The 144,179-nt window shown below is 33.3% G+C and overlaps 5 protein-coding genes and 1 long non-coding RNA gene across 11 annotated transcripts; 3 read left to right on the top strand and 3 right to left on the bottom strand.

The window, feature by feature from the left end:
- Positions 1 to 25,289: 25,289 nt before the first annotated feature.
- On the top strand, positions 25,290 to 28,241 carry KCS11 (3-ketoacyl-CoA synthase 11). 2 transcript variants are annotated; one of them, XM_039023120.2, is made up of 2 exons: positions 25,290 to 25,904; positions 26,436 to 28,241. In XM_039023120.2, the coding sequence occupies exon 2, from the start codon at positions 26,441 to 26,443 to the stop codon at positions 27,980 to 27,982; it is 1,542 nt and encodes a 513-aa protein (XP_038879048.1). In that variant the 5' UTR covers positions 25,290 to 25,904; positions 26,436 to 26,440; the 3' UTR covers positions 27,983 to 28,241. The 2 variants fall into 2 exon arrangements, with proteins under 2 accessions (XP_038879048.1, XP_038879049.1); XM_039023121.2 differs by having other exon boundaries at positions 25,474 to 25,904; positions 26,366 to 28,241.
- A 13,675-nt stretch (positions 28,242 to 41,916) lies between these two features.
- On the bottom strand, positions 41,917 to 47,803 carry LOC120071158 (uncharacterized). Its single transcript, XM_039023261.2, has 7 exons — positions 47,180 to 47,803; positions 46,750 to 46,885; positions 44,239 to 44,320; positions 43,154 to 43,329; positions 42,872 to 43,009; positions 42,651 to 42,790; positions 41,917 to 42,538 (listed from the first exon to the last, which is right to left on the bottom strand). Exons 1-7 carry the CDS (start codon positions 47,295 to 47,297, stop codon positions 42,267 to 42,269), a joined length of 1,062 nt encoding a protein of 353 aa, XP_038879189.1. The 5' UTR covers positions 47,298 to 47,803; the 3' UTR covers positions 41,917 to 42,266.
- On the bottom strand, positions 44,867 to 45,675 carry LOC150037769 (uncharacterized). The gene is made up of 2 exons (XR_016527698.1): positions 45,551 to 45,675; positions 44,867 to 45,353 (listed from the first exon to the last, which is right to left on the bottom strand). It is a non-coding gene; the product is annotated as an uncharacterized LOC150037769 (long non-coding RNA).
- Positions 47,804 to 75,661: 27,858 nt separating the features above from the next.
- On the bottom strand, positions 75,662 to 80,267 carry LOC120071908 (Pentatricopeptide repeat (PPR-like) superfamily protein). Of its 5 annotated transcripts, none has more exons than XM_039024323.2 (4): positions 79,727 to 80,267; positions 79,317 to 79,432; positions 78,316 to 78,398; positions 75,662 to 78,209 (listed from the first exon to the last, which is right to left on the bottom strand). In XM_039024323.2, exon 4 carries the CDS (start codon positions 78,171 to 78,173, stop codon positions 76,152 to 76,154), a length of 2,022 nt encoding a protein of 673 aa, XP_038880251.2. In that variant the 5' UTR covers positions 78,174 to 78,209; positions 78,316 to 78,398; positions 79,317 to 79,432; positions 79,727 to 80,267; the 3' UTR covers positions 75,662 to 76,151. The 5 variants fall into 5 exon arrangements, with proteins under 5 accessions (XP_038880251.2, XP_090166694.1, XP_038880252.2 ...); XM_090310568.1 differs by having other exon boundaries at positions 79,086 to 79,432; positions 79,727 to 80,246; XM_039024324.2 differs by having other exon boundaries at positions 78,316 to 78,492; positions 79,727 to 80,165.
- Positions 80,268 to 103,169: 22,902 nt separating this feature from the next.
- On the top strand, positions 103,170 to 110,995 carry LOC120071837 (26S proteasome regulatory subunit 8 homolog A). The gene is made up of 9 exons (XM_039024230.2): positions 103,170 to 103,524; positions 105,693 to 105,790; positions 106,253 to 106,477; positions 106,557 to 106,619; positions 106,722 to 106,885; positions 107,235 to 107,391; positions 109,411 to 109,509; positions 109,848 to 109,958; positions 110,569 to 110,995. Exons 1-9 carry the CDS (start codon positions 103,326 to 103,328, stop codon positions 110,707 to 110,709), a joined length of 1,257 nt encoding a protein of 418 aa, XP_038880158.1. The 5' UTR covers positions 103,170 to 103,325; the 3' UTR covers positions 110,710 to 110,995.
- Positions 110,996 to 112,744: 1,749 nt separating this feature from the next.
- Positions 112,745 to 116,195, top strand: LOC120070750 (RING/FYVE/PHD zinc finger superfamily protein). The gene is made up of 7 exons (XM_039022625.2): positions 112,745 to 113,007; positions 113,215 to 113,428; positions 113,761 to 113,846; positions 113,970 to 114,116; positions 114,605 to 114,728; positions 115,596 to 115,882; positions 115,971 to 116,195. The coding sequence occupies exons 2-7, from the start codon at positions 113,248 to 113,250 to the stop codon at positions 116,061 to 116,063; spliced, it is 918 nt and encodes a 305-aa protein (XP_038878553.1). The 5' UTR covers positions 112,745 to 113,007; positions 113,215 to 113,247; the 3' UTR covers positions 116,064 to 116,195.
- The last annotated feature ends 27,984 nt before the right edge of the window (positions 116,196 to 144,179 follow it).

Raw genomic sequence — 144,179 nt, 5'->3', positions numbered from 1 at the left:
TCCAACAGTATTATACGAAAACAACACAGCTTGCATAGCCCAAATCAAAAGAGGATATATTAAAAGATATAGAAGAAAGCATATTTCACCGAAACTTTTCTACACTCATGATCTTGAAGAAAATGGCGACATCATTGTATAACAAATTTGTTCGAAGGATAACCTAGTAGACTTATTTACAAAGGTATTACCAACCGCAACTTTTGAAAATTGGTACACAACATTGGAATGCGGTGGCTCAGAGATCTTAAGAGATGTTTTCATGAAGGGGAGTAAATATAATTGTATTCTTTTAGGAGTATATATTATATGAAATATGTACTCTTTTTTCTTCACTATGGTTTTTTCCCATTAGATTTTTCCTAGTAAAGTTTTAACGAGGCATATTTCATATATATATAGGTATCTAAGGGGGAGTACTATGAATGTTATAATAATAAATAGATGCTCATTGCTTAGTGTCCCAAGCCACATGTTACCCTTCATATTATCCATGTGCCTTATAACTATTCATGTTTCGTGTCCATGTAAGTCCACATCCTACTTGTCACTTTGCCTATAAATAATGATATTTGGTGGACTTAAAATCACATACCCATTGGTAAGAAATCTACTTCAAATTCTACTAAATTTTCTATTATCCAATTTCATTAGTTATTTCATGATTTTAGTTTTTTATTTTAAATTATATTTTATTATTATTATTATATTATTTTTTTTTATATCTATGTTCCCGTTGTGCTTCTCAATTTCACAACTTGTATACTTTAGGGGTTGTTAAATTTATTGTTTACCATTTTCTGAAAACATAGGGGTGAATTGTGATTAATGTTATGTTTCTCAATTTTCATTGTGAGGAATAAACATTTTTACACAAGAATTTTTATGAGTAAGTTTTTTATGTTTATTTAACTTTTATCATATTTGCAAATATATTCCACTAAAAAATAATTGAGAAATAACCCTTGAGTTAGGCTTGGATAGTATCTTCTCTTGGCAGGGTGGTTAATTTACTCAATGACACTTTAGTTTTTAGTTTGATTTTAATTTAGTCTTGAATTTCAAAATATTTTATTTTATTCTTGAGGTTTGATTTTTGTTTCAATTTGATTTCCAATTTTCAAAATTTACATTTTTAATTTTGATTTTTAATTAAACACTCTCAGTATTTAATGTTAATGTCTATTAATTAATTTAAATGAATCATAAAATGATATTTTAAAATTGATTGTAGTAGTGATAATTAATTATGATTATTTTAAATTAATTAATGAACATTAATACAAAAACTGAAAGTGAATATTTAGTGGAAAATCAAGGTTGAAAGTGTTAATCGTGAAACTTATGAATCAAATTGAAATAAAATTCAAAATTGACAGATAAAATTGTAACATTTTGAAATTTAGAGATTAAATTGAAATTAAACTTAAAATTTAAAGACCAAAAGTGTTATATTTTTAAATTTAGAGACCAAATAGAAATTAAAGTAAAAAATTAACAACCAAAACATTTTTTTTGTTTTTTTTTTTGTTTTTTTGTTTTTTTGTTTTTTTGTTTTTTTGTTTTTTGTTTTTGTTTTTGTTTTGTTTTTATTTTTTTATTTTATTTTATTTTATTTTTGTTTACCTTTCTATGTCAAACTAATATTTCTATAGTATGTCACCGAAAGACGGCTATCCTGCCATTGTATTTTTATGTCACACTAACATTAATGCTGGGCGTGTAATATATATTTAACTTGTATATCAACTTTACATGTTTATTAGTAATAAGATGATAGAGGTCTGATTATTTTATGGTGTTAGATTGAATATTTTGGTTTTCTTAATTTTTTGAAATATTATGAAGTGAATTATAGTAAATTTTGCTTTCCTTTGCTATGAGAATGTGAATCAAGAATGTCAATTCTTATTTTGCTATATTCTTGACTTTTCACATTTGATAGAGAAATCGTAAGTCGCCATCGCTTACTCTTCCTTCTTGACAGCGGTGGAGGATATCTATTCTCTCTTTTTGGTTGGACGTAAAGAGGTCATCATCAAAAGTGTTTTAAAAGTCATTCCTACATATGACATGAGTTGTTCTAAACAATCAAAGTCTTTCTAAGAAAGATAAGTAGAGATATTCATTTTTGTGATATTCCTCTAACGAATATAAGAAATTGAGTTGAGAGGGTTGGAACGGAAGGAATCGAATTCCTCAGCAAAAGCATATGAATACATGTGACAGTAAAATTCGTTTTGGAAAACTTGAAAAACAGAGAAAATACATAGAATATGTACACGATAAACATTAATTTATAGCATTCTATTAGGGAAAGAGAAAAACAGAGAGAATACATAGAATATGTACACAATAAACATTAATTTTACAACATTCTATTAGGGAAAGAGAAGAACTTACCCTTAAAGACTTTTTTCTTGGAAATCATCTCCATGTCATGAACATTTCGTACTGTGAAATTCTCCCTTGAACTCTAAACTACTTCCAAGAACATGAACAACCAAAAATAATAGACACCACTAGACGGAAACCTTGCTATTCTCGGGCAAGAATCGAGATGGTGAGATCTCACTTTTGGAATTACAAAGTTTTTACAAAGAACTTCTTTGGTGAAAACTTTGAGAGAGAATTCTTTGATGTGTTAGAGAGAAAAATGCATAGAGTTTCTTCTCTCAAATCTTTGCCCACGTTTTCTTAATGCGAGAATGAAAAAATTGGTTGAGGGAGGAGTTACAACTCCCCTCCACCCTCTCATTTAATATATATATATATATTAAATCAAATTTAATATATATAATTAAATAGATATTAATTAATTAATTAATTAATTACTATGTATTTAATTTCATCTAAATTATATTTAAGTAATATTCTGTCACATAATTTTAATATGAATCTCATTTATATTAATTTTAACATATAATTTTATATGAATCTCATTCACATAAGTAATATTTGAATATGATTCAAATATTTATTTTTCATATAACTGATACTTTTAATATGAATTTCACTCGTATTAATTTTAACCTATAGTTTTAATATGAATCTCATTCATATTAAATTTAACCTATAGCTATAATATGAATCTCATTCATGTTATTTAATATTTGAATCTTATTCAAATACATCATTCTTTCATATAATAAAGTATAATTTTGAATATAATTTAAAATTAACTTTATGTCATGATGTATTTATATACATTATATTAATTGTATCTCATGCAATTAATTCCCTTATATAATTTAAACAATTCAATTTAATCTAAAGTTAGATGATTCTTGTTTTACCCTTAGTGAGCTAGCAAAAGGACCTAATAGACCTATAGATTAGAAGCTTCAATGATACGAGATTAATTAACTAAAATTTTTAATTAAATTAATCAAAATTCATTAACTACAAGTCACTCCACTAAAAACCCACAGGTGCACTCTTCGCAATGTAGATATATTTTTGTGTCCATAGATATAACTAATCAACAGTAAGTTGACCCTTCACGAATCATTCGTAATTATAGCTAGGTCAAATTACTATTTTACCCCTGGATTACATCTAATTTCTTAAGTCCCACTGACCCTCTAATGAACAACCTTTTTTATGGTCTTACCATAAATAATACCCTCTCAAGCCAGTGAGAGGGATGGGCCCCACTGTTCAAGATCCAGATTCAGTACTTAAGAGAGCAATTCATCTACTTACCCTAAAGACAGGAATTAGTGATTTTCATCTTGTGTAGCTATATTCCTAAAATGGTAGACTTACTGAGTCGGCGAGTCGAGTCACTCTTATCCATACAAATAAAAGGAATGCTCTCATAGACAGAAGTTAATATCTCACTTAGGATTTGAGGTCGAGTTACCTATGGTTATCCTATGAAATGTTAATATCTTCAATCAACGATATTATAAAGAGAGACAATCATTTCACGGTCTGATCTTATACAAACTTTTCGTATAGGATATCCCCATTCACATGTCTTCACATGAAAAATTAGGATCAGATTGTTTGTAACACTTTACAACTCTTGTAACAAATACAAAGTGGGTCGTATCCATAGTGTCACCAAGATAAGGCACCCAAACTCATCCGTATACTACAGACCATATAAGTTATTATTTGAACATGATCCACCTATATGTCTACCACATACTATTCAAATTTCATAAAATACCCTTGAATCTTTCTTTAATGGATAATTGCATATGTAAAATAATAAACCATTATTTCAAATAACATATTAACTATGAGGCTTTAGGGCATACATCTCAACAGAGACAAAATGTGTGATAACTACCAAAAGGTACTATCTTACTCCACTTTGGGTTCATTATATGATTTTACATGTTTATTTTATGTTTTCGAAGTTATCAGACATCTAGAAAGTAGAAATGAACCAAACTAGAGCTCTGAAAGTATCAATCGAGGAAATGAAGGAAAAATGACCAAAAATCCCTCAGGCAATATTGCAACGCCAGTCGGCATTGTGCGCGATGCCAAGGATGGAAGCATGCATAAGGAGAGAGTGTCATGGAGCTAGTCGGTATTGTAACACGACAAGAAAAACAATAGTTGTTCAATTAGTGTAATGTCATACTGCTCCAAAGTTTCACAGAACGAACAATATTGTGAAACGCCAGGCAATCACATACAACATCAATTAGCATTGTAAGGGTCACCAACATCGTGGCGCTTGCCTACTATTATAAAAGCTAGTTTTTTCAAATTAGGTCATATTTTCACAGGTTTGCAACCTCTAGCTCGATTTTCACTTTGTATTTTTCCTTCCTAACTTTCTTCTTACTCGTATTTTTTTTTATGAACCTTGGATTTGATCTTGACACACCATGAGTAACTTGAAGGAATGGAATTACTTAGCGGAAGTTACAACTCCCTCCCTAAAATTATTTTAAAAAATAAAATTAATAAATAAAATAATTTTAATAAAAAAAAACTTTAATATATATATGATAACTACTTTATCATATAATATATATTAAATAATATGTTATATCAAATATAAAACATAACCTATAGTTTAATATTATATCCAATACAATATAACCATAGTCCAGTTCTCTCAACAATGATATTTAATATACATCCAATTTATATTAAATTTAATTATATGAATCCACTTCACATAATTAATATTTGAATCATATTCAAATATTTATTTCCTCTCAAATAAACTTTATATTATAATGATCAAACGCATTATAGTAGTTATATCATATATAATTAAATTAAAATAATTATATCACATATAATTAATTCCCTCAATTAATTTGAATAATTCAAATTAATCCAAAATTGATTCTCATAAATTCCTATTGAGCTACAGAGGGAACCTCATGGACCTGTAGCTTGAAGCTTCAACTGTACGTGAATTATTAATTAAACTCTTTTAATTAAACTATTCACCATCTGTTAATTGTCGGACACTCCACTAAATACCGACAACTACACTCTTCGCACTACAGATATATTTCTGTGTCCATTGGATATAACTAGTCAAGAGTACGATGACCCTTCACATATTGCTTGTAAGTACAGTTAGGCCAAAATTACCATTTTGTCTCTGTAGTTACATCTAACTCCTTAAGTACCACCGATCCCTCTAATGAACAATAAATCATAGTCCAACTATGATCAAATCCCTCTCTGGATAGGAAAGAGTGTGCCACCACATTGTTTAAGCCCCAGATCAGTACTTAAGGAAGCAATTTATCTACTTTCCCCTATCTTGGAGAATGAGTGAATTTCGTCTTGTGTAGCTATGTTCCAAGCTCCCTAAATGAAGTCCCAAAATGGTAGGCTTGTTGAGTCAGCGATTTGGACACTCTCACCCATACAAATCAAAGGACCGCCTTTATAGACAGGAGTTCACAGCTCACTCAAAATTTAGGTCATGTCACATATGGTCATTCTGGTGAAATGTAAGTCTATATTATAAACAATGTTATATAATGAGACTAGTCATTTTGTGGTTCGGTCTTATACAAACTCTTTTGTATAGAATATCCCCATTCACATGTCTCCACATGAATGATCAAGATCATATCATTTGCAGCACTTTACAATAATTGTAACATCTACAAAGCGGGTCATATTATAGTGTCACTAGAATAAGGTATCTAGCCTTATCCATCTACTACAGACCATTTGTTATTACTTAAACGTGACTCACCTGTATGTCTCTACATACATGTTTAAGCTACAAGATAACCTTGGATGTTAGTTTATTGGTTTATAGATTAATGCAACTAAATATCAAATAAAACATCACATATTTTATTAGATAAATAAAATGTTTATACGATACAATTACAAACGATAAGACCCTACGAGATTTAGGGCATCAATCCCAACAATCTTACACTTAACCTAAAGCTATTGGGGTGTACAATATAAAATTCAAACTAGTATATATAAAGTATATAAACAATAAACTAGGGCATAACACGCCAAATACAAATCTCCCATTTTCTTTAGTCTAAACGTGGCGAGTCCCATAGACTCATACTCTGCAGGTGACCCTAAAAAACCTTAGCCATGAGGGCCTTTGTAAATGGATTAGCAACGTTGTGCTCCGATGCTATCTGCATGATGATCACGTCCTCTTGATGCACAATCTTTCGGATGAGATGATACTTCCGCTCTATTTGCTTCCCACGCTTGTGACTCGTAGGCTCTCTGGAATTAGCCATAACACCAATGTTATCACAATAAAGTGTGATGGGCTTTAACATGTCTGGAACAACTTTTAAATCTGTCAAGAATTTCCTGAGCCATACAGCTTCCTTATCAGCTTCACAAGCTGCTACATACTTAGTATCCATGCTGAAGTCAGCAATGTGCCCCTACTTGGTGCTTCTCCAGACTATTGCCCTTCATTATGAGTGAGTGAACACTGATCCTGATGTGGATTTTCTATAATCCTTATCAGTCTGAAAATTAGAGTCTATGTATTCTATAAGGATCAGATCCTTAGAATCATACACGAGCATGTAGTCCCTCGTTCTCTGTAGATACTTGAGGATATTCTTAATGGCAGTCCAGTGATCATATCATGAATTAGACTGATATCTACTGACTGCCCTTACTGCATAACAGATGTCAGGTCTAGTACATAAAATCACACACATTAGGCTACCAACAGCCGATGCATAGAGGATCCGTCTCATTTCCTCAAACTCTTGAGGTGTCTTAGGACACTATTCTTAGACAATATAACTCTATGCCTGAAATAATAAACCTCTTTTGGAGTTCTATATTGAATACTTGACAAACATTTTGTCAATGTACGATGCGTGAGACAAACCTAGCATTTTGTTCTTTTGATCTCTATAGATCTGAATTCCCAGAACAAACTGAGCCTTTACCAAATCTTTCATTTAGAATTGGGTCGTTAACCAGTTCTTAACTTCACTCCTAACCTACATCATTCCCAATGAGTAGGATATCGTCTACATACAACACTAGAAAAGCTACTAAACTGTCGATAATCCTCTTTATACACAAGGCTCATCAACATTCTGATCAAAGCCATAAGATTTTATCGCAGTATCAAATCGTATGCTCCAAGATCGAGAAGCTTATTTCAATCCATAAATGGACTGACTAAGCCTGCAAACCTTTTGCTCTTAACCTTGGGCCATGAGTCCCTCAGGCTGCTCCATATAAATGGTCTCCTCAAGAATGCCATTCAGAAAATCAGTTTTGATGTCCATTTGCAAAATCTCATAATCATAATATGAGGCAATGAACAAGAAGATTCAAATAGACTTTAACATGACAATAGGTGAGAAAGTCTCCTCATAATCGACTCCCTCAACCTGGGTGTAACCCTTTGCCATAAGTCTAGCCTTGAAGGTGTTCACCTTCCCATCAGCACCCTGTTTTCTGTTGTAGATCCATTTGCAACCTATAGGTTTAACCCCATCAGGTTGATCTACAAGATCACTAACCGAATTGAAGTACACCGGCTCCATTTAGAGATTCATAGCTTTGATCCACTCATCTTTGTCAACATCCTTAATTTCCTTCTTATAAGACAATAAATTCCCAACATCTCTATCAGCTACTATAGCTAGGATTTCTATTAAACCCATATAGTAGACATACGGGTTCACAACCCTCCCATTACATCGAGACTCCCTCAACACTTGAGGTGGATTTGACCTACTAGATGATCCAATTTCAACAACTCTTGTTGAGGTGTTAGGTTCTTCAACAACTCTTGTTGATGTTTCAATAGTTTCTTTAGAAAGTTCATTCAACACTATATTACTGCTTAGGGCTTATGTTACCTTATATGGTGCTCTTCTAGAAAAGTAGTGTTTGTCTACACAAACACTTTATTTTTCTTTGGGCCGAAGAAGTAACCATCTCTCATTCCTTTGGGGTAGCCTACAAATAGGCACAATTTTGAACAAGGTTCCAGTTTCTTAGGATTTGCCTCAAGTACATATGTTGGGCAATCCCATATTCTAAAATGACGTAAACTAGCTTTACGACCATTCTATAACTCCAAAGGTGTTCTCTAACACTCTTAGATGGAACATAGTTCAAAATATACATTGCATTCTGTAATGCAAAACCCCAAACGAATCAGGTAAGGAAGCATAACTCATCATAGACTAAACCATGTCTAACAAGGTTCAATTTCTTCTTTCTGATACACCATTATGCTGAGGTGTACCAGGTGCTGAGAGTTGGTATACTATTCCATGCTCTATCAAATAGTTCTGGAATGTAAGATACAAAAATTCTCCATCACGATCAAATCGAAATGTCTTAATTGTTATATTTAATGCATTTTCAACTTCGGCCTTAAATTGTTTGAACTTTTCAAAGGACTCAGACTTATGTTGCATTAAATAAACATACATATATCTTGAATAATAATCAATAAATATGATGAAATATTCAGACTCTCCTCTTGCTTTTACATTCATTGGACCACAGAGGACTGAATGTACTAGCTCTAAGGGTTCTTTGGTCCTGTGATATTTTCCAGTAAAAGATCTTTTAGTCATTTTACCTTCAAGGCATGACTCACACACAGGTAAAGATTTTTCTTCTAACTCGCTTAAAAGTCCATTCTTTACCAATCTCTCAATCCTATAGAGATTGATATGTCCTAATCTCAGGTGCCAAAATTGAGCATTTTCTTTAGAAGAAATTCTATATCTTTTATTTTTAGTTGTTGTAGTTTTAAACATTTCAGCATGAGAGATTTAGTTGCTAACGGTCTTAGCACATACAGATTATCTTCGAGATTTGCAGAAAAATTATATACTCCATTTTTGTAAATAAACACTTTATTTACATTAAAAGTGATAGAATAAGTTTGTTCTAACAGGCAATTTACAGAAATAAGGTTCCTTTTCAAACTTGGAACCAAAAATACATTATCTAGTATAACATAAGATTTTTATAAACAAAGTTGAAGTCCTCCCACTATTTAGCTGAGACGATATGCCCAGTTCCAACCTGCATCATCATCTCTCCAGCTTCTAGTTGCCGCCAAAAACTAATTTCCTAAAATGAAGAACATGAAAGAACTCTTAACGTAGAGCATCTATGAGCGCGTTCGGATCTTTCTGATTTCATTGTGACCGAAATACAACAAATACATTCTAACAAACAGTTATGCAATTTAACACTAATTAACGGCATGCTTTGATAAATAAAATACAAAGGATTGAGTTCACATACCAGTTGAAGACTCTCTTCAAACTCGAACTCAAGGAAGCGGAAGAACCTCTACGAACTCTATCGCCCAGCAAATCAGTTGCTACAGCAGCACGATTGTCTACACGAACGGTAGCAACATGAACAAGCACGAACAAGTAAGAAGCGGGGACGACACCACCAGTGGGAGCCCTCGGTATTCTCGGAGTGAGAATCCAAAGTGTGGTCTTTGGTGAATTTGGTAGAGGTGGGAGGAAAGGCTGATAGTGTAGACGATAAGCAAGTGGGAGAGAAAGCTATCGTATAGCAGGATGCTTATCATTTAGACAAAGTTACACGATCGTGTAGGTTTTACTAAGCGATCCTCTAGTAATAGGTATACGATTATTTAGAAAACGTGGCACGTTAGGCGATCGTTTAGGAAACCTAAACGATCGTTTAGAGAAAGACGTACGATCATTTAGATGCGGGTGTGCGATCGTTTAGACGATGAGACTCTATCATATAGGCTCTCAGGTAAGTGACCGATACTTTTTCACATCGATTGCGATTTTTTCGAACCTTTTTACCAAATGAAACAAATTTTCATTTTATTCTTCGATTTCCATAACTGAATACGGGTTCTCCCACTAACGCACGATTGAGGAGAATATTTCGGCCAATTATCTCATAATTAACCAATTTAATAATAAATATAGTCATATTATATTCTAACCCTATAGTTGGATATCACATATCTACTATAGTAATTTCTCCTCCACTTGATATAAATCGTATTTATGTCTAATTTCCTCTAGAAATAATGTACCTCATATATTTAGCTAATTATATCATATATAATTAACCAGTTCAATTATATCATATATAATCGAACTCCCTCTTGTCAATTTGAACATCTCAAACTGACCCAAACACTAATTCTCGATTTTATCCAAGCTACTTAGGGGACCTAATAGACCTGTGGCTCGAAGTTCCAACTACGTGAATAACTAACTAAACTCTTTAGCCACGAGATCTACCAACCATTAACTACCAGGCAGTTCACTAAATATCAACAACTGAACTCTTCTTACCACAGATATATTTCTATGTCCATCGGATATAACCAATCATGAGTACGATGACCCTTCACAGATGCTCGTAAGTACAACTAGGCCAATTTATCATTTTTCCCCTGTAGTTACATCTCACTCCTTAAATACCACTGATTCCTCTAATGAACAATACAACATAGTCCAACTATGTGTGAACATCTCTCGAGCCAAGAGAAGGTGTGTAGTGCCACATCGTTCAAGCCCTGGAATCAGCGCTTAAGGGAGCTATCTATCTACTTATCCATGCCTCGGGGAAGGAATGAATTCCATCTTCTGTAGCTGAGTTTACAGCTCTCAAATCAGACGAATCCCCAAAGTGGTAGGTTTGAATTCGCGACCTGGCCATTCGCACCTATACAAATCAAAGGACCGCCATCAATGGCAGGAGTTTCCAACTCACTCAAGATTGAGGTCATGTTACCTATGGTCATCATAGTGAAGTAAAGTCTCTATCATGAATGGTGTTATATAACAAGACGTTAACACTTCGTGGTCAGGTCTTATATAAACTCTTTGTATAGGATGCCCCCGCTCGCATGTCCCCTACACGAATGATCAAGATTAGATCATCTGTGACAAGTCACAACACTTATGACCATTCCACAAAGTGGGCCGCATTCGTAGCATTACTAGGATAAGGTTTCCCTCCTATGTCCATATACCACAGACCATTTTGGTTATCACTCAAGAGATGATCCACTTGCATACATGCTTAAGTTACATACAGATAACCAGGAATTTTATGTTTATTGGTTTGTGGTAAAGCAAATAAAACATACAACTGAGCAAAACCAAGATGTAAAGTAAATATCATATATTATACGACACAAGCGTTCGTATAAACTGTTTACAACTACAGGACACGAGACTTTAGGGCACAACACCAACAGAACAAACATGGTTCATGGCACCCGAATACATTATCTTGGCTAAATCATCATTCTCTACTAAACAGGTTTCCAAAACAAGAAAATCATATTTACCTTGTTTGGTCTTCTTCTTTTTTGCCACATATTTGGGACAGCTCCTCTTCTAATATCCCTCCTAGTTGCAATGGAAACAGATTCCCTTTGCAACCTTGGCTTCTTGTCCTTTTGGGCAGCAGTTGGCGGGTTAGCTTTTCTTTTTACACCTTTCTTCTTATTTCACTTTTTGGTGCCGGAAGAAGAAGGCACAGGCTTCGTACCAGAGGTTGAACCTCTGAAGAACTTATTTGAGGATGAAGCAACATTTGCCTCACCCTTCTTTTCCTTGGTTTTCATCAAGGATTGAAAGGTTTGTAGCATATTGAGCAAGGTGGTCAGGTTGTAGTCAATCCTGTTCGTAACTGTTGGATTACAAAAACATGCAGCGGAAGAAAATAGGGTCATTAAGCATTCTAATTCCTTAATTTTGACATCAAACTAAGCATGTTCATAAGGTATTAAAAGGGTTTTAACACATACCTTTGAAGATCCTCTTTAAACATGAATTTGAGCTGCAATCTTCTCCAATTGAAGTCGTGGACCACCAAAATATCTTCTCTACTATTCTCAGCCTTGAATTTGAGTAGTGGAACTAACAATTGAGTTGAATTTATGAAGGAATTAGAATGGGTTTTTGAGATGAAGAAAAATACCTGTTGGAGGAACAATTTTCCAGCAACCTCCCACTCTCAATCTTAGAAATTGAAGCGGCTTTTCTTTTTTTTCATACAGGCACAGAAGAGCAAGCCTAATGATACTTCAATTGCATGAAGTTAATGGGCAAGGTGTGTTAATTTAGGAGAAACACCTCCTTACTTCACCAAAATGTGGAAAGATCCACTACCAAGTTTAGAAATTCTAATTTCCATTTTCAATCTTTAATTTTAATTAACTTAAAATTAATTAAAATCAAAACCAATATTTCTATTTCTATTTTTATTTTTAATTAGTTAAACAATTTTAATTCATTAAATAGTAATTTAATATCAAATTTAAATTAATCACATACCTAATTTTAAACATGAATCCTATTCATGTAATTAATATTTAAATCGATATTTAAATATTATAAACTCTCCAAATTTCGATAAATTAAACGTTAATTAATTATATCAAATATAATTATACAAACACTAATTTGAATTTGAACTATTCAAATTCAAACCCTAAATTCAATTTAAACATTTCAAATTGAAATTCAATTTGAACACTTCAAATTGATATCATTCCAAATTTACTCAATTTACTAATTTAAAGTGTTCATGTTTTACGAGCTAGTAGAGGGATCTTAGGTCTATAAGATCCCTCTACTAGCTCGTAATTTGGATTAGTAAATTGAGTAATCTTAATGAGATTTGAAATTAGGTTTAGAATTTGAAATGTTCAAATTCAATTAGGGTTTCTATTCATTGTATTCGATACAATTAAAATGCTTAATTTTATCGAAATTAAACGAAATTGGAGAATCAATTAATGTTTAAAATATGATTTAAATAATAATTGTATAAATTTAATTTCATTATAATGGAATTGGTCTTTTATTAATTTAATATTAGATATTAAATTAACAAAATTAATTAAAAGGTTTAATTATTTAGTTTTATTTAAATATTAATTAATTGAAATAAAATTGTTTTATTTGGAAATTAGTTTTAGAAAACATTTTTTGAAAACTAAATCATGTTTGAAAATTCAAAAGTGGAGATTTGGAAATCTCCACTATGGTGCAAGGCACCTTATTCATCCAATTCTATTTTTTCCATGAAGTAGGAGCTAGCCTTCATGCAAGCTTTGAATCTGCATGATGAAAGCTCTATAAATTGAAGTGCTAGGCTGAATAATTGATTCATGCTTTCAAGAACTTCTGAAGAACTGTGCAGAAACCTCCAAACCCTCTAAACCCTCTTCATGTATTCATTATATCCAGCTCAATTTAGTGTTTCCACCACACAAACCTTATAAGAGAATAGTATAGAAGATCTTCGTGGTGGTCTACTTGTAGATTGAAGCACTTTCACGTGGAACTTAGCTGGTATTGAAGAGGATTCATCAAAGGTATTGTGTTCAACAAACCCTCTTCTATAATAATTACTTTGAAACATGTTTTAAACTTTAAGTATAATTAGAGTGTTTATTGATTATGATTTTCTCTGGTGCATGTTAATATACTCTAACAATTGGTATCAGAGCATGATTTAAGCACTCAATTGTCGTTAATTTAAGTTTGGTGGGTGTTCTTCATAAACTGTATGAAAATGGTGGACTAATATGGTTTTTCAGTGTTTTGGCATTTGAATCTTTTCAATCATGTAGTAACTCTTGTAATTGGCTCTTGTTTAATGGGCCTTAATATGTGATTAAGAGTCTGTAATCCGTTTGGAGTCATTAGATTTGCAATTAAGATGTAATTGAAAAAAGAAGCGAAGAAGGTCGAAGCAGCAGGAACTGAAAATTCAAATTTATGTCAGATACTCGATGCTCGATGGAATCCTCGATGGCATACTCAATGATATTTCATTAAATACTTTATGCACGATGCCAGACTCGATGGTACTCGATGCGTTTACTCGACGATCTTTCATGAAATACTCGATGCCATACTCGATGGTAATCGATGCATTTACTCTATGATATTTCATGAAATAATCGATACTTGATGCATGATGCCCTATTCGATAGTCGATGGCATCTACTCGATGGTATTTTGTGAAGTATTTGATGTTCAATGATGCTTGATGTCATACTCAATGCACACTGCATACTCGATGTTGGTTGCTTGCTGATACTCGATGGGTTTGTCTGGTTCAAGGCAGCTCAAGTGGTCCAGAAGTTTTTTTAAGCCGGTTTTGCTGATTTATGTAATAGCTAGGCTTTTATTTTCTTGGAAATGCCAAAACCAAAACCATATAAGTTTTTTGTTTAATTATTTATGCATTTGATGTATGTTATAATTAAATAAATTTTGCATATACATAAAGTATGCCATGTAGAATTAAAAATCCCACCATAGGAAGCATGTTACATGCATTAAAGTATGTTATAAAATTGTTATAATATATAGTATGCATGTATAGGGTTTCTATTGTTTTAATATAAAAGGTATGTTAAAAGTTGAATGCCTTTGATGTATGTTATGGATGTTTAGCATGTCTTTTTTTTTTTTTTTTTTTTGTAAGTTGTTATAAAATTGAATTAGACATTAAAATCCATAACAAAGATAAAAAGGATGCTCACTTAGGTTAGCAACTTGTTTTAATAGTTAAAATAGGTTGTTATCTTATAAAACATGGTTACAAAATCAATCAGTTCACAATTCTGTCTAAGGCTAGGGATACTTAAATTGACGGTTTACGTAACACTTTCTACTTGGGGATTATGACTAAAATAACGAGAATTGATAACCAGTTTTATGAACATGCGTGAGCGGTCTAAGGTTTAAAATTAGTTTTAACCTAGACATCGTAGGTTAAACCCAAATATAATTGTTATAATTGGTTGATAAACACATAGACTTAGGTTGTTTAAAATTAGCCGTAACAAACCTAAATTAACAAATACCTAAACATTTAGAATATGTTAGTGGGAGATTAACAATATATATGATATATCATTTTTAACTCTCACGTCTTCAAGAGTTCACAACGTGAGATCCATGCTCAGCTTCATGTCGATTTTACCTTGACTACTCCATTCGAAAAGTGTTTGCATGGTTCAATAACAAGGTGAATGAGGGAAGTAATTCATAGTAAGTGGGTGAAGGAAATGTGTCAACGTATCCTATGGTCTTCTCTATTAGTTTAAACCATGAGATTCCTATGTTGCACCTATTGTCGTTTTTAGGCGACACTAGCTAGTCGTTAATAGCGACGATCCTTTCAGAGGGTTGTAACATAGGATACAAAACAACCCAAACTTCATAAATGAATAGGGTCTTATAGATCCATCTTGCACATTGTCTTCCAATTCGGGGGCATGTTTATACCATTCTATAAGATCTGAAAATAGTGGGTCACACTTACAGAATTACTAAGTGTTAGTAAGTTCTTGACCGAAAATAGTAGCTAAATGACTGTCAGAATATGAGTTATTCTAAAGACAGTATTTAGTCAAGAATGTCTTGCTTTAGTGAAGGAATATATGACTACCTCAGGTAGCACTTATTCTAACTCACTATAGTATCATTGTAAATAAATAAAGATTTATGGGTACTTTATTAGTTTTTGCTAAAATTGGATTTAGATGCACTTTTTTTAATAGAATTTGTTTATTTTTTCAACATGTCAAACTCAATAATACAACTTCTAGCTTCTGAGGAATTTAACGGAGAGAGTTGTTCCAACTAGAGGTCAAATTTAAACATGATATTAGTAGTTGATGATCTGAGGTTTGTGTTAACGGAGGAATGTCCTATTCCCAATTCGACGGCAAATCAAAGCATTCGGGATGCATATGATCGACGGGTAAGGGAAAATGAAAAAGCTAGGGCCTATATCTTAGTGAACATATCTGATGTGCCCAACAAGAAATATGAACTCATGCCCACAGCCTGTGAAATTATGGCATCATTATCGGATATGTTCGGGTAACCATCATCTTTTGTTCAACACGAGGCTATAAAGTGTGTTTATAACTCGCGAATGAAAGATGGAACCAATATCAGGGAACATGTTCTAGACTTGATGGTGCATTTTAATGTCACTGAAGCTCACGGGGCTACCATACGAAACTAGTCAAGTTAGTATGATATTAGAGTCTCTTCCGAAGAGCTACCTAACTTTTCGTACTAATGTCATAATGAATAAGATAAGTTACAATTTGATTACTTTATTAAACGAACTACAGACTTATCAGTCAATGATGAAATTGAAAGAGAGTGAAGAATATTGTTTCATGACAAAAGAAATTTTTGTAGGGTTCTTCGTCAAGAACGAAACCCGCTGACAAAAAGAAGTATGTCCCTTCTTCATCTAAAGACAAAAATGTACATGTGAAGAAAAAGGGAAAAGAGAATAAACAACCCACTACAAAGAAAAACAAGGCTCCCAAAGAAAAATATTTCCATTGTGGAGAAGGCAAGTACTAGAAACGGAATTGCCCGAAGTATTTGGCTGAGAAGAAAGCGGAAAAGGAAAACTCCATTTCATGTATATTATGTCAAGTTGTCAAGTTGTCAAGTTGTTTTTGGAGATCCTTTTGTCTTGTTAAGAAATGTATATTATGTACCAAAGATGAAAAGAAACGTAATCTCCATTTCATGTCTACTTAAAAATATGTATAAAGTATCTTTTGAAGTTAATGAAGTGTTTGTTTTTTCAAGAGGTGTTCATATTTGTTCTACTAAACTTGAAAAATAACTTGTATGTGTTAAAACTAACTTAAGCAAAAGCCATTTTAAATATACAAATGTTTAAAACGACAAAAACTAAAAATAAAAAATGAAAAATTTCTCCTAACGTCTATTTTTAGTATCTCAGACTTGGCCACATAAATCTCAATAGGATTGAGAGATTAGTTAAAAAAGTTCATCTAGATCAGTTAGAAGACAGTCCTTTATCTCTTTATGAGTCATGTCTTGAGGAGAAAATGACTAAAAGATCTTTTTTTGGAAAAGGTCTTCGTGCCAAAAAAACCCCTCGAACTTATACATTCAAACCTTTGTGGTCCGATGAATGTAAAAGCACGAGGTGGATATGAATATTTTGTCAGTTTTTTTTATGACTATTCTAGATATGGCTATGTTTACTTAGTAAGTCATAAGTCTGAAACCCTTGAAAAGTCAGGGAATTCAAGACCGAAACAAAAAACTTATTAGGTAAAAGAATTCTCACTCAACCTGGATATTAGATTCAAGAGCTGTTAACCATGTTTTCACTTTTCTACAGGAAACTAGTTCTTGGAAACAACTCTCAGAGTATGAAATGACTTTCAAGGTGGGAATGGGGGAAGTCATTTCAGCAGAAGCAGTGGGAGATGTCAAATTGTTTTTTGGAGATCCTTTTGTCTTGTTAAGAAATGTATATTATGTACCAAAGATGAAAAGAAACTTAATCTCCATTTCATGTCCACTTGAAAATATGTATAAAGTATCTTTTGAAGTTAATGAAGTGTTCATTTTTTCAAGAGGTGTTCATATTTGTTCTACTAAACTTGAAAAATAACTTGTATGTGTTAAAACCAACTTAAGCAAAAATCATTTTAAATATACAGATGTTTAAAACGACAGAAACTAAAAATAAAAAACGAAACATTTCTCCTAATGCCTATCTTTGGCATCTTAGACTTGGTCACATAAATCTCAATATGATTGAGAGATTAGTTAAAAAAAAGGTCATCTAAATCAATTAGAAGACAGTTCTCTTTACCTCTTTGTGAGTCATATTTTGAGGAGAAAATGACTAAAAGATCTTTTTCTGGAAAAGGTCTTTGTGCCAAAAAAACCCTTCGAACTTATACATCCAAACCTTTGTGGTCCAATGAATGTAGAGCACGAGGTGGATATGAATATTTTGTCAGTTTTATTGATGACTATTCTAGATATGGCTATGTTTACTTCATAAGTCATAAGTCTGAAACCCTTGAAAAGTTCAAGGAATTCAAGACCGAACAGAAAACTTATTAGGTAAAAGAATTAAAACACTTCGATCAGATGAAGGTGGTGAGTATATGGATTTACAATTCCATAACTATTTGGTTGATCATGGAATTCAATCCCAACTCACAGCTCCTGGAATACCACAACAGAACGGTCCATAAGGTCTCCTTGATAACTTGGATAAAAGTTGAGAATCAGTTTTTGGATCAGTTTGAAATGTTCAAATTGACAAGAGGGAGTTTGATTATATATGATATGATTAAACTAGTTAATTATATATAATATAGTTAATTTTATGTATGAGATACATTAATTTGGAGGAAATTAGATATAAATATAATACTATGGTTAATATATGATATTAATCCATAGGTTATGAATATAATGTGATTATATTTATTATCTATTAATTGGACGGTTATGGGATAATTGGTCGGCATCTGTTCTGTTTTCATAATGGATGAGTAAGATGAAGAATCACTTTGAGACGCTTAAATAGCTCACGGTGTGTTAAGCATTGGATGCGCGAACATAGTGTTGAAGTGTGTCATTGCTTAGTAAAAATCAGAGCCTATACGATAGTGCTGAACAATCGCTTACCTATATGATAGTGTTGAGCGATCGCTTAACGCTTACACCGGCGCGTGCTATTTACTAAACGATCGCTTACCTTTTACTAAGCGATCGTTTAGCGTCGAATATTTACTAAACGATCGTATAGACGATCACTTAGCTTTTCCTACATGATCGTTTAGACGATCGCTTACCTTTTCCTATACGATTGTATACTTCACCTAAACGATCAAGCATTTTGTCTATATGATAGACGAGCCTTTCTTCCACTTGCTTGATCGTTGTATACGATCTCCTTTCCTCCTCCCCTCTACCAAATCCGAACAAAGCCCACCCTTTAGATTCTTACTCCGAGAATACTGAGGGCTCTGAATGGTGGTGTCGTTCTCGTTTCCTTCTGTTTGTGTGGAGACTGTTCGAGGTAGATGATTGGGATTTGCTAAACAATAGCTTACCGTTCCAGCGAAAGTAAGATTTTCTGTGAAGAAAAAGTCTTCAACCGGTATGATCTCTCGGTCTCTTATTTATTGTTCCTTTAATCATGCCAGTAATTTAGCGTTGTAAGTGCATATCTGTATGTTTGAATATATATGTGGATATTCTGTCGCAATAAATTGGAAAGAACTGCTTCCGCTCGTAGGTACTTTTGAATAAGAGTTCCTTCACTTTTAACCCTCCTCTGCATGCAAGCACCTCGGAGAGCTTAAAATGACAGCAGCTACCTCATGTTCATTGTGGGATTTGTGTGAATATGCATGAAAAACACCTCATGCTTGAGAAAAGTGGGAAAACCCACTAAATCCCCAATTTCAAATTTTTAATTTGTTTGAATTAATTCTATAATTAATTAAAATTTGATTTAATTAATTCTCAATTAATCAAATCTAAATTACAAAATCCAATTTCTTAAATTGAATTTAAAATAGAAGTTAATTTGATTTTTAATTAATTAAACATATTTCATTAATTGAATAATTTAATATCAAATATTAAATTAATCACACACCCAATTTTAATACATGAATCCTATTCATATAATTTATTATTTAAATCAATATTTAAATATAATAAATTCTACAATTTTGTTTAATTTCAACAAATTAAACGTTTAATTAATTATATCAAATATAATTATACAAACCCCAATTTGAATTTTATCTTACTCAAATTCAAACCCCAATTTGAATTTGATATTATTCAAATTTAAACCCTAATTTCAATTCGAATATTTTCAAATTGAAATCCAATTTGAACAATTCAAATTGATATCATTCCAAATTCACTCAATTTATTAATTCAAGGTGTTCATGTTTTACAAGCTAGTAGAGAAAACTTATGGACCTACAGATCATGAGCTCCAACGATTAAGATTAATTGGCTAAACTCTTTAGACAAAATTAATCAGTATTCGTTAATTATCAAGTTATATCACTATAGCTCGATAGTTGCACTCTCCTCACTATAGATATATTTGTATTTAAATTTTTTAATATGTACAAGTTATTTTCTAATTTTGCAGAACAAATATTAATATCTTTCGAAGTAATGAACACTTCATTTTCAAAAGAAACTTTATAATTTCGTTCTAGCAAACATGAGACGGATATTAAATTCCTTTTCATAGAAAGAATGTAATGAACATTTTCAAGTAAAATGTACCTATCTCCTATATATAACTTCATATCTCCCACTGTTTTAGCTGAAACAACCTCCTCGGCCCCTACCTTAAAGGTCGCCTCGCATTCTGTAAGTTGTCTCTAAGAATTTGTTTCTTGAGAGAAAATACAGATATGATTACCCTAAAACTTGTTCAAGACTTGGAATCAACCCTCAGGAAGAAATTCATCTACTTACCCTAAAACCGGGAATGAGTGAATTCCATCTTGTGCAGCTATATTCCTAGCTCCTTATTCGAACAAATTTTCAAAATGGTAGGTTTATTGAGTTAGCGAATTTGACCATTCTCACCCATAAAGATCAAAGGATTGTCCTTATGGACAACAGTTTATAACTCACTCAAGATTATGGTCAAGTCATCTATTATCATCCAATTGAAATGTTAATCTCTTCAATTAAACGACATTATAAAGAGAGACTAATCATTTCGTAGTCCGATCTTATACAAACTCTTTATATAGGATATCTTACCTATATGTCTCCACATGAACGATTAGGATCACATCATTTGTAACACTTTACAACTATTGTAATAATTACAAAGTAGGGTTGCATCCATAGTGTCACCATGATAAGACATTTTACCTTATCCATATACTACAAATCATGTAGGTTATTACTTAAACATGATCCACCTGTATGTCAACCACATACATGTTTAAGTTACATAAAATAACCTCAAATCTTAGTTTATTGGATTGAGTTAATGCACAAATAAAATAAATCTCATTTTATTAATAACTATTCGTTTATACAAGTTTACAAACTACGAGAACCATGAGTTTAGGACATCAATCCTAACATGACTAAGGATAGAATGTAGTTCATCTTTTATGTATTGAGTTTATGAGTTATCTGGCTAAATCTCATTTATTCTTTGTTATACTAGAGAGAGAAAATTATCTATGTGTTCTAATCTTGAAAGGGCAGTGGTTAAAACATACTTGGGTGTGAATTCTAGGTTGTTTAGAACAATCCTTTGAAAACATTGCATGACTAACTTACTTCAAGAATGAAACGATTAGTAACTTAGGCTCGCCTTAACTTGCTTCCTTAAACTTAAGGCAAGTATTTAATCGATATGAATGCTTTCGAACCTAATTGATTGGACATTTAGATTAATTAAGTAACCAATTAATGAATTAAGGCATTTACTTTGGTCTTTCGGATAAACAGACTAGGGATAAAAATAAGCAAGCATTGCATCTTTAGAGTTCCTTGATTAACCGAAATGAGTTGGTGGAATTCGAATTTCTTAGGCTAGGTTTTTAATCAGATCGATTTCAATTTCTCAATTCAACTCTTTACTTTTATGCAAATTACATTCTTGCGATTTAATTTCCTTATAACAAACCAACCAAACCCTCCGGTGACCATTGAATTGAGTTTCCATTCCATTCGTTCTCACTAGCTACAAGCTTTGTGAGAGTGGTTACATACTATTTGTTTGGGGGACTTGGAACAATGTACTTGTAAAATAGGCATTAAACTTAAAGGAGGTCTTGGTTGTATAATTAAATAATTTTCCAATTTGGTTGTATTACATGTTTCACACAAGATTGCCTCGACACTAATTTTGTAAAATCACGTGCTACAATTCCTAGGATGACAAAGTCTAATACTAATAGGCATGCAAAGTCGAGATATGTAAATGAGCATTTTAAAGTTTTCGAAAGTTTTTATTTGGATTATGCTCAAGATAATGTCATATTTGCAACGTTGATTATTTTATACCAGATTTGTCTTATTAATACGGTTTTCGTTTTCTGTTTCCTATTTTTCATTTTTTAATAAACGGACTTGTTTGATAATCGTTTCCATTTCATGTTCTTAAATGTTAAAAAATGTTTTAAAAGAGAGGCCAAATTTGAAAAACTACAAAAAGTACTTTCAACCATTTCTGTTTTTGTTTATGTTATTTTGTTCTAAAAATTATATACAACAAGTCTTGGCTCTACTGATATCGGATGCTAAATAAGTTTTGTTTTATTTTGCAAATCATGGGTTCGAATTCCATTGGCAGCAATTTTTGGGTCCTTTCCAATTTTTTTTTTTATTTTTTTGAATAATCTGACTTTTATTTTATATGTTCGTGGAAAATTCTTATAAATAGAAAATCTCAAAAATATTTACACAAACTCTTTGCTATAAAGTCTAAATATTTTTAAATAAATTTTTATATTTAAAAAGGCACCTATTTCAATGTCCCATCCAAATATTTCTTAACCTTCATTTATTTATATATTAGTTTAATATTGAATTGTAAATTTTCTAATATAGATTTAGAAATTATTTTAATTTTCAATTTTCAAATTTTCAAAAGGTAAATTTCAATAATTTTGAAATTGGGCTATTTTCAAATATGAAAAAACGAACCAAAATATTTACAAATGATAACAAAATATCACAGTCTATCTGTGATAGACCGCGATAGACAATGATAGACTATTATCCGTGTTTATCATAACACAGATAGACACATATAGTAGTCTATCACTGTCTACTGCGGTCTATCACAGATTGACGGTGATATTTTGCTATTATGTGTAAATATTTTTAACAGTTTTGTCATTTAAAATAATTTATCTTTTAAATTTTTTGTTTTTTAGATTTTGCAGAATAATATAGTTGAGTTAGATGTGAGTCGAAATTATTTAAGACTGACTCAAGTGAGAGATGCCATTGTCGATTAAATTTGGACAACATTTGAAGGATGGATACAACTTTGTTTTTGTATTTAGTTGTACATTTTGATTTATTTGTATTAGATGATATAAATTTTTTTATAATTTCTTTTTTGATATTTAATGTAGGATAATTATTTAAATGACAAAATTGCTGAAAATATTTTTAAATATAGCAAGAAGATATGTTCTATACATTTTGATATATTTATAAATAAGTTAGCTCATTTTGTATATTTGAAAACACCCCTTTAATATATGACATATCTTTTATATATATATATATATATATTACTGCAAAAATAAAAAAATAAGAAACAAGAAATAGTTATCAAATAAAGTTTTGTTTTTGTTTCTTTATTTTAGGGGGGAAAAAAGAATAATTATCAAATATATTCTTTTTTCTAGTTCTTAAAATACAGAAACAAAAATAAAAAAATAGAAAATAGAAAACAATAAACAGAAACATTATGGAAGGAGTCCAAATTTCCAGTTTGTTATACATAATATTGACCTAAATTTTAATAAAAGATAATAGTTAAAAGTTGTCCAAAAAGTGGGGTTAATCCATTCTAGTTTCTAAAAAATATTAATGGAAGTACTACAGTAATATTTATGGGTAATGTATTATGATGCATAACAAATCTAGGAAAAGAAAATCACGTGATAAGTTTGAACATTAATTAAACTTTAAAAGCTGGACAAATTTGACTTGTAAAAATAAAGAACAAATATTGGTTGGAGGGAGGATGAGAAAGGGAACAGACAAACCAAGATTCAAAATAGCTGGCAAGACAAGAGGAAAAAGAATTGGCCCATGTGCCATTTAATTACTCCCCACTTGCAACCTGACCTGTTTTCTTCTAATCTTAATCCCTTTTTTTTATTTCTAACGCCATAACAATGCATCTCATTCACTCAATTATCCGATCACAATTATTATCTAACAAGTTTTTCTTTAGAAAAAACAATTTTGAATTTTTTCAATCCTACGATTGGATTTACTACAAAAAGATAGATATAATTATACCATATTTTTTTAAAAAATATTTTGGTATTACAACATGTTAAAATCACCATTTTCATGTTTCAAAATATAATTTTAGTTACTAAAAATTAGTTTAATATTAACTTTAACACTTTTATATGTCATCTTTATATCATTAAAAGTAGCTTTAAATGATTAAAAACATGAATAATTATTTTAAATGATAAAATTGTTAAAAATATTTTTAAATATAACAAAATGTCACTGTCTATTAGATGGAGATAGACTGCAATAGAGATCTATCATTGTGTTACCATCTATACAGTGACATTTTGCTATATTTGTAAGTAAATCGATTCATTTTTCTTTATTTAAAAATAACTCTAAAATATGTTTAAAAGTGATTTTAAAAATGACAAAAGTAATATTAACTACTTCAACAGTTGAAACGTGGTGTTCTTCTATTCCTCCCGGAACTCTGAAACCAACTCTTACATGATGGTCTCCTCCTGCCCCTCCTTTCTTCATGCAAAAGGTTTCATAATGACCCTTCTTCAAGCTGTATAATTAATTAATTAACAAATTAATTGTTTATTTTATGAATTATATTATACGTTGATTTTCAAAATTAAAATATAAATGGATGATTATACTCTAAAATATTATTATTAAAAAATGAGGCAATTTTATTTTGTAAATTTCAACTCATCTGGAAAAGAAAATTCAAATCTGTCCTACTGTTTTTGGTTGAGAAAGAAAGCCTCTCTCCCCTATGAACTTCAAGTGAAATGACCCACGTTGAAAATTCTACTTATTTAGACAACATAAATACAAATGAATTATTTTAAAAACTTAGCCCATTTTAATAACCATTTTTTATTTTTAATTTTTATAAATTAAATCTATAAATCCCATTTCCACCTTTAAAACAATTTATTTACAAATTTAAACACAAAATTAACAGAAACCAAAATTTAAAGTATGTTATAACGTTGTAGATAAAAATAGAAACTTGCATACTTTTTGCTCTTTCGAGAGAGAGAGAGAGAGAGAGAGAAAGATTCTGCCAATCTGAACCACTCATTTGGTTCATAGTTTTTAGAAGCGTTATTATTATTATTATTATTATTATTATTATTATTATTATTATTATTAATTACCGGTTTGTTTTTTTAAAAATAAAATATAGATTGTGGAGTGGTAGTGCAAAAGCGAATCATAAATTGAAAATTAATAGAGATTAGGGGGATCTGTTTACAGAGAGACAAGAAGAAGAAGGAACAGAGAATGATCAAATCCCAATTTGAAACGATTCAAAAACAGAGCACTACCATCTTCACTTTCTTCTAATCCCCATTCTTCGCCGCTTTCGTCTATGGTTATGCCATTCCCTCTCCATTAACTTCTTCTTCTTCTTCTTAATCCTTTCTTGTCACGTTCTGCCCCCACCTCTAATGCCAGTTAGCCCTTTTTTTTAATCCTTAATTATTATTCCAATCTCCTTTTCCTTTCCCCTTTCTCCACTTTTAGGCCTTTGTATATATCGCTCCATTTCCTCTCTAATCTCTCTTCCTCTTTGGCCCCTCTCAACAGAGATTCCTGTGGCCTGCCAAGGGATTTGGTTTTCAGGTCTGTTTTCTTTTTGGGTTTCTCCGTTTTTCTCTTTTGAACTTGAATTTCTGGATCCCCTTTTCTTTGTTTTTGGTTTCATGTCTAATTTCTGACCCTTGATCTGATTTTTTCGTGGATTTGCTGTGAACATCTCTCCGGGGTTGTTTTCATATTGTGGATTTTCTTTGTTTTATTGTTTTTTTGTAATAATGTGTGTTCTTCACCGCAATGTATTCATCTTTTTTTTTTTTTTTTTGAGTTGTGTTGTTTCTTTGAATTTGGGAGTTTGTTTTCAGATGCCCCTTTCTTCCCTTTTACCTTTTCTTCAGAAACTTTATGTGCCCTTCTGAAAGGGGATACTTCTTTTGTACTGTATGCATAGTTTGTTAACAAAGACCATTTTTGGATGAGATTTGTTTTCCCTTGCATCAGCTTTGGGATTTGTTGTTCATGGTTTAGATCCTTGTATATTTCTGCAGTTTACTTTGTTCTGGTGCTGGTTGCTGCACATTTTGTTCATAGTTGATTGAGTTGTTGAGAATTTATCAGGGGAAATGACGGAGCCAAAGCCATCCACACCCTTGCTAAGCACAAAATCACCATCCTCACGGAGCCTCCCTGATTTTAAGAAGTCTGTCAAATTGAAATATGTGAAACTTGGCTATCACTATCTCATCACCCATGGAATGTACCTCTTCCTTTCTCCTTTGGTGGTTGTGATTGCGGCTCAGCTTTCGACGTTTTCCCTTCAAGATCTTTATGAAGTTTGGGGTCATCTTCAATACAACTTAGTTTCTGTGATCCTTTGTTCAACCCTCCTTGTTTTCTTGTCTACCTTGTACTTTCTTACCCGTCCTCGCCCCGTTTACCTTGTTAACTTTTCATGCTACAAGCCTGATGAATCTCGTAAATGCACGAAGAAGATTTTTATGGATCAATCTCAGATGACGGGGACATTTACAGAGGAGAATCTTCAATTCCAAAGGAAAATCCTTGAGAGATCTGGCCTTGGGGATTCAACCTATCTTCCTGAGGCTGTTCTCAATATTCCTCCAAACCCCTCCATGGCAGAAGCTAGAAAAGAAGCTGAAATGGTGATGTTTGGTGCCATTGATGAGCTTCTGGCCAAGACAAGTGTAAAACCGAAGGATATCGGTATCTTGATTGTGAACTGTAGCTTGTTCAATCCGACACCGTCACTTTCTGCTATGGTCATCAACCACTACAAGCTGAGAGGAAACATTATTAGTTACAATCTCGGTGGGATGGGTTGCAGTGCAGGCCTAATTTCTATTGATCTTGCCAAACAGCTGCTTCAGGTCCACCCTAATTCCTATGCCTTGGTTATTAGCATGGAGAACATAACATTGAACTGGTACTTTGGGAATGATCGATCGAAGCTTGTCTCTAATTGCTTGTTTCGGATGGGTGGAGCAGCAATATTGCTTTCAAACAGAAGATCCGAGAGAAGGAGGTCCAAATATCAATTAATACATACTGTTCGTACCCACAAGGGAGCAGATGATAAGTGCTTTAGCTGTGTTACTCAGGAAGAGGACTCAACTGGGAAGATTGGTGTTACTTTATCGAAAGACTTAATGGCAGTTGCAGGTGATGCATTGAAGACTAACATCACGACATTGGGCCCTCTTGTGTTGCCAATGTCGGAACAGCTTCTCTTCTTCGGTACATTGGTCGGTAAGAAACTCTTCAAAATGAAGATCAAGCCTTACATCCCTGACTTCAAACTAGCATTTGAACATTTCTGCATCCATGCTGGGGGGAGAGCAGTTTTAGACGAATTGGAGAAGAACTTGCAGCTGTCTGATTGGCATATGGAGCCATCAAGGATGACACTCTACCGATTTGGCAATACGTCGAGCAGTTCTCTTTGGTATGAATTGGCATATACAGAAGGGAAAGGTAGAATGAAGAAAGGAGATAGAACATGGCAAATAGCATTTGGCTCAGGATTCAAGTGCAATAGTGCAGTTTGGAAAGCTCTAAGGACCATAAATCCAGCTAAAGAAAAGAACCCATGGATGAATGAGATCAACCAGTTTCCAGTTGATGTTCCTAAAATTTCGACCATTTGAGAACTTATTATTAACTCTTTTAGTTTTTCATTCATTTTAGTCTCCTCTCTAATTTGGGGTGCCGAGATTTTCCATTGATTTTCCTGTGCTGATATTAAAGGATTGACATTTTCTTTTCTTCTAGGCCGAGGTAGATTGTTTTGTTGATGGCAGAACATTGTATCTTTGTAGATGCTTTGTGAAAGCTTCATGTCTTGATTTGTATTATGGGGATTGGAATTTGAAATTGTTCAATTTAGCAGACAATTTGGATGGATCATTCATTTCTACTGCGTAAACTCTAAGCTTGCTATGTTGATTCTATGGACTGAAGCACCAAACTCCAATGATAATGATTATTCAAGTATCTGTTTTAAGACAGCTTATGAGATTCAAGAATTGAGCGTTGAATTTGGTTCCGATCAAGGACCCTACACAGCAGTCTGTCCTATTTTGCTTCTTAGCAGGCAAAAGTTGGATTAGGATGACAAATGCCATTGCCAGCCATTGCAGATCACCATCACAAGTACTTTCCCACAAGAAACCTGAACCAGCAAGTTTTAAACACCACTTGCTATGACTTCTTCATCTATCTTTCATTTTTGTTATTATTGCTTAAAGTTGGGAATCTGGAATAAGAATTATTCTCCATCAATTTCTTATATATACCTTTTGTATGAAGAATTTATTTCTGGTTTTAGGTTTAAGAGATTCAAGCCAAATCATGATTAAGTTCATGATATTGGTGAATGAGGCAAACCTCACTAGCACAAAAAAATAATTAATATTAGCTTTTAAACATGTGGGTCCAATTTTTTTTCAATTGGTTTTTTTTTTTTTTTTTTTTGGAAAAGGATTTAATTTTGTGATGGGCCCACATTTAATTTAAAATCATCCTTGTAGACATGTGAATGTGATACATGCAGCCAAAAAATTAATAAAATAAGGAAACCAGCACCAAACAGGAAGGATCCTCCTATCGTAATCATGATATATATGGTCAAACATTTTTTTTTTTTTTTTTGTATAGAAAAGGGCAATTATTTACTTGTTTTAATGTGGTCATATCAAATTAATTGCCTCAGAATTAACTGGAAAAAAATAGGCACGGTCTCCTCAACAGTAAGTACCAATAAATATAATAATGCTTTTCCAAAACTCCAAATATAGCCAACAATAAATAAATAAACAATAATGATAAGGATTATTGATTGTCATTATTAATATTTATGATTTTACTCTCATTTATGTGTGAGGTATATCTGATATATTTTATTTAAAGAATACCATTTATACAAATAATATATTATGACTTTAATTGTGTTATCGTTAACGTTGTTTATTCGATTATGATAAATATTATTTTTATCTTTTTTCATGTTGATATAGAGTTATTTTCATTTTATTAGTTCAATTTTGATGTTGGTGGTGAATGTTAAATGCATTAATTTTGTCAGGTGATATATCAAATATAAATTATATTAGTTAATCTATTTTTTTTAATTTTTATACAATTTTAATAGTATATAAGTTATATTTTATATTTTGTATATTAATTGATTGATATAGCTAATTTAGAAAGGAGAAAAACATATCAATGATATTGTTGATACACCAAATATGAAATATATCATTTAGAATGATACTTAAAGTTTAACATTATCATTTGAATTGTATATCAGTACTAATTCAAAATGAATTGCAAGTAAATCATGAGCTGAAAATGCAAATACGAAGTATGAGGTGTATCACTAATTTATCAACACTCATTCAAATTTCATTTAAATTGTAATATAGATGTATCAATAGTATATTAGTAGTCATTGAAAATTTATTTCATGTACACTTTTTTGTATATCGATAGTATATATTGCTCATGATTTAAATCCATTTTAAGTATTGTATTGGTGCATCAATAGTATATCAATACTCATTCAAACTTCAATTTCAAGTGTATATATATATTATTAGTGTATTAGTAGTTATAGTTAATTACTTATTCAAAATTCATCTAAAATATAAGTTTATCAATCTTATATCGATGCTCATGAAAAGAAAATTAATTTCAAGTATATCTTTAGTGTATCAGTAGTGTATCGATGTTTCTTCTAAATAAAATTTTAAGTATAACATTGGTAATATTATGTCAACATTAACTCATTTTTCAAGTATAAAACATTGATATATCATTAGTATATCATTACTTCTTAAGGATACATTTGTTCAAGTATATCGATCATATATTAGTACATGTTCAAATTTCAATTTTCAAGTGTAACATTGGTGTACCAATAGTTTATCAACATTCATTTAAAATGGTTACTAACATAACAGATTGAACCATTATAAGCTGATTATAATGTACTAGAAAAATAATATTCTATAACAGATGAATAAGGATCAAAACTAAATCAAATAAATAATAGTAAATGAATAAGTACTTTTTTATTGATAAATATAGTTTATGAATGATAAATTTGGTATATCTATTGTATAACTTATATATTTTATCTTTGGTATATTAGTCAATTGATATATTAAATACAACGTATATCAGATGACTGATATATCAAATATAAAGTATATCAGATAGACTATTGATATACATGGTGGCACACCAATAAGGTTAAATGTGAAATAATAAAAATGGAAATTTTCTTTTATGTTTTTTTTTATTTGTAAATTTTGAAAAACTATTGATAAATTTTTAAATTTAAGATTTTTTTTTTTTTTTTGTTATTCTTGCAAGTGCCGTTAAATATTAAATGAATATTCATATTTTACATTATTTGATTATATTTATACTAATATTAATTTTTTTTAATGGTAGTCCATATTATGTTTTAATTTTTTTAATTTAATACGTGAGCGTAGAAATGGTTGGCTAGTACGTTATTAATTATACCTTTAACAGTAAAATAATATGGTTCCTACCTTATGAAGCTTTAATTACATACTAGCACCCTGTGAAAATTGAAGTATTATCTCATCAGAAACCACCAATTCTCAGTATGAATTGATATAGACCATAGTCAATATTTTGCTGATCCAAAATGGGTTTCCATTAGAAATGATCGAAGACTAGTTTTTGTAATTCCATTCTAATTAGAAACTATATCATGTTTATTTAAAAGGTTAAATTACCAGTTTAAAACGAATTCGACTCTCGATTTTGAGATTAATAAGTCATAGAACTTCAAAAATTTCAAGTAGACCCTCAAGTTTCAATATTCATGTGTCTAATAGCTTCCTAAATTTTAAGAGTATATGATGTCTCTATAATTTTAATTTTTTATATTTTAAAAAAAATGTCATGAGAAACTTGCACATGTTTCTCGTCATCGCGGTCCTCTCATAAGCTTGTCCATCGGCCCAGTTCTTCTAGTCTAGTCTCGCTTCCGAGCTGACATAAGTTAAAATTACTCACACTGATGTGGTGTCAAACTTACGATACTTAAGTTAGTAGAAAGAGTGTATAGTTCAGCTAAACACACAAAAGTAAGGTCAAATCTCTCTTTGGAAGATACATACTCTTCCACTTTCGAGTCGTCAAATGATGTTCATCCACCAATAATTTCATGTTGCTACGTGTAACTCCTGTGATGTCACAATGCTCAAGGCTGCATGGCCTAGATTATTTTTCAATGGATATATATTTATTAGCTCAGCTGGTTGGCTTGAAACCCCAGGTTCTAACTTTTTCCTTTGAGGTGTGTGTCTCTCCCTGTCACCCCTCTGTTTTCGTTGGACTTGGAGCTCGACCATGGATTTTAGGGCTTGCTCGGGCAATGAAAAGCACTTAAAAATTAATTTCTTGAGCTTATGCTTTAGTTAGTTTTGTTCAATAATTTTGTTCTTTGATGCTTTTCTTTACTGGCTTTGTAGGACTCTAGCATTTGGACATAATTTGAAGAATTTGACTGAGAATTGGAAGAAAAGAGCCAGAAGGAGGTCATAATGGACCTAAGGACGAAGAGAAATGAAAAGATGATGAAAATGGCATCCTGGAATCTTTGCAACTCTTTAAACCTGAGAGCATAAAAAAGTATAATGTCGCAACAATCTGAAGACAAATTGTGCAGTGTGTTGCTCGATACAGCAATGCATTAAGTCCCATGTGGGTAGCATCACAATGTTACTTGTTATAAAATCGACAATTAAAGAACACAAAAAGGAACGTAGAGATAGAGAAGATCGACACACAGATATACTAACAGTGTGTTATCTACGTCCACAGGTAGAAGGAAAACAATATTATTAGAGAGAATGTTTTTAGAAAATTACATAAAAAGCGGCGCCTCTAGGATTAGAGAATTTATATAGCGCACTACTCTAAACCTTAGGATCATAATCATAAATAACTAAGATCTTTCTCTTCATCCGTACTTGGTTGTTCGAAGCGCTAACAAACAAATTTAAGGTATTCCAACATTACTAAGATCTGAAAAATAGGGATTTTTGGTGGTTTTGATGTCGAGATTGATTGGAGAGTAATTGGGAGCTCAATTATGGGTTTGACGTTCGATGCAAAGTTGGCAATGGAATAGATCAACAGATAACTTTCCCTTCGCCCTTGTTTATTTACCTTTGAGTCTCTATACAAATATTGAGTATGGGTTCTATCAGAGTGTGTGGATGAATTTAATTGATCCTAGGGTGTAGATAGATTTCAATTGTTCTGGATGATTACTTTTATTTGCAATTCATTCAATTAACATCCATGGCATTTTAATATGTTTGTGAGTGTTCTGTTAAATGTCTTTATCACCATTTAATTGATTTGACGTTTATTATCTTGGTCGAGAGAGAAGGTATTAGGCTCAAAATCACATATTAAACTGTTGTTAATGCACGAGAGTAATAGAAAAATAATAGAGGTCAAATATGAAGAGTTTTATGTTATGCATGATGAATTAATTACAAGAGATTGATAAGTATGTGTTAGAAATGGTTGAGCTCTGGACATTAGACTTCTAGGCCCATGTTAATGAATTAATTGGTCTAGTGAATAATTTGTTGATTCCACAAATCTATTGAATGAAGAAGCGATGCCTTAGGACGTTCTTAGTTGAAGTGTTTCTCCAAGTTAACTATTTACTTTATTTTTTTATTATTTTTTTAAAAAAATCATCAAGTTTCGTTTTTCAGATAAAATTGGTTAGATTTTTTTATAACTAAAAGAATAAAAATACTTGATTTCTAGTGGACAATACTTGGTTTCCGACCATTTTACTTTACTAAAGCATGACACGTGCGCTTATGTGTTTGAAGCAACCTTCAACATTGGCCTTCCAAGAAGCTAGTTGTCTATCCAATAGTTTTTGCCGATTGTTGTTACCTTTCAAAAAGAGTTAATTTTATGTCCTTAATCCTGCTGATTTGGATGATTCTTGTGTTCTATTTGTCTTATTTTGTAGGAAATTGATGCCATGAAGTAAGTGTGTTGTTAAAGATGAAAAATCAAGCCAAAAGGACAAAAAATTGGGAGTCGAATGCACTAAACTGAGTGGAGATATCAAAAAGGCCAAAGTGCCCTGCTTCAACGTTGTAATTTGAGTTTGACAAAGTATCGGCAAATCCTCCGCATTTGAGTTTGACGAAGCATCGGCGAAACCTCTGCACTTGAGCTTGAAGAATCGATGAATCCTTTGCATTTGAGCTTGAAGCATCGACAAATACTCCGCACTTGAGTTTGACGAAGCATCGATGAATCTTCACATTGAGCTCGACTTCACGACTTTGAGCCTGAAGATGGCATTGCAAAGCCTCCAGACTTGAGCATGAAGATGAAGCATCGACGAAACCTCTGAACTTGAAGATGGAGCATCGATGAAGCCTCTGAACTTGAAGATAGAGAAGCATCCAAGTTTGATTTTGAAGAGGAAGAAAAGCGCATTCCAAGTGTGTGCCTTTTATTTACTGTGCTAGCTCCTTACGAGGGATGAACATCTTCAATCCATTGTGTTGCCCCCAGTAGGGATGAACATCTTCAATTTGAAGTGTCCTTCTTTAATGGAGATGATCAACATCAATCTTGTAGTATCATACTTAGGTGGTTGTGGTACCCTTTTTGATGGACTAAACTTAAATTTCTTTAAGTTACCTTCGTACCCTTAAAGAAAAGGACCAAGTTATGACGTAGTTCAAGTTTTTTTTAACTAGACTGAACTTGAATCTTTCAAGTTCCCTACGTACCCTTCATAATGATAGGGATCAAATCATAATGTAGTTAAAAAAGAATGTTTTTTTTATGCGCGACTAAACTTAAATTTTCCTAAGTTGTCTACGTACCCTTTATAATGGCAAAGATCAAGTCGTAACGTAGTTCGTACAAAAAAATTTTTTTTTTAGGGGCCATTCACATTTTAAGCTCATGCGGGCCAGAAGCATCATGTAGTTTAGACTTTTGCGATGAGGAGCTTTTTCATTTAAACTTCAAAAGCTCTTGTTTCATCATGGTTTTGATCATCCTCTTTATTTGTAGGATTCATCAATATGACGAGTTTTGGCTTCACTATCAAGGAACCTTCTGTACTTATGTCAACGGAAAATTTCCTCTTCATGCGTAAAAGGACATAACTGTGAATCTTTTCGTCGTTGTTTTCTTTATGGAATGGCGTTGCCTTCAAGATTTTCATTCTTCCTTTATGTTGATCGTTTGTTGTCTTGAGACGATCAAAAGCATATCTTGAAGGTCGATCTTTCTTTGATGTGGATATACTTAGCCTTTTGAAGGCTGAAGTTCGAGTAGAAGTAGTCGTTGGACATTGGTCCTCTTCTCCTACTATGGCCATACTCAATCTTTGAAAGACTAAAGATCAAGCACTTGAAGGCTAATACGATCGAAGACAGAAGTTCTTTGCTTTATTTCTTTTGAGTCGTTGACTTCTTCGGTAGTTATATGATTGTTGTCGACTTCCACTATGCCGACAGTGTGACATGCAATAACTTCTAATACTTTCTCTGGATGATTATTGAGAAAGTTTATTGGGAGAAATTTTTCCAAATTTGTTGGTTGTCGGAATTGAGGGAAGTCCTTGCCTTCTTTCTTAGCATACTTAGGCTTCCATGTCATCTTTTTGTCTTTCTTTTTATGAGTCTTGTTCCTTCTTCTATAGCTTCAATAGGAATGCAAATTTTTTTGGGTGGAGTTTGGCTATCTTCTTTTTCAACGAGTCACAACTATCCACCTTTCGTTGTCATCTTCAACGAGCTCATCTTTCTTTTTGGAATTTGTTGTTTGAATCTTTTGCTGAAATCGAACAACTATAGGCTCGAAGGCTCCAAACTGGATCAGGCTTTGTCTTTGAGTATGGGACACAGACAACGTTGGAACACTTAAAGTCGTCGCTACTGTAGCGTGATTTATCTGAGCTACTTCATCCAAATCTAGCTCAATCTTCTTTTCACGAGCCAACTTCAGAATTCGTTCCTTCAACACGAAGCACCTTTCAACTGGGTGACTAATGACCTGATGATACTTGCAGTAGTTAGAATCATCTACTTTTCCTTTTTGTTCCAAACACTTGCATTTCGACAGCTGAATAAGTTGCTCTCTAGCAGTTGCTCCAACATATCTATCATATCAGAGTCAAGGAATGGATAAACCTTCTCCTGTCTTTCTTTAAGAGTTGGACGATGCTTCTCGCCTTCATTATGTCTTCTTTCAAATTTTGTTTGTTTTCCTCTGGAGGAAAATTTCAGCGGGGTCACATGAATGACCATAGATTCTTTTGTGGCACTATCCATGATCTTTTCAGTGCCCTTGGCTTCATTCTTGTATTTTCTCCCTTCAAGGACTAGGAAATCTTTAGTTCCCTTGTTGGAGATGCTCAACTCCATATCATGAGCGCGTATTGCCAACTACTCAAATGTACGAGGTTTTATCCCTTGTAGGATGTAGAGAAGCTCCCAGTGCATGCCCTGAATGCATATCTCCACTGCAGATAATTCATTGAGTGTATCTTTGCAATCCAGACTCAATACTCTCCATCGGTTGATGTAATCGATGACTGTCTCTCCCTTTCACTGTTTGGTGCTCGTCAGCTCGATCATGCTAACAGTGTGCCTTGTATTGCAAGCGGTTCAGGAACTCCCTTTCTAGTTGTTCCCAACTATCAATCACTTTTGGCTCTAAATCAGTATACCAATCGAAAGCATTTCCTTTTAAGGTACGGACGAACTACTTGACTAGCTGGTCTCCTCTGGTTCCTGCATTTTTGCAGGTTTCAATGAAGTGTGCAACATGTTGTTTTGGATTGTCCTTTCCATCGAACTGCTGGACCTTTGGAGGTTGATACCCAACTGGCATTCTCAGGTTGTCGATTTTCTTGGTGTATGACTTGGAGTACATAAAGAAGCACTGTGATGGTCTTCCGTACTGAGCCCTTATGGAGTTTGTAATCATATTCTGCAGATGTTGAATTGATAGGGTGGCGACAGAGGTAGATTGTTGCGGCTGGTCTTCCTGCAAGATAGTCTTTCCTTTGCCATTGGCTTTCGTAGCTGGAGATTGACTCGACTCAACAGTTTCTCGAGCTTGTGTTTCATCTCTTAAAGTAACAATTTCATGATCTCGCTCTTCTACCGTTTCCATCAAGAGATTTATCTTTATCTCCATCTCTACCATGGTCGACTCAGTCATTACGTCAGTCATCATGACAGACACTACATCAAAATGTGATTCTTTCTCTAATAGATCAGTAGCAAAAGCATAGTTGTCGAATAAGGGATTTTCTCTAATGATGATCCCGTCTTTAGGAGATTCCATCAGCTGGTCCCAGATTTCCACCGTGATGACAGAGTTTATGTAAGTGATGCTTGCAACGGTAGCTTTGGATGTAGCTTTCTTTGGTGCCATTTGTAGATTTGTTGACTCGAATGACAATAGAGAGATGAAAGGTAGAGACGTCCCACTGGGTGTGCCAATTTGTTCGCATGAGATTTCAATAGAAATTTATTTCGTGGAACTTGAACTCTGTATTTGTATTAATTTTGTGGAAAGTGAATACAATCTTTAATACATAGTATTTTAATACTTTCAAAATAAACTATAGTCTTTAAGTTAGTTGATCTTCTTAAATGATCAGCTTTAGGCTTGTTGGCTTCTTAAGTGATCGAAATTTGGGCTTGTTGATCTTCTTGTATGATCGGCCTTTGGGCTTGATGATCTTCTTGGATGATCGTCCTTGGGCTTGCTGATCTTCTTGAATGATTAGTATTTTGGCTTGTAGATCTTCTTGGATGATTGACTTTTGGGCTTAATGATCTTCTGGGATGATCGACCTTTAAGCTTGTTAATCTTCTTGGATGATCGGCCTTTGGGCTTGTTGATCTTCTTGGACGATCAACATTTGGGCTTGTTAATCTTCTTGGATGATCGGCCTTTGGACTTATTGATCTTTTTGGATGATCGGCCTTCGAGCTTGTTAATCTTCTTGAAGGATTAGTGTTCGCACGAGGCTTCAGGAGATACTTGTTTCGTGGAGTTGAACTTAAGTTGGTGTTGATGTTGATGTTGATTTGATGCGATGTGGTTCAATCTCTAGTACTTGATCCTCTAATTCTCTCTCAATCGAATGTATATGCTTGATTTGAGGAAGCAAAACGCGTGATGATCTTGGAGTTGAAGTCTTGGAAGAATGCTTGTATGTCTAAAGGACTTTAGCCTTCAAGCGTGGTCAGAATGCTTGTATTTTCAAAGGACTTCGGTCTTCAGAACTTTGATATGACTTCTGATATTCAGAGCTTTAATATGTCTTCTGATCTTTGGAACTTTAGTGTCTTTTGATCTTTGAAGCTTTGGAGGAGTTATGTTCTTCAGATCCTTGGAGCTTCAGACTTCAGATAGAGATTTTGCCTTCAATGCCTCCCAACCTCCCTAAATGAAGAGGTAGAGCCTCTATTTATAGAGGTTTCTTATGGGCTTTACATGGGCTTGGGCCCAAATTGGATTTGGTTGGTCCATGGGTCTGGCCTTTAGGCCTAATTAATTGGATTTTGGTCTAATTTGACATTCGGGTCAAATTCAACCTATTTCTGGGCTTAAGTGAATTTTAACCCAAATAATAATATCAAATTGGATCAAATTAATCTCATCTGATTCAACGGTCACAATGACCACTGGCGTCATTGGACGTCTTCAATCACATGTCCACTCCTAATTGGTCTCAAATTTGATGATTTGAAATTTCGTCATTAATCTAATGAATGGCGTGAAAATTTATGATTGGTCCAAAATTTCTCGTTCAACACAAAGAACCCCCAACTTTTAAAATTTTGTGTTTTAGGTTCATAAATTTTAAAAAATATTTAAATAGATCGATGAGTGATCATATACAATTGGAAGTTCAAGAAAAATTTAGACTTATTATTCACTATTTAAAGTTCAGAAATTTATGGTCACGAAGTCAAATATTTAGAATCCTATTGGAAGTTTTTAAAAATTCAAAATCTATTTGACATAAACATAAAATTTATTTTAGTAGAGCATTAAACTTGTAATCGAGCATATTTATAAGAACCGCAAAATATCTACTCATCCTGAACATCTCCACTAGAAGGTCCATCAACCATAAATCTTTAAGGCCCAGTATCATTATTTCAATTTTTAAATGGATGTATCTGCCGATAACCATTTGATTTTTTAAACCTATTTTTGTTTCTTCTCCATTTTTTAGAACTGTTTTTATTAACAAGGACATCATTGATGTGATTTTTGGTTTTAGAATTTTGAAAATTAAGCTTATAAAGGATCATTTCAACCTCTAATTTTTTTTGTTTTGTCAATCAAAATTTTTAAAAATCAAGTCAAAATTTGAAAACTAAAAAATAATTTTAAAAACATGTTAAAAAAATACAAATTATGGTAAGAAGTTGAGAGAAAATAAACTTGATTTTGAAAATAAAAAACGAAATAATTACCAAATAAGACTTTGACTTGGTTTTTAAACTTCAATAACTTATTAATCACAAAATGGAATCTTTAATTATCTCAGTTTTCTTACTTTTTTTTTTTTTTTTTTTTGAATTTATAAACACAAAATAAAATCTTTAATATAAAGTAGGGGAATCTTCCATTTTGTTTTTAAAGGGAGCGTTTAGTATGTGATAAAAGCATAAAGTTGAGTTAAGTTGGTAATTATTATCTAGAGAGTTACATGGTCTATGTTTGGTGTGCGAATTGAGTTGGTAATTATTATCTATGTTTGAGGGTAGAGTTGAGTTGCGTTGGGGTATCTGGTACTGTTTTTATAAATGAAATTGATTTTACTTTTTTTTCTTTTCTTTTCTTTTTTTTTTTACTATTGTTGGTTTTAATTTTCAGCTATACACATATTTTTCTAACTTTTCTAGGATTAAAAAAAAAAACCTTCGAATTCTTTTCCTTTCTCAGAACATAACAAATTCTCTACAAAGTATTCATATACAGAAAACAAAAATTTGGATTCAATTTTGTAACCCATTCAAAAACCCAACTTAATCATTAATTACCGTAAAAGTCTAACAGTATTTTAATTCCTAGTACAAAAGAAGCATCACCAAGATCATTATCTCAAAATTCTTTTTGAGAAACCTCTTAGGAGGCGTTTGGTATGCGATAAAAGTAAAGAGTTGAGTTGAGTTGAATTGATAATTATTATCTGGAGAGTTACATTATCTGTGTTTGGTGTGCTGGGGGCAGAGTTGCGTTGGGATATCTGGTGATGTTTTTATAAATGAAATTGTTTTTGTCTTTTTTTTATTGCTATTGTTGATTTTAATTTTCAGCTATACACATATTTTCCTAATTTTTTTTAAGATAAAAACAAAAAAAAAAAAAAAATTCGAATTTTTTTCCATTCTCAAAACATAACAAATTCACTACAAAGTATTCATATATAGAACACAAATTTTTATTTCAACTTTTTAAACACTCAAATAAAAATAATTATTCTATTCAAAAACCCAACTTAATCATTAATTATCGTAAAAGTTAAAAACAACTGAAATGATTAGTTTCATCAACTGAAATTATTGACATTGTTTTAGATAAAAGAGGTAACACTTAAATGTTAATCTTAAAAAAACAAAAATCTTACAATTTAAATCATAAAACCAACTATTAGATAGTCTTTTTTGACCAATTTGTGGAATATGAATTTACCTTTTTCTAAAACTGGTAAAATAATTTTAGAAATATTGATATCTATTTTTGCTACTATTATGTTGCATCAGTGTACAAACTCTTTAAAAAAAATTTAAAAAAAAAAACTTGAGTCATAATTTTCAATTCCACAATTTCATTAGAATTATGTAATATTTGAAAACATCAATGGATAGGTTGTTTAAAACATATCATTGAACTTTTGTGTACTAAAATAATAATAGGATGTCTTATCTAATACTTTTCAAATCTAAGAAAAAAAAATGAAATAGAAGAAGAAGAATTGATTTAAAAGAAGAGTCATAGAAAGAAAATAAAAAGAGAGAACAAAAAGGGAAAATAAAACGCATACGAGTCCGAGAAAGAAGAGAGAAAATGAGAAAAATGAACCAGAAGGCGAAAGAGAGAAGATGAGGGAAGGGGAGTAAATGTGAAGAGATGCATGAGAGGAGAGAAATGACAAAGTAATTGAAGGAGTTGGGAGAGTAATGAAAACACGTGAAAAAATGGGTGAGAGTGAGATTGATAAAATGGTGGATAATTAAACCCATCGTTTGACGAATGTGGTAGTAGGAGTATGTCGCTAAAGTTGCTTGTACAAAGGTACTCGTTGGAGTTAGTCACTAAGTTGTCGTCGGAGGTGGTCGGTGGAGCTCGGAGTTCTTCGTCGAAGTTGGTCGTGCGATTGTGGAAGTCAGACTTGTTTTGTACCAAGGTGGTTGTCGGAATTGGTTGTCGAAGTGCCGTCGAAGGTGGTTGCGGGAGTTCGGAGTTGGTTGTCGGAGTTGGCCATCTGAAGGTGGTCATCGAAGCATGTCACCGGAATGTCGTAGCGATAATAGCCTACAAAGACCGATGGGTGGAACAAATAAAAACATTAAAGGGAGAGAGAATTGGGGGAGTTAAGGTGAGTTAGTAAAATGACCAACTCAACCCCACCAACATATAAAGTTGGTTGTCAAACATTGAGTTGGTAAAAAATACCAACTCAATCCAACTCTCTTTGGGTTGTCAAACACCCCTAAATTTTTCTTTCAACTTCCTTACCATAGTTTTCGTTTTTCATAAATAAACACTTTAACTCTAAAAAAATTCAAAGACAAAAACAAATTTTTAACACTATTTTTTATTAATTTTTAAAACTTGACTTGGTTTTTCAAAACAATAGTAAAAAGTAATCAAATAAATTAATTAATAGGTAGAACCAGAATTTATAAGCTTGATTTGCAAAAACTAAAAACTTGAAACTAAAACCCCATTTAAAAATTATTTGATTTTTTATTTTTAATTTTTGAAAATTAAAATTATAAACACCATCATAAACCCTAAATCTTATTTTTTTACCAATGTTTAAAAAAAAACTTAGAATTAAAAAAAAAAAACTTTATTTTTAAAAATTTGACTAAGAATTTAACGCTTTAACTAATAAAAATTACGGTAAGAAATTGAAGATAATTGACTTCACATTTAAAAACCAAATGATTATTAAAAAAAAACCTAAATTATGATGGAACAAAGCAAGTAAAAGAGTTAAATTCTTCCCTACATTTCAAGAAATAATAACAGATTTCTAAAAACTACTTTACTTAGTTTAAAAATTTTCACTTGAAAGAAAGTATCAAAGTAAATAAATCTAGAGGTAGAAAAGAATGTTTATATATTTAATTTTCAAAAAAGCAACCAAAAATCAAATAATTGTCCAACAGAGCCCAAGTAGTTTTTCAGGTATCTAACCCCTGTTTTCATTGAGCAAACAGTTTTTGGTCTGTAAATCTTCTAAAATCATAGAAATATTCGACAAAACAATGACTTGGAAAATTTTCAATTTTATTTGGACTTGGCTTGACTACAAGAAAGTTGGATTGCCAAACTCTGGGAGATTGGTCCTGAATTGTAGTCATGACCAGCCCTTTCTTCACATGGTATGCTCTTAACGTGATCCTTGCTACAAATGACAATGGTTTAAAATCTAAAAATGTCAAAAATAAAAAGCGTTAAGACACTGGCATAACAAAAATAAGTTCACACACCCATATCTGCAGAATTGACTAAAACTGTATACAAAAATCAGCAAAGTCCATATCTCACAAAAGATGAACTGTATAGGAATATAAAGCTCGAACGCTCTGCGGCTTCGCATCAAGCAATGGAGAAACGAATTCACTCATTTCCTGTCTCCTCCTTCTCCTTCTCTCTGCCCTTCCCCTCGTCTGCAATGTTGAACCCCTCGATCTTGCGTGAAACCTCATCTGCACTTACCTTTACTTTTCCAATAGATCCATTGACCAAGGCGGCTTCATCTGAGTCATCATGTGTTAAAGGACCAGTCTGCCATATCCTAATGGTTCCATCCTCAGATCCAGAGGCATAGGATTCCCCTCCGGGCGCGAAGCGCAAGCAATGTACAGGTCCATGATGACCCTTATTACATGCTGCACCCACAGTTAAAACGAGGCATTCTTCAGCAATCACAAACGGGACCTCACAGGAAAAGTCGAATCTTTTTGGCAAACAAAAAGGAAAAAGAATGATACAGATTCATACCAATCTCATCACCAGAATGAAAATCAAATACATGGATCCACATGTCCTCTCCACCGGCAATGAACTTCATCCCGTACTTCGGTTCCAAGGAAGCAGATTCTACAGTGCAAGGCATGTTGTAACTCTTGACTAAGCCAAAGCTGAAAAGAGAAAGAAACAACAAAAATCATAAGGAGAATGTATTATAATGTAATAGTAACACCTCTAAGCATTACACTTACTGATTTGCATCCCAAAATTTAACAGTAGATCCATCAGCAGTTGTGATATAGCGTCCATCCTGACTAACTTCTGCACTGGTCACTGATGACTTGGTTTCAAGTGTTTGAACTATTTGGCCACTTCTTACATCCCATAACCTGTATGGCAACGACTAAGCTTAAGAAAGACTTGCCAAATATCTAAATAATAATAAAATACATCCCATATATATAAATATATAAATATATATAAATATATACATATCCTTGCGACAAGGCAGATTAACACCCAGCAATTAATACCTGACACCTCCCATGTCAGTGCAAGAACTTAGTATGGTCTGATCGCTGTGAAGCCATGTAACAGTTCTGACTGAACCAGGGGATTTATCCACTTCTCTTGGAGGTGCATCTGGACGATTCAAATCATATATACGTAGTACTTTCTCTAAACCACCGGTCAATAAAAGGTGTGTATCCTATCACATTTTAGAAAACGCATTAAGATAGAAAAGGGAGATTCATTTTAAACTGTAGCATATCAGATTGAACGAAGAGAATGGATCAAAGCGTCATAATCACTCCACATAAATAACAAGATGATAACAAGATTTGGTAACTAACAGTCAACTCAAATAGTGCCACAATCATTTCTGCATGAGGGAGAATAACAAGCAGTTTAAGAACAAGTCGAATAAACAACTAATGAATCTAGTCATGTAAGTTTTTTTTCATTTTAAAGGAAACAAGACTTTTCATTGATAAAATGAGACGAGACTAACGCTCAAAATACAAGGAAAGCAATTACAACAATTTTGGCCAATTACAACCAATAAGGGAGGACAATACTCTAATTGACCTTAAACTAAAACCCAAAAAAGTAACTAATCTTGAAAAGCTCAGAGAATTCTTTCAAAGAGAAATTCCTCAATGAAGAGGAACTCCGCAAGTGGACAAAACAACTAAGGAAAAATTTCCAAACCGGAATTTGATCATGTAAGTAAAACTATAGATATACTTCTATCAAGACAGAAATAACTCAAAAACCAAGAGTCACATGAATACATCACATTGAATCAATCAACCCCGTACCAATAAAGAAGTGAAATTTACATTTTTTAAATAATATTATCCATAGTGTCTACCCCAAACTAAAATGCCACTTGATTAATCTCACTTTGAACAACTGTTGGACCCTACAAGTTATCAAAACCCTAGGGTTTTGAAAGACTAGGTAGGTTGTCACCCAGATTAATTCCTGGGTATTGATAGTAATGTCAAAAGATGCACCATGTTTTGATAATAGATTCCAAAGTCATTTCTTAAGACGTGAGATCATATGCACATCAACAAACAGTGTGTATAAAAAATGTGATATAAGATATTACCTCTGAAAAGGAACAGGCACGAACAATATGCTTGTGCTCAAATGAGTGCAGTACATCTCCAGTTAATGCATCCCATACTTTCCTGTAAGTTCAATCACAAATATGAAGAATCCTACCAACGATTCCAATCTCCATTATTGTCACAAAATCACTTGAAAGAAATGTCTGACTTCTATTGCAAATGAAATAATATTTAACAAACAAAGCTTACGAATAATCAATTTGAAAATAATCACAATAAACTCTACCGTATGCCTGAGGAAAGGGGGAGTAGGAAAGTGGTGTAACACAATATGAAGCAAATGCAAGGGGAAATGGAAGAAGACCACAATGAATAATTCTGCCAAAAGCCAAGGTGCAAAATGCACTAGCAAGGGGAACGAGGTAGGCAAAAGCAGCTGTGTTCACCATAGGTGTAAGCCTTTCGTAGAGTTTATTAAGTTGGTTGGTAGGCAGATTTAACCATAGTACCTAATGGTTAGAACCAACTAGTTTTTAACGTCATACTTAAGTTTCAGAACCCCCAACCATAACAGAGTCTTTGTAAATTCTGGCACATTTTCACCAAACAAACTATTGCTAATCTAGTACTGTACCATCACAAGAATGAGGCAGGAATAGTTCAGTATGCATGGGAACCAAAAATGCTTCTTTTTCTTTTTTCTTTTTTATTTTTAATAAACTACTACTTTCATTGAGAAAAAATGAAAGAATACAAGGGCATACAAAAACCATGCCCGCAAAAACCTCCTAAATAAAGGGTTTCCAACTAAGTAAGATATTTCCTAGGAAATAATTACAAAAAGTCTTTGAAATCGAATCCCAAGAGGAAACATGGAACCTCACCAAGGACCAAACATCACTAGGGTTCCTATCCACATCTCTGAACACTCTGTTGTTCCTCTCCCTCCAAATATCCCACAACAAAACACACACCCCACAAACCACAAAAAATACCCTCTCTTTGAAAGGTAGATGGAGGAGGAACTCTCCGATCATCAAACAAACCTCCCTCTGGCGAGCAAACACAAAATTAAACTCCTGAAGAAAACAACTCCACACAAACCTCGCAAACTGACACTTCCAGAGAAGGTGATCCAAGTTTTCCTCCATCTCTGACAAAGGAAACAACAAAAAGAACCCATTAACAAAGGCATTTTTCTCACCAACTTATCCAACATGTTCACACGACCGAGCCACATGTGCCATGAAAAGAACTTAATTTTCTTTGGAATCTTAATCCTCCATAAAACATCAAAGAGCGACTCACAAACAGGAGAGGGGTTCAATAAAATCCTAAAGAATAACTTACTAGAGAATCAAGGGTTGAAGCCCATCTTTTTAGGACAGGACAAAATTTTGCGCCGAGAAGGCCTCCCAATATCCTGTCTCCCATGCGTAAAGTTGAAATACTCAAACAGAATACGAAGAGAGCTCACCTCTATCATTTCCCTATTGGACAAAGGACGACAAAAACCAAAGGAGAAAGACACAGAGCTTCCCAGCCAAACCAGAAAATCAAACACATGACATAAAGCTTTTTGGTGAAGGTTTCATGCCAACAAACCAAGTCCAATAGTGAAATTGACAAATTTTCAAGCAAAAGAGAACAATGATAAGTAAAATTCAATAACAGGTGCAAATGCTCAAAGAGCAGAAGAAAAAAATGCAAGTTGATCAAATACAAAATATTAACTATATTACCAATTAATGTAATGTTCACTGAAAACAGGGGCATGGACGTATTCCCTGATACTATTTGTAGAGAAAAGTTAAATAAAATTAAGAACTAATTGTTTTATGACAATTATTATTCTTAGCTAAAAAAAGTCTTCATAGAAAGATTATTCATGATCATAGATTCATAAGTCGAATAAAACCATTTTTGTTTTTTGTATAAGAACAACAACTTTCATTGAGAAAAACTGAAAGAATAAGTCGAATAAAATCATTGGGTACACATAACATCCAATTCATCTTTGTGTATAATCCACTGCATCAAGAACATAAAGAAGTAAACAGCATACCCGCTTTCAACTACATTAGAAGCCTATGACCCTTTCAAAAAAAAAAAAAACCCTTTCAATGCCACCACAAATCTAACATAATTCATCAACTTTTGTCAAAAAGAAAGTTGGTCTAAGCACTCAAACAAAAGCATGAAATATCTGATAACCATAAAGAGGAAACACATAGGAAATTGAAAATATTAAATGTATATATAAAATAGTATAAAGCGTAAAGCAGAACTCAGACGCATGGGAATCAAATTAATTACAATTTGAAACAAGGAATTATAAGTAAAAATCCCAAATCTATGCTGATCAGTTGATAAAAAAAGTTGGGAAAATCCCTAACTCCCCAATCGATGCTATACACATTTGAGATCTCCTCATCTCAGTTCTGAGAGAAGATATCTAATCATATACCGCATACAATGTTATGACTCTGAAAAGCCAAAGCTAATGCAGTTTTTCAGACGTATCATGAAAACCAATGAGAAAGACATACGCTGAAAAATCAGCAGAACCAGTGGCAGCACGTAAAGCATTGGTGTCCAGGCAACAACTCCAAACTGCGCCTTTGTGACCTTCAAATGTACCAATCCAATCGCCAGTTTCTCCATTTCTGAGCATGGGATTGGAATCTGAATGGGGCAAGAAAAGCATATTTCAAAGGCAACCCATTAAAAATAAACCGTGGATCATGCTTCGAGCAGACAACCAAGACACATGGGTTTCAACAAATCTTTCATCAAGAAAGGCTAAAATAGCAATACCCACATCTAGCAGCACAACTATCAATTAAAGTCAAAAGGACTGACACTGAACAAGAATGATCAGAAATTCATAATTCATATCCAGAAACTTTCGCGATTAATAAATTCAAATCTAAAATGCAAAAGAAAAAGAAAAAGGAAAATTGATATTTTGAATCATACCCTTGCTGGCACTGATGAGGAAGAATCCATCGGGCGTAACAGGGCTATAACATAGATCCACAACCGGTCGAGAATGGCCATGGCAAACGAGAGGAATAGCCACTCTCTTCTTATCCATGTCTCACCAAAATTAAACTACACACTACAGTTGTATAAACCTAACCTAAAAACTTCTATAGATTTGTTCTTTTATTGATTCCGTTTAAAGGTGTATTTGAAGAACAAATAAAGGAAATCAAAACCCTAAAGCCGCAAATCTTCACAAATCCACAACCAAGTGTAAGCAGAAAGACGGCGATCAGTTAAATCAAAGGTAAAGCTGTTTGAATTGTGATCGAAGGAAAATTGGAGCGAGAAATGGCGGTATATAACACAGGTGATAGACGCTAACAACAAAGCTAACACCCACACACCTCCTAACCCTCTGAAATGGCTCTGGTAATATCAAATTCTAAACCTCAAAATTACAGAAAGACGAAAATTTTCAAAAAAGAAAAAATGAAGAAAAAAATTACAAAAACCTTAAAAAGGAAAATCTAACAAAACAGAGCTTCCTAGAGAAGGGCTAGGCGCAACCATAACTGGCTTCAGACCTGATCTTATATAACGTCAAATTACTTTTTTTTTTCTTTTTTCTTTTTTCTTTTTTCTTTTTTCTTTTTTTCTTTTTCTTCTTTCTTTTGGGCTGAACTTCAACTTGAAACCGGCCCATTAAGACGCTGAGCCCGTTCTGAAAAATTAGATCTAGCACTTTTTTAGTTTTTATTTTCAATAATAGACATATTATTAAAAAAAAATTAAAATACCATTTTCGTTCTTATACTTTTAAATTTGTCCAATTTTAGCCAATAATACTTTTAGATGTTCAATTTTAGTCTATTTACTTTCAACAAATCTTAAATTTAGTCCCTTGAAGTTAATTTTTATCAAAATTGATTAAATAATCATAATAATTTGATGCAAAGAAACACAATTTGTGAACCGTTTTGAAAATTTATAGTAAAAACTCTAATAAAAATAAAGAAATAAAGAAAAAATCTACACTAAATTAGAAGTAAGGACTAAATTTAGGATTTATTGAAGGTTCGATGACTAAAATTGGACATTCGAAAGTATAGAGACTAAAATTGAACAAACTTCAAAGTATATGAACTAAAATGATATTTAAAAAAAAAAAAAAATCATAATAATAGTATCTCATGCCAATTGAGAGTAAATATTTTTCAATTAATAATTAGGAACCACCTGATGCACCTAATTCTTTTAAGATCATAATTGAGAGTAAATATGTTCCTCATTCTTTTACACAAAAACAAAATAAAAAATATATATCTTTTTTTAAAAAATAATTAACACATTGCAATTTTTTATTGGAAAGGTAACTAGCCTAGGCAACAATAAGCTTTTTTTTTTCCCAATATACCAAGAATGCCCAAAAATAAGATCTTACTTCCAAATTCTGTTACATTGTATTTTTTTTTAATTAAATGATAAATCTAAATATCTATTTGTTTTTAAAATTTGAATGATTTTGGCTAATGCAAAACGCTAAAAGTTGTTGGTTGAAATACATGAACTAATTTGGAATAGAATATGAACAAGAAATAAATATTTGATAAGCACATGCATAAAAATAATCTTATAATGCATAGATAAACTAGAAAACCTGATATTGTTCATGCCTCTTGCCTCATGGAAAATGCTTACAAGGGAATCTAGCATATAAATTCATAATCTCTAATAAAATTAAGATTTTAGGTTGTTATTCACACTGTCTACAAATGGAGATTCTATTTTTCAAAAACAAAAAAAAGGAAAGGAGATTCTATCCCATCACATAGTTTGTTAGGATTATAAATGAGTGAAAATCGGTTTGAAGTATCGGTATGATTAGATTTATCATAATCTATTAACTTAAGTTTTTGGGTTGAATAGTGATATATCATGGTAGCTTAAAAAGAGATGGTCCTCTTCTCAAACCTGGTAGCTTAAAAAGAGATGGTCCTCTTCTCAAACCTTTTTAATAAATTTTCTCTCCAATTAATATTGATTTTATTTGATGGGTTTTTTTACCAATTTTAAAATTCACAATAGATGGAGAATGTTAAATGTTAAAGCAATGGTTTAATTAAATTTATCACAATTTATTAACATAAGCTTTTGACTTAATTAGTGATTTATGAAGCACAGAATACGGATATGATTGGATACGACGATTCCAGTTACACGATACGGATATGATTGGATACGACGATTCGTCAATTTCTAAAAAACTAAAATACGGATACATATAAGGATAAGTCATTTATATATATATATATTTCTAAAAAAACGAGGATACTATAATTTGAAGATACATTTTCTTTTTCTTAAAAAAATCTAGAATATAGATAAATTTAGTATAAATAAGAATAACATAAAATAGAATACAAACACTGAAATACAATACAAAAAAAGTAACATCTAAGATGCAATAGAAAAGTGATTCATATTATAAAGAATAAGAAGATTAGAGGGAGAAGCATGAAGATAAACGAATAACTTCTTCATTAAATTGTTGAAGATATCCAAATGGTTTATATTTTGGTGGACTTTGTGGGGACTCAAATGTGAAGATGTAGATTAGATGATTCTAAGGTTTGATCTTTTATTTATTTTTTTTCCTTTTAGTTTTGGACTTGGGTAGTGAGTTTTTTAAATAAGTTGCCTAGTTTTAGATTGTAAAAGATTAGATGAGTTGCTTGTCTTTTTTCTTTAAAAAAATGTATGCATAGATACGTATCTGAAAAGTATCTGATACGTGTCTGATACGGATTTTTTATCTCACATGAAGTATCTGTGTTTCATAGTTAGTGATAGAAGCAACTTAGAATCTGAAATATGTTGGAAGAAAAGCCGTATATCTTGATCTGGTTTGCAAGAAATTTAGGGTCTGTTTAGATTGACTAGAGGAAAAAAATTATAAAATTATTTTTATTTAAACTCCTTTAATAAAATCAATTGAAAATGAACTTTGGAGATGTTTTAAAAGTTATTTTAAGTAGTTGTCAATCATTTCAATTTTTTCTAAAATAGTCCATTTTTTAAAATTAAACACTTAAAAAAATCCAAATCAGACTAATTGATGGTGATGAGCGGTGTAAATTACTCATGTTTCATAAATGTAACTATTTTATAATTCAACTTCTTATGTTCTTATCCTTTTTAAATAGTTATTTGAGTAGTCGTTTGGAATCGAGTTTGGAAGAGTAAAAAATTATTTTGAAAATAACTTAACTTATTTGGTAAATATGATTATTTATTAATTTATATAAAAGTCACTTTTCAATTTAAAATCACACTCATACAAGCTTTTGAATTAGCTTCCTTAAAAGTCTGCTTTTCTAACTCAATTTAGAAATTTTTAAATATGTCATTTTCTTTTTGTCATATACATTGTCTAATATCAATAAAATTTGGATTAATCCAATTCTTCTAACAATTTTTTTTTGTTTTAACTTTGATCAAATATTTAGATTAAACAGATTTATTTTCCATTTAAAGCATATAACTTTTTGAAATAATTATCTTATAATACTTATAATGATTTTGATATTAAATATTCATTTAAAAGTATAATGATATTAATCATTAATATAAAAATAATTGAAATAATATGTCTATTTTGTTCAATAGCTTTATAAAAAAAAAACTATATGTCTACTTTTATCATTATAGTTAAATCACAAGAATTTAGCATTAATTTTACGCTTTCTCTGAGTTTAAAATTGAAATTCACTCAATGTTATTTATAGCTGATTTTTTTAAAAGTACGACAAAATGTAATTATTTTAAAAGCAACGTCAATGTAAATTATATCCAAATATCTCTTCCTATCTTCCGCTTTGAATCTTGCAAATCTACAAATTTTTAAAGAAATCTTGGAATTTTTGTTCACCTGCGCAGGTTCATCTAGATGGAAAAATTATGTGAAATGGTTTCTAATTCTACTGTCATCTTTGGCAACGATCACTACCGGTAGTCAACTTCGACAGCCATCATCACCGATAGCCAACTCTGACCAACATTACCACTAACGGCCAATTTCTATAACTACCTCTGACAATCACCACCACCAACTTCTGCCACTATTGTTTTAAATTATTAGTTCATGATATTTTATAAAATGAAAATGAATTTTTGAATAATATTTTTTTCTTTCTAGTCAATTCAAACATATTGTTAAATCTGTTAAAGTTACGAAAGGGCAATTCTCATCTGCAACCAAAGGTAACACAACATATGCAAGAATGTTGCTTTCTTAACTAAGTTGATCTTCATATAAACGTTGAACCTATTAAATATATATCTCCTTCACCATGTGCACTTCAGATAGAGCTATTATATGAACAACACAGGAAAAATATAAGGGCTGAACCTAAAACCAAAGTCGGAAAAGTTTATGGAGCTTTTAGGAACAATGAGTTGAGATATAATGTTTCAAATTCATATATCTGTAAAGTTCATACATCTATGATTGGGATGCAGAGTTGAATTCCAGGATATCTGGGACAATTTTTTGAACTCTAAAACCTCATTTGGATCTTAAAAATTAATCTATTTTCTCTCTATTTCTTACCATGATTTGCATTTTATCAATTACAATTGTTGAATTCTTAGTCAAATTTCGAAAACAAAAACAAGTTGTTAAAAACTATTTTTTTTTAGTTTTCAAATTTTGGCTTGATTTTTTAAACTATTGGTAAAAAGTAGATAACTAAAGAAGAAATTTGAGAGTGGGAGCAATGTCTAGGCTTCTTGTTCAAAAACAAAAATAAAAAACCAAATAGTTACCCAACAGTCTAAATAATCTATTTTTATGATTACTATTTTATATATAAAAAAAACGTTTTTATTTAATAATTCCACCCATTTTTTCTTTGAATAAAATATGAATTGTATTTTTTTATTTTAAAAAGTTTTTCTTTCGTTCTATCTTTATTTTTTCTTTTTGTAATAATGAACAACAATTAACCCACTACATTTCTGGTAGAAATATGGTTAGATATAATAAGAAGCTAAACTTTTTATTCCTAATTTTTCTCCATGAATTTCACATCTTCTTCTTGTTCTTCTTTTTCTTGTTGTTACTCTATATTTTTCCTCTGTCATTAACTTTTTAATTGAACCTTCCTTATTATCTTAGCAACCAATGGAGTGCCACCAAATTTATTTTCAATTCCTCCAAATTTGGAGGATCATCAGAGAAGGAAATGCCAACAAATTTCAATAATTTCATGTTCAATTCCTCCAAATTTGGAGGATCATTAGAGAACAAATCTTTATCTTTTACTAATTCTTACCATCAAATATCCCATGAAAAAAATCATCATTTGTGGGTTTTTTTTTTTTTTGTTATTTGTTACATATTTTTCAACTACAAACATACTTTTTAAATATTCTCAACACTAATTTGATATGTGAATTCAATCAAATAAAAATATATTTTGTAATTTTTTACATATAAATATTGCACTTAACGTTGACAAAATACTATTATTTATATAATCAACAACCCTATAACATGCTTTGACAATCATCGATTTTATAATCGTCGGAGGTGGTTGTCAAAGTTGATTATCGAGGATGATTTTTACCAGAGTTTATAGCGGACGTGATTGTCGGAGTCTGAGGTTGGTTGCATGAATGTGGTATTGGAGTTGGTTGCCAGAGTTTGTCGTCGAAGGTGGTTGTTGAAGCTCGAAGTTGGTCATATGAGTTGACCGCAGGAAGGTGGTTGTGGAAGTTGATCATCGAAGATGATTTTCGTCAACATTTGTAGTCGGAGGTGGTTGTCAGAGCTCGAAGTTGGTCACATGATGGTGGTATTAGAGTTTGTCAACAACGTTTATCGTTGGAGGTAGTTGTCAGGGTCCAAAGTTGGTCGTTAGAGTTGGTCATGGGAACATGGTCCTCGAAGTTGATCATCGAAGATGATTTTTTACCAAAGTTTGTAGTTGGAGGTGGTTGTCGGAGACCGAAGTTAATCGCATGAAGGTGGCCTATTGGAGTTGGTCGCCGGAGTTTGTCATCGGAGGTGGTTGTCAGAACTCAAAGTTGGTTATTAGAGTTATTAACGAGAAGGTGGTCCTCGAAGTTGATCATTGGAGATAATTTTCACCGGAGTTTGTAGTCAGAGGTGGTTGTCGAAGTCCAAAATTGACACATGAAGGTTGTCCTGGAGTTGTTCATCGGAGTTTGTTGTCAGAGGTGTTTGTCAGAGTCCAGAGTTGGTCGCATGAAAGTGGTTGTCGAAGTTGATCATGATCATTGAAGGTGATTTTTGTCGGAGTTTGTAGTCAAAGGTGAGTATTGGAGGTCATAGTTGGTTGCACGAATGTGGTTATCGGAGTTGGTCATCGAAGGTGGTTGTCGAAGCCTAAAATTGATCGTCGAAGTTGGTAGCACGAAGGTGATCATTGGAGTTATCATCAGAGGCGATTGCCAAAGCCCAGAGTTGGATTGGAGTGTGGTAACGGTAGTTGTCGACAGTGGTCAATTGGTGGAACCATTGAAAACATTGAAAGAATGGAGAGTTGGGGTAAGTTAGTAAAATATACCAACCTAACTCCACCAACATTTAAAGTTTGTGAGCCAAACATTGAGTTGGTATATGTTACAAATTCGACTCATGTTGATGAGCCAAACACCCTCTATATCTTTAGATGAGTCAGTTTCATTGATTAATCTTAAACATATTAATTATTCAACAAAATATTGAATTTTGTGGCTAAATGAAATATTGAACTTTTCATCTTAGGTTCAAATAGGTTCATGAATTTTATAAAATAGCTTATGAGTGAGTGACTTATTAGACTGAGTTACAACTCCAAGATGTTGAATAAACATATATATAATTGAAAGTTTATGGACTTACTTAACACAAAATTTGAAGTTTAGTTCGCATCAGACACTTAAAAATCCATACACCTAGTTGACACAAAATTAAAAGTATAGGTCCATTTGGTAACTATTTGGTTTTTGTTTTTGAAAATTAAACCTAGAAACACTCATTTCACCTCTAAATATTTTGATTTGTTATCTACTTTTTATCAATGATTTTAAAAACCAATCCAAATTTTGAAAATTAAAAAAATAGTTTTTAAAAATTTATTTTTATTTTTTAAAATTTTACTAAGAATTTAACTCTCATAATTAAGAAAGATACAAATCATTATAAAAAATTGAGAAGAACATGCCTAATTTTCCCAAAAAAAAAAAAAAAATAGTTATCAGACGTGGTGTTAATAAAGAATGCTCACCTTTTATATCTATTATCTATTACTAATTTGCACGTGGTCATGATTGATTTGAGAAAGAAACGTCCATGTATAGGCTATGAAGAGGACTATCAACAATAATTAATCATTGTTAGGTCTTATCAACAAATTATGCAAATAGAAATAATAAAGTTGGGCACTTGTTGGCAACAAAGAAGCATAATGATTCCAAATAGAGATTTGTTTGAGGCACTATTAGAAAACTTACTCAAGACTTTGAGGTGATGAAGAAGCATAAAATAAGTCCGATGGGACATGTAACTAAAATGCAAATTGTTTTAAGTTGTTGGTTTCAATTCATGGACTAATTTGGAATATAATATGATCAAGAAGTAAAGATCGGATAAAGCATACATAAAACAAATCTTACAAAGACATAGAAATTAGAAAATATGATGATGTTCATGCCTCTTGTCTTAAGGCAAATGCTTATACAAAAATTTAGCGTAGTTAAGATCTTAGTTCTTAACCACTTAAATTTGTTCTATCCTTAAAACTTTCAAGTTTATTCTAGGTTGGTCATTAAACTTTGAAAATGCCTACTTTAATCTCTATAAGCCTTTGGAAAACTACCATTTGGTCCTTGCTATATATTTGTTTTCTACCTTAAATTTATTTTACCCAATGTTCATTTATAACTTATTTGACTTGAAATCATGCTTGTATTAACATGCTAATATACATATTTAAAACTATATTAAAATGAAAGTAAGACCAAAATAGTTATCTTTGAAAGTTTGGTGATTAAAACAAATATTTTAAAGTTTTGGAGACTAAAATTGGAACAACTTAGAAGTTTAAAAACTAAAATAGACATATTAAAATTATAGAGATTAAAATAGAATAAACGTGAAAGTTTAGAATGCAAAATATGATTTAAAGGGTGAGTTGATTAACATTGGATAAAAACTAAGGTTGTGGCTTTTTATTCATCTGTGTAAGAGTGGACTGGTTCTATTATAGTATATTAAATCAGTTTCAAGTGCCTATCAGAAACAAAGATTCTTCCAAATTAGAAACCTACTGAGGTTGAGCATTGTTGAATAAGAAATTTCGGCTAATCACAAGTTGTCACGTTATCATAAGGAAAGTCTAAGTCCATTGTGGAAATTATAAGTTGGATGGGGCTGAGTAATTAAAGTTGCTCGGATCTATAGTCCAATAAAATTCAAGTCCATTGTGAAAATTTAGGCCAAAGGAGGCTTAATTTAGCCCAAGCCCATATAAGATCCATGGGAAATCTCTATAAATAGAGGTCTTACTCCCTTCATTTAGAGGTAAGGGGATTGGAAAAATTGAAGGCTGAAGCTTTGAGAGACTGAAATTTCAAAGTGAAACTTTAAAGATCTGGAGAACACAACTCCCTTAAAACTTTGAAGATTAGAAGACATACTAAACCTCTGAAGATTAAAGCTATGAAATTCCAAAGTCTGAAGCCTCGCGATCTGAAGAATTGAAAATCGAAACTATTAGAAGTTTCAAAGATTAGAAGACTTCAACAAATTGACTGCACCTTCACAATCTACAAGTTGAAAATTTAATTTCCTCAAACTCAGAAAAAAAAACTCACAAGTTGATTAACAAGTTATTGGGATTAGTTTCTTAAATTTCTTAGATATTGTAGTTTGTAATTTGTAAACACAAATTATTTATTTAATAAAATAAGATGTAATTTATCCGATATTTAGATTGCCCTAACTCAATCCAATGAACTAAGATCCAAGATTATTTAATGTAGCTTGAACGATATGTGGTAGACATACAAGTGGATCTTGTTCAATAACCTAAAAGGTCTGCAGTATATGGATAATGTTGGGTGTCTTCTCCTAGTGACACGATGAATATGACCCACTTTATAAATGTTACAAGAATTGTAAGTGTTATGAATGATTTGATCCAAATCGTTCACATAGAGAAATGTGAGTGGAGGTATCATGTACAAAGAGTTTGTATAAGACTGAACCACGAAATGATTAGTCTCTCTTTATAACATAGTTAATTGAAGAGATTAACATAGCATAGGATGACCAAAGGTAACTCAATCTCAATTCTAAGTGAGATATGGACTCCTGTCTATGAGGCCAGTTCTTTGATTTGTACGAGTGAGAATGACCCGTGTAGTTGACTTAATAAACCTACCATTTTGGGGATTTAACTAAGTAGGAAGTTGGGAACATAGTTACACAAGATGGAGATCTCTCCTTCCCACTTTTAGGAAAGTAGATTAATTACTCCCTTAAGTGTTGATTATGTGACTTGAATAAGGAGCTCTTCCCTCTCATTGGCCCGAGAGGCATTTGTTTATGGTAGGACCATAAACAGGTTATTTACTAAAGGATCATTGGGAGTTAAGAAGTAAGAAGTAATTGCAGGGGTAAAACAGTAACTTGATCCATACAGGAACAATTATGAAAAGTCGACTTACAGGTGATTGGTTATATCCATGAACACAAAAATATATCTACAGTGCGAAGAGTGCATGTGGGTCTTTAGTGGAGTGACCCACACTTAATGAATGTTGGTTAATTTAATTAAAGATTTTAATTAATTTAATCTCAAATAATTAGAACTTCTAATCTATAGGTCCACTAGGTTCTCCTACTAGCTTACTAAGGATAAAACAAGGAATAAGTAGTTTTGGGATAATTTAAATTGTTCAAATTATTTAAGAGAAATAAATATATATATTAAACATATATGATATGAGAGAATAATATTTGAACAAGATTCAAATATTAAAGTAATATGAATTGGATTCATATTAAACTTCAAAGTAAAATTAATGTGAATAAGATTCATATAAAACTATAAGATAAGAAAGATATGCATTTCTATATATGATTTAAATGTATAATTGTATAAATATGTGATATTTAAAATTAATTAACTAATTTTTAGTTAGTTAATTATTATGGTTCTTTATTTAATTATATATATTAAATATGATTATATATATATTAAATTAATTAAAAGGAAAGGTAATTCCCCTATAGTTGCACGGGAGTGAATAGTGGGGATGGGGGGAGTTATTCCCATCACGTAACTTTCTCTTTTAATTATGTATTTGATACAGAATAGAATAACACAAAAACCTGGAAGAGTCTACAATGCACGTGCGGAAACAATCAAGATTCTAAGCACTCTAACTACATTAATTTTAGGATTAAAACATGCATGATCAAAACTTGGAGAAATAGGGTTTTGAGAGACAACCTTTGAAGAACCTCCAAATTGATCCAATCTCTTCAATACTTATGATCCCGAACAGTTCGTGAACCACTGCTAGAGCCTTCCCCGCTATTTTCCAACCTTAGATCGGGTTGTGGGATCCGAATTGTGATGAAATTAAAGGGAATTTTGAGTTTAGGAGAGTTTAGAGCTTAATTCTTTTAAGAGAACAAATTCTCTTCAAATAATCAACTTGTATGAACTTTTTTTCAGCCATATTTTATTTTATTTAAAGAAGATATTCATGCAATCAAATTGCATGAAATGTTGACACCAAATCACCAAAAATTGAAGTGGAAGAATAGGTGTTTATAAATAGTGGAGAAAGTGGGAAAATCCCACTTTAACCCTAATTTCATTTTTAAAATAGAATTTCACAAATCCAAATTAAAATGAAATTTAATTTTAAATAAAATCAATTCAAATAATTAATTTTAAATAAAATTCATTTCTTAATTAAAATTTAATTTTTTAAAAAATAATTATAATAATTAATAAACAACTTAATAAAATTAATTTAATATCAAATATTAAATTAATAAAGCACCAATCTTAAACGTGAATCCTCATTCATGTGTACATTATTTAAATCAAATTTAAATATTTACAACTCTCCAATTTTATTTAATTCAACAATTAAACTATATAAATATGTCAATTATATCGCATATAATTAACGATAATTCCAAAAACTGAATTTGAACGTTTCAAATTCTCTCATCACACTACCCTGAGGTTTAGTCTAAAATGAGCTAGCAAGGGAACCTAATGGATCTATAGATCATGAGCTTTAACGATCCAAAATTAATCGGCTAAACTCTTTAACCTAATTAATCAACATTCGTTAACTACCAGACACTACACTAAAGCCCAGTAGCTGCACTTTCCTCACTGTAGATATCTTTCAGTCCACTTAGTTACCATAACTAGTAAGTCGATCCTTCATAGATTGTTCGTAATTGATACTGGGATATAGAGTATGCCCTAGTTTATTGTATATTGTGCTTTTTTTTCCATGTATTGTACATTAGTCTCCCGAGGCATTAGGACAAGTGGGAGATTGTTGGGATTGGTGTCCTAATTCTTCCAAAGTCTCGTAATTTGTAAACTTTGTACACATTATTATTAATAAAATATAGTTATTTTATTTTCATTCACGCATATCCAATAAATAAAGATCCGTGGTTATTTTATGTAAACTTAAGCATGTATATGAGATATATAAGTGGATCATGCCTTAAGTAATAACCTAAAAGGTCTGTAGTATACGGATTAAGGAGAAATACCTTATCCTGGTGACACTACAGATATGACCCGTTTTGTAGAGGTTTACAAGTGTTGTGAAGTACTACAGATGGTCTGATCCTGACCATTCATGTGGAGACATGCGAGCGGGGGTATTCTATATAAAGAGTTTGTATAAGACCGGACCACGAGTTGATTAGTCTCTTTATATAATACTGTTGATAATTGAGACTTACATCTCACTAAAACGATTGTAGGTGACATGACCTTAATCCTGAGTGTTTTGGGAACTCATGTTTATGTGGGCGGTCCTTTGATTAGTATGGGTGAGAGTGACCAGATTGTCAACTCAACAAGCCTACCTTTCTGGGGATTTGTCTAATTGAGGAGCTGAGAACTCAGTTACACAAGATGGAATTCACTCATTCCTCGAAGCAAGGGTAAGTAGATAGATTACTCCTTTAAGGGCTGATTCTAGGTCTTGAACATAGTGGCCACATCATCTTTTTCAAAGAGAGGACCCAGTCATAGTAGGACTATGACTTATTATTCATTAGAGGAATCAGTGGTACTTAAGGAGTTAGATGTAACTATAGGGGCAAAACGATAAATTGGCTCGGTTGTACTTACAAGTAATCTGTGAAAGGTTCTCGCATTGTTGATTGGTTGATATGGACACAGAAATATATTTGTAGTGGGAAGAGTGCAACTGTCGATCTTTAGTGGAGTACCTGATAGTTAACGGATGGTGGATCCTGTGACTAAAGAGTTTAGTCAGTTATTTAATACATCAAGTGGAAAACTTAATGTAAATATGATTTACATTAAGTACCATAAAATAGAAAAGGAACTATGATTTGTATGTTTCATAAGATGAAATATTAAAACTATAGGTTGTAAATATAATATGGTAAGTTGGTTATCATATTTATTTATAATATATTAATTATATGATAATTAATTATTTTTCTCTAATAAAAAATTGATTGGGAGGTTATTGGTGGTTTTATAGTAACTATGAGATAAAAGGAAAATGATTTTCCTAAAATTAGAAGTTACTTCATTCGGAAAGAACTCACGGAGACAAACTATCAACTGAAAGAGTTTCACGGAGCGATAGCTGTTCAGAGACTAAACGATCATGTAGAGTTGATTATACAATAGTCATTCAGCTGATTGTAGCTACACAATCGAGTGGCTTAGTCTATACGATAGGCTATCATTTACTAAATGATCAAGCACATCGTCAATATGATAGACAGTGTATTATCTCTCACTTGCTCAATCATCTACACGATCGTAGACATCCAGTCTCTTCCTCAAGCCAAGATCAGATAGAGCCCACAACTCTTGGATTCTCACATCGAGAATACCAAGGTAACCATTATGGTGGTGTCCTCACTCAGTTCGTGGATCAAGTTAGACTCGATTGGGTTTGAGAAGATGTTAGTCGTTCGTTGTGTTCGTGTTCGTTGGCTGTACGGTCGTTGCATTTGAGTATACTATTCTTGGACGCTTGGAGATTGATTGTGGGATTCGTGAAGAATGGTTCTTCAAATGTATGCATCCTCTATTCTTTGTATCATCGTATAGCATGCTATAATTTCTAATTGTGCATGATCTATTAGTTTCCATTTTTAGACTGTATTTGTTTGTGCTCAATTTGAATGGAATTTAGAACGATCCCTTCCACTGCTCATGAAAATCCTCATGTTTGATTTCCTTCAGTAATTACATATGGGTCAATATTATCGTTTTACCCTGTAATTATATCTTACTTCTTAAGTCCCACTGATCCTTCAATGAATAATTGGCTTGTGGTCCAACCACCAAATTGAGTTTCTCTCAGGTTAATGAGAGGGTGGGGCTCTTTGTTCAAGATCTGGAGCTAGCATTTAAGAGAATAACCTATCTACTATTCCTACATCAAGTAGGAGTGAATTTCATCTTGCAAGATTATATCCCCAGCCATTTACCCAATATTATCCCTAAAATGGAAGGCATATTAAATCAACGATGTTAAGCCATTCTCACCCATGCAGATTAAAAATAATCCTGAATAAAAATTATTTTTTAGTTAGCTCAAGATTAAGATCAAGTTATCTAGGTCATCGAATTGAAATAGTCAGTCTTATCAGTGAACAACGTTATAAAGTAAAAGTGATTATTTCATGGCCCGATCTTATGCAAACTCAATGCATATGACGCCTCCACTTACATGTCTCCGTATGAATGATTCAAGATCACATCGTCTATATCAAATATAAAGTGGGTTGCATCCATAGTGTCCTCAGGTTAAGGTACCCAACCTTATTCTTATACTATATATCGTTTTGGCTATTAATCGAACTTAATCCACTTTTATGTCTCTACATAAAGTTCAAATATTCATGTTATAGCCAGGGATTCTTCATTTATGGGATTTAAGGTTAAAAGGTGTAATTCACATATTTAATAATATTTTTTACTGAATAACCTCACTTGGATATTTTTAATGGCAATCCATTGATCATAACCTGGATTGTACGGAAACCTACTAACAATTCCCACTATATATCATAAGTTAGGTCGTGTACATAACATGGCATACATTAGACTACCAACTGCTGATGCATAAGGAATACGTTTCATATCCTCAACTTCTTGAGGTATCTTAAGACACTGTTCCTTTGACATATGAATTTCATGCCTAAAAGGTAATGAATCCCTTTTAGAATTCTACATCTTATATCTAAACAACATTTTGTCTATATAGGATTCTTGAGACAAGGCTAACATTTTGTTCTTGCGATTCCGAACAATTTGGATTCCAAGAACAATCTAAGCTTCTCCCAAATCTTTCATTTGGAATTGCATTGCTAGCCACTGCTTGACGTTAGTCAGGTATCGTATATCATTCTCAATGAGTAGGATGTCATCAATATACAATATTAAGAATGATATAGTTATGTTGATAATCTTCTTGTAGACATAAGGTTCGTCAACATTCTATTTAAAGTCATAAGATTTGATCGCAGTGTCAAATCTTATATTCCAGGATCTAGATGTTTGTTTCATCCCATAAATGGATCGTTTTAGCTTGCAAACCTTTTGCTCTTGACCCTATTCAATGAACCCCTCTGGTAAGTTATATAGATACACTTATCAAGATTGTCATTCAGAAAAGGTTATCTTGACATCCATTTGCCGTATCTCATAATCATAAAAAGTGACTATGGACAAGAGTATTCTAATCGACTTTATCATGGCGATAGGAAAGAATGTTTCGCAATAGGAGAGAATGTTTCTTCATAGTCCACCCCCTCTTTTTGGGCATAACTTTTTTCTACTAGTCGAGCATTCAAGGTCTATACTTTATCGGGTTGGTCTTGTTTCCTCTTGTACATCCATTTACAACTAATAGGTTTTACCCCATTTGGCTTATCTATAAGTTCCCAAACCAAATTGGGCTTTGATCCACTAGTCTCGATCTACATCTTCCATTGCCTATTTAAAGGTCAATGGATCCTCAATGCCATCATCAAGTATGAAAACCTGAGTTTCTATTAAACTCATGTAACGGTCAGGCTATTGAACAACCCTCTCACTACGTCGAGGCTCAACTCTTAAGAAGGATATGACTGACCAAAAGTACCTGCTCCATCAACAAATATTTTAGAAGGACCGGCCTGATCAACAACTTTTATTGGTTAATTTGTAGCTTCTTTGGAAATTTCATTCAATACTAGCTTACTGCGAGATTGATGATCTCTCATATGGTCTTCCTCGAGAATGTAGTGTTTACTAATACAAATACTTTATCATCTTGAGGATTATAAAACTAACCACCTTTCTTCTCTTTGGGGTATCCTACGAATAGGCATAATTTTGAACGATTTTCCAACTTTTTTGGATTTTGCACCAACACATGTGTCGAGCATCCCCAAATCCTGAAGTGACGTAAACTGCCTTTACGCCTTCTCCATAACTCATAAGATGTTTCAGAAACACTTTTTGATGGAACCATGTTCAAAATGTATACTACGACCTCTACTGCATATTCTCAAAACGAATTAGGCAACTGAGCATAACTCATCATTGAACGAACCATGTCTAACAGGGTTCTATTTCTCCTTTCTGATACACCATTCTGATGGGGTGTACTGGGTGCATTGAGTTGTGATTGTATTCCATGTTCTATCTTTAAAATTCAAGTTCATATACTCACCACCTCAATCTAATTGAAGTGTTTTAATCGTTTTACCTAATAGGTTCTCAACCTCAACCTTATATTCCTTGAAATTTTCAAGTGTTTCAGACTTATGATATATTAGGTAAACATAGCCATACCGTGAATAATCATCAATAAAACTGATGAAATATTCATACCCTCATCATGCTTTGATATTTATGGGACCACAGAGGTTTGAATGCATGAATTCTAAGGGCTTTTTGGCTTTAAGACCTTTTCCTGAAAAATATTTTTTGGTCATCTTACCCTAAAGACAGAATTCACATGGAGATAAAAAGTTATCTTCTAACTGACTTAGGAGTCCACTCTTGACCAATCTCTCGATCCTATTGAGATTAATGTGTCCAAGTCTCAAGTGTCAAAGATAGGCATTATGAGAAACTTTTACCTTTTATTCTGAGTCTCAACTGTTTTAAAATCTTAGTATTCAAAATAGCTTTAGCCTCGGTTGGTTTTAACATGTATAAGTTGTTTTCTAATTTTGCAAAACAGATTTGAATACCCTTTGAAGTAATAAACACTTCATTTATTTCAAAAGGTACTTTCAATTGTTTTAACAAACAAGAGATAAATATTAAATTCCTTCTCATACTAGGAACATAAAATACATTTTCAAGTAAAATGAATCTATCTCTAAACAATAACTTCAAGTCTCTCATTGCTTTAGCTGAAACAACCTCTCTTGTTCCAACTTTGAAGGTTGTCTCGCCTTTTACAAGCTGCCTCCAGGAACTAGTTTCTTGAGCATAAGTACAAATATGATTAGTGGCCCATAAATCTAGTATCTAGGTCAATGTATCATTCTCTACTAAACATGTTTCGACAACGAGTAAATCATATTTATCTTGTTTTGCTTTCTCAGCTTTCTTATCTATGACAACACTATTTATATCTACCCTTATATCTAGAACATATTTTGTAACAAAGATTCCTTCCTATATGCGATTGTTGTGAACCTCCTTGAGAGTATCATGCCTGATAGATGAGGACGGTTGTCCAAATACTACCTGCAACGAATCCATGATCCCCTTAGTAGTGACCATGCTCTCATATTTCTGAGTTAAAACATCTAATATGCTTGCTAAGATATAGGCTCGGGCTTTTTCATTTGCCCTAACCCATCTGTCACAGGCATCCTGATCATTTCGGTTTGCTAACAAGCTAGGAGTCAGAGGACATTCCTCTTTTAAAACGAACTTAAGATCATAGATCACTAGTATCGTCTTCAAATTTCCAAGTTACATAGTCATTTCTGTTTAATTTATAAGAAATGAGTAGTTGAATGATTGAGTTAGACATGTTGAAAAAGTAAACAAGTTCTATTAGTGAAAAGCTTTTAAATCCAATCAAATTTTAGCAAAAATAACAAGGTATCTATATCTCATTAATTTGCAGCAATACTTTAGTGAGTCAAAATAATGACTATAGAGGAGCAATCAATTACTCCTTCACTGAACCAAGACATTCTTGACTAAATACTAATAGCAGAATAACTCTTATTCCTATAGCATACTGTTGTCAATTTTGGTCAAGAACTTACTAACGTTAAGTAATTCTTGTAAGTATAACCCGCCATTTTCAGATCTCAGATATCGTTATCGACAAGCTACTAAGTGGCAGAAAATGCTGAAGACGGACCTAAGAGACCCTACCCATTTCTGGAGTTTTCATTGTAATGATCCCCAAGTCACAACCCTCCGAATGGGTGGTCGCGCTAAAACAACATGCAGGCGAAACATGGGAATCTCACGCTGCAACCTAATGGAAGAGACCGTAGAATGTGTTGACACACTTCCTTCTCCCACTTACTATGAACAACTTCCCCTATTCACCTTACTATTGACCCATGCAAACACTTTTTGAATAGTGGTCATACCTAGAATGACACGAAGTCAGGCATGAATCTCACGGTGTGAACTCTTAGGGAAGTGAGAGCTAAAAACTATTTTTCTCCTGTTGAAGTGTTCTAGATGGTGTGTGTAAACTTTTTCTTAGGTATATTTTGGCTAATTAAGTACAACTTAAGTCTAGGTATTGATCTGAATATAACTTTTAGACTGGATTTAATCTACAATGTCTAAACGATAAACTATTTATTACCTCACGTTGCTCACACATGTTCATAAAACCAGGTTAACCAAACTCAAGAATTGACTCGATCCCCAGGCAGTAGTTGTTTCATAAACCGTCAATTTAAGTACCTCCAGCCTTAGACAGGATCTTGTCGGGTGAGTTTGTAACCGAAGTTTTACAAAATAATGATCTATTTTAACTATTAAAACAAGTTGTCATTTGTCAACCCTAAGTGAACATGCATTTATCTTTGTTATAGATTTTAAATTTCTAGTTCATTTTATAACACTGATAACTTAGATATTATCCATAACATACATCATGTTGGGGTTGATGCCCTAAATCACGTAGGGTCTTATAGTTTGTAAACATTATTTTTGCGATATTGAAGTAGACAATCATGTTAAGAACATGTTCTCTCACTAATTGGCCTTCCTTCATTTGCACATCATAAACTTACATGAGGCCTCGTGCCAAATCCGAGATGCATTGTCCTTTTTCTAGTGGTCATAAGAATCCCTCAATGTTTGGATGCATTTCGAGCGAGGATAGGAGGACATTCCTCTGTTAAGACAAACCGTAGATCATCTATAACTAGAATCATATTCAAGTTAGATTTCCACATCGCATAGTTTTCACCGGTTAATTTTTCGTTCTTAAGCAAAGAAATTAATGTGGAAGACATGCTAAAACGAATAATAAACTATTGACCGTATTAATTTCCTTTGTCTTAACTCATTACACAAAATACAATTATCTAATCAATTCAATAAAAAAAAATCAAATAACCTTAATTAAATTATTGATTTAGTTTTTGCAACGATACTTCAAAGGTTTAAAGCAACAACCACCGAAGGGTGATCAACTATCTTTTCCTGATTTGAGACAATCTCAACTAATTACTAATACTAGAATAACTTTCCTATAGTTCTTTGCTAACGTTTTTCGGCCAAGGATTCATTAACTAGCTTAATTCATCCCATAAGTGTGACCCTACCATTTTTGGATCCCAGCTACCGTAAGAAAAGACAATTGTTGAAGATTAACCTAAGAACCCTATCAATTACTGGAGTTCGTGTTGTTCTAAATCCTATGATCAAGCCCTCCGAAAGAATGGTCACTCCAAGATGACATGCAGGAGGATCATAGGTCTCACGGTGCAACCTAATGGAGGAGACTGTAGGATACATTGACACACGTCCTTCTCCCACTTACTATGAACACTTTTTCTATTCACCTTGGTATTGACCCATGCAAACGTTTTTCGAAAGGGAGTCCGTACCCAGGGCGACACAAAGGGGAGCATGGATTTCACGTGTGAACTCTTAGGGATATGAGAGCTAAAAGTTAATATATCCTATATACCATTTTTCTCTCACTAAAATGTTCTACCGTATGAAGCATGTATCGTACATTGAAAATATGTTATAATATGTTTATATTTAGGATTTCATGTATTTAATATAATTGTTATATTAAATTGTGGAATGCTTGGTGTATGTTATAATATGTCTAAATTTTTATAAAGTGTTATAAAATAAGTTAGACATTTAAAATTAATAATAAAGATAAGTAGCATGTTTAATTAGGATTAACAAATAACAACTTATTTTAATAGTTAAAATAGGTCGTCATCTTGTAAAATTTTGGTTACAAACTCAATCGATCTACAATCCTATATAAGATTGGAGATACTTAAGTTGACGGTTTACGGAGCACCTGCTACCTGGGGGTTATAGCCGAATTATTGAACATTGATAACCCGATCTCATGAGTATGCGTGAGTGATGTGAGGTAATAAAATGGTTTGATCACTTAGACATCAAAGGCTAAAATCCAAATATAGACGTTATACTTGGATAAACCACATAGACTTAGAATGTTTTTTAGTCAAAATATACTTAAGTAAAAGAATTTACTCATATAATCAGAACACTTCAATGGGAGATAATAATATATATGATAGATTATTTTTAGCTCTTACGTCCCTAAGAGTTCACGCTGTGAGATCCATGCTTGGCTTTGTGTCGCTTTTACTGCAACTACTCCATTCAGAAAGTGTTTGCATGGTTCAATAACAAGGTGAATAGGGGAAGTCATTCACAATAAATGGGTGTAAGAAATGTGTCAGCATACCTTATGGTCTTTTCCATGAGTTTGAACCGTGATCTTCTTATGTTGTGCCTGCTGTTATTTTAGGCGGCATTAGCTTGTCGCTTTTCGTGACAATCCCTCGGAGGGTTGTAACATAAGATTTAGAACAATTCAAACTTTGGAAATGAATAGAGTTTCTTAGTTCCGTCTTCAAAATTGTCTTCCAATTCAGGGCTTGTTGATACCGTTCTATGAAATCTGAAAATGAAAAGTCACACTTACAAGAGTTACTGAGTATTAGCAAGTTCTTGACCAAAAATAGTAACTAAATAACTAATAGAATAAAGAGTTATTTTGGAATTAGTGTTTAGTCAAGAATGTCTTGCTTCAGTGAAGGAGTATTTGACTGCCCCTCGGTAGCATCTATTCTGACTCATTAAAGTATCATTGCAAATAAATAAAGAAATTTGGGTACTTTATTGTCTTTGCTAAAAAAATTGGATTTAGATGCATTTTTCTGATAGAATTTATTTAGGTTTCAGAATATCGAACTCAATAATTCAACTTTTACTTCCGATAAGTTCAACGGCGAGGGTTATTCAAATTGGAAATCAAACATAAATATGATACTAGTTGTTGATTACCTGAGATTCATTTTAACGGAGGTATGTCTTCTTCTTCCCATTTTAAATGCAAACCGAAATGTTTGGGATGCCTATGACAGATGGGTAAGGGCTAATGAAAAATCCATAGCCTATATTTTAGCAAGCATATCTGATGTGCTTACTAAAAAGCATGAATCCATGGTCATCGCTAAGGAGATCATGGAGTCATTATAAGGGATTTGGGCAGTTGTCCTCATCTGTTCGACACAATGCTATAAAATAAATTTACAATACCCGTATGAAGGAAAGGACCTGTGTTATGGAACACGTCCTGGACATGATGGTCCACTTCAATGTTGCAGAAACGAATGGCATTGTCATAAACGAGAAAAGTCAAGTCAGTATGATCATGAATCTCTTCCAAAAAGCTTCCTAACTTTTCGCACAAACGCTGTGATTGGTTATAATTTAACAACTCTTCTAAATGAACTCCAGACTTATCAATCATTAATGAAAAATAAAAGTTAAGAAGGGGAAACAAATGTTGTTATCCAAAAGAAGTTTCACAAGATTGACATTTGGTATGAAACCTTCTGAAAAGAAGTCTAGTCCTTCAAAGGATAAAAGTATCCAAATGAAGAAAAAGAAAAAAAAAAAAGGGAAGAAGAAGGCTCTTGCTCAAAAGAGCAAGACAAAATTTGCGAAAGGAAAACATTTCCACTATAACATGGATGGGCTTTGGAAACGAAATTATCCAAAATATCTTTTGCAGAAAAGAAGGTTAAGAAGGAAAATCAAGGTAAATATGATTTACTTGTAATATAAACATACTTAGTGGATAGTTCTCATTTGACCTGGATACTAAATTCAGGCACCGGTCATCATATTTGCACTTTCTTTCAGGAAACTAGTTCCTAAAGGCCGTTAATAGAAAACAAGATGACTTTCAAAATGGGAACAGGTGAAGTCATTTCGGCTAAAGTAGTGGGAGATTTCAAGTTGTTTTTTGGAGAAGCATACATTTTGTTAGAAAATGTGTATTTTGTACCTATGATGGAAAGGAAATTAATTTGTCTCCTATTTATTAGAACATATGTAAAAGTTAATTTTGATATAAATGAAGTGCTCATTAGTTCAAAAGGTGTTCAAATATATTCTGCTAGACTTGAAAATAACTTGTATATGTTAAAACCAACTGAGACAAAATCTATTTTAAATATAGAGATGTTTAAAACAGTTGATACTCACAATAAGAAACAAAAAAATTCTCCTAATGCCTATCTTTGGCACTTAAGACTTAGACACATAAATCTCAATAGAATTGAGAAATTAATAAAGAATGGACATCTAAATCAGTTAGAAGACAATTCTTTACCTCCATATGAATCATGTCTTAAAGGAAAAATGACTAAAAGTTCTTTTTTAGAAAAAAATTTTAGAGCCAAAGAGCCTCTAGAACTTATACATTCAGATCTTTATGGTCCAATGAGTATTAAAACTCAAGGAGGATATGAGTATTTCATTAGTTTTATTGACGATTGTTCAAGATGTAGCTATGTTTACTTAATGCATCATAAGTCTAAAACTCTTGAAAAGTTTAAAGAGTATAAGGTAGAGGTTGAGAACTTATTAAGTAAAAAGATTAAAACACGTCGATTAGATCGAGGTGGTGAGTATATAGATTTACAATTCTAGAACTATCTAGTAGAACATGGAATTCAATCCCAACTTACTGCACCTGGTACACCACAATAAAATGATGTAGCAGAAAAAAGAAATAGAATCCTATTAGACATGGTTCGTTCAATGATGAGTTATGGCTAGTTACCTCGGTCCTTTTGGGGATATGTAGTACAAACTGTAGTGTATATTTTGAACATGATTCCCTCAAAAAGTGTTTCAATAACACCATATGAGTTGTGGAAAAGACATAAAGGTAGTTTAAGTCACTTCATAATCTAGGGATTCCTAGCACATGTGTTGGTGCAAAACCCTAAGAATGTGGAATGACGTAAAAGTATGTCTATTTATAGGATACCCCAAAGAAACAAAAGATGGTTTATTTTATGATCCTCAAGAAGACAAAGTACTTGTATCAACAAATGCTACATTCTTAGAGGAAGTCCACATAAAGAATCATCATCAACCTCATAGTAAACTGGTATTAAGTGAGATGTCCAAAGAATCTACAGATAAATCAACAAAAGTTGTTGATCAAGTTGTTCTTCAACAAAAGTTGATGACAAAACTGGTCCATCACATTCGTCTCATGAATTGATCAGAATACCTCGAGGTAGTGGGAGGGTTGTTCAACAGCTTGGTCGATATATTGGTTTAACAGAAACTTAAGTCATCATACCTGATAATGACTTAAAGGATCCATTGACCTTTAAACAGGCAATAGGTTGAGACCAATGGATAAAAGTTGGACCTTGAAATGGAGCAATGTCCTTCAATTTTGTCTAGGAACTTATAGATAAACCAGATAGGGTAAAATCTATTGGTTGTAAGTGGATCTACAAGAGAAAATGAGACCAAGTTGGTAAGTTACAAACCTAAAATGCTAGACTCGTGGCAAAATGTTTTACCCATAAAGATAGGGTCGACTATGAAGAAACCTTCTCTTCTGTTACCATGATCAAGTCTATTAGAATACTTTTATCCGTTGCTTCCTTTTACAATTATAAAATATGGCAAATGGATGTCAAGACAATCTTTTTAAATGGCCATCTTGAAGAAAGTATTTATATGTCTCAACCAGAAGGGTTCATTAAACGGGATCAAGAGCAAAAGATTTGCAAGCTTAAAATATCCATTTATGGCTTGAAACAAGTGTCTCGATCCTAGAATATAAGATTTGACATTACGATTAAGTCTTATGGCTTTGAACAAAACATTGACAAATCTTGTGTTTACAAAAAGATAGTCAACAAAACTGTAGCTTTTCTGGTACTTTATGTTAATGATATCCTACTCATTGGGAATGAGATAGGATTCCTTGCTGATGTAAAGAGATGGCTAGCATCACAATTTCAAATGAAAGATTTAGGAGATGCTCAGTATGTTCTTGGAATCTAAATAGTTCGCAATTGCAAGAACAAAACGCTAGCACTATCTCAAACATCTTATATTGACAAAATGTTGTCAAGATATAATATGCAAGATTCCAAAAGAGGTTTATTACCTTTTAAACATGGAATTCATTTGTCTAAGGAACAATATCCTAAGATATCTCAAGAAGTTGAGGGAATGAAAAGAATTCCTTATGCATAAGCAATCGGGAGCTTGATGTACCTTACGTTGTGTACAAGCCCAAACATACACTTTGCAGTCGGAATAGTCAGCAGGTTCCGGTCCAACCCTAGACATAGTCATTAGATTGTCGTTAAGAACATCCTCAAGTATCTTCGGAGAACGAGGGACTATATGCTTGTGTATGGCTCTAAGGATTTGATCCTTACTAGATACACTGATTTTGATTTTCAAACAAATATAGATTCTAGGAAATTTACTTTGGGATCAATATTCACTCTCAATAGATGAGCTATAGTATGGAGAAGCATCAAACATAGTTGCATTGCTGACTCCACCATGGAAGCTGAATACGTTGCTATACGTGAAGCACTAACGAAGCAGTGTGGCTCAGAAAGTTCTCTGCCGATTTGGAAGTGGTTCCAAATATGCATCTGTCAATCACCCTGTATTGTGATAATAGTAGAGCAATTGTCAACTCAAAAGAACCAAGAAGCCATAAACGAGGAAAAAACATCGAACGAAAGTACCATATCATCAGGAAGATAGTACACAAAGGAGACGTGATCATCATATAGATAGCCTCGTGGGACTAGAACTACGAGCTTCATACTAGGGCAAGTAGGAGAATTCATGAGTATATAGAGATGCTCTAGTTTATTGTATTTATTCTCTCATACTCAACATTGTATATTTGTATATATTCAAAACCCACTGGAGTTTTAGTCCAAGTGGGAGTTTGTTGGGAATGTCCTAAAACTCGCATTTTGTAAACATTTAACATATTCAATTCTCAAAGTTATTATGAAATTTCTATCAAATAAGGGTTTTGTTGAATAGCATTCTTTTATAAATCCAATAAACTAACTCATGGCTATAATATGAATACTTAAACTTTATGTAGAGACATAATAGAGGATCAAGTTTTAGTATATAGCCAGAAATTTCTATAAATATATGGATAAGGTTGGGTATCTTATCCTGGGGACAATATGGATGTGGCCCATTTTGCATATTGATACAAACGATGTGACCCGAAAGTCGTTCATATGAAGACATACGAGTGGAGGCATCCTATGTAAAAGATGTTTGCATAAGACCAGACCACGACATAGTCACTTTTCTTTATAATAACCGTTTACTGTTAAAACTGATTATTTCAATTCGATGACCTAAGGTAACTCAATCTTAATCATGAGCTAACTATGAATTCCTGTTTATTCGAGATTATCCTTTAATCTGCATAGGTGAGAGTGGTTTAACATCACCGCTTAATAAGCCTCCCATTTTAGTTTTAAGACTGGATAGATAACTGGGGACATAGTCTTACAAGACGGAATTCACTCCTACCCATCTTAGGGTCAGGTTAGCAGATAGGTTGTTTCCTTAAGTATTGACTCCTAGTCTTGAACAAAGGGGTTCGCCCTCTCGTGGTAGAGAGAGACTCGATTTATTAGTTGGACTATAAACCAAGTGTTCGATAGAGGATCGGTGGAGATTTAAGAAGCAAGATGAATTACAAGGGTAAAACAATAATTTTGACCTAGTTGTAAATACAAACGACCTGCGAATAATCGACTTATTGATTATGGTTAAATCAAATGAATAGAAATATATCTACAGTGAGAATAGTGCAACTACTGAGCTATAGTGACATGTCTCAGTAGTTAACGAATAGTGATTAATCCGATTTAAAGAGTTTAGTCAATTAATCTTAAATCATTGAAGCTCATGATCTGTAAGTCCATTAGGTTCTTCTACTAGCTCGTAAAATGATTAAACCTTAGAATAGCATGTTGAGAGAATTTGGAATATTCAAACTCAGTTTAGAGTTTGGATTATTATTGATATAATAGATGTTTAATTAACAAATTAAACATTAAGATTCTAGAGAGTTGATAATATTTTAATATGATTTAAATATATGATGAGATGTTATATTAATTTAATATTCGATATTAAATTAAATTAATTAAAATTGGTTTAATTAATTTTTCAAATTAATTTATTAAATTTTGAGTTTATGAAATTCAAAATTATGAAATTGATTATTTGGATTTTGGATTTATGAAAATCAAAATCATAAATTTATTTAATTTAAGTTGAATTTGAAATTCAAATTTAAACAATTATTCAATTTCATAAATAAAAGAAAAAATGAAAATTGGAAATTAAATTGGAAGGGGGAAAACCCATAATTTTTCACTTTTAATAACACCCCATGCCACTCAAATTATATGCAATTTGAAGTGGCATTATCTTGGTTAATCTGATTTGCATGATTAACTCTTATAAATTGAAGTTTTGAATTGATTTTGGAGCTTCATGCAAACTGATTTTCTGAAGGAAAATTTTTATGGGTTTTCCCTTCTGTCCAACTCCTAAAACCACATCAAATTCATCTTAATTTTAGTTCCACCACTCAATCTAAGACCTGAGAATAGTAGAGAAGACTTTGGTGGTGGTCTACTGCAGAGTTAGAAGAAGATTTACGTGAAAATTTCAAGCAATTCGGTGGTTTCATCAAATGTATGATTCTGAAATCCTAATAGTTAGAAAACTATGAACATGCATGTTAATCATCTAAAATTGATGTACTTAGAGTGCTTAGATCCTTAATTGCTTCCGTTTGTTGATTGTCAATTCCATCAAAATCATCACATTTTATATACTAAAGATGGTAATCCATGCGACTTATAATTTTTTAAATGGAAACAGAATAATCTTTGCACAAATGACTTAATTATAATGCACAATAAAATAAAACAAGTAAACTATATTTCTAAAAAGGTTGAACACTATTTTTTTTTTTTTTTTTTTTTGTTATTGTATGTCCAAAGAAATATATAATATATATTTTAAGAACATTAAAAATTAGAAACAATTGCCCGACCTCCTATTAGGATGATAATTTTTTTTTAGAAAAAAAAATCTTCTAGAATAACAACAACAATATGTATTACAAATAAATAATTTGAAAGTACCCAAAAGAAATATTGATATATCTATAAAATTTTATCGAAGCATTTTCGTTTTGCAATGATGCTTAAAATTCAAACCTATATATATATATATATATATATATATTTAGTTTAGCTCCATGTGAGCTATCACACTCCACCATCCTTCCATTTCCTATGTTACACTTAAAGAAATGATAACATTTATACATTGAAGAATAAAGATTGAGGAATAAAAAGTAAAACTAATTGAAGAAGAGACTCCATGTTAGTAGAAAAAATCAAGAAAAACGTTTATACATTAGTGAAACTTGGTATAAAACTTTTGACGTTTCAAGTTTTTAAAATTATATTATTAATTATAATTAATGTAAGATCATTAACTTTTAATTATTTTTTAGAAAGTTAATTAAAAAGCGTTTTACCTTCCATCTTTTCACAATTCACATACTTTAAGTTTTTTTTTTTTTAATTTAGGAATTTGGATGGATATAGTATTTATGTGCTTGAGAGAGAAAAATAGAGAAATTTATTGATGATTAAGGAGAAGAAAAATATGGGATTCAAGAAGTAATGGGAGAGGGAGGCTTCCATAATTAATTATAATACAAAAAAAAATGGAATTGAAAACAAATTTACAATAAAACAAAAAAAAAGAATTGGAAAACAAAACTAAACATAAGGGCGTAATGGTGAGAAAAAGTTTGGTGGCTTTCATATATACTAAAGATAGATGTTTGATGTACGGAAATGAATACATTTGGCAATTGATAATTAAGGCTTTTTCCTTCAAAAAAATTAATTTAATTCATATGAAATCCTTTTCAATTGAAAGCTGATTACCAAAAAAAATAATTAGTTAAGTATACATTCTTTACTGCAAAGTTTTTAATTTCAAATCTTCATCTAACTGCAGTAGTTAACTTTATTATTTATATTATATTCAAATTAGTCACACTTTATTGCTCTTTTTTTAATGATTTTTTTACAATGAAATAGAAATATCTATACATCTATACACCTCTAAGGTTTGATATCAAACCTATGAAATTATTAAAATATCGATGAAAATGTCAAAATGTCAATTTCAAAAGAAAGAAAAATAATTGAGCAATTTCATTCTCTATAACCATAAAAGAGTAGAATAATCTTTAAATTTTAGAATACTTTAGAATTATAATTGTATATTGTCATTTCAAAACTAATGTTCATTTTTTAGAAACTAGATTAAATTTAAGAAGAATGTTGTGAAATACTTATATGGTCATTTAAAAGTTCAATCTTATCCAGTTTTTTCACTAATTTTAACGATTAACATTCTGCTTATGCATTAGGTAAAATTATAAGTATAAAAAGGTTGCATCTTGCCATCTTTAATACATCTATAGGTGACCATCACAATTTATGGCTTAGAAGCTTGAAATAACAAGCAGTTAATAGAAAGACCAAACATTTTTCAACAATGGAGAACAATATTTCATGAGGCAACAATTTGATTTGAATATAATTAGTAATCTTTCATTGAATGACAATGCTAAAACATCACTAAAATCATTCCCAGCAACCAACACTAAACTAATCACTTTTGTATCGAATCAATTTCGAAAGCGCTCCGCCAATTATGAATGACTTTTACTTTTAACTCGATTCATCGCTTATAAACCCTCAACTTAAATCCTAGACCCTCAACTCTAAACCATCAATTCTGAAAACACCTCCCCAGTCCACAAGCTGGATTATATCCCTCACCTAGTCTTCTATCATTTGCTTTTCAAGATTTCATTGGACAATAGGCAGTTGCTCAATCGCTAAGAATGGAGAAAATCTTCAAACAGCAAGCAAACTGCAATAGTTAACTTTGCCTAGCAAACTTCAACCAATAATGATTGGAGATTTTCTGTTTGTGTCCTAATTTTACATCACCATCTGTATGGTATAACACTTTCTTCCCTCATAGTAAATCTCTTAAAATTCTACAAAACTGCAATATCGAGTGTCCTTGTAAAGTGGCATCACTCTTTCAAGCTGAGATTCCTTTGATCCTAGTAATTGTCCAGCCACTATATCCAACATGGAGCATATCTCTATCATTTCCGGATGAGATGGATCCCCAACAAGAAACTCGTGAACAATGCCATCGACCTCGATCGAACTACACCCAGGCATCTTTTTCACTCCAAGTTCTTTCATTTTCCTTCTCACTTTCTTTGCATCTTCCCACCTGTCGACAGAAGCGTATATACTCGCAAGAAGTGTGTGAATGCTAGAATCACATGATTCAATGCTCACCAATTTTTTGGCTAGTCTTTCACCCATGTCAACATTGTTGTGGATTTTGCAAGCACTGAGCAAAGCACCATAGAGTGGAACCACAATTTCGCCATTTTCATTCGGAATCCCTTGTATCAGTTCCTCTGCTTCATCCAACAGCCCAGCTCTACCAAGGAGGTCAATTACACACCCATAGTGTTCCACCTTCGGCTCGATTCGGTAAACCTTTTTCATCAAGTTGAAAAACATACGCCCTTCCTCAACCAATCCACCATGACTACAAGCACTTAAAACACCAATGAAGGTGATATCATCAGGTTTGGCCCCCACAAGTTCCATCTCTGAGAACAACCCAAGTGCTTCACCTGTCTTACCATTCATGGCGAGACCACAAATTATTGATGTCCAAGATGCCGTGTCCTTATTCTTTAACTTATAGAAAATTTCTAATGATTTATCTACACATCCACATTTGGAATACATTTCAATGAGTGCAGTACCAACAACAACATCCATTGTTATTCTGTTCTCATCTAGGTATCCATGAATCCATTTCCCTTGTTCTAGAGCTCCCAACTGAGCACAACCTGTGAGGAGAGTGACCACTGTGAACTTATCCGGTTTTACCCTTCGAATTTGCATTTCACGAAACAGGGCCACAGCTTCATCAAAATGGTGGAACTGCACATACCCATTTATCATAGCTGTCCACAAAACAACATCTTTAACTGGACTTCTGTCAAACAAGTCCCTAGCCTCTCTTAAATCACCACAGTTTATATATCCAGAAATCATGCTAGTCCAACAAATTACATTTTTCACAGGCATTTCATCAAATATATTGCGGGCAATATTTAAGCACCCACATTTTGCGTACATATCTAACAATGCGTTGTTGATTATAGTGGTAAAACCAAGCTCCTTTCTAACATAGTCGTGAATTTCCTCGCCAAGCTCCAGATTTTTCAGTGCTATACAAGCAGAAAGAGTGCTAACTACTGTAGCTTCATTAGGTTTCTCATTGCTCTCCTGCTGCATTTCCCTAAATGTACCAATAGCATCCTCAAATCTCCGACACCTAACATACCCAGAAATCATAACATTCCAAGAAACTGAATCTCTCGTTGTCATTTTGTCAAATAACTTCTTAGCATTCTCAACATTGCCCAATTTAGAATACATATCCATAAGTGAATTACAAACATAATTATCAAAATCCATTCCTGTCTTCACCACAAAGCCATGAACCTTTTCACCTTGCCTCACGTCCCTTAAGCAACCAATAGCTTTCAGAACAAATGGGTAAGTAAAATTATCGGGCCACAATTCATCTTCCCTCAACTGTTGAAATAGTAAAATGACTTTACTGAAAATTCCCCTTTTGGCATACACTTTAACCATCACATTATAAACCAACAGAGATGGCTCTTGTATGTAATCAAACATCCTCTCTGCATAGTGCAAGTTGCCAAGGGATGAGTCTGCACAGAATGTCATAAATTTGTCTATTGTGTCTTGGTCTCCTTCGAGACCAATTCGAAAGATCTGACTCTGAATTTGTTTGAGTTGATCCATGGACTTGCAGTTCCGAAGATACTCGATGCATGATTTCTTTGTTAGTTTGGAGATTCGAAGTGGAATTGGAACTAAATGCAGACTTGAAGAAAAATGGCGGGAAATAAACTGGACTCTTCGAATCATTGATAAAGGAAGCATGTGCGAGCTTTGCGAGTGTTTGAAGAATTGGAAGACCTAAAATAGATGCACGTTAGTTCTTAGGATATTATCTTATGCACAGGGGTGTGTGTGACAAGAATGTGATAAATTTATGCCATTAATAAGAGCATGCTTAAGTTACCTCGGAAAAAGCACAGGCACGATCAAAGTCCTTCTGCTCAAATGAGTGCAGTACATCTCCAGGTTAATGCATCCCATACTTTCCTATAAGTTTAACCACAAATATGAAGGATCCCATTAATGATTTCAATCTTCATCATTGTCCACGAAATCACTTGAAAGAAACGTTCAACTTCCCCTTCAAATAAAGTATTATTTATTTATTATTATTTTTCTACTGGTAAAATAGAAAGGCAAAAGCAAAGTATACAAGGTTACTGTATCTTTAAAAACAACTTCATCCACCCATGGAGAATCCAAACACTAGAAAATAAAGTATTATTTAACAAACAATATTTTGTCATCAATATAAGAAATATGAATAATCAATTTCCACAGAACTTCAATAAACTCCACCCTATGGCTAATCGAAGTAAAAACTGTGTGTGTGTGGGTGGGGGGTTGGGGGGTAGAGGAGACCACAGTGACTAATTCTGCCAAAAATCCACAGTGAAAAATGCACTAGCAAAGAGCATGCATCTGATGCAGTTATAAATTAAGCATAGGCAGTAAGTATTAGCAAAGTTTAGTAAGTTGGTTGGTAGGTCAATTTGACCATTGTACCTGATGATTCAAACCAACTAGTTTCTAACAGTCAGAAAAAGTTTCAGAACCCCAAACCACAACAAAGTTTGTCTTAGTAAATTCTGGTTATTTTTGTCAAAAACGATAGTATTATTTTACAACTCTGTACCATAATCGTAAGAATGAGGCAAAAATAGTTTAATATACATGGTAACCAAGAAAGCATTTGGGGAAGGCTTCAAGCCTGCAGACCATGTCCAATAGCACAATCAGGCAACAATCCCCATTTCCCATCTATGCTATACTCATGAAAAGCTCCTCCTCTCACTTATTAGAGAAATTTGCTAATCATATGCTGCAACTAATATATGACAGTTCTTCAAACGAATAGTGGAAACTGTAAACCAGTGAAAAAAAAGACATCCACTGAAAAATCACCAGAATCGGTATCGGCACATAAAGCATTGGTAACCAGGCAACAACTCCAAACTGCGCATATTCAAATATACCAATCCAATCGTCAGTTGCTCCATTTCTCAGCATGGGATTGGAATCTGAATGGCGCAAGAAAAGCGTACTTCAGAGACAACCCAGAAAAATAAACTGAGCAAACAATCAAAACACAAGGGTTTCAACGAATCTCTCATCAAGAAACGCAAAAATAGAAATGCCCACATCTACCACAGCAATCGACTAGTGTCAAAAGGACTGAGACTGAACAAGCACAATCCAGAATCATTCAACACTAATAAACTGACGATGATAAAAAACTAACAGTAAGCAAAAACTTCCACGGATCATAAATGGAAGACTAAAATGCAAAAGAAAAAAGTTATCTTGAATCATACCCTTGCTGGCACTGATGATGAAGAACCCATTCCGACATAACAGGGCTATGTAATAGATCCACAACCGGTCGAGAAGGGACATTGCATACGAGAGGAATAGTCACTCTCTTCTTATCCATCTCTCACTATAAACTACTCGACAGTACTACAAACTTAATCCCCTGTTTGGAACCCTTGAATTTGAGAAGATTTGAAATCATATCTGATTTTAAATCATTTCTTTTGTTTGGATGGTTAAAAAAATCATAGAATTTAAAATCAGTTGGGATTTTAAATCGTGTTTTTTAGGGGAAAAAATTTCGTTTCGAGCGGCAACGTTGGGCCAAGCAATGAGCGACGACGGTGGGCGGAGCTTTTGATTCAGCAGCGGCAGCAGGCGTAGCTTCGAATGGGAGCAGCGTCAGTTTCGATTTTAGCAGAAACGGCAGCGGGAAAGAGCAGCGCTAGCGGCGCGCGAGAAAGCAAAAGTAGGGGTTTTTTTTTTTTTTTTGGAAAAAAAAAAGATATTTTAAAAATAATGAAAAAAAAAATTATTATAAATAGAAAAATCTAAAAAAGAGTGTAAGGTCCCAACCCAAGAAAGTATAAATATTTTTAAATATTTTTTTATATTTAAAAAATCAAAAAAAAAAAGTCAATATATATATAATTTTGATTCTAACATCAATCAGGGTAAAACATCTAGGGTTTGTTTTCATTTAACTTTTTCTTTAAAAAAAACTAGTTTTATTTAATTATTTTTAATATAAACATGTAATAAAACATGGGGAAAATGAAATATGAGGGGTATTGTTTTTTTTTTTAATTTTCTTTTCTTTTAATACATATAAGAGTAACAATTGCAATCATAGTTGTTTTGTTTTAAATATCTCAACAACAAATTTTATTTTGTACGGTTGAAATCGCTACCCTCCGATAGATAGAAAATGACAGCAACGAACGATCATGAACCGCAGTAGTCAGAAAATGGAACCTGCAAAACAGAAATTTGTTACAGGCTAAGTCGCAGATCTCGCTCTCTTTAATATGTTTTGCAGCTCTGCCCAAATGTGCAAGCAATTCTACGAAATTGTCACGTCGTCCCTAGGATAAAACAGCCAAGAATATATAAAACTGTCTTAATTGGAGCTGCACTATACTCGACCAGAAAACTCAAACCCTTCAGGACTAAGATGGTCGGAAAACCAAAGCGAAAAGTGAAGAAATTAATCGAGAGAGACTGTGAACGTGCACGTAAGACGTGGGTGGAAGACTAGAATGGAAACGCGGGTAGAAGACTGGAATGGTTGTCTTTTATTTATTTTATAAAAAATAAAATAATAATTTTTTTTAATAAAAAAAAATAATCACATATGCACCACTGTCTATTCAAATGCATGTGGGATGTCCACCATACCCACATTTGGGTATCTCCTCACTCCCTCTAAAATATGGGTACCCTTGAGGCCTATACCCACAACTCAAAGTGGGAGTATAAGAAGGAGATTCTATTCCCTAAACTAAGCAATGTGGGATTCTCAAACAAGCCTTTTTTTTCTTTAAAACTTAAGATTTTCACAAAAATCTCCCACTTGAAAATTTAAAAACATAAGAAAAGAATTTTTCATCGAGCAGTATTGGTCTATAAAATATTGCGCATAAGCAATGGTATCTTACAACTTGAACCTTTACGTAGTGTAGATGATTTAGAATAACTCTTGGTTTTGAACTCTATCTCTAACAAAATTTCACACACAACATTACTAAAGTGTAGTTCAAAAGTCCGTGCTTTAAGGCCTAGCACATGTATCCTAATTTAGTAAATGCCCTAGAGAGTTTGCCTAAAACTCCATAGGAAGCGACCCCAACTTCCACATTCATATAAGTGAGTCTATCAAAAGTACTCCTGTAGCTAGGTACCCCACTTGATATAAAGTATAGATCTCATTAAGAACTAAGTTCATGAAGAAAATTGGACATGAAGGTCTTCATGAGCAGCGGAAGGATCATTCTAGATTTCAATCGTATTTGAACAATAATAATTATAGACAATAAACGGAAACAATAGACTATGCATAAATCGAAATTACAACATGCTTTTCTAAACGATCAAGGGAAAGAATTAACATACCTTTGAAGATTCATCTTCAACATCCTTGATCACAAATGCTCGAACAGACTCCAAGACTGCAACACACGAACGCTTGTCCACCACGACCGCAACACAGCACGATCAACAACAAACTCGAACACCACGATCTCCAAGATTATGAACACAGGGGACTCCACACAAACACCACGAACGACCTCTAAATAACCTCGACTATATCGAGTTGAGTATGACACCACCACAATGGCTACCTTGGTATTCTCGATGTGAGAATCCAGAAGTGTGGGCTCTATGTGGACTTGGTTAAAGGTAGAGACCAGAGGAACAATCATGTGAACGGTTGAGCAAGTGGGAGATGTCAAAGTCTATCGTATAGACGATGCCCAATCGATTAACAAAATTGTTTAACAAACGTTATGCGGTCATTTAGCAAAAGCTATGCGATCGTTTAGCTAATCGGCTAACTGAGTGTCTATCATATAGAACCACTCCACAATCGTCCAGTCTCTCTTCAAGCTGTCATTTAGAAAATCCAGTTCACTTGATAGCCGCCGTGAGTAATTTTCGAGAATGGAAATCTCAATTCAACATTACTTCTAAATTTAGGGAAAAAAATTTCTTTTTATCTCACGAACACCATGAAACCACCAATAACCTCCCACTCAATTGGATATTAGAGAAAAAGAGATAATTATCCAATAATTAATATTATTATAAATATATATGATAACCAACTTACTATACTATACTTATAACCTATAGTTTTAATATTTCATCTCATGAAACATATAAACCATAGCTCTTTTTCTATTCCATGGTACTTAATGTAAAAATTATTTACATTAATCCTCCAGTAGATGTATCTCATACATCATACCGATCATATCCTCCCCTCCCCCCCTTCTCCTCTTTGGAATCATTAAAAATAATAATTAAGAAAAATTTAAAACTACATAAATGTTTCCCTTAAAAACATGAACATAAATTTAGCACAACTCCCCCTAAAATTATTAACACATGCTTTCCATATCTCCCCCTATCAAAATGCCTTCTAAAAGATTTACCAAGTAAAATTATAAAATCAAGAGGCATCATAACGAATAATATCGAGCTCAAGCCTATTTTTGCAAAAGTTTTCTTCATTTAAAGGCTTGGTAAAAATATCCGCTAATTGATTATTAGAGCCTATAAATTCAAGAGTAATATTATCATTTTGCATATGCTCTCTAATAAAGTGATGCCTAATATCAATATGCTTAGTTGGTATTCACTCCTTTCCCAAAGCAGGGATAATTAGAGAGATTTCTCCCTTAAAGGCTGATTCCGGGGCTTGAACATAGTGGCCACAACTTCTCTTTGGAAGAGAAGACTCAGTCATAATAGGACTATGACTTATGTTCATTAGAAGAATCAGTAGTACTTAAGGTGACAGATGTAACTACAAAGGTATAACGGTTATTGGCCTAGCTATACTTACGAGCGATTTGTGAAGGGTTGTCGCACTGCTGATTAGTTAAAGATGGAAATATGCTATAAATTTGTTATGATTTTGATTGTATTAATTAGGAGGAGAATTTATTTTTTTTTGAGTGAATTTCAAGAATGATCTTTATGGTGATATGTTGAATTTTATTATGTGCTACATATGGTTTACATGTATTTCAAGCCATTTTTCTTGAATGGTTTGTCATCATCAAAAAGGGAAGATTGTTGGTTTTTTGGCCCTTAATCTCAAATTAATTAATTAATCAATGTTTTGATGATAACAAACTCAATTTTTAATTACTGAAAATTTTAGTGTTTTAATATGTTCATAGCATAGAGCTCGGAACAACGATTCCAACACCTCTTGAATCACTCAAATCGGAGCTAAAACGAAGACGATATGATTGAAACAAATCTATAGAGAAAATACCGTGGTGGATGACGTGGCATAACCAGACCCTTTGTATGTAGACATATGGTAGCATATTGGTTGAATGGTGGATCATTAAGAGATTAACATATGATGAATTTTTTTATTTTTGGATTGACTTTAAAAAGAATAAATTTAAAAAGAAAATGAATTAAAAGGAAAATGAATTTAATATTATTTTATGTTCGTGTCTAACGGCTAGTTTTTACACATGGTATGTTTTTTTTTTTTTTGGATTGACTTTAAAAAGAATGAATTTAATATTATTTTATGTTTGTGTCTAACGGCTAGTTTTTAACACATGATATGTTTTTTTATTTTTTGGATTAATTTTAAAAAGAAAATGAATTTCAAAAGAAAAGGAATTTAATATTATATTTTGTTTGTATCTAACGATTAGTTTAGTTTAAAATCTCGACCATTGATTTTTTTTTCCAAATCCAATGGTCCAAATTAATTGTGGTTTCTAAATTTTTTTTTTTCCTTTCCATCTCTATATAAACCATCTTCCTCTCCAAATTTTGAACGAACAAATTTTACATTTCATAATCCTCCAAAACTCAAAAGTTTTCATTGTTGCTTCTCACTAAGCTCCCAATTTTTTTCTTTTCATCTTATTCTTGAAAGAGTGTTTTTGTATTATGAGGATAAATTTGTTGAGTGCTTAAACTTGTAAATCCACTATAGTGAGAGTTGTATTGTGTTCTTCAAAAATTCCAACATTTGTAACGGTTTGATCCTAAACCGTGGAAAGGATCGGGTTTGCTCTTGAACCTGTAAAAGGAGCGGTGGTGTAACGGTTGGGCTCTAATCCATGGAAAGAGTCGGAAAGATTTTATTCAAATTCCCAAGAGGCGCTTAGAGAGTGGAGTAGGTCGAGTTTGATCGAACCACTATAAAAATTACGGTGTCTTCTTCTCTAACTCCTTCCTTTTTATTTTTGCAATTAATTTAAGCAATTTATTGTATGTTTTAGTTTGTTCTTATTTATTTGCTAAAATTTGATAGAATTAAATTATCACACTTTTTGTCATCTTATTTGTTGCATAAATTGAATTTTTCTTATTATTTATAAAAAGTGTATTAATTAGTTTAATTGGGTTAATTTAGAAAAAAAAAAGTTTAATTAAACCCTCATTCACCCCCCTCTAGAGTTGCCATATCGATCCAACAAAAACTAGCATGTGTTGGTACTTTCTAAACTTGGTTTGCATGGAAAACATGTTTTAGAATAAGCTAGCATGAGAATAAACTTTAATTGAAACATTCAAAACATTTATAAAATGTTTATAGCCACCCACAGCCTTGGTCAATCCTCCTAGGGTTGATAAGCTTCTCCTATTGATGTCAACCCTGAGAACATAACAACAAATTTTAGCTACTAGCTATGGTCTCCCTTTTGAGACTAACTTTCATACTTTAAACTCATAATCTTCCTCACATAATGACCTTACCTTCCAATGCCAACCCTCTTGGGATTGAAAACTTAGAATAACTCTAGAAATCAGGCTTGGCTAGGCGGCCACACTAGTGTCAACGCTTGCCCTTCCTTCGGCCTTCCTTGTCTTAGGCATCTACTTGCTGCACTCTAATGCCTAGGCCTTCCCTTGAGCTTCCATGAAATTTATGGTAGCCTACACTACCCAACGCATAGTCCCAATGCATGCAAAAGCTTGCTTCAGCCTACATGCATGCATTTGACCTCGAGCTGCTACCTTGTTCAACTCAAGCAACTACTTGCTTGTTCATAGAATTCTAGATTCAACTTTCTCGTTTAATAACTTATCTTCAAGAGCTTTTCTCAAGAAACTTTCTTCTACAAACTTGCTTAAAAATTTCTTTAGATGCTTACCTCAGTTTAGCCGAAAACTTAAAAAATCTAGAACTGGCCCTGGATTACCCTAGAGCTTGACCTTTTTGTACTTTCTTCAAATTTAAAGCAAGTTCCTGATGGTTTCTTCTTTAGGCAGCCCTCCACCATCAACTAGACTTCTTTAGCTTTCAAATGGCTTTGAAATCTCTTTGAATGCTTGAGTTGTTTGTTCAAAACAATTTTTTGAAGTCAGTTTTCCCCTTTATACTAGAATCTGCCAGCCATTCATCCTTAATAGGCTGCCACAACACCCACTTAGTGGGTTGATCCCACTAAACTGACCCAGCTGCCTTTTTAAATGATGCTTAAGGCTGATCGCTCACACAAACTTAATGCTCATGGCATTTACTCGATGGTATTTTAGTATTTACTCGATGATACTTGATGGCAAACTTGATGCCTGATCCCTTCCTCACTCACGCATATTTGATGCACAATCCTTTCCTCATTCATGCATACTCGATGCACGATCTTTTCCTCTATCATGCATGACTTTTACTCAATGCACAATCCTTTCCTTGATCATGCATGGCTTTTACTCGATGCACGATCCTTTCCTCGATCATGCATGATTTTTACTCGATGCTTGCCTAGTGTTTACTCGACGCTCACCCACCATTTTCACGGCCAACACTTAGCCAAAATTTTCTTCTTGCTAGGCTAACTTAACAACACCCGAGAGCCAAGTCTCTAATACTTAAGCATTTTCCTTCTTCATTTCCTTCTTCATTTCCTTATTCTTTACCTATTTCCTTACAATTCCACATTAACTCAAATATTAAATCCCTCATCTTACTCATCTCAACAATAAACATATTTAAATAGGGAAAGTAGGGTTCGGATTTCACATAATGCGGTATAGATTGCATTGTTTTCAACATTATTTTGTCAACATGTTTACAGAATATTGTTGTATCATGAAAGTGTTATAAAACTTGTTTGTGACATTTTAGGTTTTGGGTAAGTTGAGACACTTGTGTCAAAACAAACCTTTACTGAAAGTAATGTTCAAAAGATACCTAAGTATTTCTTTGGACATTCCAAAGAAAAATGATGTGTTTGTGTAACAAATATTGATTTATTTGGAAAGTTGAAGGGTGCAAAGTGTGTTGATGAATTTATTTCAAGTACAACCACGTAGCAGTTATCAAGTGTTGTTGACCATTTGTTTCATTTGGACATCAATTTCTGATTGTTAAACAGATAAGTTTTCATGGTAGTGGGAGAGTTATGAGATAACTCATTACGAAAAAGCTTACTTGAAGTCTTTATTGTCATATAAGATGACAAAATGAAAACTTATAGATCTTTCAGTAGTGGGAGAGTACTTATGAATCTTTCAGTAGTGGGAGAGCCATGTGATGATTTAACCTATGCTATGACTTATTGGAAGTCAAAGTTGTTATAATAGATGACATGTATTGAAAGAAGTTGACAAATGTTATTAAAGTCATAATTATGAGATGAAGCTTAATCTCAATAAGCTTTTTGTAGACTTTAATTGATGGGGCTACCTCATAAGATATGCAAGGGTCTACGAAAAGAAGGCTTGAAAGTGTAGTATTTGGAGATATAAGTCTTCAAAGAAAGACTCTTGGCATCAAGTGAAATCCCACGCTAGAGCTGTTGGGTGAAAATGAACTGTAAATCAATTTTCTACCTAGTTTTTGAAGGAACCAGTGAAGGTCCTTGAGCGGAACATGGGATCGGACCTAAACCCAAAATTTACATAACATAAATTTTATAGCAAATACAAACAGATTATGCATTTAAAAGATAATTGTAGCATGCTTTAAAACAAAGGTTACATAATAGAAAATGGGTTTAAGAAACCTTACCCTTGAAGAACCCTTCTTTACGAGATTCCTTCTTCGAATCTTATCACGTACAATCTCGAACTCTAACCGTTAATGAGGATACCACCACGAATATTACCTCTGTATTCTCTGGGTGAGAATCCAGGAGTTTAGAGGGCTCTGGCTCTTTTGGAAAAGAGGGATTTTGAGAGAGATAGGAGAAAGTAATGGGATTTAGATTATCTCAAAACTTTTCAGTGGATCTCTCGTCTTTTTATGAAACTGTTGGGGTTGATGCCTTAAAGTCTCGTGTCCTGTAGTTTGTAAACAATATGTACGAACACTTGTGTTGTTAATATATGATATTTACTTCACATCTTGTATTTTGCTCAGTTAATTGTTTTATTTGCTTTACTACAAACCAATAAACATAAAATCTCTGGTTATTTGTATATGACTCAAGCATGTATGTGGTGACATACAAGTGGATCATGTCTTGAGTGATAACCAAAATGGTCTGTAGTAAATGGATAAAGGAGGGAAACCTTATCCTGGTAATGCTACGGACGCGACCCGCTTTGTGGAATGGTCACAAGTGTTGTGACTTGTTACAGATGGTCTGATCCTGATCATTCATGTTGGGGACATGCGAGCGGGGGCATCCTATACAAAGAGTTTGAATAAGACCTGACCACGAAATGTTAATGTCTCGTTATATAACACCATTCATGACAGAGACTTCACTTTACTAGGATGACCATAGGTAATATGACCTCAATCCTGAGTAAGTTGGGAACTCCCGCCATTGACAGCAGTCCTTTGATTTGTATGAGTGTGAGTAGCCAGGTTGCTGATTCAAACCTACCATTTTAGGGAGTCGTCTGATTTGGGAGCTGGGAACTCAACTACACAATATGGAATTCACTTCTTCCCCAAGGCAGGGGTAAGTAGATAGATGGTCCCTTTAAGGGCTGATTCTGAGGCTTGAACGATATGACACCATACACCTTCTCTTGGCCTGAGAGGTGTTCACATATAGTTGGACTATGTTGTATTGTTCATTAGAAGAATCAGTGGTACTTAAGAAGTGAGATGTAACTACAGGGGCAAAATAGTAAATTGGCCCAGTTGTACTTACAAGCATCTGTGAAGGGTCATCGTACTCATGATTGGTTATATTCGATGGACATAGAAATATATTTGTGGTAATAAGAGTTCAGCTGTTGGTCTTTAGTGGAATCACTGACAGTTAACGGATGGTGGATCTCGTGGCTAAAGAGTTTAGTCAGCTATTCATGTACCGTTGGAGCTTTGAGTCACAGGTCCATTAGGTCACCTGGGTAGCTTGGATAAAGTTGATAACCAGTGTTTGGGTTAATTTGAAATGTTCAAATTGACAAGAGAAAGTTCAATTATATATGATATAATTGGATTGGTTAATTATATATGATATAATTGGCTAAATATATGAGATACATTAATTTGGAGGAAATTAGATATAAATATGATTTATATCAAGCAGAGGAGAAAATACTATAGTAGATATGTGATATCAAACTATAGGATATAAATATAATATTATTGTATTTATTGATTAAATTAATTGATTAATTATTTGATAATTAACGAATTTATCTACGTTCAGACGTGGGAACTGGGTTGCGATGGTTCTGGTAATCGGCGGATTAAAAATGGAAATCATTTTCATTTTTCACAATCGTGTATTCATTTTTTCGTCCGCGCCCAAAAAAATTCGTGAAAGCGATCACGAGAGCCTATACGATAGAAGCTCGTTCATCTAAACGATCGTCTGCCTCACATTTTCTCTAAACGATCGTATACGTTTTTCCTAAACGTCGTTCAGCCTTTCATACATGATCGTGTAGCTCTTCTATACGATAACACAATTTCATCTCCCACTTGTTTATCGTCTACACAACGTGTTGTCCTCCGTCCTCTACCAAACTCACCAAAGCCTACTCTTTGGGTTTTCACGCCGAGGATACCCGGGTTTCACTTGTGGTGGTGTCGTCCCCGCTACAGTGTTCGTGTACATTCTGATCGTGCTGTTGCAGTCGACATACTTGTCAGGTGTTGGTAGATCTGTTGGAGGTTTTCTGTTGCTTAGGATTCAGACGTTCGAAGAGAGTCTTCATCTGGTATGAACCCTTTCTTTGTTAATTATTGTATTCTGAGCATGCCGATAATTAGGTTTATATGCATAATTGTTTGTGTGGAATGTATGTGTTTTGTGTTTCTGTCATTGTGAAATCGGAGCGATCTAAATCCGCTCATGGAACTCTCGATATGAGATCCTTCAGAAACCACACTAGGAAGAAGAAAAACCACTCTTCCTTACCCCACTATCACGTATTAAAGAGAAAATAGGGGGAGGGAGTTACAACTCCCTCCTAAAATGATTTTTAAAATAAAATAAATTAAATTAAATTATTTTCATAAATCAATTTAATATATATTTATATGATAACTATCTTATCATATAGTATATATTAAACTATATATTATATCAATTATAACATATCATAATCTATAGTTTATATTCTCCCACAAATGACATTTAATATGAATCCCATTTATATTAAATTTAATCATATGAATCAGATTGATATAATTAATATTTGAATCATATTCAAATATTTATTTTCTCTCAAATAAACTTTATATTATAATGTATCAATTACATTATAGTAATTATATCATATATAATTAGATTAAATTAATTACATCACATATAATTAATTCCCTCAATTAATTTGAATAATTTAAATTAATCCAAAATTTCATTATCATTAAACCCCGTTGAGCTACTGAGGGGACCTCATGAACCTGTAGCTTGAAGCCTCAATGATATGTGAATACTTAATTAAACTCTTTAATTAAATTATTCACCACCTGTTAACTGTTTGACACTCCATTAAAGACCGATAGTTGCATTCTTCGCACTATAGATATATTTCGGTGCCATTGGATATAACTAGTCAACAGTACGATGACTCTTCACAAATTGCTCGTAAGTACAACTGGGCCAAAATTACTATTTTGCCCCTATAGTTACATCTAACTTCTTAAGTACCATTGATTCATCTGATGAACAATAAATCATGGTTCAACTATGACCAAAACCCTTTCGGGCCAGGAGAAGGTATGGTGTCACATTGTTCAAGTCCCATAAGTAGCCCTTAAGGGAGTAATTTATCTACTTACCCCAATGTTGGGGAAGGAGTGACTTTCTTCTTGTGTAGCTGTGTTCCTAGCTCCCCAAACAGGAGAATCCCCATAATGGTAGGCTTGTTGAGTTGGTGATTTGGTCATTCTCACTCATACAAATCAAAAGACTGTCTTCATAGGCAAGAGTTCACAACTCACTCAGGATTCAGGTTATGTTATATATGGTCATCTTGGTGAAATGTAAGTCTCTATTATAAACGGTGTTATATAATGAGACTAAACATTTCGTGGTCCGGTCTTATACAAACTCCTTTGTATAGAATATTATCGCTCACACGTCTCCACATGAATGATTAGGATCAAATTATTTGTAGCACTTTACAACAATTGTAACATCTACATAGTGGGTCATACTCGTAGTGTCATCAGAATAAGATATCCAACCTTTTATCCATCTATTACAGACCGTTTAGGTTATTATTTAAACATGATCCACCCATATGTCTGATGCTTAATTTTCATGAAGTGGAAATGTAGATGATATGCGTTGATGAAATTGCGTTGTGCACTCAAATTTTCTCAGCGGAATCCAAGTGTAAATTCCACTGAGTTTCCTGGTAAGTCCAGGGTCGAACACAGGGACTTGTGAAAATAGGTTGCGATGATAATTTTTATGAAAACTTTGCGGTGGCCAAATAAATAAATTGTTGGTTTGTTGTTGATTGCGTTAATGAAAAAGAACAAATGTGGCGGATTTGAGAAAATTCAGTTGTGTGATAGATGCACTGAGTATGCGATGAATGGGTTGAGAAGATCTTTAGCTAGCGTTACTTGGGAATGCGTCAGACTATGCGATCATGCGACAGTCATGTACAACAAATCATTTTCTAATGCAAATGCGATGCTCTTAAGTCTAGGACGCATGTGTTGAATGCAAAAGTGTCCGTAGAACTTATCCCTAAGTCTCTACTCTTGTCCTATGCGATGATGCAAAATGCATAAAAGCAAGGTGACCGCATACAATCATATCCTATCTCTAGGATACATGCGATGCGTTGATAACAAATAGTGCTTATTCCTAAGCTCCTATCTCTTGATTATATGTTCTAATCTGACTCTCCTAAGCCTAGACTCTAACCTGACCTTCCCAAGTCTAGATCCTGTCCTTAGACTACCCTCCCGAGTATCTCTAATGGACGAATGAAGTATACATAATACAAGATAATCTCATGGAATGAAGATTCCCTAGTTGTGCTAGCTAAATGCTTCTCAACCCATTCAACTAATTTAGCTACTCATGCGTAAATAACAGAGAGTTAACAAATATAGAGAAGTAGATTCCATTTCAATAAATGAGTGGAGTACAAAATAACAATGGAAGTCAAAGGTAGAAAGCCTGGTAGCAATTCCTTGCTGACCGAGGCTTTTACACTATAATCTCTATTCGATTCTAAAGATGTTCCTGCTTCTGCAGGCGTCGGCCCTTTCTCTGTCTTTGAAGTTTCTGGCGCTCTCCCAAGCTTACCGGAACGATCTATCGGCACAACCTTCTCTCTCGCGTCTGCCTTAAAACGAAAGAAAACTATGAACATGGGCCTATGAAACTTCGAACTAAAGAATGGTGAACCCCTTTTCTGAAGGATGCCTCTGGTATTTATAGAACATCCAGGGTGAAAGTCGGCTTCTCTCTCATGATTGTACAGATGGGATAGCTTTAATTCCTGACTGATGCGCCGAATATTTGTCACCGAAAAGCTGAATGTACTTGTGATCGTTATCGGCTGTCAACTTAATTCGGATTCGACTGTCATCAGCTTTCTGTCCCATCGCGATTAATTAGCCTTTCACCCAGATGTGCCCACCATATTGCGCTGACCAAGTTGCGGCAATCCTTTCGGCCGAATGTTTGCGAGCACGATCATCGCAAAGCCTTGCGGTGAAGTTGTGCTCGATCAATGATTTCCTATGATTGCAATTCTTGCCTTGTGTCAACGCATTTTCTACACAAAAATACAAAAATCAACTGTTCTAATATGATGAACGTATGCAACCGCAATATTATGAAATTGATGCTTAATGGACGTAATTTAACATGTTCTATCAACGCAAGGTAGCATTGTTTAATAATTTAGCACTATGATATCGTGCATTTTTGCCCGTTATCAATGTCTCTACATGCATGTTTAAGCTACAAGATATCCTTCGATGTTAGTTTATTGGTTTGTGGTTAATGCAACAAATTTTGAAATAAAACATCACATATTTTATTACATAAATAAAATGTTTGTACATTACAATTACAAACTATAGAACTCTATGAGATTTAAGACATCAACCACACAGTTTCTACAGTAGAGTCTTAGTGCATTCATTACATATGAGATGTATAAACATGGATAGCTTCTTTTATGAAAAAGAGTTAAAAACATCTATACAATTTCAAGAAATTTTTTGATATTGTATTATAATCAGTGACTTTAAGCGATGACAATATTCTTGTACAGACAAGAAAATGAAATGTGGATATTTATCTGTTCTATATTGATATTTGCTCATTATGAATGAAGTAAAAATCAATATACAAGTTTTGGTTATTCAACCAATTTCAAATAGTTAATTTGAAGTGATTTTCTATATTACAAGTCCACATACAGATGTTTAGGACACGTTGTTTAATTTGTCTCATGCATCTTACATTTACAAAGTAGTTTTTAATGTTCGATGTGATTGTTAAAGATGGAATGGTAATATACCAATCTACAATAACGTTGATATATCTAAGGAAAATGTTTCCTAAGACACCTCAAATGTTGAGGGGATATCAATTTTACATGAGACTTCGTTAACATTTAATATACAATTGGTTGGTTTAATCAGGGAATTCAATGGTATAGCCATTGAGTGTTGAAAATTAAAAACTTACGAATAATGAAACTTCATTGTATAAGTTTAAGATTTTATTTTTTTATGAGTTATACTATTTCATATTGGATTTAGGGAAATCCATGTGTTTATCCTAGATGATCTCTAATTTCATGAAATAAGCATGCAAATACATAATAAACCTAGTTAGGGTTTCAGGGTATAACCTTTGAAAAATCCTTAGATAGCTCCAATCCTTTGCAAAATACTTTAAGTATCCTTGATGTAGACAACCACAAGAGCTTATCCCCTATACTCTGGGCCTTAGATTGAGTCGTGGAACCCAAATTGAGAGGATGGAAGGGAGAAATGGAGTTAGAGAGTTTTTTTTTTAAGAAAGAACAATTTCTTTCAAATTTTCAATTTTGCATGAAAAATCCCAAAAATAAATTAAAATTAACAATTTATATAATGAGATCATGCAAAATAAAATAACCACAAAATGACACCTAGTCAAATAGTGGGATTATAGGTGTTTTAATAAAATAATTAAAAATTGAAAATGGGAAAAGTTGGATTTTCTCACTTTCTCTAACTTTTAATTGTTAAAATGATTTTTACGTAAAATCGAAATTTCAATTTAAAAATAAAATTTTATTTTAAATAAAATTAATATTAGTTAATTTTATTTAAATAAGTAAATAAATTTAATTTATTTATTTTACTATCCAATATTAAATTAATAAAATGCCTATTCCATAAAATGAATCCTTATTCATATAATATTTAAATCAAATTTAAATATTTATGAATCTCCAAATTTGTTTAATTCAATAATTAAACGTTAATTATATCAAATATAATAATCCAAATCCTAATCCTAATTTAAAATTTCAAATTCTTTCAACACAATATTCGAAGATTTAAACCATTTATGAGCTAGTAGAGGGACTTAATGGATCTATAGATCATGAACTCCAATGATTCGAGATTAGTCGGTAAACTCTTTTAACCAAATTAACTAACATTCGTTAACTACCAGGACATTCCACTAAAGCCCAGTAGCTGCACTATCCTCATTGTAGATATACTTCTGTGCACTTGATTTAACCATAATCAGTAAGTCAACTCTTCATAGGATGTTCGTATTTACAGTCGGGTCAAAATTATCGTTTTACCCCTGTAATACATCTTACTTCTTAAGTCTCCACTAATCCACTGATGAACAATTGGTTTATGATCCTACCAATAAACCGAGTCCCTCTCAGTCATAGAGAGGGTGGGGCCTCTTGTTCAAGACTAGGATTCAGCACTTAAGGGAACAACCTATCTACTATCCCTAAAGTCAGGTAGGAGTGAATTCCATCTTGCAAGACTATGTCTTCAGCTATCTACCCGGTCTTACCCCTAAAATGGGAGGCTTATTGAGTGACGATGATGAACCACTATCACTCATGCAGATTAAAGGATAATTACAAATAAACAGGAGTTCATAGTTAGCTCAGGATTGAGATCAAGTTATCTTAGGTCATTGAATTGAAATAGTCAGTTTTAACAGTAAACGATGTTATAAAGAAAAGTGACTATTTCGTGGTCTGGTCTTATGCAAACAACTTTTGCATAGGATGTCTGCACTCGTATGTCTACATATGAACAATTTTGGGATCACCTCATTTGTATCATATACAAAGTGGGCTGCATCCATAGTGTGCCACGGATAAGGTACCCAACCCTTATCCTTATACTTATAGACCGTTCTGACTATATACTCAAACTTGATCCATTTTTATGTCTCTACATAAAGTTCAAGTATTCATGCTATAGCCAGGGGTTCGTTAGTTTATTGGATTTAGGCTATTTACAAGTGCAATATACATGTTCAGTAACAACTTTATTGAATAAACCTCAATAATAACTTTATTGCAAAATATAACATGTTCAAAGATTACAAACTGCGAGTTTTAGGACATATAACCCAACATTATGTTAGTTGAATCGATGGTTAATTAATTTTACATTACTTGTGCAATAATCCATTAACCTAAGATCTAAGATTATTTGATGTAACTTAAATAAACATGTATGTGGAGACATACAAGTGGATCATGTTTAAGTGATAACCTAAATGGTTTGTAGTATATGGATAAGGTTGGGTGCCTTATCATGGTAACACTACTGATACGACCCGCTTTGTAGTTGTTACAATTATTGTAAAGTACTACAAATGACCTAATCCTGATCATTCTTGTGGGGACATGTGAGTGGGGGTTTTATACAAAAAAGTTTGTATAAAGACCAGACTACAAAATGTTAAGTCTCTCTTTATGACGTCGTTGTTATAAAAGACTTACATTTCACCAAGATGACCATAGGTGACTTGACCTTAATCGTGAGTGAGTCTTGAACTCTTGCCTATGAGGGCGATCATTTGATTTGAATGGGTGAGAGTGGCCAGATTCGTCGACTCAATAAGCTTACCATTTTGAGGATTTGTCTGACTGAAGAGTTGGGAACACAGCTACATAAGAAGGAATTTACTCTTTCCCTACAGTTAGAGTAAAAAGATAAACTGCTCCCTTAAGGGCTGACTTCGCGACTTGAATAATGAGGCGTCTCACCCTCTCCTGGCCCGAGAAGGGTTCGATCATAGTTGGACTATGACTAATTGTTCGTTAGAGGGATCCGTGATACTTAAGGAGTTAGATGTAATTATAGGGGTAAAATGGTAATTTGACCTGATTATACTTACGAGCAATTTGTGAAGGGTTGACACACTATTGATTGGTTATATCCAATGGCACGTAAGTATATCTATAGTGCAAAGAGTTCAGTTGTTGATCTTTAATGGAGTGACCTACAGTTAATGCATGTTTATTAATTTGATTAAAAGAGTTTAATAAATCAATCTCATATCATTGAAGTTTCAATCTATAGGTCCATAAGGTCCTCTCATTAACTCAATGAAGACTGATGGTAATCAAACTAATTTTGATGTGATTTGAATTGTTCAAATTAATTAGAGGGAATTAATTGGATAAGATAGAATTAAATAATGTATATTGATACATTATATAATATAAAGTATGTTGATACATTTTTATGAGAGAAATAAAATATTTGAATATGATTCAAATATTAATTATATGAATATGATTCATGTAAAAACTATATGTTAAAATTTAACGTAAATATGATTCATATTAAATTTATATAGTTTTATGAGAGAAATAAATGTTTGAATATGATTCAAATATTAACTATATGAATATGATTCATATAGGAACTATATGTTAAAATTAATATGAATATGATTCATATTAAATTTATATATTTTATTGAGATGTATTATAATTTGAAAATAATTCAGTTATTATTTATATGAATGTGATTCATATAAAAACTATAGGTTAGAATTAACATGAATGTGATTCATACTAATACCTTAGGTTATTTGAGAGAATAATAACCAATGGTTTATGCTATATGTGATATAATATTAATTATAGGTTATATATGTTATATGTGATATAACATATAGTTTGTATTGTTTGGAATGGTGTTCTCAATCTCCTTGTAATCTCGTAGTTTGTAAACTTTCTATAAACATATTATTGTTAATAAAATAAGTGTTATTTTATAAGTATATATTCAATCCAATAAACTAAGATCTGAGGTTATTTCATGTAATTTAAACAAGTATATAGAGACATACAAGTGAATCTTGTTTAAATAATAACCTATACGGTTTGTAGTAGATGGATAAAGATGGGTACCTTATCCTGGTGACACTACGAATACGACCCGCTTTGTAGGTGTTACAAGTGTTGTAAAATGCTACAAATGATATGATCCTGATCATTCATGTGGAGACATGTGAGCAGGGGTATCCTATACAAAGAGTTTGTATAAGACCGGACCACAAAATGATTAGCCTCTTTATATAACGCCATTAATAATAGAGACTTACATTTCACTAGGATGACCATAGGTGACATGACCTGAATCTTGAGTGAGTTGTGAACTCCTGCTCATGAAGGCGGTCCTTTGATTTGTATGAGTGAGAGTGGGCAGATTGCCAACTCAACAAGACTACCACTTTAGAGATTCGTCTGACTGGGGAGTTGGGAACACAGCTACATAAGACGGAATTCACTTCCTCCCCGATGCAGGGGCAAGTAGATAAATTGCTCCATTAAGGGTTGATTCCGAGTCTTGAATATAGTGGCCACACCCTCTCCTGGCCTAAGAGGGACTTAGTCATAGTAGGACTATGACCTTATTGTTCATTAGAGAAATCAGTGGTACTTAAGGAGTTAGATGTAACTACAGGGGAAAAATGGTATTTTGGCCCAGCTGTACGTACGAGCGATTTTTGAAGCGTTCAAATTAATTGAGGGAATTAACTATATATGATATAATTAATTATAACGTACATGATACGTTATAAATGAGAGGAATTTGAATATGATTCAAATACTAATTATATGAATGAGATTCATGTAATTAAATTAAATATAAATATGATTTATATGGAGAGGAATTAAATATTTGGAAATGATTCAAATATCATTTATATGGATGAGATTCATATGAGTGGATTTAATATAAATGTAATTTATATTAAATGCCATGTATAGTTGAGAGAGAACAAAATATATAGTTTATGGTAGATGCAATATAAAACTATAGGCTATATGTTATATTTGGTATAACATATAGTGTATATATATAATAAAGTAGTTATTATATATATTATATTTTATTAATTTAATTGAAATTAATAAAAAGGGAAGGAGTTATAACTCCTCCCCCCATTCTCTCAAGTTAACTTACGTGGGATTCAAGAAGTTGAATAATCATCTTCTTGCTTAATTCTCTCAGAGAAGAAGTGTTCTCTTTAAGGAAAAAAACTCACAGAGAAGAAAAGATCTTCTTTTTCCTCTCCTCCTCTCCATATCCTTCCCTCTTCCAATGATTCAAGTAAAGCCCACAACTCTTGTTTGAATCCTTTAATCCCAAAGAGAATAAGAAGGTCCTCGAGTGGTGGTATCCGTGCATGAAGAAGGAGATCTGTGAGGAAGGAGTAGTGTTCGTAGCTTGTATGAGGGATTTCTTGAAGAAAGAGTTTTTTAAAGGTAAGGGTTTCTAAAACCCTTTGTATTTGTTTTATAACATGTTGTAACTTTAAGAAAATGCATATCTTGTGTTGTTTTGCTGTAAAACTTTATATTCAATAAAAATAGAATTTGGGACGATCTTTACTTCTGCTCAAAAGATCTTTTCCGAAAATTTCCTTCATGTATATATATTAAATTCAAAATTTTGAATTTGAATTCAATAAAATTAAAGGGGAGAGAGTTGTAACTCCCTCACCCATTTGTTTCTCAAGATCTCACGTAATAAACTGAGTGAGAGGGAGAGAACATTCTCTCTTGTTCTCCCATTCTCTCTTGTTCTCTCTCTGATTTTTCTGGCTCTATGTGTTATACAGATGAGTTTTTACAGAGAAGAAAATTTCTCTTAATTCTCTTCTTCTCCCTCATGCCAATTTTAAGTCCAAGCTCACACTTCCACACAATTCTCATCCCTGAGAATAACAGGGAAGACCCTATGGTGGTGTTCGTGAGATCAGGAGAAAACGACTCGAATTGGAGAGGAACGCGAAGAATTGGTCTTTAAGGGTATGTGATTCTCTTTATTTCTTTCTTCTCTGTTTGATTAACGTAGCATATGACATGCTTAAGTTAATATTGTTCATCGTTTCCATCTCTCTGTATTTGTCTGTTTTGTAAAACGAAGTTTAGAGACCTATGCATTCAATTGCTTCTTCTGTAGGGGAATTTCAGTCCCTTCACAGGTTTATTACAGTTAAAGCAAAGAAATTGTATCGTTTCTCCCGAGGGAGTTTATGCTTCTTCTGATTGTTCTGGTTGTTGGAACCACGGTTCTAACATTTCCTCTTGGTTCTCTTGGACTTTTGGTCAGGCTTTATCACGGTAGAGGTGAATTTCCCATGAATAATGTTCACCTCCTCCCTCTGGCTCTGCTTCCGGGCTTCTTCCTTAATCCTCAGTCGGGTGATCAAACTCTCCAAGGAAAACTCCTTGGTTTTATGCCTCAAGGTGTTCTTGAAATCCTTCCACAAATGAGGCAACTTATCAATAATAACGACAACTTAGAATAGCTCGTTTAGAGACATACCTTCACTTATTATTTCATGGGCTATCTTTCGCAGTTTATGAGATTGGGCCTCCACAGATTTTTCATCCGTCATCTAAAAACTAAGATAACGGCTGACGACATACTTTGTCGACCCGACCTCCTCAATATCATACTTCTTCTGTAGGGCGTCCCAAACTTCCTTTGCTGTCTTTATTATGCTGTAGTAATCATATAGATCATCAGTCAAACCATTTCGTATGAATTTTTTACACAAAAAATATTTTTCTTCCCAGTCAATAGTTTTTTTTATTTGTTGTTCAGTCGAATCTTCTTTGTTCTAATTTGTAAGGGCCATCGCAACTATGGCAGATGAAACTAAAATTGTTGAAACCACTACCCTCTGATGGATAAAAAATGACATCAATGAATGATCACGAACGATAGTAGTCAGAAAATAGAACCTGTAAAATAGAAACTTATTATAGGCTGAGTTGTGGATCTCACTCTCTTTAAGATGTTTTGCAGTTTTGCTTAACTGTGCAAGCAGTACTACAAAATTGTCACGTCGTTTCCAGGATAAAACAACCCATAATGTAAAAAAATGTATCGATCGGAGCTACACTATACTCGACCGAAAAACTCACATCCTTTCAAAAAACCAAAGCGGAAAGTGAAGAAATTAGAAGAAACAGAGAGAAACTGTGAACGTGCACGTAAGACGTGGGTGGAAGACTGGAACGACGACATGGGTGGAAGACTAGAATGACTGATACCTTTTTCTTTTATTTATTTTATAAAAAATAAAATAGAAAATTAAAATAATAATTATTTCTTAATAAAAAAATAATCAAACTCACCTCACCGGCCGACTAGACGGACGACAACACGTGTGGGATGTCTACCATACCCACATTTGCCTATCTTCACATTCCTTCCAAAATATGGGTATCCCTTGGGGCCCAAACCTACAACTCAGGGTGGGAGTATAAGAAGAAGATTTTGCTTCCTAAACTAAGCAATGTGGAGTCTCAAACAAGCCATTTTTTCTTTAAGACTTAATATTTTCACCAACGTACTGATTTAAATTTCATTAAAATCTATTTATTTTCAAACATATTCGAGGTTTTCAATTCATTTTCATCTCTTAAATCTAGTAATTTAAAATCATTACATGTAAAATATATATATTTTTTCTTATGATAATTATGATAATATTTGCGAGTTAAGTTGATTTTTTTTCAAAGATATTAGATTACATATGTGAGATGGGGAAATCTAACCTCTTAAAATATTATACTTTCTTTTTATTTATCACGAATAAGCAAACAATAAGTTTTAATTTAAGTGATTTCAAATAAATTTAAGTTCAATTGTAAATAAGAATTTAAATCAATTCCTTAATTTAAAATTCTTGAATTTGAAATATTTTTGTGCAAATCCTAACACCAAACGGAGTATTAATCAATATATCAATAGTACAAACTCTTTAATACATTTTTTTTTTAAAAAAGAAAACTCTTCAACATAAATTTATATCTACGTCTCAACCAAATTTCTTTGAGAAGATTACATCTTAACAAATTTTAGTGATTAAAGTGTTTTGTTAAAATTTTGATTAAAAAAATGAGTTTCTAAATGTTACTTTTTAAACATGCATAGACCAAAATAAAGTATATAGACTAAATTAACAAAATATTGAAAGTAAAATTCAAAATAAATATTTTAAGAGTAGAGAGCAACACACCAAGCAAGGAAAAATGTATATAAAACCTTAACGTGAAATGATTTATTTTTCTTTTATTTCAATTTTTTTGGATGACTAGACAAATGTCTAATTTTAAAATGAAAATTTAAAGAATATTATCACAAATATAATCCAAAAACTCGAATTTGCCCTAAATAAAAGGAATCAAAATCTAATACAATAATTCAAAATAAAAAAAAAACAAAGGAAGATTTAGTAGAAATAAATCAATTGAAATCATTAATTTCATGAAGTTAGTCAAGTATACAAAAATAAATAAATACCGTTTGAAGGTGAAAAACAGGTAAAAACAACGTATTTGCACAAATACATTATATGTGAATAAATATAAGAAAATTATTTCGAATGGTAAAATTATTGAAAATATTTATAAGATATAGCAAAATTTTAGAATTATCAATGACAGACGTTGATAGACACTGATAGACTATCAATATCAGTGTCTATCAACGTCTATAAATTTTAAAATTTTATTATATTTTATAAATATTTTATTTTATTTTTCTGTATTTAAAAATGACCCATAAATATAACTAAAATCAATATGAAAACAAACGAAACAAACTTCATTCAATATGAAATCATAACTATAACATTTAGTTTTTTTTTTTTGGAAAAAAATACCGGTTTGTATACCTTATGCCTCTATTAAGTAAAATAAATAGTTGTAAAATCAAAATTATAATTGTTAATAACAAAATAAAGCACCACCTCTACACATTATGCTAACAAATACACAATATTAGAAAATAAACAATGCCACTATATCTTCTGTCTTTGTGAAAAGTAACCAAAAATGAATATAATTTTTTTAAATATATACATGAACAAAAAGATCAAAAATTATTTTTAAAAATATAGAAATACCAACCATTAAAACTCTAACTAAGTACAATGTATGCACGTTACTAATTCTACACGTTCAATCCTATCACCCAAAATGTACACATATTTTTCTTGTAGCTTATTGGCGTGCACTCCTCCTTGTGCTTTTGTGTTAGTGTGTTATTACAATGCAGAGTCTATTTGAGATATTGTCAACTACCCATTTTGTAAGTGCCTTCTTCCTAAAGTTGTTGTTGTCGCTTAGATTCTACCCATTGCCGCTCAGATTCATTCGTCTACTGAGCTTTTGGAGATTCACATCTTTATTTTTTTTCCCTCAATTTGCTTTTTTTTAAATGCCATTTCTTTCTTTTTTTTAAAATTAATCGCAAACATCTCTCTCAAATCTCAAATTTGTGCATACATCTCCACTACTTCTGCCTAAGGATGCTGGAAAAGGAGGGAATCACAGAGTGCTTGAGGTGATCGCGACGACTGACGGCACTTGAGGCATTTAACCACTTGATCCGTATAATTATCTACGGTTGGAGTCATCGGGCACAAAGGATAATATAAATCTATATTACTAAATTAAAAATAAATATTTTCCAAATATTAAAAACCAATAAAGATAAAATAACTACAGAAAAATCTTTTAAAAAAAAACTATCAAAATCAAATTTTCTTTTAATATTTAGGAGAACATGACGTGTAAATTGGAATATAGATAATTAGAAGGCAATTGGAGAAGAAACAATCAAACGACTGAACACTCATTCAAAAGTTTAGATATTTAAAAAAAAAATGTTAAAATAGACATTTTTCAAAACTACGCTTCAATTTTAGACATTTTCTAAAATTTTTCTTTTTTCCCTTTTGGGCCTGGACGGATTTAGTGGGCTTTGGACCGTGATGGCTTTAGCTTGAGGTCGGCCCATTAAGATGCTTAAAGCCCGTGTCATCGCTCTTTTCTTTGCCGAAAGCGCAAGAAACCAGGAACACCCACCTCCATTTCAGAACATTTTCTGTATTGATACAACGAAATCTCGTATTCCAGTTTGGTGATATTGCTTGAAATCTAGATCATCTAGTAAAACAAGTTCGATTTCCTAGGTCTCTTCCAATGGCGACAATGGAGGTCGACACCCAACAAGCGACGTCGGCGTCGTTAGATACTTGTTCGGCGAAACAGGCAACGAAACAAGGTGAGGGTCTGAGGCAGTACTATCTACAACATATTCACGAGCTCCAGCTACAGGTCCGTCAAAAGACCCATAATCTGAATCGTCTTGAAGCTCAGCGGAACGAGCTGAATTCGAAAGGTACCAATCAATTCTGAATTTTGAATTTTTTAGTTTACCTCCAGGGTTTGTAGGTTTTCTTGGGTACCTTCAAGTTTCATACTTTTTGTTTGCTCCTCTGAAGAATGGTTACATAATTAAGAAGCTATAAGAGTTGAACCCTGAGGCAATTTTAATGAGAAGAGTGAATTAGGGAAGGAAGGTAAAAACTTGAATACTTCAAAGGAAGATACAAGAACAATTAATCAGTTCTCTTTCATTCTTATAAATTTTTGTGGCTTTCCTTCCCATTATTTCCTTTCTTCAACGAACGAAGTGTTCTTGGATTTGAAATTCTATCTCTTCATGTCATTTTGTTCTAATTATAAATGATTGAAAGCCGCTTAGCGGTGCCTTAGAATCTGAAATTTGTTGGGAGAAGAGTTATATATTTCGATCTTGGACTCTTGGAATTAAAATCCCATAGGGCTGTAACCTAAAGGTGTCTTGAGGTTGGGAATCTTATTTTAGCCAAATAGATGTGGCGTTTCTCCTCTGAACCCAATTTTCCTTGGCGTAAGATCATTGTCAGTAAATATGACCCCATCATTTTGAGTGGTTGTCTAAGGGGATTAAAGATACTTTACGGAACTTGTGGAAGGATATTTCGAAAGAGCTCCCTTCTTTTGGTCACTTAGTCCATTGTGTGGTGAGGGAGGGGAGGTATACGTACTTCTGAGAAGATCATTAGGGGAGATACCTCTTTGTGTCTTATTTTCTAGACTTTTTCATTTGTCTTTTCTCAAAAATCACTTTGTTGCTGATTTCCTTGTTTGGTTTGGGAGCTTGTGTTCATTATCTAGGAGTTCCACTCCTCTCTTTCCAATAGGGAAGTGTCGGATGTGGCCTCTCATTTCTTTACTCGAGGATCACTCTTTTATGCGTGGGAGAAGAGATGTGACAATTTGGAGACCCAGTCCTTTGGAGGGGTTATTGTGTAAGTCTTTTCTTCCTAGTATGGTTAATCATTCTCCCTTAGGAGATTCGGTATTTACGATTCTTTGGAGGATTGAGATTCCTAGGAAAGTGAGGTTCCTTACATGGCAAGTTTTACATGGCTGTGCTAATATGATGGTTCGGGTTGTGAGGAACTTTCCTTTGCTCGTTGGGTCATTTTGTTGTATTCTTTGACAGAAGGCAGAGAAAGATCTGGATCACATCTTATGGCTGTGTGAGTTTGCAAGTTCTATTTGGGAGCTATTTTTCAAACTTTTGACATTTCACATGCTCGACGGAAGGATCCTAGCAATATGATCGAGGAGTTCTTCCTTAATCTACCTTTTTGGGAAGAATGGTCGTTTTTTATATCTTGCTGGGTTGTTTACGATGTTACGGTCTTTGTGGGGCGAGTGAAATAGTATGATTTTTAGAGGGAGGGAGAGGGACCCTAGTGAGATTTGCTCCTTGTTCACTTTCATGTTTCTTTGTGGAATTCGATCTCGAAGATCTTTTGGAACTATTCTATAGGGGTATTATTTTGTATAGTTGGAGTCTCTTCCTTTAGAGGGATTTCCTTTTTTAGGGCTTGGTTTTTTATATGCCCGTGTATTCTTCAAATTTTTCTCAATGAAAGCGGTTGTTCATAAAAAGAAAAATAATAATAAAAAAATTTAAAAAATACAGCCATTAAGTCTGATAATTACGAGTGGTTAAAATTATTCTCGCTTTTTCATATCCAACTTATACTTTATTAACTATTTTATTCTTGAACTCTTATGTTATTGTCCTCTTTGAATAACTGTGCGAGTAATCTCTGCGTATCTTAAGCTTTTTAGATCTTGCAGTTCTATTACTTTACGATAGAATCTTGGAAAAAATTTCTGATACTGGGCTCTATTGTTTTTAAGATGTTTGCTTATGGTTTCATCATGGAATATACTTCGTTACTTAAAAATAAGATGAACCAGAAATAGTGTATTTTTTTTTTTTAAAAAAAATAAATTATGATAACATAGAAACAATGGTTTTTTACTCATATAATGCTTCAAAAGGTATTATGTATTAATAGAAGTGTTTTCCTCACTTCATTTTTTAGTCTGCTTAGTCTAAACTATACTTTTATTTCCTAGGAATTGGAATCCCAACATTAGTCCGTTTGACTTATGATCTCTTTGAGGTTATTGCATTATAACTCATATTAATATTTACAGTACGCATGCTCCGGGAAGAGCTGCAGCTGCTTCAAGAGCCAGGATCTTATGTTGGTGAAGTTGTTAAAGTCATGGGAAAGAACAAAGTTTTAGTTAAGGTGAGTGGCCTTTTTATTCTTTTTTTTTAGTACAGAAAAAATAGTAATAATAATAAATAAAGTATTAATGCATTACCGATTTACCACCCCCTTTCTCTCCCTCACTCCCTCAACACCTTGGGATACATGTTGATATTTTATAAGAACTTCTATGGAAACTTTTGTTCTGTAAAGTTCAATATTCTGGAGTTAAAAGGTAAAAATGTGCTTAAGATGCATATCATTAAGTCCATGTTAAATAATACTGAGAATTGATTCTGATACTTGCTGGGAAATAGAACCTGACCATGTCGTGCTTCAAATAATGTGTTGGCATCCTACTATTATTTAGCAATTCAAATTTCTATGTCCATTGCAATACAATCTTAGAAGTTTAATTTTAAAACGCTCTATCTTAACTTGCATATTGGACTTTTTTTTTTCTTTTCTTTTTTTCCAACTTCTCTTTGTTCACCTGCTCAGGTTCACCCAGAAGGGAAATATGTTGTTGATATCGACAAAAGTATCGATATCACTAAAATCACACCTTCAACTCGAGTTGCTCTCCGTAATGACAGCTATGTTCTTCATTTAGTCTTGCCCAGCAAAGTAGATCCACTTGTTAATCTCATGAAAGTTGAAAAGGTTCCTGATTCAACTTATGATATGATTGGTGGTCTCGACCAGCAAATAAAAGAAATAAAAGAGGTTTGTATGTTGCAAATCGTTTTCTTATTTTTGTCAATTACTAATCTCTAAGTTCTGAAATGTTAGTTCCAATCTGTAGGTTATTGAACTCCCCATTAAGCATCCTGAACTTTTTGAGAGTCTTGGAATAGCTCAACCAAAGGTAACACTACATGGGATGCAACGATGTTACTTTCTTTACTAGTTTCTTGATACACACGTTGGTCATATTAAATATATATCTCTCACCATACCCTTCAAATAGGGTGTCTTGCTATATGGACCACCTGGTACGGGGAAGACACTGCTGGCTAGAGCAGTAGCTCACCATACAGATTGTACTTTCATCAGGGTTTCTGGGTCTGAGTTGGTCCAGAAATATATTGGAGAAGGTTCTAGAATGGTCAGAGAGCTTTTCGTCATGGCCAGGTTTGTTCTGATATTCTCTACCGTGTTTCATTATTAAGTCTTCCACTAGGTGTTGTCGACCCGTAACCTCCCTGCTTTTATGTATGTATGCGGATTCTTTTTCTTGCTGCCATTAATGACTTGAATCAAAATCAGGAACGGGTCTTTTGGTGCCATATTTTTATTTAGTGGAAATGGGTGGTCTAGGATTTCATTTTCCACCCATGAAAACATTTAACCAAACAGGGAAATCATGTCAGAAACCAAACCTGGAAGAGATTATATCTTTAGATGTGTCAGTGTCGGTGATCTAATCGTTTATTAATTTTTATTGATCCTAGTGCAACTGTTTATTAATTTTTCTCTTCAGGGAGCATGCACCTTCTATCATTTTCATGGATGAAATCGATAGTATTGGGTCTGCTAGAATGGAATCTGGGAGTGGTAATGGTGATAGTGAGGTGCAGCGTACTATGTTGGAACTTCTTAACCAGCTTGATGGATTTGAAGCATCAAATAAGATCAAGGTACAATAACTAAATTCCATATGTGAATGATGGAAAATATGACACTAGCATATCTTATGATTAACATGGATTAGATCTTTCTCAATTAAAAAAAAAGAAGAAAAAAAGAAGAAAAAAAGAAGAAGAAGAAGAGGAAGAAGAAGAAAAAAGGCTTAACATTGAATAGAAATGATATACTTTAGATTTTGTTAATCAACCAATGTTTTGAAAGGTTGGGTTAGTTGCAGCCTTGAGACTTATTATCTTGATGGGTGAAGTTTATGTCTTTTGGTGACATGGGGTATAACTTGTAAAGGTCTATTTAATCCAAAAAAATCCAGTAATTGAAGTGTATAGCCATCGCATACGATTATATGAAAGGGAGAAAGTATGTCTTTTCTAAGATTTTATAGATTATTCTTAACATGATCATATCATCCCTTAGGATCTACTTACTCTAATAATTTTTGTTTGTGCTTTTCTTGAATTGTAGTGATAAGAGTTGTGAAGAGTTAAATTACTGCAACTCATGTTGTAATTGTATTACGAACATAAGTAGATATTCGCTTTGAAGAATTGACTGCATATTAATTCATTCCTCCACTCTTATACACAAGCTATAAAGATTCCATTCATTATTTTCCCAGTGCTTATGCTTAAAGCCTTGGGGCTGAAAATTGTACTCATTGACTCGAAGGCCCTTTAAAATATTGAAATATCTTTTCTTGTTTGTACTAAAGCCATGCAATTCATGGAAAGTTAATGAGGCACTTAAGGACCCGTTTGATAACGTTCTTGTTTGATATGTCTGAAAATTGTACTCATTCCATTCATTATTTCTTGTTTCTCATTTTTTAAGAAACTAACCTGTTTGATAACCATTTCTGTTTCTTGTTCTTAAAATTTGAGAAACGTTTAATTGGTGAGGAAGCATGTTTAAATCACTACTCAGCTTCATGGTCTTGAGATCAAATCTCACTCGAAACTTTTTTATTTTATTTTTCTTTCTTTCTTTTATATTTCTTTTTTCTCTATATTTTTTTTATATTTCTTTTGTTATTATCTTTCTTTTATTTATTATTTTTCTATATCTATATGTGAATTTAATTTTGAATTTTGAATTTTCAAATATTTAAATTTATATATTATTTTGATTTTCAAATTTCAAATTTTTAATGAGATTGTTTTCAAACATAGGAAAATGAACAAAAATATTTATAAATATAGCAAAATTTCACTGTTTATCAAGGTCTATCGCAGATAGGTTGTGATATTTTGTTATTTTTTGTCAATATTTTCAGTAGTTTTGTCATTTAAAATAATTTCCCTTTTCAATATGTGTATAAATATTTTTTGAATTTTGAATTTTAAATTTTGCAATATGCATTTATATATATATATTTTTTTATTTATATACGAAACCAATTATAATTTTACAATCATATAAATTTTGTTTACTAAGATATTCATTTAGGTTCATTTTAATATTTTTACAATCACGACATTTACAAAATAATATAATTAAGTTAGATTTGAGTCTATATCATTTAAAATTTAAAACAAATGACTTGAGTGAGAAATAATATTGTAAATCAAATTTTAGCACATATGAATGATAGAAACAATTATGCTATTGATATTAATTTTCCATCTGGACTTATGTGTATTCGATAGTTTAAATATTTGATAATTATATTTTATATTTTAATGCATGCTATATATTTTTTTATTTTATATAGTTAGATTATAATTTAACTATAAAATATGGAAAAAAAAATTACAAGAAACGAGGAACAAGAAATAATTATCAAACAAGTTTCTTGTTTATTTTTTCAAGAAACAGGAAACAAGAATAGTTATCCAACATATTCCTCTTTTTTATTCTCAAAAAAGAGGAAACAAGAAACAAGAAACGAGAACGTTATCAAATGGTCCTAAATGTCTCATGACTTCTAGTAATTTGTTGATTATAGGTATCTGGTAGTAGGATTTTTCATATAAAATTTGGTTCTAAGTTCTAACTGCTTGGACTTATTACAGGTCTTGATGGCCACCAATAGGATTGATATTCTGGATCAAGCTCTCCTAAGGCCAGGACGAATTGACCGGAAGATTGAATTCCCAAATCCTAACGAGGATGTAATTACCATTACTTGTTTCAGTATCTACTTCTGTTATTTAAAGAATATGATAGTAATAAAATGAATTTTCATGTTCTAACTTTGTGACTCTTGGCTTTAAAGGAAGCTAAATTTGTTTGAAATAGTAAGATAAAAGCCACAATTCTTGTTAGTTTGGTTATGCTTTAATATGTAAAAGCCACTTACCTACATATTTTTCTGTTCTAATCTACATGCCTTTCTTCACCCCCTGATTAGGCTTGCAATTTATTAGCTGGTTGGACTCAGGAGTGGTATCAATCACAGTCGCTCTTACTATATTTGATATACTGACATTCAGTTCATATGGAAATGCAGTCCCGCTTTGATATCTTGAAAATACATTCACGGAAAATGAATTTGATGCGTGGGATTGATTTGAAGAAAATTGCTGAGAAGATGAATGGAGCATCTGGTGCAGAGCTCAAGGTATATTAATTTTTTGATCATGATGTTTTGAAAATAATCTCTGTGTGTTCGTTCGTGCATATCATTGTTCTTCATCAACTACTATTAACTGAAAGACTTTTTGCTCTAGCTTTTAAGTGAAACATTTTCTCTATGAACTCTCGGAGAAAAATGTATAAATAAGTTAGCCTGTTGAGTAGGATTAGCCAACCTTGTGATGGCCAAAGGACTAGACGCCCTCTACGCTACAGTGAAAAGGCTCTTGGATCTAATGCTTCTCTGGATATTTTAAATCATTCTCTCTATAAATTGCTAGGTTTATTACAAGATAGCATTGAAACAAATGCAATCTAGGTGAAACCGTCTAGGCTGGTTTAGGGATCCATAAGGGTCACGAAAACCGGTTCAAATCTATTGTGGGCTATCTAAGATTTAATATCTTACTAGGTTTCTTGGCATGCAAATTTTATAGGGCAAGCAGACTTGTCTTGTGAGATTAGTTGGGATGTGCACTAGACAGTCTAGACACTCAAAACACTCGGGGATATGAAAAAAAATGTAACCACTGTTAACAGTAGAGTGTTTATATACACTAACTACTTTTTGGTGCCATATTCGTGATTGAATGCAGGCCGTGTGTACAGAAGCAGGGATGTTTGCTTTGAGGGAAAGAAGGGTTCACGTGACTCAGGAAGACTTTGAGATGGCTGTTGCCAAGGTGATGAAGAAGGAATCAGAGAAGAACATGTCGTTACGAAAGCTTTGGAAGTAGAATTGTTATATGAAGCGGCCAAGGCATGGCAAATTCCGAATATTGCTTATTTTATTCTTGAATCTGTCTCCTCACCCGGGCTGTGCTTAAAGATTTGTTGAACTCAGTTTATCTACCTTGAATGATGTTTTCTAGTAGTCAACTCGTTTATCTTCACATGGATCTTGTAACTTAAAGCCTTCTCATGCCGCATTTCTTTTGCCATCTTCTCCAGATGTATTGACAAGTTGATGGTAGCTGGTAAGGATTAAGGAATCATCAATTGGAAATTATTTACTTGTTCCCATTCTGGCCATTGAAATTTGACATTCTTTCAAGTGAAGCATATGTTTTGAAACATGTCTTATGTTGGGACTATAGTCAATGTGAACTTTAGACAAAACTAGGCAGGGGGAGGATTTCCATCTTTATGAATGTGATGGGTTAAAGGATTATTTTTATTTTTACTAAAAAATTAAAAATCGGTTCATTTGGTAGTCATTTGATTTTTTGTTCATATTTTTTAAAATTAAGCATTTCATCCCTATTTCTTGTAATAATTTGCATTTTTCTTAAGTACTACGATTGAATTCATAGTCAAATTTTAAAAATAAAAACAACTTTTTTTAAGGTCATTTTTTTTAGATCTTAAAATTTGGTTGGTTTTTTAAACCATTGGTGAAAAGTAAATAAAAGAAGAAATTTGGAGGTGAGCGTTCAATCATAAGCTTAATTTTAAAAACAAAAAACAAAATGTTTACCAAATGGTATATGGTAATTTTTCATTTCAAGATATAATCTACCATAACATTCCTTCCTATAAAATTATTCAAATATCTATGTAATATATGAAGACAAGTGGCAGAGGAATCCGATGATTTTTTTTTTTTTTTTTGACAATATGTGTGTTAGGAGATCAAACTTTTAACTTAAATCTAAGTTGATAGTTTAAAGTGGCAATATATTCTAAAGGATTTATCTAAAATATTTCTTACTATTTTTAAAATCTTTAAAATAATTTCTCCACAATTTGTCATTCAAGTGTTGCTTTGAAAAAAAATCAAATTATTCCAAATTTTTCACAACTTCTTATTCATTAGAAAATGTTAAAAGCAAAATTCTTAATTGAGTCAAATAAATTCAAATACACTAATCTCCACCTAATACAATTTCAAATTCAAAATTACTAACTTTATCCCCAAACTCATAGACGTGTATATGTATCAGTAAAGATGATATTAATGTTTTAAAAAAACATTCTTTCTCAGGTAAAAAAGATCTCTTCCCTATATCTCTCTATATTCCTTCTCTCAAACAATGAAGCCAAAATAAATGAAGAGAAATTCAATGGAAGAACCAGAACCAGAAGAAACTGCATTGATCGACTCTTCTTCTTCTTTCAACCATGGAATCCAATGGGAATGAGGACGTATATATTTATATATCTATAAAGAAAAATGAATGAGATTGGATATAAAACATGGATGTGTCTCCATTATATATGAAAATGATGTATAAGAGAATTGATCTTTTTAATAATTATATAAATTAATAATAGAGTATGAGAACCAAATTGAAATTACAGGAGAGCTCTCTTAAATTACATGAACAATAAATCTTAAATATAAAGTATCGCATGACTAAATTGATACTTAACTTACCCAAAGACGGTTAAGAAAGGTAAGAAAAAAATAAAAGTGCAAGGTTATGAAGGTAAATTATTCGAAAAGATATTTACATTGTGGTTGAGTATTTTATACGGTTAAATGTATGATGAAGAAACTGCAAAAATATTTGGAATTTGCATTTAATGGGAGAGCCACGGATTTCAATTATTGAATGAGGCTGTCACAATGTGGTTGTCTCTTAATAATTGTTAGATATAGATTCAGAAATCTACATATTCCATAATAATTATCAAATATAACTTTGAGGTATTTCTTTCTCATATATCAACTAATGAAAAATCTTTTAGCCACATTGTGACGGTCCCATCGAATAATTTTTCGAGGAGAAAATTTGATATGAATATATCTGAAAATCTAATCTTGGGCCCAAGACAGATGAGCCCATTCCCATGACGAATTTACGGATGAGGTGAGGCCCCAAAGAGGAAGACGATGAAAAATGGGCAACAATGAAGATCAATATTATGGGTAATTATGAATCACAATCATCGGCGCTGAGAATCGTTAAAGGAAACATCCCGTCTGTTTTGCACTTGTAGAGATCCTTCTTCTTCAACATTTTTATTATACTTTACATTAGAATTCATCAGCATCTGCAGAAACTCCACTTCGAATCTTTCCTCGATTTCAGGTACTACTCAATATGGAGCTCTCTATTGTCTTTGTTTCTTTCTATTCTCATTACTTTGACCCGTTTTCCCATGTTAATTTGGATGCTCTCAAACCCCATCTTCAACCCCAAGTTATTGTTTTTTTTTAATGATTGACTTTGAAATATGTAATTCCTGTTCTGGGTATTGGTTTTCGATCTCTGAATTTGTGATTGAGTTTGTTTTAGGGCTGTGCGGATTTGTGGGCAAGAAGATAACTAATGAAAGGGGAAGTACAATTGGAGTCATCAATTGGCCAAAGCCCTAGTGATTCTGATCCTCTGCTTGAGAATCAGACCGATTCATCATCTCACGGAGCCTCTGATGAGATTAAGGATGAGGATACTGAAGCTGGTTCAATTCCTTGTTGTCGTATTTGCTTAGAGAGCGATGCCGAACCAGGTGAATTTCGTTGTTGGGTTCTTTTTTTTTCTTGCAAGTTCTTTTTGGTCAGCTAAATTTCCATGTAAATATTGGCTGAATTCTGTTGAATTTTAGCTTCATTGTATATTGGAGGGTAATTCCTTGTTTATTAGTCTCTACTGGACTATAGCTTGCCATTCTTGTTCTTAATAGAATTGAAAATCCATTTCAATTTTGTTCTTCCTCAACCTTGTTTTTGATGCAAAGTGATTTTTGTGTTTGGTTTTTAATGCTTGTAAAATGATATAAGTTGTGTTTTCATTGCTCGGGTATTCTTCCACTTGGCTCAAATGCAATTTTCCATTTTACAGAAGATGAACTGATTTCTCCATGCATGTGCAAAGGCACACAGCAGTTTGTCCATCGATCTTGTCTTGATCATTGGCGCTCCGTTAAGGCAAATTTCTTTATTTTAGTTCTTCTATGCCGTTCCTGCTTACGATTATAAAAGATTTGCTTGTTTCCTATTCTATTTTCTTATAATTTTAATCAATCTGAAAGAATTCCCATATGTCTGCAGGAAGGGTTTGCTTTCTCGCATTGCACAACATGTAAAGCCCAATTTCACCTGAAAGTTTCCTTATTTGAGGACAACTCTTGGCGTAAAGTTAAATTCAGGCTTTTTGTTGCAAGAGATGTTCTCCTTGTATTTATAGCTGTACAAACTGTGAGTTGCCTTAAATTTCCTATCTGTCATAGAATTATTATTGGATATGCCTCGAAGAAATCCATCTAGGCTTTTTCTTTCATCATAAATATCATGAAGCTTGAGTTTTTTATCAAGAAATTTCATTAGTGTTCTGTTTTTCTGAATTGCAAGGGATGCGTTTTTAATTTGTATCAAAATGCTATGTGGTTATTCACCTTTTAGTTTTCCTTAGAACTTAAGGACATGGTTTTACACCCTATAGATTAGAACCTGTCAAGTAAGCTGCTTGTTTAGCTTTTTGTTTTTCAAGCTTACAAGAACTTCTCGACTTTTGTATTTTCAAGATGATGGAGATTTTTTTTTTCATCAGCTACTCCCACCTTAAGGATTTGTGATCATTTATTTTATTTAAGCATGTCTTGTCCTTTAGATGCCAGTCAATCCAAAATAAAAGTAGAGAATAAATGTTTGAACATAAACTTATGGAGGATTTATCCTTTTTGTAGTTAATAGCGGCAATGGGTGGTTATGCATATATTATGGACAAAGATGGGGCGTTTAGGAATTCTTTCAGTGATGGATGGGATCGTATTCTGTCTAAACATCCTATTCCATTTTATTATTGTATCGGTAAGCTACTTTTGAATTAAACTGGTCAGCTGTTTCTTTAAGAACTGGATCTGAGATATGTCAGATTATCACAAGTACAATTGTTTTATTGATTATTCAAACCTTGCTGTGCATTGTCGTTCGTTCATGCTTAAGATAAAGTAGCATGGATGCAAAATCTCTCATTTCATTAGTGTTGAAAACTTGTTACTAGTTACTTACAGAAAATGGATTCTTCTTTTCCATCCCTCCTATCAAAATAGTCATTTTACTTTGGATCATTGATGTTGTCAAACACTCCCATTTCCTCTATAATGTATTTGTAGTCTCTCATTTAAATTGAGTTCTTATCAAAGTAGTTTCAGCGTCCATTTCAAATTTGATTCTGATGTCTTGTTATATGTTTGTTTCCTCCTTTTATATGAATAAATATCAATGTGGAAAAGGCCTATGTTTGTGCCAAGCTGGGGTTTGTGCTATTTTGTGGGGTTTGTGAGATGAGAAAAATAATAGCCATCTTCAAGGGGAGAGAGTTCTTTTGATGATGTTTGGTCTCTGGCTAGATTCTCTGTTTCACCTGTATCGGACCTTTTTTGTATTTATTTGCTAGGTTTTATTTTACTTCACTGGAGCCCCTTTCTATAGTTGGCTCCCTATTGTGGGCTTTTCCTTTTAGTTTTTCCCCCTTTTTTTTTTTTTTTTTTTTTTCTCAATGAAAGGTTTCTCATTAAATAAATAAATAAATGTCATTGTTGCCATTTCTTTTTGAACATTTTTCTGTTGCCATATGTAATCGCCTATAGTATCAACTATGCACAACCAATGACTTGTTTCATGATTTTGATTTTACTCATGTCTTTCTATGCTTATTTTTTTTTTGTATGCCAGGGGTCCTAGCCTTCTTTGTTCTGCTTGGATTCTTCGGGCTCATACTACATTGTTCCTCCCTTAATAGCAATGATCCAAGAGTTGCTGGGTGTCACAACTGTTGCTATGGATGGGGAATCTTGGATTGTTTCCCTGCATCAATGGAGGCCTGTTTTGCACTCGTTATTGTTTTCGTTGTTATCTTTGTAATCCTTGGCATAGCTTACGGTTTCCTTGCTGCTACTATGGCTATTCAAAGGATTTGGCAAAGGCATTATCACATTCTCACAAAAAGGGAACTGACTAAAGTAAGATTCTTAACCTGTTAGTGTTTTTTGTTAGTGGATGTTAATAATATCTGTTGGTGATTTTAATACTTCACTTCCTGGACTGTAGGAATATGTGGTGGAGGATCTTCATGGATGTTATACACCTCCAAAATTGGAACCAGAACATGAACAGCACTTGAAAATGCTACAGCTTCTGTAATGAAATGGCAAATGAAGTGGTTCAATTTCTGTCATTTTGTTTGTTATGTTCTTTTCTTTGAGAAAGATACAATGTGCATTTGCATGACAACATTGTTATAAATGAGCAATGTGGAAATTAGATTTTAACTAATTTGTTTTCTGACCCCCTTCTCGCCATTCTCGGTATCTTTTCCAATTTTTAGGCATTGCTTCCCTCCACAACACCACCACCACCACCGCCCCCCCCCCCAAAAAAAAAAGAAAAAAGAAAACACTCATTTCTTTGTCATCTTTTTTTTACCAACGATTTAAAAAACTAAGTCAAAATTCGAAAACTTAAAAAGGTTAGATAAATACTCAAATCTCAAGGATAAAATGGTAACATTTTGAAATTTAGGGATTAAATTGAACCAAACTCAAAATTTAAAGTCTAAATATGTAACATTTTGTAATCTAGTAATTCAATTGAAACAAAACTCAAAACTTAAGAACTAGATGTGTCATATTTTGAAACCTAAGAACCAAATAGAAAATATATTCAAAACTTGGGAACAAAAAATATTTTTCTCTATCTATTATTAGTAGAAGTGTAATCTTTTTTTCTCTTAATGAAATGATTTTAAATAACAAAATTGTTTACCAACACTCATGGGATATATATGTATATAATATTATTGTTTGCACGAGATTTTCAGAGAGACTTGTTTTGTGGAATTTGAACTTTTGTATTTGTATTAATTTAAGTATATCGAGTACAATCTCTAATACACAACCTTTGATGCTTTCAAAATAATCTTTAACCTTTAAGTTGGTTGATCTTCTTGGATGATCGGCTGGGCCTGTTGATCTTTAACCTTTAAGTTGGTTGATCTTCTTGAATGATCGGCCTTTGGGCCTGTTCATCTTCTTTTGGATGATTGACTTTAGGCTTCTTCTTGGATGATCGGCCTTTAGGCTTGTTAATCTTTTTGGATGATAGGTCTTTGATGATCTTTTTGGATGATCGACCATTAGGCTTGATGAATCGTTGGGCTTGTTGATCTTCTTGGATGATAGGTCTTTGGGTTTGATGATCTTTTGGGATGATCGGCCTTTGAACTTGTTGATCTTCTTGGATGATCGACCGTTGGGCTTGATGATCTTTTTGGATATCATTGGGTTTGTTGATCTTCTTAGATGATCGGCCTTTGGGCTTGATGATCTTATCGACATTTGAGCTTGTTGATCTTCTTGGATGATCTGCCTTTGGGATTGATGATCTTATTGACCTTTGGACTTCATGATCTTCTTGGAGGATTAGTGTTCGCACGAGACTTTTGGAGTAATGTATTTCGTGGAGTTGAACTTGTGTTGATGTAGATTTGATGCGGTCGTGGTTTGATTGCTAGTACTTAATCCTCTTTCGCTTGTATGCGTACACTTGATGTATGGAAGCGAAGCGTTTGAATGCTCTTGAAAAATTAAGTGTGGTCTGCTTCAGGAATCAAAAGTCTTCTGATTATAGAGAATTCTCTCTAAGCTCTCTAGAATTGTTGACCCTCACAAATAAAGAAAACTTCTCTATTTATAGAGTTCTTAGGTGGCCTTCGTGGGTTTGGGCTTGGTTGGTCAATAGATCTGACCCTTGGGCCCAACTAATTGAATTTAGGCCTTATTTGACATTTGGGTCAAATTAAGCCCATTTTTGGGCTCAATTGACTTTTAATCCAAATAATAATATCAATTTGGACTAATTAATTTTATTCAATTCAACAGTCATGAAGGAAACATGTGGCATCATTGGAATTCGCCAATTTATATCTTGAAATTTAATTTGAGACACATGTCATCATCTAATTAGTCTTAAATTCAATTATTTGAAATTTTGTCATTAATTTAGTAAATGACGTGGCAATTTTTGATTGGTCCAAAATTTCTCATCCTATTTTATGAGATTTATGCATATATGGATGGATGAATCTCGAAAAATATGAAGTTGGAATCAAAATTCAAATATATTTATTCTTGAATTTACCCAATTGATGTGTCAGTCAAACTATGAATTTATTACCTAAGTTTACCAAGAATTTGGGATAAACTTTGGAATATGACCCAACTTTAATTTGAGATTTTACCTTCCAATTTGATTTAGATTGAGGATAAGAGCTAAACTTGATCTGAATTTGAGATAAAATTTGGAATATGACCAAATTTTATTTTGAGATAAATTTGAGACTTATCCCTAAATTAAATTTTCTTCGAGGATAGAAGGCTAAATTTGGATAATTTGAACTTGGGATAAAATTTGGAATATGACTAAATTTTAACTTGAGAATTTATTCACAATTTATTCTCAAAGTTGAACAATTTGAATTTAGGATAAAATTTGGAATATGGTCAAATTTTAATTTGGAATAAATTTGAGATTTTACCCTCAATTTGATTTGAATAAGAGATAAAATTTGGAATATGATCAAATTTTAATTTGAGATGAATTTGAGATAAAATTTGGAATATGCTCAAATTTAAAGTTGATGTAAATAAATGTTGATATCATTTGATTAAAGGCTAATCCATTCAAACCCATCAAAAATCTTAAATTCAAATGTAAGAGATAAGATATTTTGATTCAAACCTTATCAAAATCTTTTAAAGAGAAAAGATTTTAGTAGAAAATCCAAATTAAATTAGGAGTTTGAATCCATCTTGACCTCTATAGTAGGAAATCCAATTTGATTTGGTCGCCATCTTGACCTCTATCAAAATCTTTTTTTCTTTCTTTTTTTCTCATATATATTGTTTTACTTTTTAACTTTTATTTTTTATTTTTTTAAGAATCATACTTTTTGTATATTTTTGATGGATATATCATTGAATGTTTGACATGTTTGCTCCCCCTTGCAATGAGATTGTCACCAAAGTTGCTCACAACTGATTAGACTCTAGATACAACCTCTATGTGGGTGATTATGTGGCCAGCTCCGCCATCAACGATCTAACTCCTGCTAGACACAACACTTATGTGGGTGATTGTGTAGCCTGCATGAGTGGTTACCAACTTGCTAATAACGATCTGATTTTTGCTAGACGCAACCCCTATGTGGGTGACTATGTAGCCTACAGGGGTGGTCGCCAACTTCGCCAACAATGATTGCTCCTGTTAGACACAAACTCTATGTTGGTGACTATGTAGCCTACATGGGTGGCGTCAGCTTCACCAACAATGATCTGACTCTTGCTAGATACAGTCCCTATGTGGATGATTGTGTAGCCTATAGGAGTGGTCGCCAACTCCACCAACAATGATCTGGCTCCTGTTAGACACAACCAATATGTGGGTAACTATGTAGCCTACAGTAATGGTCGCTAGTGATCAAAGCCGAAACCTACATCGTTAATAAGCTTCGAGTCTGGTCAAAAGAAAATTTATAATACTGAACTACTCCTATTACTACAAAGACGTAGTGATAGTGGTAAGTGCGGGGTCAAACTACAAAGAAGCGAACAATTAATTTCTTTTTGTGTTAGATTTGACTGCGGGAAAAATAGTAAAAATGGGATTTTGGTTTCGATTTAGGAGGATGCAAGAAAAGTAAATTTCAAGGGATATATGGAAGGTAAAAGACTCGTTTAGTTCTCAGATCAAGTGGCCATTCGATGTAAATTAAATCATTGTTTTATGCCAAATAACAAATATTTGAAATTATGCATGCATAGCTACTTAATTTGATAAGAACTAATCAATCTCTATAAAGGTTGAACATCAATTAATCCAAACCAAATCGAGCATCTTAATCTGTAGTTAAGGCTGGAAAGACCATGCCCTAACTAGCCTACATGCTCCTAGATGCAATTGGGTCCTTAACGACCATAAAAAACTAGAAACATATGCATGAAAATCAAGGATTCAGCTATGTTGGTTAAATGTCAGGAAAGCCATGTCAAATAATCAAAGTATTCTTTAAATCTACATTAAATGTATGATGCAAAGATTCAAGGTCAGCCTATACACCTAAGCATGCTCATCTAATCTGTGCTACAGGGGTAAATTCAAAGCATGGACAATTACAAGAATACGTGCGAGCCTGAGTTTAATTAGCAAAGACATGCAATCATGATAGGGTCTTCAGTCCAACACACTTGCAAATCTAAATCATGCGAGATAAAAGAAAAACATAATTTTTAATTGAAGCACAAAATTGAACATATAACTCATTAAATTACAAAAAACACTTAGTCCAAGAGCTAATCGAAAATTACCTCATTGAATTCATAGACAAACCAATGCTATACAATCTAATACAAATCCATAATCCAGAAAAGTAAATCTAACCTATGGTACTGAAAACATAGGGGAAAAGGAAAAATCAAGGCCTCTCCTTGGTCTCCATGAAGAGTTTTGGCGTTTTTTGGGCCATTCTTAATACAATTCAGCATATTTTTGACCTAGCAAAAGGAGATATTTATAGAAAATCTCAGGGCAGATTGCAATGCTCACTCGCACGCACTTCTCCTCCGTCCGTCAAATTTCGTAGTGTCGCAACGCTATCATCTTACAGCATTGGTCTTGAGCATTACGCGGCATTGTGATGTTGATGTTGGGGGTATTTTAGTCATTTCATGTCCCTTGAAGCCTGGATACTCAAATCACTCTAATTTGCTTCAGATTAGCCCCGATTAGCTTCAAATCCCTGATTCTACCTCTTGGTTGCTCGTTACCTACAAAACGGAGAAATAAATGCATAAAATCCACTAACGAGTTCAAATTAAGCTAGGAATAATAGCTCTTTTTGAGAGCTAACAAACACCCCAACTTAATTCTTGCTTGTCCTTAGCAAGGTAGAGACAAACAATCAAACATCATATAAAACATTCAAAGACATGCTAGCTTATTTCGCAAAGTTGTTACTCCAGTCTCCACAGTCAGATCAAATGAAAATTGTAATCAAGAAAGAAATTCAAGTATGATCAATTAATGAAGCACAAGTTTAAGAATTTTCTTTATCTAAACATGCATAAGTGAGTCAAGAGTTCTGCTAGTAAGCTTGCATAGTCTGGAAAAGTTTTAAAAGGTCCTCATCCTGTTTTTCCCCTAATTTGGTTCGGTTATCAACCTCAGACATACCACACTTGCAAAAAAGAGAGCAACACTAAGACAAGGGTGCCTAAACTCACACACATAGAACATAAAGAGCATTTCTTTTACATAGAGGGCTAGCTTTCACACTCCACCGCCGGGAACCTATCACTCTATTCTCGTGGGCCCTAACAGAACAGAGCGGAGGTAGCTCTTTCAACCTCTTCTATGCATACACACACACACACACTATTATTTATTTATTTATTTATTTTGCAGGCAAACTACTTATGCCTCATTTTTATTTATTTTTCTATTTTTCTTTCAGAATTGCAACTAATTCGCCTTTCTTTGTTATTTTATTTTTTTATTATTATCTTTTTATATGTATATCCACTTTGTCTATTTTTGCTCTAAAACAAGGACAGTTACTCTTAAGTCAAAGGTGGACCTTTCGGGGTGACAACAGAAATACAAACCAGATAACCCAATTTAAGCATGCAAGATTTTAATGTCACAAAACAATGAATTAAAGATGCAAGTGACAAGAAGATTTTTAAAAATGGGCTAAAAACCATGATCATGCAACCCTAACGTTCCTTCATGCAAATTTCATTATAGAAAGAGTGCATCATAGACTATCATGATAACAATAGAGCAAATAGGCTAACAAGGCAATAGAAGCACACAACATAGTTCGAGCACAGTGCTCAAGGACCCCAAGCTAATATATAGAAAAACTACCCAACGAGTACCTCACCCCAACTTAAAAACATACATTGTCCCCAATGTAATCTAAGTAAAGCTCAAGAAGAATGAAAACAAGGGAACAGAAAACCTTTCCTGATAACAATATTGCATGTGGGATGGCGGTGGCATTGGGCGTCTTTTTTGTTGAAAAATAGATAAGGCTCTGGAGAGGCCTACAGAAAGAGAAGACAGAAGAAAAACTACAAAAGAAAACCTACGAAACAAAGAAATTAACAAACCTAAAATGATAAAAGGAAAAAGGAAAAAGGAAAGAAAAGAAAAGAAACGACCGAGGGCACACAAAAAGAAATAAAGTAGAGTAGGAAGGAAGAAGAAAGTGGCCTTAATTAGAATTGGGAGAGTCTGGGTCCCTCTGGAGGCCACTCTGGAAACCGATGTTGGCATAGTAGAGACAGTTCTCTTCAACAATGAAGTTCATCATTCTCTCCATACGCCTTACTTGACAGGCAGTCTTTTGACTCACTCATAGTGACTCGGTCGCTACCCGGAGTGCCTCAGTTGACATCCTGTATGCCTGCTCTGCATAGGACTCCCATGCCACTTGAATGTCGGTTTGATCCTAGGGACCAGCACAGGGGGCCGCCTCTATCGCTAGAGCCTGCTCATCCTCTCCGTTTTTCTCGTCATCATTATCATTAGGCTGGTCCACTCCTCTCCCTCGGAAGGCCGAGACCGATGACCTACTAATGGGGGCACGACCCCCCATGTTCTCCTTGTCGTAAGAGATCTCCACCCCATACCTCTGGCACAACTTGGTAATCAGGTTCGGGTGGCCTAAACTACCAGCGGTGGAACACCGCCCATAATGATGGATTGATGCCCTAATGACTCGACCAATATTGATGAACATCCCGTGGACAAGGCAGTAAAGCAATTTGGCTCGGTCCTTTGTGATATCTAGATGCAGCACTGGCATCAATCTAGAGCATACAAATGCGTGCCAGATCTGACAGAGTCGGACATATTCGTGCTCCTGAATCTCACAGCGACCCCTCTGGACCTGGTCCACTGAACTCCTAGCCCACATAAGGTTTGAATAACCTCTTCTTCCGGGAATTGCCCAAAGCAAAGCCTGCCATACTCATCATTGAAGTCACGTAAACCGTAGACTTCGTTGATGCGGGATGATGAAAATGGTGTTGGAAATGTCCTAGAACTCACAGTTCGTAAATTTTGTGTTAAACATTCTATTTGTCAATAAAATATTATTGAGTATCTTATTCATTAAGTTGTTGATTTTGCATTCTATTATGAAAATCTAATAAACATATCTATGGCTATAGTATGAATACTTTAACTTTATGTTGTGACATAAACATGATCAAGTTAATAGTATATAGCCTAAATGGTCTATAAGTATATGGATGAAATTGAGTATCTCATCCTAGTAACACTATTGGATTCAGCCCATTTTGTATAGGTAATACAAATGACGTGATCCACAGATCATTCATGTAGAGTCATGTGTGTGGGGGCATCCTATGCAATGAGTTTGCATATAGACTGGACCACGGAATAGTCACTTTCTTTATGACGACTGTTTACTGTTAAAACTGACTATTTCATACCCTAGGATAACTCGATCTTAATCCTGAGCTAGCTATGAGTTCCTGTTTATTCAAGATTATCCTTTGATCTGCTTGGGTGAGAGTAGTCTAACAGCACTACTCAATAAGCCTTCCATTTTGGGGATAAGACCGGATGGATAGCTGGGAACATAGCCCTGCAAGATAGAATTCACTCCTACCCATTTTAGGGTTAGTAGATAGGTTGTTCCCTTAAGTGTTGATTCTAGGTCTTGAACAACCGGGGCCCTGCCTTCTCATGATAGAGAGGGACATGATTCATAAGTAGTATTATGAATCAAATTGTTCATTAGAGGGTCAGTAGGAACTTAAGATGCAAGATGTATTTACAGGGATAAAACAATAATTTTGACCCATCTGTAATTACAAACGACTTGTGAAGGATCGACTTACTAATTATAGTTTACATAGATAGAAATATATCTACAGTAAGAAGAGTGCAACTATCGAGCTATAGTGGTGTGTCTTGATAGTTAACGAATAGTAATTAATTCGATTAAAGAGTTTAACGAATTAATTACAGATCGTTGGAACACATGATCTGTAGGTCCATTAGGTCCCTCTACTAGCTCTTAATTTGGAATAATAAATTGAGTATTGATGTATGAAATTAGGGTTATGAATTTTGAAATGTTCAAATTCAATTTTAGGGTTTTCAATTGATTGTATATGATACAATTAAAAACGTTTAATTTAATTGAAATTAAACGAAATTGGAAAATCAATTAATATTTTAAATTATGATTTAAATATGAAATTGATTTATTGGTGAAATTGATATTTTATTAATTTAATATTAAGATATTAAATTAATATTATTTTAATTAAAAATTAATTAAAAATAGTTTTATTTAAATTAACTATTTTTAATTAAATTTATAAAACTAATTTAAATAACAAAATAAAATGATATTTGAAATCATTTTAAGGTAATGGATTTTTCCATTTTTTGGGAAAAACCCACTAACCACTTTGATGGATTATCACCAAATTCCAATTCAAACTTGTAATGATCTCCAAGGAGGAGCTGCTCTCCATGCAACCCTATATATTTGCATGAATTCTACCTATATATAGAAGTTCCATGCATGAAGATCAAAAAGCAATCCGAGTTTTACTTGCTGAAGTGAAAACCTAAAAACTCTACACATCCCTCACTTGTTCATCATCAATTCAACTTAATTTAAGTGTTTCCACCACATGTTCCTACTTGAGCATAGTGGAGAAAATCTTGATGGTGGTCTTCTTGAAGATTCAAGCTCTCTCTTGGTGGATTTCTGCTGAATTCGTGAAAGAGATATTCAAAGGTAATATGTGTTTCAAACTCTCTTATGAATGCCATATGAACAACATGCTTAAAACTCAAATTAAATGTAGTTTAAGTGCTTATTGATTCTGAAGTCTTCTGTTGCAAACGCCTCTAACCAATAAGATATCTTTACTCTCGTCCATGTTAGCATAGAACTCCCTAACTATGAGTATAACCGCCACGCCAGGACGGCCAACTAAAGACTCCCACCCTTGCTCATGGATCTGCTTGGTAACGTGGGAGTAGTAGTTAGCCTTTAAGCTCAGGGCTCTCTCGAGGACTAACCTTCTAGAAGAAACAACATAGTTATATTTATCTAGGGCTTCCCTAGAACTAAACCTAGGATAGTCAAACTCTAGCTTGGGGTTCTGCCCACTAGTGTTAGCTTCATTTCTTCTTACCCTTCTAAGACCAGTTCTAGATTTTTCAAGAAAAAAAGCCTCATAAAAATTTGGATCCTAGATAATTTCCCTCACTCTTCTTCTAATTCAAACACACCAAACCTACCCCCAACTTTCAAAAATTACTCCAAATTTTAACCTACACGCAGAAAAACACAACATATTCATATGATATTCAACATTATCAACATTCAAATCTCAAACCCATACAAGAATCAAGCAAAACTATGCAAAAACAGATTTCTTACAACCATTCACTATCAATATGCAACAATAAACAAGAATGACTAAAGATTTTTACCTTTGAAGCAACGAAATCTAAAAAAAAAATGCTCAAGAACTTTGCTAGACCTTGAATGGACAAAAACCACAAAATATTCAATAGATCTAAGGGAAAAACGTGCAGAGATGGGTGAAAAACATGCGAAGGATAAAAAATTGTGAAGAGATTTGAGGAAAAAGTGGGAGAGAAGGCTCGGGCTTGAGGGAAAAGTTGAAGAGGAAGTGAAGAAAAACAGGACGGACGCAGCGTTTTAACGTTGTTCTGTCTCGCAGTGTTGCAATGCTGCAATTGCAGCGTTGCGAAGCTATGCCCTAATTCTGAAAAATATATATTTCAAAAATTAACCTAAAATAAAAAGGAAAATATTTTTGAAACCTGATTGCCTTCAGGAAGCGCAAATTTTTAATGTCGGTTGCTCGACGTGACCCGTCCCCTATCAAGGTACAAAGAAATTCTCGTATTTCTCCGATCCTTTCTTGGATGAGTTGATATGGCCTAGTAGGGCCATAAGGATTCCTATCTTTTGAAAAGAACCAGACAGGTCAAATTTTTAATTTTTAATTTTTGAAAACGACATTAAAATAAAAGACTTTAAAACTGACTCAACTACAAAGAAAGACTCTGATTCAACTGACTCGTGAGGTGAAAGCAAGCAAAATTAAAAAATAAGAGGAATATTGGTACAAAGAACAGGGCAAGGCTTGGGAGCCTATAACTCTTTTACCTGAAATTCTTCCAAATTAAGCCCATACTCATACCTAACCTCACTGACATGTTCTTGTCATGGCAGAAGATAAACGTCATCGTTCGAATCAGTCCACGCATATTCCATCACAAGGTTGAGCTTAGTGCCACAGACACGGGATGGCTCTAACTGATTTTCTGCACGCTTAGAAAAGTCATTAGTACGTTCACACTTTAAATAATCCAACGCCTTACCTTGCTTAGAAATTTGAGGGACCATTGGTTCTGCGGGATCCTCGATGCTCACCTCGACATCCTCAGAGGTTGATTCACAAGACTCCTCCAGTTTCCTAACCGATTCAACAATTTGAGTGATTTGGTCACTCGAATTTTTAATTTGAGCTTTGACCTCACATTCGAAATAACGGTCGTCCTGCGGGAAATTGATGGGCTCTTGATAATAGTAGGGGCGTTCCTGCACAAACTCACTAGAGCGATTAGAAAGTTCCCTAAATATACCCTCTAAAGAAATACCTGAATGGGTAGACTGATATAGCCTTGGCAACAGTGTTTGGCCAGCCAACTCCCAAGGAGAATAATATCTGCACTTAGGGTCGTGCGAATTCTGAACCTGTATATTTGCCAAAGCTCGCACAATAGAGGTTAGTTCGGAAATTTGATCTCTAAGGCCACGAATTTCCCTTACCTCAGGTAATTCTCCTTGCTCCGCATATTGAAAACCATACTTGTTGATATTTCTTGCCATAAAAGAACAAATAGACACACAAAAAGGAATATATATATATATATATATTGCTTGTAAAGTTTAACTGTCAACTCTAACTAAAATATATTAATTGGCTTGCGTCCCCAGCAACAGCGCCATTTTTTATCAGAGCAAAAACCTATGTCATTAATAAGCTTCGAGTCTGGTCAAAAGAAAATTTATAATACCGAACTACTCCTATTACTATAAAGACGTAGTAACAGTGGTAAGTGTGGGGTCGAACCACAGAGAAGCGAATAATTAATTTCTCTTTGTGTTAGATTTGACTGCGGGAAAAACTATAAAAATGGGGTTTTGTTTTCGATTTAGGAGGATGCAAGAAAAGTAAATTGCAAGTTATATATGGAATGGTAAAGGACTTGTTTAGTTCTCAGATCAAGTGGCTATTCAATGTGAATTAAACCATTGTTTTATGCCAAATAACAAATATTCGAATTATGCATGCATGGCTACTCAATTTGATAATAACTAATCAATCTCTACAAAAGCAAAGAATCAATTAATCCAAACCAAATTGAGCGTCCTAATCTGTAGTTAAGGCTCGAAAGACCGTGCCTTAACTAGCCTACATGCTTCTAGATGCAATTGGGTCCTTAGCGGCCATAAAGAACTAGAAACACATGCATGAAATTCAAGGATTCAACTATGTTGATTAAGTGTCAGGAAAGCCATGTTCAAATAATCCAATTATTCTTTAAATCTAGATTAAATGTACGATGCAAGGTTAGCCTATACACTTAGGCATGCTCATCTAATCTGTGCCACAGGGATAAATTCAAAGCATGGACGATTACAAGGATACGTGTGAGCTTGAATTTAACTAGCAAAGACATGCAATCGTGATAGGGTCGTTAGTCCAACATGCAAAAGCAAATCTAAATCATGCGAGATATAAGAAAAACATAATTCTTAATTGAAGCACAAAATCGAACATTATTTAACCCATTAAATTACAAAGAACACTTAGTCCAAGAACTAATCAAAACTTACCTCATTGATTCATAGACAAACCAATGGGATACAATCCAATACAAATCCATAATCCAAAAAAGTAAACCTAACCTACGGTACTGAAAACATAAGGGAAAAGGAGAAATCAAGGCCTCTCCTTGGCCTCCATGAAGAGTTTCGGCATTTTTCGGACCTTTCTCAATACAATTCAACATATTTTTGACCTAGCAAAAGGAGATATTATAGAAAATCTCAGGGCAACATTGCAACGCTAGGGTTGAGCATTGCAACGCTCACTCACGCGCACGCTTCTCCTCCGTCCGTCAAATGTCGTAGCGTCGCAACGCTCTAAAGAAGCGTTGCAACTCTACGCTATTGTCTTACAGCGTTGGGCTTGAGTGTTGTGCGGCGTTGTGACGCTGATGCTGGGGGTATTTTTGTCATTTCATGTCCCTTAAAGCCTGGATACTTAAATCTACTCCAAATTGCTTCAAATTAGCCTCAATCAGCTTCAAATCCCTAATTTTACCTCTTGGTTGCTCGTTAGCTATAAAATGGAGAAATAACCCCATAAATTTCACTAATGAGTTTGAATTAAGCTAGGAATAATAGCTTTTTTTGAGAGCTAACACTAGCATCGCCAACAACGATTTGACTCCTACTTGACACTACCTCTATGTGGGTGACTGTGTAGCCTGCAGAGGTGATCGTCAGTGCCACTAACAACGATCTGATGGTCATCAATACAGCTAACAACGATTTGACTCTTATTAGACACAACCCCTATATGGGTGACTGTGTGGTCAGTAGGGGTGGTCGTCAGCTCAACCAACAAAGATCTGACTCCTGTTAGACACAACCCTTATGTGGGTGACTGTGAAGCCTGCATAGGTGGTTAGTAGCTTCACCAACAACGATCTGACTCCTGCTAGACACAACCCCTATGTGGGTGATTGTGTAGCCTGTAGAGGTGATCGCCAGCTCTTTAATAACAAACTAACTTCTGTTAGACACAACCTCTATGTGGGTGATTGTGTAGCTTGTAGGGGTAGTCACCAGCTCTGCCAACAATGATCTGACTCCTGCTAGACAAAATCCTATATGGGCAACTGTGCAGCTTGTAGGGGTGGTTGCCATCTCCATCACGTTTATTATATATTTATTCATTTAAGCAATTTATTACTTTCCTTTTTTTTTTTTTCTAAACATGGCAAGTAACCCTTTTTTTAGGAAAGAATAGTGAGCAGTAGTTTGGGGCTTCGATTTTAGCGTTCCTTCTGTAAGCATGATTTTAATCCACGACCTGAGTATTTCTTTGGTTTTGGCTTGAGTTCTTGACTTGAGTGTTTCGTTGGTTTCAAGCGCAGTGCTCAACTGACTTTGATCTCAACGTTTCGTTGGCTTCGATCTTAGTGCGTGACCTGAGTATTCTGTTGGATTTAGCTTGAGTCCTTAACTTGAGTGTTCGTCAGTTTCAAGCTTAGTGTTCTATCGGTTTTGATTTCAGCATTTCGTTGGCATCGATCTTAATGTGCTACTTGAAGATTCCATTGGATTTGGCTTGAGTTCTTGTCTTAAGCGTTCTGTCAGTTTCAAGCTTAGTGTTCTATCGGTTTCGATTTCAGCATTTCGTTGGCATCGATCTTAATGTGCTACCTGAGGATTCCATTGGATTTGGCTTGAGTTCTTGTCTTAAGCGTTCTGTCAGTTTCAAGCTCAATACTCTATCGGCTTTGATCTCCATGTTCCTTTTGCTTTGATCTTACAGATGTGAAGAAGTAAAGCAAAGCAAACTGGACCTGATCTTGCATATAAGGCAAAGCTTAGCAAACCAAACATTTGACCATGCAACCAAGTAGGTGCTGTCAATCCCACGAGCAATTTGAACGCCTATAAATAGGGAGTTGGGATTTCATTTTCAAATCACACAAAAATCATAAATTTCGTAGAGAAAGTAGAGGGCAGTGAGATTTCAGAGGAATGTGTCAAATTTTGACGAGGAGATCTTCCAATCTACTCGTGCGTTTGGAGTGATTTCAAAGCCATCTAAAAGCTCTAGAAGTATAGTTTTCAGAATAGGGCTGCCAAAGGAAAAGCACAAAGGAACTGGGCTGGAGGTTGAGAAGAAAGCAGAAGGGTCAGACTGTCGAATCAGTCTGGGCCAGTCTTGAATATTTTGAGATTCCGGCCAAACCAGGAGGAATTCTGAGTTGAAATTTTAGGGTAATATTCTTAAGACATTTTAGAATAATTTTGTAGAAGGAAGTATTTCCAAATAAGGTTCAGAACTATGAATAATCTAAATTGTAAATTGAATCTGGATTCTAGGGGTGAAAAAGGAACCCGAGGAGCTACTAGAGTGAAAAATTCCTAAGAGTTCGAGGTGAGTGGCTAAAATGTTTTCAAACTAAAACGTTTTTAAACTTTTTTGATTACAAATGTTTTACAGCAAGCATGTTTGCGAAAATAATTCTCATGCCTACTAGTTTTATAAAGTGGTTTCCAAGCAAGTTTGAATTGTGATTTGAACGCATGTATATTGTTGAAAAACTATTTACATATGTATATGTATTGATTTTTTCCAGCATGTGTTACCATCTTTAAAGCCATGTTGTATATGTGTTATACTGTACATGCTTTAAGGAGAAGGCATCCACCCAACTAGATACTGAAGTACAAGGAGAAGGTATCTATTGGTACTGAAGTACGTTTGAAAAGGTACCAAGCCAACGGGATACTGAAGTACGTTAGAGAAGGTATCCTAGTAGCTCGATATTGAACTACAAGGAGAAGGTATCTGAGTAGTAGTACCTAATGTGGCCACAGGTGAATAAAGTCAGAGATTGAGCAAAAGGGTTCTCTCTGGACTAGTAGTTGGTGTTGGGATTATTTTACTAGTTATACAGTACTTTGATTTGAGAAATGCTTTTACTGTTTTATGTTTAAAACAGTTTTATATACATTACGCTTGGAAATTGTTTATGCTGCATTAAATTATATTTCAGATAAAACTATCTTCTGAAATTATGCATGGGAATTTACTATGTTTTCTTGGTCACTCACTGGGCATAAGCTCACCCCGTTTTCAAATGTTTTTGTTTTTTCCCTCCACAGGTAGTGGTCAAATCCTATGAAGACAGCTCAGTATCTGCTCTACCACTAAAGGACGAAAAGTCTTCTAACCATTTGCTAGGTGGTTACTGTTAATATTGTACACATGTTACTATTGTTCATATATGGACTAGGGTTTGTGGGTTTTGGGACTTGTAAATCTAATGTTGTAAATACTCTAAACGTATTAAGTTTCTAAGTTAATAAATTGTGGGCCTAAAGACGTCCTGTTGCATATAATTTGTATTTGGTATCAGAGTTATTCCGCAAGAGTTTTTAGACAGTAAGTGTCAGCCCAATGGTTGATAACTACTACAGTCATGCCCTTCTCTAGGCTAAGAGGGTGATCTGGGGCGGGGTGTGACACTTTCCAACTGTTGCCAACTATCAATCACTTTCGGCTCTAGATCAAAATACCAATCAAAAGAATTTTCTTTCAAGGTACGGACAAACTGTTGAGTTGTATGTCCTAAAACTCGTGGTTTGTAAACATTAAACACGTTTTATTTTTGCAATAAAGATGTTATTTAGGTTTATTCAGTAAAGATTTTATTGAATATGTGAATTGCACCTTTTGACCTAAAAACGAATAAACTTAGAATCCCTGGCTATAGCATGAATACATGATCTTTATGTGGAGACATAAAAGTGGATCAAGTTCAAGTAATAACCAAAACGATCTATAATATAGGGATTAGGTTGGGTACCTTATCGTGAGGACACTATGGATGTGACCCACTTTTTATTTGATACAAATGATGTGATCCTAAATCGTTCATGTAGAGATATGCGAGTGGAGGCATCCTATGCAATGAGATTGCATAAGACCGGACCACAAAATAGTCACTTTTACTTTATAACATTGTTTACTGTTAAGACTGACTATTTCAATTCGATGACATAGGTAACTTGATCTTAATCCTGAGCTAATTGTGAACTCCTGTTTATTCGATATTATTCTTTAATTTGCATTGATGAGAGTGGCTCAACATCACTGACTCAATAAGCCTCCCATTTTAGGGGTAAGATTGGGTAGATAGCTGGGGACATGGTCCTGCAAGATAGAATTTGCTCCTACCCGATTCTAAGGATAGTAGATAGGTTATTCTCTTAAGTGCTGACTTTGGATTTTGAAGAAGGGGCCACACCTTCTCATTGCCTTAGAAGGACTCAATTTGGTGATTGGACCATAAACCAATTGTTCATTAGAGATCAATGAGACTTAAGAAGTAAGATGTAATTATAGGGGTAAAACAGTAATTTTGACCCAACTCTAATTATGAACAACCTATGAAGGATCGACTTACTAATCATGGTTAAATCAAGTGGACAAAAATATATCTACAGTGAGGAGAGTGCAACTACTAGGCTTTAGTGGAGTGTCCCGATAGTTAACGAATGTTGGTTAATTAGGTTAAAGAGTTTAGTCGATTAATCTTGGATCGTTGGATCTCATGATCTGTAGGTCCATTAGGTCTCCCTACTAGCTCAAATCAGACTAAACCTTAGGATACTGTGACAAGAATTTGAAATGTTCAAATTTAGTTAAGAGAATAAGCATTGAATTATATGCGATATAATTGACATAATTGTATATAGTTTAATTGTTGAATTAAACAAATTGGAGAGTTGAAAATATTTAAATATGATTTAAATATCGTACACATGAATAGGAATTCATGTTCGGGATTGGTGTTGGTTATTAATTTAATATTTGATATTAAATTAATTTTATTAATTAAAGTGATTGATTAATTATTTAAAATTAATTATTACAATTAATTTTATTTAAAATTATTTAAAAAAGGAAATGAATTTTATTTAAAATTAATTATTTGAATTAATTATTAAAATTCAATTTAAAACTGAACTTGTGAAATTCAATTAGTGTTAGTGAGAAAATCTCACTTTTCCCACTAATTAAACCATCTCAATTCCCATGAGAAGAAATTTTGATTGGAAAAATCTTCATGCAAAATTGATAATTTGAAGAAGAATTTGTTCTTTCAATTTCATACACCAGAACTCTCAGCATCTCAAAATTCCTTTCAAATTCCTCACAAATTGGATCATACAATCCATTATAAGGCTGAAGAATAGCAGGGAATACTCTAGCAGTGGTCTACGACAAGTTCGTGATCAGATTAAAGCAAGGGATTGCATTAACTTGGAGATTTACAAAGGTTGTATTTCTCACAACCTAATTTCTTGATATGAACATGCATGCTTGATTCCAAAATTAATGTAGTTAGAATGATTTATTTTCTGATTGCTTCTGCATGATTTAAGCACTCGATTTGCATCAATTTTCGCTTGGTGGGTGCTATTTCATGTGATGAATGTTGCGATGGCTGTAGTGGATGTATTACAATTTTGGCATCAAAATTTACGTTCAATTTAGATGTAGTTATTGTAATCGGTCCCTTGTTTATGGGCTTTAATGTGTGAAGAAGGGTCTGCAAATTTGCTAGAATCATTAGAGTTGAAACTGAAAGAGTAGGTGAATACTCGCAGTGGAAAAGATTGTGTCCCAATTTTGATTTTACAGAACAATAATTAGAGGACAAAAACACAAGGTAAAAAAAACTATTAAGCATGCATCTACTATGCAATTAAAGGGGAAAGGATAAATAACTACCTTTGAAAATCTTTATCTTCCTATTTCCCTCTACAACACAAACAAAAACTGTTCCTTCTGATCTCACAAACCTGGCACCCACGAACACAACGCGGTAATGATGAAAAAGACACCACTACGAGATCTTCCTCATTATTCTCAGGGATGAGAATCGTGTAAAGGTGTGGGCTTGCACTCAATGTTGGAAAGAAGGAAGGAGATGATTGAGAGAAATCTTCTGTTCAAACTCTTCTGCAAAAAACGCAGAGAGAAGGAGAACCAGAAGAGAGAGAGAGAGCACTTTCTCTCTCCACCCATTTTGTTACGTGAGAGAAGAAGAGATTTAGGATGGAGTTATAACTCCCTTTCCTTTAATTTATTAAATTTCAAAGAATTAAATTCAAATTCTAAATTTGAATTATATATATATATATACATTAACCACTTTAATATATATTTAAACTATATGTTATATCACATATAACACATAATCTATAGTTAATATTATATCACATATAACATAAATTATAGTTTATTATTCTCTCAAATAACTTAAGGTATTAATATGAATCATATTCATATTAATTTTAACTTACAAACTATATAAATTTAATATGAATCATATTCATATTAATTATAACATATAGTTTCTATGTGAATCATATTCACATAATTAATATTTGAATCATATTCAAATATTTATTTCTCTCATAAAACTATACAAATTTAATATGAATCATATTCACATTAAATTTTAACATATAGATTTTATATGAATCACATTCATACAATTAATATTTGAATCATATTCAAATATTTATTTCTCTCATAAAATTATATAATGTATTAATATATATTATTTAATTGTATCTTATACATTATTTAATTAATATGAACAATTCACATATTTGATTCTTATCAGTTCTCATTGAGCTAACGAGGGGACCTTATGAACCTATAGATTGAAGCTCCAATGATACGAGATTAATTGATTAAACTCTTTTATTCAAATTAATCAATATTCATTAATGGTCGATCACTCCATTAAAGACCGATAGCTGAACTCTTCGCATTATAGATATATTTCTGTGTTCATTGGATATAACCAATCAACAGCGCATTGACCCTTCACAAATTGCTCGTAAGTACAACTGGGTCAAATTACCATTTTACCCCTATAGTTACATTTAACTTCTTAAATACCACTGATCCCTTTAACAATTAGTCATAGTCCAACTATGACCACACCCCTCTCAGGCCAGGAGAAGGTGAGGTGCCTCATTGTTCAAGCCCCAGAATTAGCCCTTAGGGAGCAATTATTTTACCCTAACTAAAGGGAATAGGTGAATTCTTTCTTGTGTAGCTGTGTTCCCAGCTCCCCGATTAGACGAATCCCCAAAATGGTAGGCTTATTGAGTTGGCGAATATGGAAACTCTCACCCATAAAAATCAAAGGATCGTTCTCATAGGCAGGAGTTCACAACTCACTCAGAATTAAGGTCAAGTCACCTATGATCATCTGGTGAAATGTAAGTCTCTTGTTAAATATTCTGTTAGAAGAGGGAATTGAGAGAAATGAGATGAGATGAAGATTAGAACTATTATGTCTTTTTTTGTATTCTATTGGTTTTTCTTATCAACCAGATAAGAAGAAGGAAAAGACAAAAACAATCAAAATCCCACTCCCCACACTGTATGTGGGTTGAGAGAAAAACTAAAAAAAAATCATTTTAATTTATATATATATATATAACACCATAGGTTATATGACATAAAACATATAACCTATAGTTTAATATTATATCAAATACAAATAACTTATAGTTTTACTTCTCTCACCGTTGGCATTTAATATAAATCTTATTTATATTAAATTTAATTATATGAATCAAATTCATATAATTAATATTTGAATCATATTCAAATATTTATTTCCTCTCAAATAAACTTTATATTATAATGTATCAAATACATTATAGTAATTGAAGGAAATCAAACACAAGGATTTCTATGAGTAGCGGAATAATCGTTCCAAATTCCATTCGAAATTGAACATAAATAATTACAGTACATGAACAGAAACTAATTGTTCATGCACAACAAGACATTACAACATACTTACAGAGAGTATCAAGGGATAGAGTATGCACACCTTTGAAGAACCATTCTTCAAACTCCCTCGAACATACTCCAAGCGTCCAAGAACAGCAACGCTCGAACACAATGATCGGTACACAGCACAATCAACAGCACGAACATAATGAAAGGCCAACGTCTCCTCAAAACCAATCGAGTTGAGTGAAGACACCACCATAATGGTTACCTTGGTATTTTCGGTGTCAAAATCCAGAAGTTGTGGGGTCTGTATGATCTTGGAAGAGAGGACTCGGTCATAGTAGGACCGAGTTCATCTACTACAGACCATTTAGGCTATCAGATTTAGGGCACCAACCCCAACAAGACGGAACCTCTGTTAGAGAACATGTTCTAGATATGTCAAGGAAATTAAATTCCCACAAAAGTGTGATATCATCTTGCATTTTGTTTTTCAGTTTTTAAGGAAACAAAAACAACAAAGAAAAAAGAAATAATGATGGATAAACATTATAGGAAGCATGCTTTAAAAGAAGAAACAAAGAGATAAAGCAACAAACTTTTGTCAAATCTCGAAATCTTCACGTTTTCCTCTTTGCCTTCTCACGAACATTTCTTTAACGGATAAGGGACACCACCGCAAGTGCAACCTTATTATTCTCTAGGAATTCAAGAGTAGAAGAGGGGTCTCTATAACCTTGGAGGAGGAAGAATAATAGAGAATGGCTGAGAGAATTTTTTTTGAAAGGAAACCTAGATTGGAGGCTAGGGTTTTTCACAATAAAATTCCATCCCCCAAATTGGCCATAAAGAGATATTTATATAGAGAAGGCTTACCCCTTCTTCAAGTCTTTCCCAATTTACCTTTAAGCCTAATTAATTAGATAACATTTATTCAATTAATTATGATACCAATTAAATAACCATATATATTATGTCTAATTTAATATATATATAGTTAATTAAGTAATAAATAAAACATCACATGTTTATTTGCATTCACCTCTCAAAATTAATTAATTAATTCTTCATAAATCTAATTCATAAGAATTTAATAGTTGAATCGTATTCAAATATTTCTCTCTTAATTATATAGATCATATCTATAATTAATCATATCATATTAATCTCATTAATATGTTATCCTAATAATTGACTTGAACAATTCAAATCATTCTTCTTTTCTATCTTTTAGTGAGCTAACAATAGGACCCTTCACAAATCGCTCATAACTACAACATGGTCAAATTACCGTTTTACCCTTGTAGTTACCTTTAACTCCTTAAGTACAACTGATTCCTCTAATGAACAAATAGTTTATAATTCAACTATAAACTAACACCTCTTGGGCTAGTGAGAGGTTGAGGCCTCAATGTTCAAGACCCAGAATCAGCTATTAAGGGAGCAATTTATCTACTTTCCTTAAGGATGGGAATGATTGAATTTCATCTTGTATAGTTGTATTCCCAACTCCTTACTCGGATAGATCCCCAAAATGGTAGACTTGTTGAGTCGGCTAACAAGGCCACTCTCACCCATGCAAATGAAAGGATTGCCCTAACAAACAGGAGTTCATAACTTACTCAACATTAAGGTCAAGTCACTTATGGTCATCCTAGTGAAATGTAAATCTCTTCTAGTAATGGTGTTATATAGAGAGACTATTAATTTTGTGGTCCGATCTTATACAAACTCTTTATATAGAATACCCCATGTCTCCACACGAATGATTAGGATCTGATCATTTGTAGCACTTTACAACAATTGTAACATCTACAAAGTGGGTCGTATTCGTAGTGTCACAAGGATAAGGTACCCAACCTTATCCATCTACTATAGACCATTTAGGTTAACACTTAAACATGATCCACCTGTATGTCTCCACATACATATTTAAGTTTCATAAAATAACCTTGGATCTTAGTTTATTGGATGGAATTAATGCAGTCTAAATATCAATAAAATACCTTTTATTTTATTAGATATGTGATTTGTATTTACAAACTACAAGACATATGAGATTTAAGACATCATCTCCAACAATCTCCCACTTGTCCTAAATAGAGTGGGATGTACATTATCAAATACAATGCAATGAGTGGAGTATACAATATCAAATACCATAAGTTGGATGTACAATATCAAATACAATACAATAAACTAGGGCATATAATATACCCAACAACAATCTCCCACTTGTCCTAAAGAGAGTGGGATGTACAGTATCAAATACAATGCAATGAGTAGAGTATACAGTATCAAATACCATAAGTTAGATGTACAATATCAAATACAATACAATAAACTAGGGCATATAATATACCCAACAACATCTCCCACTTGCCCTATATTAGGTGACCAATATCTTGTAGACCCATGTTCTCCAAATGACCCTAAAAAACTTTAGTTTTAAGAGCCTTTGTAAATGGATCAGTAATGTTGTGCTTTGAGGCAATCTGTGTGACAATCACATCTCCCTGTTGCACAATCTCCCTAATGAGATGATACTTATGCTCTATATACTTTCCTCGTTTGTGACTACGATGCTCCTTGGAGTTTGCCACTGCACCACCGTTATCATAATAAAGGGTGACGGGCAATGTCATGTTTGGAACAACTTCCAAATCTGCTAGAAAATGTCTGAGTCATACAACTTCCTTAGTAGCATCACAAGTAGCTACATATTCTACCTTCATTGTAGAATCTGCAATGCATCATTGCTTGATGCTACGCCATGCTATAGCTCCTCCATTCAGAATGAACACTGATCCTACTGTGGATTTCCTATCAGTCTGAAAATCAGATTCAGTGTATCCTGTAAAGGTCAAATCCTAACATCATACACAAACGTATAGTTTCTCGTTCTTCTAAGATACTTGAGAATGGATTTAACCGTTGCCAAATAATCTAATCATGGATTGGACTAATATCTACTAACCACTCCCATTATATGGCAGATATTGGGCCTAGTACACATTATGGCATACATAAGGCTACCTACCATAGATGCATAAGGAATTTGTCTCATCCCCTCAACCTCTTGAGGTGTCTTAGGACACTATTCCTTAGGCAAAATAATTCTATGCCTAAAAGGTAATAAACCTTTCTTGGAATTCTACATCGAATACTTGACAAGAATTTTGTCAATATACAATGCTTGAGACAAGACTAGTGTTTTTTTCTTATAATCCCTTATGATGTGGGTCTCTAGAACATACTGTACTTCACCCAAATCTTTCATTTGGAATTGAATAGCTAACCATTCCTAATGAGTAGGATATCATCCACATGCAACACCAAGCTTGCTACTGAACCATTAATGATCTTCTTATAAACACAAGGTTCATCAACATTTTGATTAAAGCCATAGGTTTTGACTGCAGTGTCAAACCTCATATTTTAAGATTGTTTCCTTCTTCAACAACTATTGTTGAAGTTTCAATAATGTCTTTAATGAGTTCATTTAATACAATCATACTCCGTGATTTATGTTCTCTGATGTGGTCTTCCTCCAAAAAAGGTTGTGTTTTTCAATACAAATACCTTATTCTCTTTTGGATCAAAAAATAAACCATCTCTTGTTTCCTTGGAATAGCCTACAAATAGGCATAATTTTGAATGCGGTTCCAATTTCTTTGGGTGTGCCACAAGCACGTGTGTTGGACACCCCTAAATCCAAAGATGTTGTAAACTACATTTATGACCTATTTGTAACTCAAAAGGTGTTTTAGAAACACTTTTTAATAGAACTTGATTCAAAAGGTATGTTTCAGTCTCCACTGCATAACCCCAGAACGAGATGGGAAGAGAAGCATAACTCATCATGGAACGAACAATGTCTAACAGGGTTCTATTTCTCCTTTCTGATACACTATTTTGTTGAGGTATACTAAGTACTGAGAGTTGAGATGTGATTCCATGTTCTATCATATAGTTCTAGAATTCTACATCCATGTATTCTCCACCTGGATCTAATTGAATTTTTTTTTATCCTTTTAGTTGCATTAGGTAAACGTATCCGTATCTAGAATAATCATCCGTGAAAGTGACGAAGTATTCAAAACCACCCCTTGCTTTAACATTCATCGGACCACAAAGGTCTGAATGTATAAGGTTCAAGGATTCTTTGGCTCTATAATCTTTTCCAGTTAAAGTTTATTTTGTCATTTTTTCTTCGAGACAAAACTCACATACCGGCAAAGAATTTTTTTTCTTTGTCGTTTAGAAGTCCATTCTTAACCAATCTCTCAATCCCATTGAGATTAATTTCACCTAGTCTTAGATGCCAAAGATGAGCGTTTTCTTTTGGAGAAACTTTCCTTCTTTTGTTTTGGCTAGTTGTAGTGTTGAACATTTCAACATTATGAAGCGTTTTAGATACTAATGGCCTTAGTATGTATAAGTTACTTTCATTTGTTGCTGAACATATTTCAACACCATTTTTCGAGACAAACATTTTATCAATAAATGATATATTATAGGAATGTTCTAGCAAACAAGATATTGAAATCAAGTTCCTTTTAAAGTTTGGAATGAAGTACAAACTGTCTAACAATATGAATTTAGAATAAAAAAGTGACTTAGTGCTCCCTACTGCTATAGTTGAGACGACCTCGCCCATTTCTACCCTAAGAGTCATCTCTGTTGAGGTTGATGCCCTAAAGTCTCATGTCCTGTAGTTTGCAAACAGAATGTACGAGCGCTTGTATTGTTAATATATGATATTTACTTCACATCTTGTATTTTTGCTCAGTTACTTATTTTATTCGCTTTAACATAAACCAATAAACATAAAATCCTTGGTTATCTGTATGTGACTCAAGCATTATGTGGTGACATACAAGTGGATCATGTCTTGAGTGATAACCAAAATGGTCTGTAGTATATGGATATAGGAGGGAAACCTTATCCTGGTAACACTATGGACGCGACCCGCTTTGTGGAATGGTCACAAGTGTTGTCACTTGTCACAGATGGACTGATCCTGATCAGTCGTGTTGGGGACATGCGAGAGGGGATGTCCTATACAAAGAGTTTGTATAAGACCTGACCACGAAGTGTTAACGTCTCGTTATATAACACCGTTCATGACAGAGACCTCACCTCACTAGGATGACCATAGATAACATGACCTCAATCCTGAGTGAGTTGCGAACTCCTACCATTGAGGGCAGTTCTTTGATTTGTATGGGTGCGAGTGGCAAAACGGTAATTTGGCCTAGTTGTACTTACGAGCATCTGTGAAGGGTCATCGTACTCATGATTGGTTATATCCGATGGACACATAAATATATCTGTGGTAAGAAGAGTTCAGTTGTTGGTCTTTAGTGGAATGCCTGACAGTTAACAGATGGTGGATCTCGTGATTAAAGAGTTTAGTTAGCTATTCACAGACCGTTGGAGCTTCGAGCCACAGATCCATTAGGTCCCCTGGGTAGCTTGGATAAAGTCGAGAACCAGTATTTGGGTTAATTTGAAATATTCAAATTGACAAAAGGAAGTTCGATTATATATGATATAATTGGACTGGTTAATTATATATGATATAATTGCCTAAATGTATGAGATACATTATTTTGGAGGAAATTAGATATAAATATTATTTATATCAAGTAGAGGAGAAAATACTATAGCAGATATGTGATATCAAACTATATGATATAAATATAATATGATTATATTTATTTATTAATTAATTGGTTAATTATAAGATAATTATGCCAAAAATCATGTTTGGACGTGGGTTAGTGGGGCAACGTCGGTTATTTTAACTCATGAGTTAAAATGAAAATGGTTTTTATTTTGAATGGTCTGTCGTTCAATCGCCCAAAGAAAAAAGTGAGAGCACGTTGGTGTTGATCAAAATGATCGCTTAAGCATTTCGAGAGACTATACGATAGTTCTTCTCTGCCTAAACGATCGTCCACCTTGGCTAAACGATCGCACACTGTCGCCTACACGATCGGATAGCTTCTCTAAATGATCGTATAGTGTGCCGAATTTATTAAACAATCGTGTACCTTTTCCTAAACGATCGTTTAGTAAATCCTACACGATCGTGTAGCTCCTCCTAAATGATAAGCATATCTACTATGCGATAGCGTATTCTTCCCTCCCACTTGCTTATGGCCTATACGATTCATGTTTCCTCATTTCTCTACCAAATTCACTAAAGCCCACCCTTTGGGTTTTAACTCCGAGAATACCCGGGGCTCTTTAGTGGTGGTGTCGTCCCCATGGCATTCGTATTCGCTGTCGTTCGTGCTGCAATTGTTGACGCTGCTGCTGGGCGTTGGTAGATCTCGTGGAGGTTTTTCGCTGCGTTGAAGTTTCAAAGTGTGAAGACTGTCTTCAACTGGTATGGAACTCTCTCCCTTGTTGTATATCTTGTTCGTAGCATGCCGTTAATTAAGATTTTTTTGCATAACTGTATGTGTTGAATGTATATATTTGTATTTCAGTCACTATGAGATTGGAGCGATTTGAACACGCTCATGGAACTCTACGATATGAGATTCTTCAATTGATATCAGAGCCAGGTTCTGATACTCCGACTTCATCTGTTGCAATGAAATGAGATTTACATTCATGGTGGGTGATTTCTACATTGATTTAATGGTTAAATTATGTTGTGGATGTGTGGATTAATGAATGTTTTCGGGATGTTTAGTCTCGATTTGATTTAGATCCTTTTACATTAGCGATTATTTGTAAAGGCCCCTGCGTTTTTAGGCAATAATATTCATTATCAAGTCTGTATTCAAAGTTTGTTTGAAGTTTTGAGTCGTTCGTCGAAGAAGCAGATTTGTGCAAGCATTGCAGAAGAGTGATACGCGATCTGGGTAAGCATTGTGGTTCTTCGAGGAAGGAGGCGATCTAGGGTTGATCACATCGTGTAGAAGATGTTCTACGCGATCGCTGTTGATCGCATCGTAAAGATGAAGGAGTACGTGATCGCTGTTGAACGCATCGATTAAACGATGAGGTATGCGATCAAAAGTTGATTGTATCGTTTTGACGATCGGGTACGCGATCACTGAGTATCATTTAATGCGCACACGCTAGACGATCATTTAGGTTAGTAAGCTTCATTGCTTAGTAACTGACTAAACGATCGCTTAGCATCGCAAGGTAAATCGTTTACTTTGTTGCCCGCATCATGTAGACGATGAGATGCTCACGTATCGTTTAAAGCGTGCGCACTAGACGATCGTTTAGGTCAACAAGCTTCATCGCTTAGTAACTGACTAAACGATCACTTAGTAACACAAGGTAAATCATTTACCTATCGTCGTGCTACACGATCGCATAGACGACCAGGCTCGCAACCTCGTCATCGTCTACGCGATCGTTTACTTATGCTTCTATCGTATCGTGCACACTGAACGATCGTCTACCTACTTGAGTTTACTACACGTTGAAGACCCGATTTGCCTGTGAATCGGTTTGCTCGATGAAAAATGTAATAGATAGGGTTATTTCATTTCGATTTTTGTAAAGGCTCATCCTGGTCCATTAATCCTTTATATATTACATGCGATGTATGTTTTAATATGTCATATGGTATGCACATATAGTAAATCCCACCTTAGGTTATGAAAAGGTCATGCATCATCTCTTTATTGTAATTGTTATAATTTAAAGAAGCATGATTTTAATTATGTAAGAGCATGCTCATGCATCATATAATATAAGAGTTATATTTATGCATGCATAAAAAGTATTGACATGCATCATCTTTATATTATAATTGTTATAGTATAAAGGTGAATGATAACATGTTTGCTTGGTTGTTACGCGTTATATAAAAGTTATATATAGTAATGATCGGACATTGCATAAAGCATGACACATACGTTATTTTATAAATGTTATAAACGCCTCGTTGTGCGCAATGGTTTTAGTTGTTTCTTTTTAAAAGTTAAAGAGAAATTAGAACTAAAAGAAGCAAGAAAGAAATGCATGTTCACTTAGGTTTAATTCAACGTTTTAAAGTGTTTAAAACTTGAATCACATAGACCTACGATCACGGTTCTAATACGATTAGCAACCCTAAGGCTTTAATCTTTTAATCAGATTAATAGGATTAAATTGGCTAATAAAAGGTTAAAGTGTGGAAAATCTATCTATAAAGGACCTTTTGTCTAAGGCGGGTTCTGTCTAGGCTGGGTTATTTAAGTTGACAGAAACATAACACCCCTACCTGGGAACTTACCTGGAAAGGTGAATTAGATAGATTTGATGTATACATGCAAGTAAAGAACAGTCCATTAAAGTGTTTAAATATGATTATTTGAACTTGTTCATATTTCATAGACAAACGTTGTTTATGAGCAGAGTTTAAAAAGATGACTTAGACTAAAATCAGTAGCCGGATTGTCTAGGTTAATGAATCCCTAGGTAAAACATTCAGTGGGAGGTACTTGGGACATAAGATGCTTCACTTAAACCTTTTATGTTTCTTCTAAATAGTCCACACCGTGAG

The sequence above is a fragment of the Benincasa hispida genome, chromosome 2 (genome assembly GCF_027475165.1).
Source record: "Benincasa hispida cultivar pf3 chromosome 2, pf3_genome.v1.1, whole genome shotgun sequence".
Taxonomy (NCBI): Eukaryota; Viridiplantae; Streptophyta; class Magnoliopsida; order Cucurbitales; family Cucurbitaceae; genus Benincasa; species Benincasa hispida.
Note: the sequence above shows the minus strand (reverse complement) of the source record. Positions and strands in the feature narration are given on the sequence as shown.

Excerpts from the sequence above, each read along its gene's own strand:
- KCS11 (XM_039023120.2), top strand. The coding sequence starts at position 26,441 with ATGACGGAGCCAAAGCCATCCACACCCTTGCTAAGCACAAAATCACCA.
- LOC120071837 (XM_039024230.2), top strand. The coding sequence starts at position 103,326 with ATGGCGACAATGGAGGTCGACACCCAACAAGCGACGTCGGCGTCGTTA. Across the intron at positions 105,791-106,252 it reads AGAACAAAGTTTTAGTTAAG|GTTCACCCAGAAGGGAAATA; the intron begins GTGAGTGGCCTT and ends TCACCTGCTCAG. Across the intron at positions 109,510-109,847 it reads TCCCAAATCCTAACGAGGAT|TCCCGCTTTGATATCTTGAA; the intron begins GTAATTACCATT and ends ATGGAAATGCAG.
- LOC120071158 (XM_039023261.2), bottom strand. The coding sequence starts at position 47,297 with ATGGATAAGAAGAGAGTGGCTATTCCTCTCGTTTGCCATGGCCATTCT. Across the intron at positions 44,321-46,749 it reads GGTTCTGCTGATTTTTCAGC|GAAAGTATGGGATGCATTAA; the intron begins GTATGTCTTTCT and ends TTGAACTTACAG. Across the intron at positions 42,539-42,650 it reads TCATTCTGGTGATGAGATTG|CATGTAATAAGGGTCATCAT; the intron begins GTATGAATCTGT and ends CTGTGGGTGCAG.
- LOC120071908 (XM_039024323.2), bottom strand. The coding sequence starts at position 78,173 with ATGCTTCCTTTATCAATGATTCGAAGAGTCCAGTTTATTTCCCGCCAT.
- LOC120070750 (XM_039022625.2), top strand. The coding sequence starts at position 113,248 with ATGAAAGGGGAAGTACAATTGGAGTCATCAATTGGCCAAAGCCCTAGT. Across the intron at positions 113,429-113,760 it reads AGAGAGCGATGCCGAACCAG|AAGATGAACTGATTTCTCCA; the intron begins GTGAATTTCGTT and ends TCCATTTTACAG. Across the intron at positions 115,883-115,970 it reads CAAAAAGGGAACTGACTAAA|GAATATGTGGTGGAGGATCT; the intron begins GTAAGATTCTTA and ends CCTGGACTGTAG.